This window comes from Vulpes lagopus, chromosome 7 (genome assembly GCF_018345385.1).
Source record: "Vulpes lagopus strain Blue_001 chromosome 7, ASM1834538v1, whole genome shotgun sequence".
NCBI lineage: Eukaryota > Metazoa > Chordata > Mammalia > Carnivora > Canidae > Vulpes > Vulpes lagopus.
Genome location: NC_054830.1, coordinates 14,540,949 through 14,667,673, shown reverse-complemented (window position 1 = coordinate 14,667,673; position 126,725 = coordinate 14,540,949). Strand labels below are relative to the sequence as shown.

Below are 126,725 nucleotides of genomic sequence, written 5' to 3'. Positions count from 1 at the left end.
CTCGGTGATGCAGTTTCAGAGTCCACACTCCCGTCAACGTGAAGAAACTTGTAGCGCACGAGTATAGACTCAAACAAGGACATCCACCATCATCTGAAGAGCCTATGGAAATATTGGGGTCCCTGGGTGGCTCAGCGGTTCAGCGCCTGCCTTCGGCCCAGGGCGTGATCCTGGAGACCCGGGATCGAGACCCGGGATCGAGTCCCCTGTCGGGCTCCCTGCATGGGGCCGGCTTCTCCCTCTGCCTGTGTCTCTACCTCTCTCTCTTTCTCTCTGTGTCTCTCATGAATAAATAAATAAAATATTTTTAAAAATAAAATCTTAAACAAAAAAAGGAAATATGCCTGCCTTTTTCATCTATGTATCTGGCTGAAGGCAGATTTTCTTAATCTATTTCAACAACAACAACAACAACAACAACAAAATGCATCTCAACAATTGAATACAGAAGCAACTGGGGAAATCCGGCTGATTTCTACTAAGGCAGACATTGAGATTTACAGAAATGCAAAACAATGGCACTCTCTTCCCCACATTTTAGGCTTCCAAAAAATATAGCTCTTTTTCACAAAAATGTGTTATCTATGTAACGTGTGGAGAATGTAGGATTCTTCATTCAGAATAAAATAAATATTTTTTAAACTTCTCAGTTCAACTTTCCGAAATGGTAACCATTTGCAGATAGAAATGTCCTAACCACCGGCTGACCGGGGTGTCCAATAACCTGTAAGAGTGGAGAGGGATGCTGAGACCCAGGTGCCTGAGAACTTTCTGCTCTGGGCAAGCGGAGTTCCTGGGAGGACAGGGCCCCCAGTCCTGCACCCAGGAGCACCCCGGGTGGACTGTCCGCTCACCCAGCCCAAGGCCCCAGCGGCAGGGGGGAGGAGGACCGTGGGACCACTGGCAGCCCAGAGGCCGAGGCTGAGCCGGGAAGCCTCCCGGACAGGCTGGGTTCGGAACTCAGATCCGACTTGAAAACCTGCGCTCAGAACAATTATGGGCAAATGTGTGTTTCTTGACGACTTTGATGGGGTGACGGGGTGACGGGGTGACCTGGCACAGCGCTGTGGTTCAGAGCCCGGCTTGGGTAACGAGCCTGAAACTCGCTGAGCCGCTGGGGGCGAGAACAAGGCAGCATCAGCATCGTGTGGCTCCTCACCTTCCCCCTGGCTCCTGGGACCCCGGGCCCAGCCCCCGAGCCCTGCAGCCTTTCCCCTGCCAGCTGCCTCCTGCTCCAGGGCCTGCAGACCTCCTGTCCCCCTGCTCTCCATGCCCTCCTCGGTTCCCCCACAAGGGAAGCCTCCACGCATGTCACATGTCCCCATCGGCCTTGTGATGTCTTCCAGGCAATCCGGGGGCAACCAGCTTCACCTGTTTCTCCCACCTGGAGGCAGCAGACGCCACTGCCAACCCTGCCAGCTATTAGAGGCCCTTTTTATTTATTTCTTATTTTTCAAATTTTTAAGGGTTTTACTTATTTATTTGAGAGAGAAACAGAGAACATGAGTAAGGTGGGGGTGCAGAGGGAGAAGCAGGCTCCCCACTGAGTGGAGAGCCCTACATAGGGCTCGATCCCAGGACCCTGGGATCATGACCTGAGCCGAAGGCAGAGGCTTAACCGACTGAGCCACCCAGCGCCCCTCGGAGTCCCTGTTTAAAACCATTGGTTCTAAAAAAAATTAAAAAATAAAAAATAGATAAATAAATAACCATTGGTTCTGGGATGCCTGGGTGGCTCAGTGGTTAAGCGTTGCCTTCGGCCCAGGGTGTGATCCTGGAGATCCGGGATGAGTCCCACATCGGGCTCGCCACAGGGAGCCTGCTTCTCCCTCTGCCTGTGTTTCTGCCTCTCTCTGTCTCTCATGAATAAATAAATAAAATATTTTTAAAAAAACTCGAAAACAACATTAAAGCAGCAAGACCGCCCACACTTACCCACTACCTGTCATGAGAGCTAATAGATTTTCTGTCTGGTCCCCTGATTGCACTTGCACCCATGTGTTTACCTCCCTGTGAGCAGCGGATGAGCCATGTCCTATGGTCTTTGCGCCCCAAGTGTGGTACTTTCCCCCCGTGGCTGCTTGCCTCCACTCCACACAGCTGCGGCGGCAGCCCGCCTCAGGCAGAGGGCCCGCTGGCCCGCTGTCTCCTCTCCCTGCTCAGTCCCCTCCCAGCCCAGCCCTGCTCCTGGCTAAGGAACCGGGGCGTCTGAGGATGGAGGGCCCCCCACCCTGTGGGCCGGGCCCCGCCTCGTCCCTCGGTCCCCCATTCCATCCTCACTGTCCCCACATCATTCCTACATTCCTGGTGGGGAGACAGGATCAAGGAGGCGAGGGCACCCCTGACTCTGGCTGCTCTGGAAGGGCCAATCGGAACCCGCATGCTCTGCGCACCCGCCACCCCCGCAGACCCCCACGAGCGGGGCTCCAGGTGGGCCCAGGCCTGCGGGCCCGATCGAGCAGCAGCCGCAGGTAAAGCGCCTGCCCTTGGCACACCTTTGGTTGCCTGGAACACCGCAGCGAGGTGAGAAACAGCATGCTCCTCTCTCAGGACGTCGGTGACAAGAACCTGCAGACCTGTCACAGCTCGGGCTCAGCACACAGGACCTGGGCTGATTGAGGACACCCCTCCGTGCAGCCCCTGAACTATGACGACATCCCAGGCTGGCCCTGCCAGGTCACGAACACACGCCCACAGGAAGGAGCCTGTGCTCCGCTGAGACCATGTGAAATCCAGCGAGTTTCTGACGCCGAGGCTGTGTTCCTCATTTGTGATTCCAGCCCAAAGCTGCGGGCTGGGGAGGCCCATCGCGGGGGCCCCACATGCTCCTGCCAGCTCAGGCCACTCGGGACCCCGGAGGGATGTCAGGGTACCACCGGCATTCCAGAGTCACTGCAGTTTGCCGCAGCACACTGAGCCTGCCTCTCTCCCCCTCATCTTCCTCCTGGTCCGCACCCGTTGGGAAGACCATCGGCTCATTAATGCAGCTGTCCCCCCAAAAGGGGTCGATCCTTTCCAGGCAGCTCACTGGGTAAATGAGCGGCACAAACAGTGACAGATTGTGTAAACCACATCTGCAGCATCTGACCTGAAGTCCTGGGTCTGGACTGAGTTCTCCGGGGCAGGGGGCTTCACGGCGGCGGCCACGCAGTGTTGGCCTATCCTGCCCGGTGCAGGTCCTGCTTGGGTGCCCGGACACTACAAACTCTGTGTCCAGAGGACCACGTGGATGGTACCTCTGGTGTGTGCCCCTGCCTCCCGTGACACCCGCTCTGCCCTGGCAGGCTTTCAGATCAGCTTCAATTTTCTGGCCAGATTATACTGTGTCTCCATTGACGCCTTGGGCCTGGCGGGAAAAGGTTCATACAGAAACTTGAGGAAGCCACCTGGCTTTCAAGATAGATCCTCACGGCTAACAAGCTTGGTTTGAACCAGTCCCCATAGAGGCCATCACGGAGACCAATACCACAGGCTGTCACCCTGTGTATACGGTCCTACTGAGACATGCGGACTTGGATGAAAAAGCCCAAAACAGGGCAGCCCAGGTGGCTCAGCGGTTTAGCACCGCCTTCAGCCCAGGTTGTGATCCTGGAGACCCGGGATCGAGTCCCACATCGGGCTCCCTGCATGCAGCCTGCTTCCCTCTCTGCCTGTGTCTCTGCCTCTCTTTCTCATGCTCTGTGTCTCTCATGAATAAATAAAATCTTAAAAAAAAAAAAGCCCAAAATACATATAATAGGACTTTTGGGAGGAGAAAATCAAGCATAAGGGAACAGTTGCATCAAAGTGATGATGCTGAGAACTTTCCAGAATAGATGAAAGACGTGACTTCTCTTATTTAGGAAACCAGTAAGATTCCAAACGGGATGGAGAGTAATAAATACCCACTGTAAAAATTACGACTCTCCCACCCCAGACCCTCAGACCCTCTCTCCAGAGGCAATGACTATGAAGCATCTTTCCAGTTTTCTCTACCACATTTACTTACTCACGGAGCTTTCTCAACATACTGATTCTGTACCTTGCTCTTTTCTTTTCCCCCTCTAAAACATACCCTGGAATTTATTTCTTAACCACCCTAGTAGTTCTCTTCAATGGTCACTACTGCCTCTGAGTGGGCGTGGAGATTGTTCCAAATCTTCTTGTATGCTACAAGACTTCCTTGCACCGATGTCTTTGCATTTGTGGGTGACGATATTTGGAACACACATCTTCCAAAGTCGAGCTGCTGTGTCACAAGGTATGTGCATCCTGAGTTTCAGTAAGTGTTGCCAAAGAGCCTTCCAGAGACTGCATCAGTGACTCATATAGAAAGATGGGAAGATGTCTTTAAAAACCAGCCAACCAGCCAACAAAACCCTGCTTACTAAACTTTTCATCATGGCCAGTCTGATAAGAATAAAAAAAGGGGGGGGCAATCTCATTGCTGTTTTGATTTTATTTCATTATCACCCCCATTACAAGGAAGACTGAGTATCATTTCCTAGACTACTCTCAGCTACCTAATACTGTCCACTCATCTTTTGGGATGTGGGTCATTTTCTTCCGACCCACAGGAACTCATTTTATACTTCAGAACAGCTTCTGCTTATTCATTCCGAGTCCTGCTACACATTTTTTAACTTCTATGTAGTCAATTTTTCTATCTTTCCCTTTGTTTCTAGGGGAAATATCTTCACTCCAAGATTACTTTTCACACTGCCACCATTTTCTTTTCTGCCTTACAGTTTCATCTCTGCCTTTTCTGGAATTTATTGGGTACAAAAGGCATGACGTTGGGACCCATATCATGCCTTTATTTTGCTCTAAGTGCCAACCAGTTGCCTCAACGTTGTGAATTGCACGATCTCTCTTCTGTGAACCTTTAACCACACCCCCCCCACCATGGCCTGGGTCCTTGGAATGTCCTGCCACCCTAAAGGTGCTGGGAAAACAAATGCAGTGCTGCTCAAGCGAATGCAGCATCAGCAGCACAGCACACCAGGCCACCGCAAGGCAAGCCATGATGTCACCTGGGCAAGCCCAGCAGCACCAACCCACTCCCACCAACACCCCAACACTGGTGGGACATCTTCTGGAGACGCGTTCTTTATTGGACAGATGTTGTGCAAGTATTTTCGGCCTTTGGCAGGCCTGCTGCTTCTCTCCTCACTGTGGTCTTAATACGCATTTCCCTATCACGGTGAAACTGAAGTTTTTTGAATGTTCATGAGCTGTTCGAGCTTCCTCTTTTTCTATGAATGATCGACTCGTGTGCTTTGCCCAATTTTCTTTTGAGGTGTAGTGTCTTTTCTTCATGATTTAAAGTCTGAGGAACGTTGAGAAAAGAACTTCTATGAGTCCCTCCCACCACATCCAGCTGCCTTACCTGGCTCTGCGCACACACGGACCTCCTGACCTCTGTGAGAGTTAGACGTCTGCATCCCCGGCTAAAGCCGACCCTCACTTGTGCACCAGACTGTGGCTCAGGGGCTCCAGCTTATGCTCAGTGCTCAAAACAGTCCCCTTCCTTGCACCTTCTGTATCTCTGCTGATAGTTCACTGCCGTTAGCCTACATAAATATGCTATTTCTCCTCTCACAACCCAAAATAAAACAAAACAAAATGCCCTCTCTTGTCCCTGTCTTCTCTGTCACCCATTGCCCCTTCACAGAAAAACTCATGGCAGGAGTCTTCACCAATAACTGTGTCCAATCCCTCTTCCTGCCATTCTCTCCTTTCTGTTTTGTTTTCAATTGTGGACGAATACACATGACATAAAATTGACCAGTTTTATTTTTTTTTAAGATTTTATTTATTCACGAGAGGCAGACACAGGCAGAGGGAGAAGTAGGCTCCATGCAGGGAGCCAGATGTGGGACTCGATCCCAGGACTCCAGGAGGATGCCCTAGGCCAAAGGCAGGCGCTAAACCGCTGAGCCACCCAGGGATCCCCAAGCAAAATGTTTTCAAGGTTCCTCTTTCTTGGGGTGCCTGGGTGGCCCAGTCAGTTAAGCATCTGCCTTCAGCGCAGGTCTCAGTCTCAGGCCTGGGATCGAGCCCTGCATCAAGCTCTGCTCAGTCTGCTTCTCCCTCTGTGCTCCCTTTCTAAGAAATAAAATCTTTAAAAAAAGAAAAAAGATTCATCTTTGTTTGTAGCCTGTGTGTTAGATCTTCATTCCTTTTTAAGGCTGAATAATCTGTTGTATGTATATGCTACATGTTGTTTATGCATCCTTATGCTGTTGGGACATTTGTTTCCACCTTCTGGTTATTGTAAATAATGTTGCTATGAACACTGGTATCCAAGTATCTGTTTGAGTCTCTGCTTTCAATTCTTTGGGGTATATACCTAGAGCAGGAATTGCTAGAATCATATAATTATTCAGCTTTTTGTGAAACTGCCAAACTATCTTCCCCAGTGGCTGTACCATTTTACACTCCAACCAGCAATGCACAAGGGTTCCAGTTTCTCCACTCTCACCAATACTTGTCATTTTCTGTGGTTTGTTTTGCATTGTTGTTTTTATAGTAACCATCCTAATAGGTTTGAGGTGCTATCTTGTTGTGGAGCTCATGGAGCCTTTTAATAAATAAATTATTTATTTATTTATTTGACACAGAGAGAGCACATGCAGGGGAAGCAGCAGAGGTAGGGATCCCTGGGTGGCGCAGCGGTTTGGCGCCTGCCTTTGGCCCGGGGCGCGATCCTGGAGACCCGGGATCGAATCCCACATCGGGCTCCCAGCGCATGGAGCCTGCTTCTCCCTCTGCCTGTGTCTCTGCCTCTCTCTCTCTCTCTGTGTGACTATCATAAATAAATAAAAATTAAAAAATTAAAAAAAAAAAAGGAAGCAGCAGAGGTAGAGAGAGAAGCGGGCTCCCTGCTGAGCAGAGAGCCCAAGTGGGGCGCAATCCTAGGATCCCAAGGTCATGACCTGAACTGAAGGCATCTGCTTCACTGACTGAGCTACCAGGTGCCCATCACTGTGGTTTACATTTGCATTTCCCTAATGACTAGTGATGCTGAGCATCTTTCACATACTTACTGGCCATTGTACATCTCCTTCAGAGAAATGTCTGTTCGTGTCCTTTACCTGTTTTTAAGTTGAATTTTTTTGTTGTTGAATTGTAGAAATTCTTTATATATTCTGGATATTAATCCTTTTTCAGATATATGATTCGCAAATATCTCCAATTCTTAGGTTATGGCACTCACTTTTTTTTTTTTTTATTAAGATTTTATTTACTTATTTATGAGAGAGACATAGAGGGAGAAGCAGGCTCCATGCAGGGAGCCTGACCTGGGACTCCAACCCGGGACCACAGGATCATGCCCTGAGCCAAATGCAGATGCTCAACCACTGAGCCACCCAGGCGTCCCATACTCTCTTGATGGTGTCCTTAGATTCACAAAAATTCTTAATTTTGATAAGATCCAATTTATTTCTCTTTTGCTGCCTGTGCTTTAGATTTCAAAAACTCATTGCCAAATTCAATGTTGTGAAGCTTTTACTGTTTTCTCCTAAGAGCTCATAGTTTCAGTTCTTATAATTTTAGGTCTCTGATTCATTTTGAGTGTTTTTTTTTTTAAGATTTTATTTATTTATTCATGAGAGACACAGAAGGAGAAAGGCAGAGACCCAGGCAGAGGGAGAAGCAGGTTCCCCTCACAGAGCCCGATGTGTGACTCGATCCCTGGACCCCGGCATCACGCCCTGAACTTCATGAAGGCAGACACTCAACCAGTGAGCCACCCAGGTATCCCAAGTTTGTTTTCTATATGGTGAAAGGTAAGGGTCCAACTTCATTCTTTTGGATACATATATCCAGTTTCTCCGGCACCAACTGTTGAAAAGAACTGCCCTTTCCTGCTGAATGGTCTCTCACCCTTCTCAAAGGGCTTAGGTTCTCTATGCCGTACCACTGGTTCATATCTCTAGGCCAGTACTATATACTGTTTTCACTATGTATCTTTGCAGTAAGTTTTGGACTCAGGATGTGTAAGTCCTCTGACACTGTTCTTTCTAAAGACTGTTATGGCTCTTCAGGCACCCCTTGAGGGTTCCCATGAATTTTAGGATGAGGGATCCCTGGGTGGCGCAGCGGTTTAGCGCCTGCCTTTGGCACAGGGCGCGATCCTGGAGACCCGGGATCGAATCCCACATTGGGCTCCCAGTGCGTGGAGCCTGCTCCTCCCTCTGCCTGTGTCTCTGCCTCTCTCTCTCTCTCTGTGACTATCATAAGTAAATAAAAATTTAAAAAAAAAAGAATTTTAGGATGGGCTTTCCTATTCTTGCAAAAAAACACCAAGCACAGAGGCAGGACTGGAAATACTAGACTTGAGAACTATTAAGATGCAGGTGTTTGGGGTAACTCTAGCATGGTGGATGAGGGGCTATTAAGGAGGCAGTAAGAGAGAAACTGGGGAGGTGAGCTAAGGCCAGATCCCAATCAGTAGGAACCATGGAACAGTTTTCAGAAGCTCATCTGTCAGCTGTGCCATGAGTAACAGAGGAGGGCAGTGCAGGTGCTACTTGGGCAGGGAGGAGGGGCCACCCTGGACACAGCCCTTGCCCCCCACCCCCCAACCATCCGCTCCACTGCCTACTGGTTGCCAAGTTCTCCTCTATTGCATAGAACGTCTGAAGAAGACACAGAGGCGGTCAGCCTTGGGAGAGCTGAGCGGGTATCAAGACACCCAGGGGAACCCCCCACCCTCCCCTCAGAGAACTGGAGGTGAGCATCACACTTGAAGCTCCACACAAGGGAACGGGCAGGCAGCACACAGACCATTTTGAACTAGGAATTACATTCACACTGTGTAAGATACAAAAAAAGTCACAGAGATCTGAGAAAACCCAAGGGCAGACAGGCCTCCAGGGAAAATGAGGGGGTGGGAGCAGCCTGGGCCGCTTTCCTTTCCTCAAGAGTAAGACAAAACTAGGTCCCCACAGTGAGGTTAAGCTCTCCTCCTCGAGTACCAAGAAAATGGACAGACCCTGCTGAATCTGAAGAGCGCCAGCCTGGGTGCCATCAGGACAGAACCGTGTGCTGGAGCTCGGGAGGTAGAGCAGCTGAGCCCCAGGCCTGGGGAGTGGGAAGGGGTGAGGGCAGCTATTAACTCCATTCCAAGAACTACAGCTCACTTGGGCTGCTCCCTCTCACTCCAAAAAATTAGGAAAGGAAAAAAAAAAAGTAAGGAAGCATTAAGATGCTGTACCTGCTATTTTAAAAAAAGAAGAAAAAAAAAAGGATTTATTAATCCAGTTTCCCTTCCCTTGCCAAACTGCAGAAGCAAGACACAGGTATCCTGTACATCAGTGTCAGGAGTTATCAGAAGGCTCCACTGAGAGCTGATCCCAATGTCCCATGACTGGCCTTTGTTCGGCCACAGGACTACAGGTAGTGTGGTTTCCAGTCTACGCACCCAGCACGCCAGGCCCAGGGTCTCCAGCGTCTGCCAAGGGCCACCGGGCAGGCCCAGGGTGTGAGGATCCAAAGCACCATGCAGGTGTCTCGAGAAGGCCTCAGGCAGGACTTGACCACACTTGTCCTTTCTCCACCCAGAAGCCATGGCTGGCCGCCCGCAAGGTCAGAGGCCCGTTTCCCTCAGGAGCATCTCCCTCTGGCCGATGGTCAGGAGGCTGCACCCAGACCACCTGGGAAGCGGTCCCCACGCACCTGGCCACACTGTCACCCGTTGGGTCGTTGGGCCCCTGTTGCTACTGCTGCTTGTGTGCAGGGGCCTTCTCGCTGGGTGGCAGCTTCCTGTGGATCAGGCTGAGGCCGCAGAGGATGAGGAACACGCCTCCCCACCACAGGACCTTCTGGTACTCTCCATACAACACAAAGCCCAGGAAGGCCTGTGGACAAAGACCACTGTGAGGCCACGCAGACACGTGCCCGCCGGACTCGACCTCAGCAAGTAGGCACCTCCTCACTCCCCCGGGGGCTGCCTGCCATCCTGGGGCAGGGGGAAAGGTCTGGAGCTGGAAACCCAGCTGTCACCTTCTGCAAGTCACTATTCATTTACGGCTCACCTGTGGGGGCGGGGGGAGGGCTTCCTCATAGCCCTGGCCCCAAGCAAAGGGCACAGGGAAGAGTAGCACAGGCCGGGCGCTCAGGCCCAGCCCACAGCTGGTGCCTGGTGTTGGCTGATCCAAAGCAGCCTGCCAAGTCCTCCCTCCCTCAATGGCAGGGCTGACATCAGGCTATCAGAGGAAAGGGCGTCCACCCTCCATGTCTCATGCTCAAGGTCACAGACCCCTAGGAGTCAGCTTGCACGGAGGCTGCAGAGACCACAGGATGAGAGCTGCACCCTGGAAGGGCAGCAAGCACGCAGGCTTTTGTACAGCCGGATGTCATTCCCAGCTAGCTTGAGATTAGAGGAGCAGCCTGCAGGGGTCAAGCTACAGCCCAATCTCTGCTTCAGTTCCTGCCTTTAGTCCTGTCTGGGAGGGCGGGAGCTCCCTAACTCCCCCAGAGTCGCCCTCCCCCCAGGACCCAGGTGTGGGACAGGGGGACCGCACCCTCAGGTTACTCACCGAGCTGAGGATGTTTGAAAAAGTCACCGTGACAGATGCAATGGCCGAAGACATGGAGAAACTGAGGCCGCGGCTAAAGAACGTCCACATGAGAGAATTGGTGGTCGCCATCACGATAATGCCTAAGATGCGGAAGCCCACGTTCACCTGCAGAAGAAAGTGTCACTGCAGCCCCCCTCCCAGCACACCTAGCGGCCGATCAGCAGCAGCCGGATCCCACCACAGCCTGGGTGGGCGGTCCTCAGAGCTTTCCTGCACAGGACTTCACTTAATTCTGTGCTCCGCACACTCTTTTTACAGCAGAAATAAACTGAGACTTAGGTGGCCATTGCCCTTGGGCAGAGGGAAAAGCTAATCCATAACCAGTACTGTGTTCTGGGGACCACTCACTGGTGTCAAAGATCAGTGCCAGAGGGCCAAGCAGTTGCTAGTACGTAGCATAAGTAGACCAAGGGAGGAGCCCTCACTTCCAGGGATGGGGTAAAGCATAACCGGCTGTGCTTCCCCCATTCTGTGCAGCCTACAGGACACTCAGGCCAGTCCCACTGGGCATTCTTTTTTTTTTTTTTTTTTTTTTTTTAAGATTTTATTTATTCATTAGAGAGAGAGAGAGGCAGAGACACAGGCAGAGGGAGAAGCAGGCTGCATGCAGGGAGCCTGATGTGGTACTTGATCTGGGGTCTCCAGGATCATGCCCTGGGCTGAACCGTTGAGCTCCCCCCCGGGCTGCCCACTGCTAGGCATTCTTGAACTTTAACTCTGTGCCAGGTGCTGTGCCAAGTGTCTTAAGTACATTCTCGTTTATTCCCTTAACTCCACTTTACAGAGAAAAGAACCTAAGACATTAGTAACTTGCCTAAAGCTGGTGGGAGCCATCAGGATTCAAACCCAGGCAGTGGCTCCACGCTTTCAACCAGGACACAGCACTACTTAGGGAAAACACCCTCTACTTGGCTAGTGATCCCAGACATCACTTAGAGTACTTGCAGCCTTTTTCTTTTTCTTTTTTTTTTTTTTAAGTGAAAGCCTGGAGAGAAGAGGATCTTAAGCCTCCTGCGCAAAGAATATGCAGACCCCTTACTTGGTTTTGAATTAGAAAACTGCCTGCAGACATAGCTGCCTTCTTTGGGGTCATCTAAATATCATACTTTTTAAAAAATATATATATTTTATTTTAGGGACACCCGGGTGGCTCAGTGGTTGAGTTGAGCGTCTGCTTTCCACTCAGGACGCAATCCCCAGGTCCTGGGATCGAGTTCCGCATCAGGCTCCCCACAGGAGCCTGTTTTCCCTTTGCCTATATCTCTGCCTCTCTTTCTATCTCTCTGTGGCTCTCATGAATAAATAAAATACTTTATTTTTTAAAGTAATCTCTACACCCAACGTGGGGCTCAAAGTCACAACCCTGAGACCAAGAGGTGCATGCTCTGACTGAGCTAACCAGGAGCCCCTCTTGTAACTGTTGAGTAGTGTCTTAAAGGGTGTCTGTAGAATTTTCACGAAGGCATTGCATGCACCGATGGCAGCCTGCTTATATAGTCAGGAAGGCCTGGTGCACAAAAGAAGACTAGGAAACCTCATGGTTCAGAGTCTCTCATCTTCCTTTGGACCACTTGAAGAGTTTACACCCAACAGGACACTAAGGTCAAGCAAGGTGGTACTCACTGGATCAGCCCTAAATAGGCGACCCCCAAAGACCCAGTCTGTCCCCGGTCCAGGTCAAACCGAACCCCGGGGCGCAGGTGCAGACGCGGGCCTAGGACTGGCGAGGAGAGGGGCAGCTCAGTCCTCAGCAAGGATGCAGGAGGGGGGGGGGAGATACCCACAGTGCTTCCCCGTCCTCTCTTCCGCCTCTGTGCCCCAAAGCACCAACGACCCGGCAGCAGGGTATGCAGCTCAAAGCCCTCGTTAATTAGGGGCCAGAGAGATGGGCACCAGGCTTCCCACCTGGAGTCACGTGGAGGGCAAGGTTCGGGCATGAGGGCTTACAGTGAGAGGCAGGGCGGGTGTAGGGGACGGACCAGCCCCACGCAGGACAGACGCGAGGGCGCACGGCAGGCCCGGTCGGAGGAGGCTCGGGTCTCCTACCGCCTACACTGGGCGACGACTCGCGGGCCTTAAAGGGAGGGACGCCCGCCCGCCTCTGCTGACCGCGGCGGCCGGGGCGACCAGACCTGCGGGCGTGAGGCTTCGCCCTGCGTCCCCGCCCCCGCCCCTCCGCGCCCCTCCGCCACCCCCCCCCCCGCTGGCCGCAGCGGCGCCCCGGGCTCGACCTCGCTGCCGAAGGCCAGCTTGGCGGAGGCGGCGGCCAGCGCCCCGAACGCGCCGGCGCACATGCAGTTGAACACGCCCCAGAAGCGGCGCCGCATCGCGCCGGCCTGGAGGTGCGGGGGGAACTCCGCGGCGGCGTCGGGGTAGGCGGCGGGGCACACCGCACCGCCCGGGGCCTGCGGCCTCTCGGCCATAGCGCCCGCCGCCGTCTCTCCAGGGCGCGGCGCCCCCGCCACCGACAGGGCAGAGCGCGCGCCGCGATTGGGCGGCGGCCTCACGTGACGCGGTGCCCACGTGAGCAGGGAGGCCAATCCGGGGGCGGAGAGGGCCCCCGAGGAGCGGGGCCGAGCTCCGGGGCCTCCGAGGGGCGAAGGGGCTTAGGTTTCCCGGGGAGACGTCTGGGGCTGGCGTGTGAGTCCCGGGCCGCGCCCCTGTGGTCGCCGCTGCAGAATTAAAACTGCCCGGGCCTCGGCAGTTGCAGTCCTTGCCACTGAGTGTGCCCCGCATCCTTTTCCTCTGGGAGTTTGTCTGCAATGCCGAACCCCAGACCCTGCCCAACACCCCTTGATCAGAATCTTGCATTCCAACAAGCCCGGCCGGGGATTCACCTGCATCCTCCAGTTTGGGGATCCGCGAAGGGGGAAGCCGCCCCAGCAGAGGGCGCCGGAGACCTCTGTGCTCAGCCGGGAGGCGGGTAGGGTTTAGTCCGCTCCCAAGGCCAGGACTCAGGCTCCTTCTCATTTCCTATGCACTTAAATGCTTAAAATCTATTTTTTTTATTTGCTTATTTATTTTTGCTTAAAGTATTTTTTGTAAAACGCAGTCAGTACACGTCTTTCAAAGTTTAGTGCTGGGAGTGTATGAAGGACTATTTCCACTCTCCAGGAAAATCATTATTAGAGTAGAGTACTTTCCGTCTCTGCAGTTTTATATGTAGCACACGTTAGAAAGTAGTTTACATAGTCTGTATGGGTCTTTTTCTTTTAGTATGATTTCACCCTGAACTGTCGAGCAGCATTTTCTTTCCATTTGGAAAGTTTTTGAAGTCCTTCCTTACGACCTCTCTCACAGGGTGTTTTCGTGGCTCAAATTAAAGCATGGATAGCCTGACAACGGCTCTTTATAGGCTGAATTATGTCCCCCCCCCCCCCGAAAAGACAGGTTTATCTTAATCCTCCACACCAGTGAATGTGACCTTACTCAGAAAGGGAGCCAACTGCAGATACGATTAGCGTGAACCCTACCCCGACTAGCGTCCTTCTAGGAGGCCGTGTGACCACGGAGGTATGTGTCTCTCTTTAGCCAAGGAGTGCCAAGGTCTGTCAGTGCTGCAAGCTAAGAGAAACACCTCGAACAGTTGCTCCCCAGGACCCTCAGAGAGAATGGCCTTGCCAACACCTTGATTCTGGACTTCTAGCCTCCAGAAACTGTGAGAGAATATGTCTCTAGCCTCCCCAGCTCATGGTCCTTTGTTCTGGCAGGTCCCAGACACTCCCACAGGTGGGTAAGACCCCAGTCTCTTTAGTACCAGCCTCAGGCAGAGACAGGCAGTGGGAGAAGCCGACTTGCTGTGAGGAGCTGGATGCAGGACTTGATCCCAGGACCAAGAGTCCCATACTCCACCATCAGGGCTGCCAGGTGCTCCCTAGAGTGTGATTTTTAGTTCCTTTTTTGTTTCTGGCTCTTAGGGATTTATTTATTACTCCTTGAGAACTCAATTCTGCATTACTTTTTTTTTTTTAATTTTATTGATTTATTCATGAGAGACACAGAGAGAAGAGGCAGAGAAACAGGCAGAGGGAGAAGCAGGCTCCCTGCAGGGAGCCCGATGCAAGACTCCATCCCAGGACTCCAGGATCACACCCTGAGCCAAAGGCAGATGCTCAACCGCTGAGCCACCCAGGTGCCCCACCCTGCATTACTTTTTAAAATGGTCTTTCCTCTATTTTTTTGAGGTATAATCTACAATCCATCAAATGAAACCATTTTGAATACATTTTAGTTTTTAGTAAATTCATAGAGCTAAATGTGTGTTAAGGGACACCACAAACCAAAACATTTCTACCACATTAAAAAGCTCCCATTACACCCATATGGTCACTCACTCCCACCCTCAGGCACAAGCAACCAATGATTTGCTTTCCATCTCTCCATAATTTTGCCCTTTCTGGACACTTCACATATGTGGAATCATACAGTATGTGGTCTTTGGGGTCTGGCTTCTTTCATTTTCTGTGTTGAGGGAGGTCCATCCACATCGTAGCATGTCAGTTTGCCTCTTTCGGATTGCCAAGTATAGTGTCCTGTCATGTGTAAGCAATGCTCAGTATCCTTAGGCATTAGGAGAACGTAAGTGATAAGCTATTATGGGGATGGCTGCGGTAAAACACCTGACAGTCACTGGAGCTGAGGAGGATCTGGAGAAACCGAACCCCCTGCTGGCGGGAACGGGGATGGTGAAGCCCAACAGCATATCTGGAAGTGAGGCAGGATCTTCAAGAGTTAAACACAAGCTTACTGGCAATTCTACTCCTAGGTTTCTACTCAAGACATAGGAAACACAGTCCCCAAGACTGGTGCACAAGTGTTTACAGCAGCATTATTCAAAATAACTCCAAATTGCCAATAGCTCAGATGGCCCTCAAATGTGGCCCGTCCACACAAAGGAACAGGATTCACAAAGAGAAGGAACAAAATGTCAACACAGAGAAGTTCCTTGAGGGCAGGAGGCTTTGTTTTCTTTGTTCACAGAAGACCGCGGGTAAGAGGTGCTCATGGAGTGGATGCTGAATAAACAAGTCTTTCATTTGGCTCTCTCAAGTGAACAATTTTTTTTTTAATTTTTATTTATTTATGATAGTCACAGAGAGAGAGAGAGAGAGAGAGAGGCAGAGACACAGGCAGAGGGAGAAGCAGGCTCCATGCACCGGGAGCCCGACGTGGGATTCAATCCCGGGTCTCCAGGATCGCGCCCTGGGCCAAAGGCAGGCGCCAAACCGCTGCGCCACCCAGGGATCCCTCAAGTGAACAATTAAATCACTTCATTGAACTTTATTTTCAAGGAATTTTATTAATTTTGAAAAATGCAAGAATACAAAAATAATCTATATTAACATGTGTGCCTTTCGCACGTGCTACGCCATTCAGTCATGTTATGAAATCACCTCATATTGTTAGAGCTTCTGACATAAGACGCAAAGGAGATTATAGTAGGTAGTATCTAAGGAAAAAACATAACCTGGCCAACATCCACTGCAACCTTAGCTACCGGCTTTTATTTTATTTATTTTTTATTTTTTTATTTTTTTTTAAACATTCTTTTTTTTTTTTTAATTTTTTTTTTTTTTAATTTATTTATGATAGTCACAGAGAGAGAGAGAGAGAGAGAGAGAGGCAGAGACACAGGCTGAGGAAGAAGCAGGCTCCATGCACCGGGAGCCTGATGTGGGATTCGATCCCGGGTCTCCAGGATCGCGCCCTGGGCCAAAGGCAGGCGCCAAACCGTTGCGCCACCCAGGGATCCCATCCGGCTTTTATTTTAAAAAGGCAAAAGGTTTTCCCAGTATTTACAATTGATTTAAAACTTTGAAGTGGGGTGGTAACTTCAAAATATTAGACTGCCGACTGTTACAGGGTGAGTTTGGTTCAGAACGTTCATCAGAAACTTGGGGGTCAGCCCCCAGTGTCACGTATGGAGTTAGTACTTATGCTCCTTAATTCAGCTATTAGATGCGCAGGGTAGGGCTTACTTTTGCAAGAGGAAAGAAAGTCTCCAAAAAGGTGATGACCAAGATCTTTTATGATTCATTCCTTTTTTTTTTCTTTTAAAAATACATTTTCAGCACGCAACTTTTCTGTCTCCTGAGAAATTAAAAAAAAAAAAAAATTAAGGCTCTAATGCTTACAGGAAGTTATTCTCTGTACTCATTGTTATATTTTAAATTAAGACCACAATTTTCAATTTGTAAACTACGTGTAACATTAAACAAGAATCTGCTATACAAAAGCATGACAAAGGATTGAATTACGCTCGGAATAATGATGACTGATTTTTTTTTTTTTTTTTTTTTTAATAATTCAGTAAGGAGTTCCCTGAAGAAAGCATTAAGTGATTCGATAATTAAACTTTAATGAAACAATCATTCTAAAACCAGACTGAGTTTACCTAGAACACTAGGTCCAGAGCTTACCTCAGCAAGCCGGACGTTCTCCTTCTTCAGCCGCACCACGTACTGAATCTTCTGGTGTAGGTTCTGGTGACCGACCAACTTCCCATTTTCCTCAGCAAGACACTCCACCTGCTTCCTTAACATTTCCATCTCCTGCAGGCAAATCAGTGCAGGGAGGGGAAAATGAGCTGCTCTTAATTTTCCTTTTACAATAACATCATTTCCTCCCGTCCAAGAGCATGGGGCGTGAGAGAGCCCAGGCTCCCGGCTTTGGGGGCCATACACCCCTGTACATGCCAGAGCAACTCTGAACCACCGGACACCCAATCCCAGACATGGCCTATGTACATGACAAAAGAACCAACACACAAATGCACCTGGAATATTCTCTCCTTTTCTTCATACACTTCTTCTAGCTTTGATCTCAGTTGCTCCTTTTCTTGGAACGCTTTGGATTCCAAAGTTCTGGTTCGTTCAACTTCCTCAGCCATCCTAAGGCAGTCCATCTCTTGGTTCTGAAGAGCACTCTGGACTTCTTCTAGGCTGTAACAACAAATATCGCTTTCTGGAATCCCAAAGGAACATAATTACCACAATATTCAAATGAGACATGTTTTACCCAAGCCCAGAATTTTGATTTGAAAGCGTCACTAGTAAAAAAAAAAAAAAAAAAAAAAGAAAAGAAAAAAAAGAAAGCGTCACTAGTATTCAGCCCTCCCCTACTGATGGCAGAGGGAGAGAGCAAGGGATGCAGATAAGCTTCTTTTGTTATTTTATCCAAGACTTTCATTTTGGAAAACTTGTCAAAACTTTTTTTAAATAATAAAAATTGAGAATTGGAACTTTGGAGCAAATGTAATTTAAGAAAGATATTTTACAGCATCTGGAATAGAAGGATTATTTAATGACACCATACTCAGAATTTCATATACCACTTAAGGCAAACTAATTTCAGGAGCAGTGTTTTCAGACTACATTCCATGGAACCTCAGAACAGTGTGGGGAGGAGGGCACTGATGTTCTAATTCATTTGGAGCTGTTCTGTTGTCTTGGGTACTTTGCTTTAGTTTGATGAAAAGGTTCTGGGACATGAGAAACCTTGCTGCTGCTTATTCAACAGCCATTCCCTTGCTGCTTCTCTGCTTATAAAAACTCATTTTGAAAAAAACAACAACAACAACTCATTTTGTGGGAAAAGGAAAAAAAGGAGAAGCACACTCAGTTCTTGAGAGGGTTGGTAAAACAAAAACAAAAACAAAAACAAAACTAGTCTATGCTAAGCACGATTTCTCCACCTTGCTGCCAGATCCTGGTTTCCTCAGCTTGCCAGAGGTGTGTTAATTCTGGCCACAAAGCACAGGCTGATTCTTGGGGGCTACTTGGAGTTCTTTTACCCTGACAAAAGAAAGCCCTTTTGAACTCACCTCACCACAAACTGATCCTCTTATTTATGACATTTGGGGCTATGGCAGCCATCTTATGGCCAAGAGGCCACAAGCAAGACTGCCTAAAGCAGAGTGGGAAGGATATGGGTCCCTGATGGCATCATTGAGTCATCAATGCGCTTCCAGACCTCTTGTAATATGAAATTAAACATCTCCTGCTTTTTAAAAGCATCTTCACATACACAAATAGATAATATGATGGTGAAAATCACTGCTGTAGGTTGGAACCAATAAAACTGGGTATGCCACTTTCTTGTGTGTGCTTCACTTGCCCACAGTGTGAGGTCTTATATCTTCTAGGGACAGTATCACTGGAGACTCTTGGTTACTAGACTATGAAATAAATTACATGCCAACTTAGCTTTTATTCTTTTTGTTAGAAAGTTTAAAATGGCTACTATTTCTAAAATTGCTGTAATTCAACAAAAATCAGATAGCTGCATTCTCATAGAGCCTGTAAGTAATCCACATTTTTATCCCAGCTCTACGATACCTATCTAGGAGCCAGTCCCTAAACTGCTTGTATTAGATCAAAGTATGGAACAAGTTCTGTTCCATATCTATACTCTGATGCTATAAAGCAAATGAGCAGGTAATAAATCTTTTACAAGATAGGTGATCTTTGTCAGCTGGTCATTAAAAAGAATTTTTGATGACAGATCACAATGTAATTTTGGACATACTAACTTGGATGGAGTTCAAATAACTGCATGACAGGACTCTAATAAAATTCCTTCTGTTACCATTTACTTACTTTGTGAGTAAGATTTCTCAGCACTTATAGGTATAAAAACAAAAAGCAGGAAAAAAAGTGCTACTGAATAATGTCTCATTCCAGAATTAAGTATAACAGAATAATGAGTAATTGAAGCAAAAGCATTAAGATAAAATGCACTGGGAGATGCATTTCCACTTAAGTTTTACTATGTATGATAATTTATAAAAACTTATAATAAATCAAGGACACTGTAATGAAAACTCAATCCAGAAAAAATATAGCATTAGAGCCAGCCATATGAATACAAATTACTTTTATGATACAAGAAACTTTTACAAATTATTTCCCATTCGTATACATATTTTTGTTGCCAAGTTCCATGATAGAGCAAATTAGCAAAAATTTCCCAGACATATATAAAATTAGGTTATAATTTTGTGTAAGTATGGAACAGAATTTGAAAGGCAAAAGGAACAATGTATAATTTTAGGTGTGGGAATTTGTTCCTGTATTGTTCAATGGGTAGAAAGTATCAAGTAAGTTGGATACTTTTAAGAGAACACCACCAGAGCTTTATCTCAGTGGCCAGTTCAAGGTGAGAGTTTTCAGAAGACAATTGCCAGAACAAAAGTGGGGATATGTCAGAAGTGGGATTCAAACCCACATCTCCATGCAGAGACCAGAAATCCCAGCCACAAGCAGGAGCCTGAGTCTGGTACTTTAGACCATTTGGCCATCCTGACACCAAGAACTTTCTTCCTAAATGGCATACGTTCAGTATGTGGGAACTTCTACTCTTTGCTTCAATGTAAAATTTCAATGAGAAATTTTAGACATAAAGTCAACTCCAAAAATGTGCCTGAGGGTCTATGGTGTTTCAGAATTCTTTTCAGAATTAACAAGTGAAAATGTTTGAGGACCCTCTGTTCCAGAAGAATATCTATTCAGAGTGCACCATCTTTCTAATGTTTGTTAATACCAACCAGTTTGCTTATTTTGAACCTGAGAGAAAACAGTATATCTTGCTCATCCAAGAATGAGGCAGTTTGTAAGTTTATACAAATTAATATGAAAACAAGATGAAAAAAAAAAAAAAAAACTAGATGAATGAATTAGAATCCTGTTTACAGAACACATGTAAAGAGACCCAAGTCAAGACCAGAGGCATTCAATGAGAGAAGGACTATTATTATATGGTTTCACTCATACAGGGAATATAAGAAATAGTGAAAGGAAAGGAGGAAAAATGAGTGGGAAAAATTAGAGAGGGTGACAAAACATGAGAGACTCCTAACTCTGGGAAACGAACAAGGGGAAGTGGAAGGGGAGGCGGGCGGGGGGATGGGGTGACTGGATGACAGGCACTGAGGACACTTGACGGGATGAGCACTGGGTGTTATACTGTGTGTTGGCAAATTCAATCGAACTTCAATAAAATATGTGTGTCTGTGTGTGTATATCAGAGGCAATCAAGAGTATTGATTTATGGGTCTCAGGTGGGCCTAAAGGTTTTAAATCAGAAGAGACCAGAGAAAGGAAATGAGTTAACTTACCTTGTGGATATAGTATTTCTTCCCTTAGAGGAGAAGAAAGAAAAGGCCTATAAGAACTTGAATTACAAAATAGTGCACTTACTTTGCTTTCATTTTCAACATTTCTTCAACTAATTTATTCTGTAATAAGATAAAAAGAAAAAGATGGCTTAAGTTTTTGCCACTGCTAAGAAAAAGATTAAGAGCCAGCAGTCCATTCTCCCTCATGGTAATGAGATCAATTAAACCAACATCCTCTTCCATAGTTCCAATGGTGCACTCATAAAGGGGGTGCCTGTCTTCAAGACTTCACATGCCAGGCCCTATGAGGGCTCCCATGGGCACCCTATACCTGCTTCTATTCTTTTTATATTTTTAATATTTTATTTATTTATTCATCACACACACACACACACACACACACACAGAAGCAGAGACACAGGCAGGGGGAGAAGCAGGCTCCATGCAGGGAGCCCGACATGGGACTCAATCCCGGGTCTCCAGGATCACACCCCGAGCTGAAGGCAGAGCTAACCCGCTTAGCCACCCGGGCTGCCCCTACCTGCTTCTATTCTAAATGGATAACTCGGGGATCCCTGGGTGGCTCAGTGGTTTAATGCCGCCTTCAGCCCAGGGCATGATCCTGGAGACCCAGGATCGAGTCCCACGTCGGGCTCCCTGCATGGAGCGTGCTTCTCCCTCTGCCTGTGTCTCTGCCTTTCTCTGTGTGTCTCATGAATAAATAAATAAATAATTAATTAAAAAAATAAAATAATAAATGGACAACTCTGCGTAAGGGTGCCAGCAGAAGGGTGACCACTGAAACATGAAGACAAATTCACCCATAATTACCAGCAAGATCTAAATACTGATGATAAATATCAAACTAATAGTAGGGATACAGAAGGGACAGAAATTTCCAAAGTCAAATGGTTTCTAAAACATATAACCACAAATGCATTTCTCAGACAGGAAACACAACTATTATATTTAAAAAAAAATGTACTTTAGCAAGTCTTTCTTTGATCATTTCTTCTTGTTCATTCTTCAGCTGTTGATGATCTGGATGATTCTGTTCACTACAGAGATGCGAAACGGAGAATGGGGAAACTCAGTTAGGCATATTCAAATATCAATTTCCTATGTGTCATAGGCAGCAATGCCAAGTTAGGCAATGAAAAGCTAACTCTGGTGATTAGGCCATCAAAATTATTTGCACAGTTCACAAATGTGACTGATATAAGGGGATGAAATCAGGCATCTCCCCTGAATTCAGAATGCCTCCCATACAAAAATGAGATGAACAGAGCTGGGAAATCCAGTCAAGGCTTGGTGGGAAATAAAGTAGAAATTTAGCCAAGAGTGGTACCATATGAAGATCAAATGTGAGCAAAAGGGGGCTGAGACACAGGCAGTTCAGAAGCCTGGTGATCAGCTGGGAGGGGGCATCTCTGGAATGGGGAGGGTTCCTTAGGCCAGCCTAACACATGGAGCCCCAATGCCCCCTCTGCTTGGATCCAGGGTCAGCTGGCAATTTTCTGATGGCACTCTGCTGTCCCATGTATGCTGACACCAGGAAAGGGATTCCCTGAGCAACGGATATAAATCTCTTCATGGAAAAGGAACATTCCTCTAAATAAAGGAAATCACATTCTGGATGATGCCTCAGTATCACAAATCTGATTAATGGGAGTCCATCTCTGTGAGCTTGACCAGGATAGGATCCTGAATTGAGTTTCTGTGGGTAGCCCCTACACCAGGGGGACAACCCCCAAGCAGAACCTGCCTGAATGCCACAGGCTCCTCTAGAAATATCTCTCACTGATGAGCAAAAGATCGTTTCTTGAAGGAAAATAGAAGCTCCAGTAGTTTCTTTCACTTAATGAATCTGGCAGCCTAGACAGAAATGGTAATGAGACCTCAGTGAGGAAAATGCTTGAAACCATTAGAGAAGTGTTTTCTATGTTCTTTTTTTTTTTTCCTATGTTCTAATCCAAAAGTGGGTAAGTTTTTTCTGATAAGAACCAGACAAAATAATCTAAGCTTTGGGAGCTATGGGGTGTCTGTCACAGTTAGTCCACTTGGCTTCTATAATGCCAATGTACTCTTTAAATAAGGGACGTGACTATGCTCCCATAAAACTTTCTTCACCAGACATGCTGTGGGCTGGATCTGACCCCTGAGCCACAGCTTTCTCCCACTCTGATCTTTTAGGAAGGAGGTTCTGTATGGCTCCTCATAAGGGACATGTGGCTATGAAAGAGTACTTTTCATTGTGATTTTACAAATGAGCTAGAAACGTTCTATTTTCCACGCTCAAACTAGCTCTTGATAAAAGACAAGTGTACCAAGTACAGTGCTTTTCTTTACATGAAGGTGGAACATGTGGAAAGTAGGTGGGCAGACTGTGGGCTACCATAACATTGGAATCAGCTGGAAGGCGCAGTGCCACTAGAATGAGCATTTCTAGTGCTGACTGGAACTTGAAGCATTTAATAGGCTGTGAGCACAGCCACCATTACCATCTTCAAGTATCTGTTGTACTAGTTAGGTTTTGGACAGTGCATCTCAGGGCTGCTTCTGGACAGGAAAGGGGGCTGCAGGAGGGGAGAGCATCTGCTCAAGACCTGCTGGCAACAATAGGAACAGCAGGTACCCCTATTCTGGGAAGTTGGGTTCAGTAAGGGCCCCTATCCTAAATGGAGACCCCCTGTGCTTCAGTTCAATTTGCCACCTAATTTTCCAGGCCACCCTCATCTCAAATCCCTCACTTAGAAAGTTCACAGAAGGGCAGGATCATAACTACCTTGTATATCTAATATCTGCCATTTGTTGAGAGTGACACCCCTCAGGCTAAGTGCTATAACCAGCATTTTATCCATGTTAGTTTTGGTCTTTAAAACACCTTGTGAGAGAGCCATCATTCTCCTCATTTTATGGCTAAGGAAACTGAAATACTAAAAGTTAAAAACTGTCCAAAATCACAGGACTTTCAACCCAAGGTAACGCTTCTCTTAAGGCTCCTTCCTGCGCAAGAGCATTTCCTGGACCGTGGGTCATGAAGCAAAACCAACTGGTAGGAAATTCTCCCTTTTTCTGCTGGACCTCTCTTGTTGTTGGACCTCTCAAACCTGGTCTTATTGAGGTCTTTGCTCTGCCACCCCATGCCTCTTTTCTTAAAATAGCAATAAGACAGTTTGGTGCAAATGTTTCACATGTCTGAAATTCATTTCAATAGCCTACAACAACACAGAGGTTAACAGAGTAGGCAGAGCATGAAAGCCTTATTCTGGCACTCTGGAAAGCAGCCCCCGCTCATCAGACTTGACTTAAAAGCAACTGACGGAGCATCCCCTGGACTAGCAATAAAAACTGTACATGCCGTGAAACCAATTTCAACCGCTTTCATCTAACTACACCCAGACAGGCCAAGATTTAGCCCACAGAGTTCTGGTGGCTCTTTCTTACCTGTTGTCATTTTTTCTTTCAATATCATCCAGCTGACTTTGCAGGAGCCAGTTTCTCTCTCTCAACTGCTCAGCTTCCTTACGTAGGTTTTCCATTTCACACAACTGCTCCTAATGAGACATTGAATCATATCTTTTCAGAAGGCGTGTTGTAGTAGGCATTATTTTGCTCCCCAATGCCACAAATGAGACACACATTCATATCTTAAGCTCCTGCTATGTACAGAACACTGCACTGGTTATCACTGGATAAAAAGTATGACAAGCGCTTGGGGGTCTAAAACTGTCACTTTTCAAACCCACAGTGTGTTAAAAAAAAGTCTCTTATTGATATCACATAATTCATTAAAGTCCCTTTATGAGAAAAGATTTTCAAAAGTCTCTACTTTGATAAATGTTCTATTTGATTCTATTTAATAAATTCTGATAAAAAAAAACTGATGTAGGGAATATACTGTCAATAACACTGTAATAACGTTGTCTGGTGACAGATGGTAGCTACCCTTGTGGTGAGCAGAGAGCATAACGGATGGACTGTCAAATCACCGTTGCATGCAGTGTACAATTTATGCGTCACAGCCCAACATTCAAAATCCTTACATGAACTCTAATGCAAAAATCATGAACATTTAAAACTATCTGGAAGAAGTAAATACTTGTCTGCAAGGAGTGTCCTTTCTCATTTACTCCTACTTGTCCATTGTTTGATTTCTTTTCTTTTTTTTTTTTATAATCTTTATTTTTTTTAAAGATTTATTTATTTTGGGATCCCTCGGTGGCTCAGCAGTTTGGCACCTGCCTTTGGCCCAGGGCGCGATCCTGGAGTCCCAGGATCGAGTCCCATGTTGGGCTCCCAGCATGGAGCCTGCTTCTCCCTCTGCTTGTGTCTTTGCCTCTCTCTCTCTGTCTCTATCATGAATAAATAAATCTTAAAAAAAAAAAAAAAAAAAGGGTTTATTTATTTATTTATTCATGAGAGACACAGAGAGAGCGCTAGAGACATAGAGGGAGAAGCAGGCTCCATGCAGGGAACTTGATGCAGGACTCGATCCCGGATCCCAAGATCATGCCCTCAGCTTAACCACTGAACCCACCTAGGAGTCTCCATTGTTTGATTTCTTTTTAACCTGACCCAATTTCTTCTTTCTGAGTACTAAAATCATGCCAACTCTGGGTAACAGCCACATTCTTGGGATGGCGGCATACTGAGAGCTGCCCTAAATTGAAAAAACAAGGAATGATCTCCATGAGGAACAAAGCTTAAGAGAGATGCTGTCTTCAGGTTCTTTCTGTAACTTAGTTACAGTCAGCTAATTTTGTTGCTAAACAGAAATTCACTACAGAGCAGTGATCTCACAGGCTAAATGCAATTTTCCAGGAAGCATCCTATCTGTTCCACCCACACCCCTCCACACCAACACACCACCCACCAAGGCACTCCTCCCCACACCTCCTGGCCCTCAATACTCCTCTAAACACACTCCCTGCATACAATCACTGTACTCCCCAAGTCACTGGGTAAAACAAAAAAACAGAAGAAGTTTAAAGGAACAGAAAACAAGAGAAGAGTATTTTTAACTACCACAGACAGAAGCAGATCTAATACCTAAAGAATACTTACAAATCTTTAAGGAAAAGTCCAACAATAGAAAGATGTGCAGAGGATATAGGTCAGAGAAACAGATAAAACAAAGATGCTCTACCTTATTCCTAATAAGAAAAATACAAACTTAAAACTGTAGTGAGAGAGCATACCTTAGTTCTGAAACTGGCAAGGGTCTAAGACAGGCAGCTCTGTGATCAGAGTAGCTGGTACAGCCCAGGTATAATACCATCATAAAAAACAAACAGGCGGGGAGCCAATGCTAACAGATTTGGCTATATGGGAAACTGGCTACAGTGGGGGCCTTCAGGGACAGGCATCTAGGTAGTTTGGAGTCAGCAGGGGGAGGAAGGCTTTCCTGTGTATCCTTTAGTTCCATCTGTTGAATTTTTGTATTGTCAGTAACCGTGAAAGATATTATTTTACTTATTCATTTTGGATACTTTTTTTAAAAAGATTAGGTTTATGGAAAAAAAATCATCCAGTTACCTTTATTCTGAGGATTTCAGCATTTTTGACTTCCCGGTCTTCATTTAGCTTTGTTACAAGGTGTTGCAGAGAAATCGTAGAGGCTCTTCCATCTTCTATCTCTTGTTCTTGTGTTTCCAGGAGTTTTGCCAAATGTGTTTGAAAATGAGGTGGTGTTTTAGGGCTCTAAAATAAAATTAAGTTTCATCCAAATATTCAAGTGACATTTTATAAAGATTTCGTTGTAAATGTATATGCCAACCACACAAAACACTCAGCTGTTTAGCTTGTTGTTCTAATTCCTGTCCAAGAAAAATAAATAAAACACCAGTACTTAAGGAAAACAAAACAAAACAAAACAAAACAAAACAAAAAAAAACGAAGCTACGGTCTTTGTAATTTCCAAACTTTTATCATCCACGAAACTTCAGTCTTCCTGCAATACACTCTTTCTGATAAGTACCTGGGGATACTCGGCAGCAGAATCCATCACGTATTCGAGCTGTCTCATTTTGAAGTTATATTCATTCTTTTTCTGTTCTACTTCCTCCTTCTTCTGGTTCAACTGGGAAAGTTGAACAGAGGTAAAATGTTAAGTTAGAAAATCATATGGGACCCATGGTCCTGTTAGAACAGACAAGCTGCCCAAGGTAGGAAGATACAGATTTCATTTTTTCAGACTTCATTAATAATTTGAAAAGCAGTAAGGTATTAAAACCAACCTAAACCATAGCAATCTTTATGGCTGTAAACCCTGCAGCTGCCATTGACGTCTGTGGACTGTGGTTGCTGCTATGACCCTCTTGTCTCCCGCTCTTTCCCAGACTTAATTTATGGTTTTTGAAGCCTTTTTTAAGCTTCACAGGTCATCAAAGGGTCATTTGAAAAAAATAAAACGTAAAAAAAAAAAACAAAAACAGCCAACAAGAGAATAAAAGTCAGCCATACCCTTGTCCCAGGGGTCAGACTTGAGGGCACATGTTGGGGGTGCTAAGGCTCGGCAGAGAGGCAGCCACGCAAAGCAGAACCCACATAAGCAACCAAGTCATTCAGAGCCCGCTGCGCTGCTGGGACCACCTAAGTGCCCCATGGCCCCCTCTTTCTGTATACGGAGAGAATGAGCTGAGGCCCTGGACCTCACCTCGTGCTTAAGCTCTTGGATCAGGGCCTCCTTCCTGGTCATCTCCTCCTGGGCAGACTGCAGCAGCTCTGAGTGCTTCTTTGATGCTTCGGTGAGCATATTCAGCTGCTCAGTGGCATGGGCCAGGTCCTCGCAGAGCATATCCCTCTGTCAGGAGACAACCCCCAAAAAGGAAGATTCCTCTTAACTGTGGACTCCACTAAGGATTTGTAAATCACCACTATGCGCCATCCTGAAAGGTTAAGAATGTTTTAAGGCAGAACTTTTACTTTTCATTTTTAAAAATTTATGTATTTTTTTGCTAATGTGCTAATTCATTCCAAAGCAGACCAAGCAGTTAATATTGAAGCGGACAGGTCAAAAAAGAAACATCACAGGAAATTCATACAGGTATCCCTATTGCGGTTTAACTCAATTCCACCCCTTTCCCCCTAACATTGAACCTCTCCCCTCACCCCCAGGATCTCAAAGTTGATTGCTCTTCCCTGAGGAGGACTCTAGACACAGGTTTCTAGCTTAGATGCTATCTGACCAACTGACTCTAGTCCTTTATATGTTGGAAGGTAAACAGCTGTAAAGATGAAAACAGCCAGCTTGGGGAGGAGCCAGGCAGTCACTAGACACTGCTACAGTGTCATAGGCCATCAGAGTTTCAGCAAAGTAGCTTGCTGGAGAGTGGCAGAAGAATTAGGAGTCCTATGGATTGCATAGTTCCTATGTACACAGCATGCGATCCCTACCAAGTTAGAGCAGAATCTGCTTACCATAACTTTCCAAATGTGTATGTATATATGTATATGCATGTATGTATGTGTATATATATGTAAACTTCTATAACTACACATAAGTTAATATGTACAGTATTTTATAGAGAATACTATGCATATGTAGCATGTACATGTCACGTACAATAATAATATATGTAAGAGTACTGTGGAAAAATGTGATACATGCACACATATAGACATGCTTGATGCACCACACTTTTCCACATATTCCTTCCTTTACCCTATCATTTTTCATTGGGTAGGCTTGATTTCATCTTATGAATGCACTACAATTTAACCCATCACTGAATATTTTGGCTGATTTGAATTTTTCATCATTATATGTGTTATATTCTCACATCTAGATTAGTTCCTTAGGCTAATTTCTAAAAGTACAAACTCAAAGCTTATGCAAAAAAAATGAAAGCCGTGCATTGCCAGACCACCTGCCTAAAGGCTGGACTTAAAACTTCACCAGAAGTGTGAGTAATCATCCTTCTCTGAATATCTTCCTTGGATCTTAATATTTACCAGCCATAAGATCAAGAAGTAGCTCCATTTTTAACTTGCATTTCTTTGACTTTAGCAAGGTTTTTGGGCCACTCTATTCTCCCTGGGGGAGCTACTCATGTACCTTCCTGTGTCCATTTACCACCGGGATGTGTCTGTCTTTCTTGAGTCTTCCGGGCTCTTGTACAGAACAAGGCAAGGACCCTTTTGTCCTCCGTTGTAAATACGTTAGCTAACAAAGCTGAGAGATGAGGAAAAAGGGGATGTGAACTGACTGTGGGGTGAATTCCACTTGAATCTAAGATACTTCAATATGCAGAGTCATACTTTTTTTTTCAAGAAGGGAAGAGAAAGAAAGATATAAGGAGACAAAGGGAGTAAAGAAGAGCTTTTAGGAAAATTATATTGAACATGCATCATTCAGCCACTCCCACTCACACAGTGAGACTTCCCTTTGCCCTCTGGCCACAGGCAGCACCCAGCTGAATTTTTAGTCCTATTTTATACTCTGTACAAGACCTCAGGGTGCGGCTTTTGTGTGCTAACTTTTCCTTTTAATTCATTTTTTCTAGATTTTACTTATTTATTTGACACAGAGAGAGCACACAAGCAGGGGGAGCAGCAGGGAGAAGGAGAAGCAGGCTTCCCACTGAGCAGGGAGCCTGACGCCTGGTCAATTCCAGGACCTGGAGACCATGACCTGAGCCAAAGGCACATGCTTAAGTGAGACAGCAGGTACCCCTAATTTTTTTTTTTTTAATCAGAGTATAGTTAGTTGACACTGTGTAGAACTTTTCAACAAGCCTCCAAAAAATATTGCCAGCTCCCGTGGACTGAGCACTTACAAGGTGCCAGGCAGTGTCTTAAGCACTTTCCATGTACTACCTCATTTCATCTTCTCTTAACGCACGAGGCAGTATTATTATCTCTGCAGTATTATTATCTCTGCTCCAGAGACGTGACAAATGGGGCACAGAGGGAAATATAACTTTCACAGGGTCACAGAGCCAGGACTCAGACTCCCAAGCAGTCCAACTCCACAGCCTGTGCTCTTAACAGCCTACTACTTGTCTTATCTTCCTTTGACCTGGATTTTACTTGTCTGTTTTAATCTCCTTCCATTGTATATATATTAACAGCTTCAAGTCCCTCCTGGGATACAGGAGAATATAAATACAAATTACTGGGTAATATGGGCCTTGGATATCTATCCCCACAGGTTCTCAAAAGCTCAAAACTAGTGTGTGTAAAAGTTACTCCACTAATTTTCCCCCAGACCTCTATTTGTCCATCTCAGGGGTACACAGAAACATCTGTGGTCATTATGGCTGGAGCCCTTGGTGCCTACTCTGACTGCTCCTGCATCCACAGTACACGTCCTACAGACAACAGCAACTGTCAGTGGTACTTCTGATGCACTGCTCAGTTCTAGCTCGTCCTATATCCCCACCAGCACTTTTGGACTGGCCCTCATCATCTTTGGCTTGACCTAAAGTCTCTATTACCCTGGCTTCCTGAAAGATACAGCCAATGCTTCTCGAGACCTTCCATGACACAGACTCCCTCACCTCCAGCCTTGATAGGGACTGCTCCACCACCCCCAAACACCCACAGCTGCCGAGCTTCCCTCCCCCATCAAAGTCTTGTACAAATCCTACCTACTCTGGGAAGCACTCTGGAATTCTCCAGCCTCAATCAATCTTTTCCTCCCCTTCCCGTGCTCTCAGGCCATTGATTACATCAAATACATCTAATTCTAAAGCTAGATGGCATATTTTGAGGTAAGTAACAGTGCTTCAATCATTCCTCCATTCACAAATGCCAAATCAGGCAAGGATGTATGGTAGATGGGCTCAATAGGTATTTGCTGAGTTTGTTTCATGGGTAGCATAGTTTAGCAAGAAAACTTTATTTCTAAAGCAACCACAGAGCAGTATACTTAGTGTGTTTACCATCTGTGTGAGAAAAGGAAAACAAAATGTATATGAGATTTGCCTAAAATATCTCTGAAAGGATACATGAGGGAATGTATACTGCTTTATATAATTTGAATTTTGAACCTTGTGACAGTACCCTTAAATATTAAAAAAGATAAATTTACAACAAAAAACCTGAAAACCTACATTAGCTAAGACACAAGAGGCAACCCTGAGGTTAAACTGTTAACCTGCTCTTTCTTTCCTCCCTGCTTCACTCTACCAAGTAAACACAGCTTCCACTCTGGTCCCTTTCAGGAAGAGGGTCAGTTATAGGAACTTACGAGGTGTCAGCACAATGAAAATCAATCAACTGGATAAAATAGAATAATTTTTTTCTTTTTTAAAGATTTTATTTCTTTATTCATGAGAGACAGAGAGAGAGAGACACAGGCAGAGAGAGAATCAGGCTCCATGCAGGGAGCCTGATGTGGGACTCGATCCCAGGACTCCAGGATCACACCCCGAGCCAAAAGCAGACACTCAACCGCTGAGGCACCCAGGCATCCCAAAATATAACAATTTTAATGTTACCTATTAATGGCCTAACCATTCTAGGGAAAATGGCTCTAACTATGACTTATTCTTTTATTTGTTTAAAGATTTATTTATTTATTTATTTATTCATTCATTCATAGAGACAGAGAAAGAGGCAGACAGGCAGAGGGAGAAGCATGCAGGGAGCCCGACACAGGACTCGATCCCGGGTCTGCAGGATCATACCCCTGGCTGCAGGCAGCACCAAACCGCTGTGCCACTGGGGCTGCCCTTGACTTATTCCTTTAAAAAGCCCTCTATTTCTTCATTAATAACCTCCCCACACACATACACATATAAACATCAACAAGGGGAAAAACAAGTGTCAGGATGTGTTAAAGTCTACCTCTATGTCCTCAGAGAGTATTCTCAGTCTAAGGGCTTCTTTCAGATCCCGAATCTCCACTTCCTGTTGTGTAATCAACACTTTGCTCTCGTCCTTGTCAGTCAAAGCAGAGTTGTATTTGCACTGCAGAAAAGAAAATTATGATACAAGAGTGGTCTCCTTTACTGTGTTTACTTTTTTTTTTTTTAATTTTACTTATTTATTTGAGGGAGAGACAGAGAGTACAATAGAGGGAGGAGCAGAGAGAGAGGCAAGCAGACTCCCCATTGAGCAGAGAGCTGGATGCAGCACTCGATCCCAGGGACTCTGGGTTCATGACCTGAATGAAGGCATACGATTAACGGACTAAGCCACCCAGGTGCCCCTACTATGTTTATTTTTAGGTCAAAAGAACAAGAAGTTTGAGCTCTGAGGTGATGATATTACCACAAATCTTTTAGTAAGTACTTGTTGGATGAAGGAATGAAAGAGTAAATGCCCAAATGGTGAAGAGATGTCAAAAAGTCCCATAGGTACCAGTGAAAACACATCAATCAAGGTTTCTGGTTTTGTTTTTGTTTTTTGGTAATCTCTACACCCAGCGTGGAGCTCGAACCATGACCATGAGATCAAGAGTCATACCCTCAACTGATGGAGCCCGCCAGGCACCCCATCTTATCGCACTTTTATCAGGAGATGTCTTTAGCAACAAATGTGGAGAACAGCAAGCTTCCTTTGTAGCAAAGGAATGGGGAATGTGGACAAAAGCCTTCACCCTGATGGGAGGTGAGGAGGAAGCACCAACATTCCACTTAGATACTTGTAAGGGAAAGTAGTTACTTGAGACCATGAAGTCCAATAATGCAAAAACTCACTATGTAACAAATGTCTCTGAACTTAACCAAAATCTGTCAAGGTTTCTTCTTGAAGCAGTTAAGGAACACTACATACCCTTTACTATCACAGACCACAACCAGTCCTTTTCTGATCAAAGGGTGAACACAGAACACTGTTCCTAGGCCCAGGTGGTCCAAGTAGTGCCACAGCCTATACCACCTCCCAGAGGCACACACTGCACATGAGCATATTCAAGGCTCTCTGGAAGTTCTGTAAATCCAGAAACCTGTGGTACTAATATTTGCATACCGTTATGACCACAGATATCTTTTTTTCTGGTGGAGCATTTGTTACACATTTGAGGAATCTGTGAAGTGCATCTTGTGCTCAAATGTGCTATCTTGTCAGTGACAACTTACACTTATGTCCTTCAGTTCTTGCTTCAGGGTGTCTATGGTTTCTGTTTTCTCACAGACTGATGTTCTTAGCTCCTGGATCTGGCTCATGAGGTCAGCTACAACTTCCTGACGAGGACAAAAACAATATCTTCATATTCAATGGCATTAAGCAAGAGATCATTTTTATTTAATTTTAAGATTTTATTGGAAAGAGAAAAAAAAAACACAAGCAGGGAGAGGAGTAGAGAAGAGAAGCAGATTCCCCACTGAGCAGGGAGGCCAATACAGGGCTCAATTCCAGGATCCTGAAATCATGACCTGAGCTGAACACATATGCTTAACTGACTTGAGCCCCCCAGGCGCCCTAGGAGGAGATCACTTTTAAACAACAAAGTTTGTCTTTCCTAATGACAGTAAGAGAAGTCAATTTTATTTAGCAAAAGATGTCACATTATTATCAATTTATATTTTAATGGCTTTATACTCTTTTATTGAAACAGGTTTTGGTTTTTCTGAATGAATTAGGGGTAGGCATATAAATAATTTTTTCTTTTTTTAAGATTTTATTTATTTATTCATGAGAGACACAGAGAGAGAGAGAGAGGCAGAGACACAGGCAGAGGGAAAAGCAGGCTCCATGCAGGGAGCCTGATGTGGGACTCCATGGAGCCTGATGTGGGACTCGATCTCGGGTCTCCAGATCATATCCTAGGCTGAAGGCAGTGTCAAACCAGCCACTGGGGCTGCCCCTAAGGAATTTATACTGAATTTTACACTTGGACATACATATTTTGTTTACTATTCTGGTGAAAGTCAACAGCAGGGATTTGACAGTTTGTATTACAGGACTCAGAGCCAACAAGAAAAGGTCCTACTAACAGTATTCTAGTTAAACTGACAGGATGTGTTTTAGAAGCGATGCCAACAGAAATGACAACAGTTTGCCCCTGTAGTTACATGGAGTATTAACTTAAATAGAAGACCTCCTTAGAAAAAAAAAGACCTCCTTCTCTGGCAACTCGGAAGATGAACAAGGCTTAAGCATCTCTAGAAATGTCAGTTACCAGTCACCGTGGGAGCAGGAACTAGAACGTTAAAGGATCACTTCTAAAGAAAATGCCAAGGGATGCAGCTTTGGCCTCTACCAACCTTGTCAGCATCTCTAGACTTCTCCAGAGAATGGATTACTTTTTCTGCAGCATATAAACTCTCTTCCAGTTTTTGTACTTTGGCCATCTATGGGGAAAAAGAAGTATTTTGAGAAAAAAAATTAAATCACACACACATATAGAAGAAAAAGGGGGGAGGTGAAATCTGCTTTTCACATTACACAATGCTCTCTAGCTTAAAACTTGAAAAGGAGAAGCTGGGTTAACAGGCAATGATGATGCTGTGGGTTTCCAACAAGGGACCACCAAGAAAGTATGACTAGCCATCTAGGAGTTAGGAAAGCAAGAGTTAATAATACAACCAACCAACAAGTCCTTCTTTTTGCTACCAATTTCTGACACCTGACTGCTGAAACCGTGTTTCTAATACACCTATTCCAACATCAGGAACAGAAGTTACAGATCTCAAACTCTAAAATTAGAGCAGAGGTCACTCACCTGCTGCTCACACTTGGCCATCTCTTTCTGTTTCTCCTGACGCACAACCTCTAGAACTTCTAAGATTTCTCTGGAAGAAAAGAATGATTTTTTTTTATTCACAACTTCTTCCAATAGAAACAGGAATTAAGTGTGTTTGTACAGAAAAGATTCAATGAACTGCAACAGAACTCTGTGCAGCACACACATGGTGTTAGGTATTACATTCCAGGAGGAGTCCAATATCTACCTGTTTCTTCAACAATTATTTAAGGAGATCCCATCTTTGGGCTACGACTTTCTTTTTCTTCAGAGCACTTAGGAGTTTGTTTATTATCAATTTATATTTGTTTATTACCTATCTCTGTGTGCTAGAATGTGAAACTCATGGGGATGGGGAAATTTTGTTCACTGTCTTACTTCTAAATAAATGTTCTGGCATTTACCAGAATAGTGCTTGGCTTGTTGGGTATCACCTAGTATATGAACAAATGACTAATTGTTAACTGCTTCCAAACTAGGATGTATGCCCACTAGATGTATTCACCCCTGTATCCCCAGGCCCAGAAGACAATCTGAGTCATACTAAGAACTCTACAAGCATCTGTTGAATAAATAAATACAATTTCTTCTCACTAGAGTAATGAGCATCCTGTTGGCTGAGGCCAAGTGACTGACAGAGATCACTAAGGGAAAGAACTTGGAGAGAGCAGGAAGAAAGACAATGGCATTCATGTGAAGAGACCAAGAGAGAAACGGAACAGCTAGAAAAAGAACAGTAGAGACAGAAATAAAAATCAGTTCCCCACCTTCCAGTTATAAAATTACTGTGATTTATTTAGAGAATGCCCTGGGTTCTGATCACTACCAACTGCAATTTGTTTCAAAAGTACCACAGCTGCTTATCAAATGCTTTTGAAAAATTAAGTTTCTCTACCCTCTTACACAAAAGAATCTGGTATTTATTTTAAAATGCTTAAAAAAAAATAACTTTACAGGGTATCAGCAATAAAAAAGTAACTCAAGTTAATATGGTAGTAAATGATATTCTAGTCAACTAACGGAAAAGATAAATAGCACTCACTTAGAACTGTTCTCTTTATCTTCTTCAAATTGTAATAATAATTTGTTATTGCGTTCTTTTTCTGCCTCAAAAAGCTCCACCAAATTCTAAAAGACAACGTCACATCAGATTTTAAGTAATGGTTACTAGCAACGTGTAATCAACAAACACATCAAGTACCTTCTATGTCAGCAGGCATGATGGGCCAGTACAGGAAGTTAGGGAGAGGTCAAAACAGACTTTGCCCTGTGCTCCAGGGAACAATCACACATCCAGGACAAATTCATCAATAAGCAATACCCTTCTTAACTTACATTCAGATCAGATTTCAGAGTTTCATTTTCTTTTTTGCAGTTTTGTAGGTTTTTTGAAAGTTGGTCAATTTCAAACTTCATTACTTCTTGTAAGTTGTCATAGGAATCCTGTAGGCAGGCTTTGCTCTCAAGAAGCTTTTCCTTTTCTAATCTTTATCAGGAAAACATTTTTACAATGGTAAATATAAACAGTAAATGTAGTTCTGCTAGTCAGATTACCGGCAGTTCCACTTCTCCCATCTACATACAGACCATTCCCAACTTACAGAAGCCTTGACTGACATAAAGCTCCTCATGAACTTGTGTGGAATGCCCACAATGCACAAACATATAAGACACACTGGACCACAGAGCAGTGTGATAGGGATGGAAAAGACAAGTTGGGCATGTAAGCTATAGCCGCCTACCTCCTCATTCTTCCTCCTGTGGTCTCAACTGCACGTGCGCAACTGATGGGCAGTTAGGGTCATGGATTCATTTTAGGGGGTGCCAGACCTAAACCTCTCTCATGTAAGTTAGGGACTGGCCTTAACTTAGTTTTGGTGGTAGCTCACCTCTATCCATTCATCATTACATATTCTCTGAACTCTAGGAAAGTTTTAAGATGGCAAATGGGGCTTTAATTTGATCAAGAGAGTCAACTCCCTCAGACAAGACTATCTCATAATTCATATAATTATTATTTCCTGCTTTTTAGGTTCTCATCCCCTCATTCCTCTCCACACATTTTATGACACACCCAAACATCCAGAGCTTGGCCAAGAACTTATAAACAATGAACCTGACTCTGGCACCATCCAAAACAGATGTCCCAGCTTATACACAGGTCATTAGATGGGGATTGATCTGCTTTACTACTAACTGAAGCAGGGCAGAAGCAGCAAATTTCAAAGCAGTATAAATCAGCTGCTAAAGACAGACATACAGACAAGAGACGGGAACAAGGGGGGATGTATTTATGATATAAACCGTATATATAAAGCAGCCAAATGATTCAAGAAACACACAGCGGTGTTGTGCTATTTCATGCAGGGGCCTCTTCACTGCCTGGAAGGCCATGGAGTACAAGCAGCCCAGAGAGTGATGCCCTCAGTGTTAAACCTGAGTCACTGAGAAAAATTAAGTTGTATCTAATTTAAGAAGCAAGGAAATGGGATCCCTGGGTGGCGCAGCGGTTTGGCGCCTGCCTTTGGCCCAGGGTGCGATCCTGGAGACCCGGGATCGAATCCCATATCAGTGTCCCGGTGCATGGAGCCTCCTTCTCCCTCTGCCTATGTCTGCCTCTCTCTCTCTCTCTCTCTCTCTCTCTCTTTGTGACTATCATAAATTAAAAAAAAAAAAAAAAAAAAAAAAAGGCAAGGAAATAAGGACACCTGGGTGGCTCAGCGGTTGAGCTTCTGCCTTCACGCCCAGAGTGTGATCGTGGAGTCCCGGGATTGAGCTCCACATCGGGCTCCCTGCATGGAGCCTGCGTCTCTCTCTGCCTATGTCTCTGCATCTGTGTCTCTCATGAATAAATACATTAATTAATCTTTAAAAAAAAAAAAAAACAAGGAAATATACTCGCTATTTTTAAGACAGAATTTAAGCATATAGTCAAATATTGTGGGGATTCTTAACATTTTAGATCTAATTGAACTGACATGAACATCAGGAAGCTAAAACCCAATGAGATTAGTTGAAGTGACCTTTTCAAAAAAATCACACAAAATTAATTTACAACAGAGCCAAGATTATAATCAGTGACTAAGATGTTGAAAACAGATGCCAGGTGTAAGAAAAAACAACAGTGCACCAGGGATGACAAATGGCAACTGGCTGGAGCCTTGGTGCTGGGGACTGTGTGTAGGGGCAGTGGAGGGCATGTGGACTCTGCACACACCCCTGTCTCATGGGAAAAGAGTCATTCACATGGCAGAGATGGGATTTTCAGAGGACGCTAAAAGACAGATTTTTATAAGAAAGCTTTCAATTTTGAGAATGCTATGCTAAGCGTTTTCAAATCATACTGGGCAGGCCCAGTAAAAACCTGTCTGTATGGATTTGGTCTGCAGACCTCAGGCTTTCTTCCTCTATTTTAATTCCTTACATATGGGGAAAACACATACAAATTGCAGATTTAAACCTTTGCAACATCTCTGACACTCACCGTATCACATGCCAGATGTCTATTATTAAGTTATTGCCATGGACCCACAAGTTGGCATTGACACCACAAAATGGTTTTACAACAGGTTGAAATTAGCAAGAAGAATAGTAAAAACAACTTCTTTCTATCATTCCTTTGTTTCAAGAGTACTAGCACTGACTCCCACCGGCTTCAGGTGAGTTACCATGGACAATAGTGACAACTGCTGATTTGGTCAGTCTCATACTGTGTGTCCCTTCTAGTAAGAGCACACCTTTTCCTCTGGAAAGGTACTATGTTGGGCCCATGCCATCTCAAACTCTTGATGAGTAATTGGCCCAAACTCTCAATGAGTAATTGGCCCAAAGGTAAGCAGATGACTCCCAAAAGGCTGATTTGGATTTTCCCTGGGACTGATACACGGCTTCTGGGAGAGAGGTCATTGTAGGGATCGTTATGCTAAGAGGCAGAACATGGAACTGTCTGAGGCAATCTGTTCCCTGTCACATAAAGGAAGGCTCTCAAAAGTAGGATAGAGTAATGGCAACATACTGAGGGAAAAAGAGCAGGGGCTTAGAGAGACAGAGAGAGAGAGACAGAGAGAGAGACACAGAAAGATAGACAGACAGATACAGGCAGAGACACAGAGACAGAGAGAACATGCACTGATGATACCTTCTGAAACTCAATCTAGTTTGTTCCTGAAACCAAAATCACCTCTAGGTCTCCCCAGTATTGTGAGCCAATAATTTACCTTTTTGTTTAACTAGTTTGGGTTGGGTTTATAGCACTTGCACAGCGAGCAGGCCCAGGCTGCAGGCCAACCAGCAACGGGACGTCATAACAGAACAACTCTACCTGACGCTGTCCAGTTGAAGCTGTGTGTGCGCATGTCGATCAGAAAGGCTACTCAGTTCTTTCTCCTGACTCTCTCTGAACGAACTATACTCCAGTTTCATGGAAGACAGCTCCTTGTCTGCAGAATGAAGAACTACACGCAGGTCATGCACCTCACTTTTCAAAACTAAAAAAGAAAGAAAATAAACTCTCAACAGGTTTCTTTATATAAATTTTTTTTTTTTAACAAAGTAGGTAAATAAGTTTGAGGGATATCTTCACACAAACAGCAAAAAAATAAAGATATCAATTTTAAGATGATAAACCAAAAAAAAAAAAAAAAAAAAGTTAAACAACCAAGCGGTTGGTACCTAGGGGCACTCAGATTATTTTCTTCCTCCCCTTTGCTTAAGATTTTTTTTTTTTTTTTTTTTTTTTTTTTTTATTTTTTTTTTTTTTCTTTGCTTAAGATTTTTGATGTATTTCTACAAAAAAAGGAGACTTAACATCTGTCTCTGATCTGCAGGCCATTTGACTCTTCTACATTTCTCCTGTAGCATGTGCATGAAAATTTAATATAAGGGACAGAAATCAAGAAACGAAGCACATTTTAAGCGATCTAATCTTACTTATTGAAAACTCCTTGGTAATGTACCAGAACTTTCCAAAATGGGTTAAATGCTTCTGGTCTTCTAAGGAAACTCCAACTAAATTAGGTAACTCTTTGGTCAAAGAAAACACAATGGCTGTCCTTTAGCTTTATTATAAACTGCTGCAAACACTTAGATGAAAGGAGAAATAAACTGAAAAAAACTGGGAATTAAGTGATACTCCCAACTATGGATATATACAAATACCTAATTTATGCTTTATTTTGTCACTATCAAAACATTATTCATCATATGATTTAAAGACAATTTGTTTTCAAAGCCATATTAAAACTTTCAGCAAACAGTTCAATCACTTGTTTGTGAGCAGTCCTGGAGCAAATTACCCAATTATGACATATTACTGTTACTTATCCCTGTCGTGCAGACTCAAGTTTGGTCATCTAATTTAAAATTTTGAAAAACCCAAAATATAGGGCAAGATTTATTCACAAGATTCAAAAGACACTGAGTTAACAGTATTCAGATGACAAAGCTCCCAGTTGTTCAAACTCACAGTCATTCTTAGTTTGAGTGTCCTGAAGCTGCTTTTCAAGGACATTCAGTTGTGAGAGATGCTCTTGCTGCTGTCTGGTCCAGTCAGTTCTTTCTGATGAGAAAAGCTTTGAGAAAAAGATAAGTTTAGAGCTGCTGTCTGGTCCAGTCAGTTCTTTCTGATGAGAAAAGCTTTGAGAAAAAGATAAGTTTATTGGAAAAGGAATATTGGTGTACTAAGATATACTATAAATTAGTACCTTGTTTCTGTTTTAAACATCTAGTTTAAGGTCTCAGAGAAGAAAATTGGTTGTTCCCATGAGCTACAGTGAGGATGATCAACAAAGGGAAGGATCACTGTAAGCACCTGGACTGTCCATCCATCCTACTTTGTTCCGAACTAACAGCACAAGAGACCTCTTGGCACTATCGACAAAGTGTGCTAGAATTCAGACTAGGGGCGTGTGTGTCATGATCAGAGCAGTATGTGAAGTAACACAATAAATACAACTCAAATAAGCCTTGACAGAGGCTTTGCAAAGGTATTTTCTTCTCATAATCCTTTCACTTTGTGGCTTTGTTTCACGTTATTTTCTGGGGCCACACTCCTGGTCTTACCTCCTGCGTTTGTATAGAGTGATGTTCCAGTTTGTCAATGTGCTGTTGAAGCCTGAGGTTTTTATGCTCTTCTTCATCCAACTTCACTTGAAGGGCATTCATCTGTTCCTACAGCAACACAAAAACTTCTGTTGCCAAAAATTCTTTTTAATGGAACTCTCAACATTCCACTGTCTCTTCAGCATTAGAAAAACAAAAAATAAAATTCAAAACCTTATATGCACAAAGACATCAGAGGCCAGTTGGGAGCCAGAAAACAATTTCAAAAGATGACACTAATGACTTCTGGTGTCTCAGAATTACACCTGTGGTCCTTTTAATTAAATAGTTTGAAATAGGGGATCCCTGGGTGGCGCAGCAGTTTGGTGCCTGCCTTTGGCCCAGGGCGCGATCCTGGAGACCTGGGATCGAATCCCACGTCGGGCTCCAGGTGCATGGAGCCTGCTTCTCCCTCTATGTCTCTGCCTATGTCTCTGCCTCTCTCTCTCTCTCTGTGACTATCATAAATAAATAATAAATAAATAAATAAATAAATAAATAGTTTGAAATACAAGGGAAAAGGTGGTTAAAATTAAGTGGATTCAATCACAGAACCATCTTGAGACTTCTAGGAAGTTTTCCCAGGGCCGCATGTGAGTGACTTTACCAGAATGGCCTCTATGCCTTGGAAAGGGCAAAAGTCTGAAATTTGAGGGTGGTGTGGCTCACTCTAAATTTTACTAGACAGCAGAAAGACATTTAAAAAAAATAAATCACCAGAATTCTGAGATAAGCACATTTCACAGGTTCTTTCAAATATACCAAAAACTGCCTGAAATTTGATCTATAATAAGATTCTTTCAATCATTTTAATTTTCTTTAGCAGATATAGTACTGTGTCACATAAACCAGACCTGGAACTTGAAGCTGGTGGCAAGGAGACCAGTTTCTTCACATATGAGAGAACCAAAGCCCCAGGAGACTATAGAGGGGGACTTGCTAAATACTGAAGAGCAAATGAAAAAGAGCAAAAGCAGGCAGATTTCAAAGTCAGGAGTTTTCACACATCCATATTTAAAGAAATACAATTTTAATAGTATACAGGTTTGAACACTATACATTACAGAGTTAAAACGGTAAAGGAAGTTTGTTTTTAATGTCTAATTACTCGTGTTTTCTGAAACTAAACATTACCTGCACCATTCTAAGCTCTTCAGAAATGGCCTCAAAAGCTTGTTCATTCATGTCAGGTGGAATTGGCTCATTCAAGATATTATCATCTAACTCACTTGAATTCTGAGTGCACACAGGGCCAAAGCTCCCCACTTCAGGGCTTAATTTTGGTACTGTTCGAGACCAAAGTTGATAAGCCTTGGTTGGTGTAGTCATAATCTACAGCAAAATGTGATTATGAAACAGTATTAGTATGCATGAACAAAATAGCAAAAGTATTTAGTTACTGTGTGAACAGAGAGGATAAAATTGAAATTCTAATCATCAAAAGAAAGAGTATCCTTGAGAGGCAGGTGGGAAATGCCTAAATAGAAACAAATCTATCAATTCAATGTGGTGTCAAGCAAAATTCTAGTTATATTTTTAAAACTGTAACTTGTTAAGCCGATTCCAAACTGCATACAAAGAATATAAGTGTAAGGAAAAACAATTAAAAAGAGAACAAATTAGGAAGACTTCCCTGACCCACATAAAAATACATTATAAGGGTATAGTCCTTAAATTGGTTAGCATATGAATAGTCAAATAGAACACAGGAAGAAAATACATAGAAAAACAATGATTTATATGTGTAAAGTTCAAATTAGTGAGAAAAACAAGGACTATTAAAGTTAAATCCCTGTCTCATTCATTTGGGGAATATAAAAAATAGTGAAAGGGAATAAAGGGGAAAGGAGAAAAAATAAGTGGGAAATACCAGAAAGGGAGACAGAACATGAAAGACTCCTAACTCTGGGAAATGAACTAAGGGTGGCAGAAGGGGAGGTGGGAGTGACTGGGTGGCGGGCACTGAGGTGGGCACTTGACGGGATGAGCACTGGGTGTTATTCTGTATGTTGACAAATTGAACACCAATAAAAAATAAATTTATTGGGATCCCTGGGTGGCGCAGTGGTTTGGCGCCTGCCTTTGGCCCGGGGTGCGATCCTGGAGACCCGGGATCGAATCCCACATCGGGCTCCTAGTGCATGGAGCCTGCTTCTCTCTCTGCCTGTGTCTCTGCCTCTCTCTCTCTCTGTGTGTGACTATCATAAATAAATAAAAATTAAAAAAAAAAAAAACTAAAATCTTAAAAAAAAATAAATTTATTAAAAAAATAAATTCCTTAGAAACTTAAAAAAAGTTAAATCCCTATGTAATACCATTCAAAAATAAAATAGCAGATGGATTTAACATCTCAAAGTAAAGAGAAAATTACAAAAGTAGTGAAAAAAGTAGAATATGTTGATGACCTTGAGGTTGGTTGGGTCTTTAAAAGTACATAAAAGAGGCTCTCTGCTCCTCCCCATTTGACAGACAGCCACATCTGGTGTAGTGCCAGCCACATCCCAGAGACACGGTGGTGAAGGTCAGACTAAACAGATTAGGTGTACTGGGAGCCTGGTCACCAGGGCTGCTTTTAACCCTGGGAAAGTAGACAATGTCACCATTAATGACCCTTTCACTGACCTCAACAACATGGTCTACAGTATGATTCCACCCACAGCAAATTCCACAGCACAACCAAAGCTGAGAACAGGTAATTGTCATCAATGGAAAGCCCATCTCCATCTTCCAGGAGCAAGATCCTATCAACATTAAATGAGATGAGGGATCCCTGGGTGGCGCAGTGGTTTGGCGCCTGCCTTTGGCCCAGGGCGCGATCCTGGAGACCCGGGATCGAATCCCACATTGGGCTCCCGGTGCATGGAGCCTGCTTCTCCCTCTGCCTGTGTCTCTGCCTCTCTCTCTCTCTCTCTGTGACTATCATAAAAAAATAAAAAAATAAAAAATTAAATGAGATGATGCTGGTGCTAAGTATGTTGTGGAGTCCACTGGGGTCTTCATTTACCATAGAGAAGCCTAAGGCTCACTTGAAGGGTGGGGCAGAGGGGGGCTGGTCATCATCTAATGCCCCCATTTTGTGGCAGGCATGAACCATGAGAAATATGGCAGTTCCTTCAAGATTATCAGCAATGCCTCCTGTACCACCAATTGTTTGGCCCCTGTGGCCAAGGTCATCTATGACAACTTTGGCATGGTGGAGGGATTCATGACCATAGTCTATGCAATCATGGCCACCAAGACTACCATGGACAACCCTTCTAGCAAGCTGTGGCATGAATGACAGCTGAGGGGCTTCCTAGAACATCATCCTAGCTTCTACTGGTGCTGCCAAGGCTGTAGGAAAGTCATCCAAGCTGAATGGGAAGCTCACAAGCATGGTCTTCTGTGTCCCCACCCTCAATGTGTCAGTCATGGATCTGACCCATTACCTGGAGAAAGCTGCCAAATACAATGACATCAAGAAGGTGGTGGTGACATAGGCATAGGAAGGCCCCCTCAAAGGCATCCTAGGCCCAAACCAAACCAGGTTTGCCCAGCAACTCTAACAATGACATCCACTCTTCCATCTTTGGTGCTGGGGCTTGCATTGTCCTCAATAACCACTTTGTCAAGCTCGTTTCCTGCTATGACAATGAATTTAGTGACAGCAACTGGGTGATGGACCTTACAGTCCATGCTGCCTCCAAGAAGAGCCCTCCAGACCACCAGCCCCAGGAAGAGCAAGAGAAAGAGAGGCCCTTAGCTACTGGGGAGTCCTTGCCCCAACTCATCCAACACAATGAGAATCTCCCGAACTCTACCCAGTTTCCACCCCAGACTCCCTGAAGAAGGAGAGGGTCTTGGGGAGTCCTACCTTGTCATGTACCATCAATTAAAGTATACTATACCCAGAAAAAGATAAGGAAACCATCAACAAAATAAAAAAGGCAACCTACTGAATGGGAGAAGATACCTGTAATGATATATCTAATAAGAGTTTAATATCTAAAACATATAGAGGGATCCCTGGGTGGCGCAGCGGTTTGGCGCCTGCCTTTGGCCCAGGGCGCAATCCTGGAGGCCCGGGATCGAATCCCACATCGGGCTCCCGATGCACGGAGCCTGCTTCTCCCTCCGCCTGTGTCTCTGCCTCTCTCTCTCTCTCTCTCTGTGACTATCATAAATAAATAAAAAAAAAAAATTAAAAAAAAAAATTAAAAAAAAATAAAACATATAGAGAATTCATATAACTCAATGCTAAAAAACCCAAATAATCCAATTAAAAAGGCACAGAGGTGAGCAGCCTGGGTGGCTCAGCAGTTTAGTGCCACCTTCAGCCCAGGGTGTGGTCCTGGAGACCCAGGATCGAGTCCCATGTTAGGCTTCCTGCATGGAGCCTGTTTCTCCCTCTGCCTCTCTATCTTTGTCTTTCACGAATAAATAAATAAAATCTTAAAAAAAAAAAAATGGGATTCCTGGGTGGCACAGCAGTTTGGCGCCTGCCTTTGGCCCAGGGCGCGATCCTGGAGACCCGGGATCGAATCCCAGGTTGGGCTCCCGGTGCATGGAGCCTGCTTCTCCCTCTGCCTGTGTCTCTGCCTCTCTCTCTCTGTGTGACTATCATAAATAAATTTTAAAAAAAGGCACAGAGGGCCTGAACATTTTTCTAAAGACATCCAGATGCCCAATAGACACATGAGAAAATTGCTGAATATCCCTCATCATTGTAGAAATGCAAATCAAAACCACAATGAGAGCAGCCCCGGTAGCGCAGCGGTTTAGCGCCACCTGCAGCCCAGGGTGTGATCCTGGAGACCCAGGATCGAGTCCCACATCAGGCTTCCGGCATGGAGCCTGCTTCTCCCTCTGCCTGTGTCTCTGCCTCTCTCTTCGCTCTCTCTGAATGAATAAATAAATAAGTCTTTAAAAAGAAAGAAAAAGAAAAAAAAAAAACCACAATGAGATATCACCCCACCTCATCTATCAGAATAGCCAGTATCAAAAAGACAAGAGACAGTAAATGTTGGCAAGGATGTAGAGAAAAGGAAACGCTTCTACACTACTGGTAAGAATGTAAATGGTACAGTTAGTGTGGAAAACAATATGGAGGTTCCTCAAAAAAATTAAAATAGAACTATAATATGGTCCAGCAAAATTCTTCTACTGGGTATTAACCCAAAGAAAATGGAAATACTAATTTAAAGAGATACATGCACTCCTACATTTTGTGCAATATTATTTACAATATCTAAGATATATAAGCAACTCAATTGTCCATCAATAGATAAATGCATAAAGATGTGATATATATATATATATGCACATACACATCCCCACACGTATATACACTGGTATATTTATTACTCAGCCGTAAAAAAGAATGAGACCTTGCCATTGGTGATATGATGGATGGACCCAGACGGTAGCTCGCTACGTGAAATAAATCAGACAGAAAAAGACAAACACTACATGATTTCACTTATATGTAGATCTAAAAAACAAAACAAATCAGAAACAGACTCATAAATACAGAGAACTGGTGGTTGCCAGAAGGGAAGAGGTTGGGGGGATGGGTGAGATGGGTAAAGGGGTACAAACTCCAAGTTATAAAATAAATAAGCCACAGAGATGTGACGTACAGCATAGGGATTAGAGTCAGTAATACTGTAATAACCTGTATGGTGACAGATGATGACTACAGTTAATTGGGTAAGCACTGCATAATGTACAGGATAATATAAAAAACTACCTAATCACTATATTGTATACCTGAAACTAAAATAATATTGTATACTAACCGTACTTCAATTAAAAATTTTAAAAAAAAGGAATCCCTGGGTGGTGCAGCGGTTTGGCGCCTGCCTTTGGCCCAGGGCGCGATCCTGGAGACCCGGGATCGAATCCCACATCAGGCTCCCGGTGCATGGAGCCTGCTTCTCCCTCCGCCTGTGTCTCTGCCTCTCTCTCTCTCTCTGTGACTATCATAAATAAATAAAAAATTAAAAAAAAAATTTTTTTTAAAAAGGAAAAAATTAAAAGGTGAAAAATAAAACCCCAAAAGACTTGCTGATAGTGACTGTTTCCAAAAAGGGGCTTGGCTAGTCGGCAGGAAGGACAGAAGATGGAGAGACACTTGTCAATGTATACTCTTTATACCTTTAAAAACTCCCATCATGTGAATTGTCTACTCAAACAAATGAATAAAATGTCTTTTAAAAACGGTCTCCTAGGGCAGCCCGGGTGGCTCAGCGGTTGGGCGCCACCTGCAGCCCAGGGCATGATCCTGGAGACCCAGGATCGAGTCCCACATCGGGCTCCCTTCACAGAATCTGGTACAAAAGCTCAATCACCAGCATCAGCAACACCACCTTCTTAATCTTTTGCTTTCCCTTGGTTCTCCTCATTCTCAGATATTCACACTTTTTTTTTTTTTTTTTTTTAAATGAGGGCAATGGTTGTTTAGGAAAAAAGCCCTCTTGTTATTACTAGTTTTATCTTAGATCCTTTAGTGGTCTTTGTCCTTAGGATTTCTATTCTTCCACCACTAACTGGGAGCACATGGTACATTACAGCAACAGCTGTCAAGATCCACCAGGTGCCACCGCTCTATTATCTCACTTAGTGCTCTAAAAAACTTACAATCACATCCTCCTCATCCCCACTTTGGAGACCATAAATATGAAGCTCAGAAATGAGGAAACCCTGCCTAAGGATAGTGACAGGTTAAATCGGAACCCAGGTCTGATTCCAAATGCTTTCTTTCCACAACATCCCACCACTGGACTACTGGACCACTGGAGGCAGACATTAGAACAGCTGGATCAGTTACTCTGGGGTTGACTGTCTTTGCAAAGGAGTCTAGCATATCTGGGGATCATCTGTGCAGTCTCTCTCCATTATTAACAAAATGAGATCAAATTCATTAGGATTAAAGAATTGCTTCAGACCACCTACCTTAAGTGTTTCAGCATGAATTTTATTTAGGTGAGAAACTTCTTGCCGCTTGCAGGCTTTTGTTGCTTCCAAAAGGTTTTCAAGATTAAGGTTTGCTTTTTGCAGAGATTGAAGCTCTGATTCCAATTCTAGCTGCTTTTTCCTAAGGAATATTTAAAAATTGAGTATTTCAGATAATAAGTAATGTCCTTGTAAAGTACACTTTATATTCTTATATAACTTGATACTTATCTCTCTAAATCTGAGATATTCTCAGATTATTACCCTCAATTTCTACTTGGGTAAAATATGGCTATGTTGACTAATAAATGGTAGAGCTCCAGGCAGCCCGGGTGGCTCAGCGGTTTAGTGCTGCTTTCAGCCCAGGGCCTGATCCTGGGGACCCGGGATCAAGTCCCATGTCAGACTCCCTGCATGGAGCCTGCTTCTCCCTCTGCCTGTGTCTCTGCCTCTCTGTCTCTCATGAATAAACAAATAAAATATTTAAAAAAAAAAAAAAAAAAAGGTAGAGCTTCAACTCAAAAGCCCAAATAGTTCATGTGATACCACATGTGATATACTAGTCTCAAAATAAACACTTTTAGGGCACCTAAGTGGCTCAGTCAGTTTAGTGTCTGACTGCTGGTTTCACCTCAGGTCATGATCTCAGAGTCATGAGGTTGAGCCCTGCATCTGATTCCACGCTCAGCAGGAAGTCTGCTTGGGATTCTCTTTCCCGCTCCTTCTGCCCCTAACTCCCATGTACCATTTACTCTCATGTGCGCTCTCTGCCTCTCTCTAAAATAAATAAAATAAACACTTTTTTATATTTTAGGATAGCATTAACCTTAGTTATACTCTGAATTAAGCTTATATTTTTTTTCTACAAAAGGAGCATAAATAATATTAACAAACCTGTAATTCCTAAAAGTACTAATTTTTTTTTTAAGATTTTGTTTATTTATTCATGAGAGACACAGAGACAGAGGGAGGCAGAGACACAGGCAGAGGGAGAAGCAGGCTCCATGCAGGGAGCCCAATGCAGGACTCCCTAGGACTCCGGGATCGATCCTAGGACTCCGGGATCACGCCCTGAGCCAAAGGCAGACCCTGAAACCACTGAGCAACCCAGGCATCCCACCTGATTTAACTCCTTTTTTAAAAAGATTTATTTATTTATTTATTCATGAAAGATACGGAGAGAGAGAGAGGCAGAGACATGGGCAGAGGGAGAAGCAGACTCCATGCAGGGAGCCTGACGTGGGACTCGATCCCAGGTCCCCAGGATCACGCCTTGGGCCGAAGGTGGTGCTAAACCACTGAGCCACCCGGGCTGTCCTGATTTAATTCTTAACAACACTGATTTAAATTTGGTAACTAGGGCAGCCCGGTTATCAGTGAAAATATCTGTATCATCTAGGTTCATTAAATATATTAAGGAGCTTTCTCTTCATGTCAAAACAAGTTAGTTGCTATATGAGAATTAGTATTTAATGGAAAATGCTCAATTAAATTGATGTTAAATGCTAAAATGAATCAACACTAAAGTTACTCAAACAGGAAAGCATGAATGTGCATTTACTCTTTACCTTGTTAGTTCTTTGAATTCTTCATATTCTTGCTTTGAATTATTCAGTTCTGTCTGAATTTGCAAGAGTTGTGCTTTCAACTTCTCAGTGTTCACTAACGAACATGGCTCCTTTGGAGTTTTAGGAGAAAATCCTTGTTGACCTGGTAAGAAGGAAACAACTCGGTCTTTGAAAGAAATAACAGAACACATTTTCTAAGTTCTCTGCCAGGTATCAATTTTCAAGCAAAGAAGGAAAAATGAGACATGGGTTGGAGAGTGGACCCTAAAAATCAAGAACCTGAGGCTCAACAGGACACAAAGAAAAACCCAACACCGTGTGTCAGAAAGTGCCAGAAGTTGTTTCTGAGAAGTGGGGAAGCCCCAGGATGTAGGGGCATATTGAAGGCAACACCTTTTCCATCAGGAGAAAGAGCAAACCATGGAGTACAACACACATCAGGCTGGTGCAACATCAACAGGTGAATACTGCCGAAATTCATGCTGACAGCTAATGCTAACAGTCAATAATTACTCTGGAAAGGAAGCAAACAGCAAAGGCAGCAGGTTGAAAGAGATCGGTATCCTCTAACTGGTGGGGAATATGTTCAGGGATTGCTTGAAAACTGGATATACAGGACAGAGTTCTACTGTGGGAAAACATCACATAAAAGTTTAGAAAATGATCTTCATTTAGAAGATGGTAGGATCAAGAAGTGACCTCTAGTATCTTTCAAAGGTAGTATGTCAAGGAATTATTTGAGGTCAAAATGGCCAACAAAATACAGAGCCCTGTAGTGAAAAATGGCTGAAATAATACACAAACCTCATCTTAACTTTGCATCTAAAATCAATCTCTCCACAACCCATGTTTTATTCTTTTAATCAATCATAACAGAATGGAAGAAGACTTGCAAAATGAAAATTTAAAATAGACACAAACAGTCTTCGTTACGAGTGCAGAATGAGATTAGAATGTTCTCAATTTCAATCTGAAATGACAAAGGCTGAGACAGAAATCTGATAAAAGTCCATGAAAATACTGGGCAGCCTGGGTGGCACAGTGGTTTAGCGCTACCTTAGCCCAGGGCATGATCCTGGGAACCTGGGATCGAGTCCCACCTCAGGCTCCCTGCATGGGGCCTGCTTCTCCCTCTGCCTGTGTCTCTGCCTCTCTCTCTCTCCCTGTGTCTCTCATGAATGAATGAATAAAATCTTAAAAAAAAAAAAAAAGTCCATGAAAATATTCACTCTGAGAGTGGGGCGAACATAGACTCTGTTGCCAAATCCCAGAGCATTAACACCAGGAGCTGCCCAGCCTATAAGTGAGATTCGGCACCAACTAAATCACTTTTCACAGAGTAAAAGCAGATGGAAATAACACAGAACTAACAGTGTATGGTGGCCAGTGTGTAACTGGCACCCACAACTCCATGATGCAAGTACCAAGCTGGGATCAGGAGTCTGACCTTCAGATGCCTCTTACATTGAACAAACCTTACTTAGCTAGCAGGTAAACATCTCCATCTTCATCCATGTTGATTAGGCTAGCACTTTTCATTACAAATACTTAAAATAGGAAAATTTCATTTAATAAAAATGAAAAATATCTAAGTCAATCTTTTTTTTTTTAAATCTTTTTTTTTTTAATAATTTTATTTTATTTATGATAGTCACAGAGAGAGAGAGGCAGAGACACAGGCAGAGGGAGGAGAAGCAGCCTCCATGCACCGGGAGCCCGACGTGGGACTCGATCCCAGGTCTCCAGGATCGCGCCCTGGGCCAACGGAAGGCGCCAAACCGCTGCGCCACCCAGGGATCCCAATCTTTTTTTTTTTTAATAAAGTCATTTTCACATTAAATCTGTTACATTGCTCAAAAGTTCAAATAAGCTCCAAGGAGAGGCTGATATCAGTGACAACTCACATGAGACACACACCAGACTCGAATTACCAAAAAGAATGAGATGGTAAAACATCCAGACACGCACATTTCTTTCACATACGAAGTTTGATTTAGCACCGTGAATGCACATAGAATCCAAAAAGTCCAATGCAAACTAAATAGATTTTTTCGGAAAAAAACATTAAAAAAACAATTGCCAGATAGCCCTCTAAGAAGGCTTATTTAAGGAAGACAAACACCTTTGGGAAGAAAGGTTTAAAAAGTAATAGGAGAAAATCATGGGGAATTACTGCTATATACTGCAGAAACATACTGGAAGGCAAACATGGTTCAAAGAAAAAACCCTACTGAAAAAAACGTCAAAAGTGGATTGTAAAACTAGTACCCGGCTCCAAGGTCAACAGCTTGAACAATCAAAAAATGAAAAAGACCTGGCCTGATCCCAGGATTTGTCAGGGGCTTGCTCCAGGAAAGAGCTGTGTGTCCATGTCTCCTGAGAGCAAAGAGTCATAGTACTTGAGGGGCAGAATGTCTTGATCAGAGGACCAAATACTCTTGACCTTGAGCCTGAGAGATTCAGTGTTGAACATGTGGACCCACAACTGGCATGCCCAGCCAGCATTCACGGGTTTGCCCCACTGAGGGTAGGAGTGACTCACTTACAGCAGCACCTTGACGGAAAATTGGGCCTTCTTCTTCACAAGTCATAAGGAAACTGAAGGTCTGAACCTGTTCTATGTCTCAAAGCTGAAAGCAATGAAGGATGACTGCCTACAGCCAGTTATTAGGTGTCTCTTCACCTAGGAATTACCCTAACAGCAGGTTTCCATGACAGAAGGGAGGAGGCTCCCAGGGTACCATGGCTGAGCAGACCACAATCGTTTCAACAGTGGCACTGGAAATGAGAAAATCCTCTGGAACAGGGAGTTGGAATTTCTGATTCAGAGGATGCTCACACGCAGGGAATGCAAGCACAGTCAAATACCATGATGAGAAAACCTGTGGGCAGCTGGTGCCACCTGCAAGGTGGCTGGTAGAGGGCAAGAATGGAATAGTATCTTTGAGTTGTTGACAATTTTAGATGTCAGAATATAATGTCCAGGGCCCACTCCTGAAGGAGCTTTTAAAACAAAACCCAAAACAACTACCTTGGGAGAACATACATGTTCAAAAAGGCCAAAAAAACAAAAACAAAAAACAAAAAAGGCCAAACATTTTATCAGGGTAAAGGGATAACTTCACTCAGGAAACCCAGGAACACAAGAAAACAACAATTTCCTTGAATATATTTGACTATTAAGGCAAGATACCTTTCTATATGAACTATTATCATGCTCCTACTACTCCGAAGAAATCCAATAAATAAATTTACAGTGAAGGACTCGAGGAGTTTGCAACGGTAGAAGTGCCCCAGAGCACCAGCAACTCCACAGGCTCGCCTGTAGTTTGTTCTTGTATGTGATACATTAGTGTTTCCAAGCTCCTTCACAGAATAGTTCCACAAGGTAGAGCCCAGTGGTGACTGAGGCCAAAGAGGCACAAGAAGCGGTCAAAGCCAAGGCTTCTGTGTGAGGCATCTCTTTTTCTATGCAGATTAGAGAACGCTGGAGGGTGGCTTCAGGCCACAAGTTCTCCTGTGGCGCCTGGTCATCTGTGTGTTGTCTGCTGTGCCTGTCACGTGGGGAAGAGCTCAGGAGGGCTCTCTCCATAGCAGTACTTGGTTATGGGGTCCCTATAGGTATTCTCATGCTGCACGCTCTGGGATGAGGTCCTGCATTTGGCCAGACACAATTCAAAGTGATCTTCAACAGCCATGAAGAGGTTCTGGAATGCCACAGTTGTGCGGCAGAGGAAGCGCTCCAGGAGAAGTCGCTTGCTGGGCTGCAGGCAGCAGGACACACAGTAGTCATAGGCACCACAGCAGCCATGGGGCAAGCAGCCATCACAGCGGTACTGCTTCGTGCCAGGGACATTGACATTACAGCAGCCGTTCACCAGCAAATCCTTCCTTTCACAAATGTATCCTAGCTCATCTGTGATGAGGTGCTTCCCTTGAATGGAGTTCCGGCACTGGTTGCCAGGCCGACTGCTGTTCCCCAAGTGAAATTGCACCTTCCACAGAATGGGCTGGTCGTGGTCTTGAACCTGGAGGAGATTCCAATTTCTTACTGCTCTTTTCTCCTGCTTGAAGGTGCTGCGGACGAAGTAGACAAGCGAGAGCCCAAAGACCAGGGCGAGCATCCACCTCTTCTGGAGGAGCCGGCGCCACACCATTGCCACCAGGTTCACCATCCCGGTGTTGATGCGGGGTAGGCCCGGAGCCTGGCCAGCATGGCCCCTATGCGGCCGGCAGCCCCATTCCCCATGGCGGGAGCCCTGAGTCAATCTTTCATCAACAGAACAGGACAGAACCAGAAGAGGTATTTCGTTGATACGTCTACTAGCCCAATTCACTACTATGAAATTTATGAGAAAAAGTTTTTTAAAAATGCCTTTTGTTAACATAAAAGCGTAAGTATGTATATAAGAAATTAGCACCACACCAGGTCTAGAGGCTAAAACAAAACCTTACCTACAAGGCAATATAAATGCCCTTTCAAACAGACCCCCTGCCCCTAGAAGGCATGCAGACAACAATCATTTCTTACCCTTACCTCTTTTCTCTGTGCCAGATAGTTCGGAGAAAGCTTTCTCTAGTACAGCAATGGTCTGGGCATCCATTTCTTGGGCTCTTTTCACAGGCTCTAATAATCTCAATCTTCTATTCTCCTCTCTAAGGGAATGGTTTTCCATAGCATACTTGGCAACTCTGGGGTGGTGCTCAATCTGTGACACAGAAGAATTAAGACTTACAGACATTTCCATAATAACCAGTCTTTCTGCAAAGCCATTGGGAAACATTAGGAATGCTGCATGCACTGTTGCAGTGGTCGGCTGCAAGGGCTGTGGAAAACAACCTGGCATGTTTGACCACACTCAGTATGTACATAGCTTATGATGCCATTATCCCATATTTGGGTCTGTGCCTCAGAACTTTCACCTGGGCATGGGTTCGAAAAAGAGAAGTGTAAGCGTGTACACTCTTCATGCAACAGGGGCTGTTGACATTAACACACTGTAACAAATGACGAAATGCTCTACTGACCAGGTTGGAACACCCTCCAAGATATATTAAGTGAAAAGAAGAACAGCAGAAAAGTATGTATGGTAAATTGTCTTTTGTGTTAAAAACGAATAAAAGTAAAAATATCCATATTAGATTGAAAATGCATTAAAAAGTCTCAGAAGGCTACAAAAGCCAGAAACAGGTTTTCTTTGTGTGTGTGTGTGTGTGTGTGTGTTTTTAATGATGTACCTGTATTAACTACTCATCTTCCCCAGGGAAAAGGAAAACCAGCATCAAGGAATTCAAAGGGCCCCTATGTACAGAGATTGCTGATTCAGACAACCACAATTGCCCACTGGGACGACAGACAAGGGACACTTGCCTGGGGGATGGAGTGCTAATACAGTATCTCACAGCTCCTCCCATCGCCCGTCATTTGGGGCAAAGAAGTTGTGCAATCATACGGTCAGCTGAATTCATTCAAAATGCTTTCTGCTGTATTAACTCACATGAATTTGGTGACAAGCTTATATATGCCTCGGATCTCCCTTTTTTTATTTAAGATTTATTTATTCATGAGAGACACAGAGAGAGACAGAGAGAAGCAGGCTCCACACAGGGAGCCTGATGGTGGGACTCGATCCCGGGTCTCCAGGATCACACCCTGGGCCAAAGGCAGGTGCTAAACTGCTGAGCCACCCAGGTGTCCCGGATCTCCCTCCTCCTTAGAAATATTGCTAATGTCATATACTCACTTGTTCCCGAAGAGTTTGGATCTCATCCCTTAATTCAGACAACAAGCGATCCTGCTCTGCAGGCAGAAAACTTCCCCGGGATTCCTTGTGGAGCTTCTCCAGGCGCATTATTTGATCCTCTCGGAATTTCACAATCATTTTATTAGATTGAATAAATTTTTCTTTTTTGAGGGTGAGGTCTTCTAATTGAGTAACTTTTTCTACCAGAGACTTAAGAAATTCATAATTTGGTTAAATGTGAAAAGTAATTCTGCCTCCCTAAATTTCCACATACCAAGCAATAAACATTAACTTGAAACTTCATCTCAAAGGCAAAATTAGATTTTCTATAGCTTTTCTTTGTTCTCTTTATTTACTTGTGCCACTTCACTCAGAAAGACACCATGGAGCAAAAGCCTAAAATATCTGGAATCCTCTTTATACCAACTTTGTTTCCTACCTTCTTTTCCTGTTCGGATTTCTTAAAGAATAACATTGCCTCTTGGAAATACTTCATGTAATTAGTCTCATCCTTATCTGTAATTGATTTGGTAGGAAAGAAAACAGAAAAAAAATGTTTATCTCTCAAATTTTAGGACTAAGAATTGAGCTATAAAACAGCCTCTGACTGCTCTCAATCAAAAAGAATCAGACTACCATCACTAGATCACATATTTCAAATCAATCCAATCTACATTATCGATTCTTTTAAGAAAAGTAAGTTCTTTTACCCTGTTTGGTAAACATACATATGTTGCATATGAAAGAATCTCGGAAGTGGATCTAAATGAAATCAGTATCTGTTTTTAGCAGTTGTGAGAATTGAATCACTCAAAATTATTTCTACTCCCCCTTCCTATCATATCGCACAGAAATGGGGATATGATGTACATATGGTATCCATATCTGATTACAAACTATGGCATCCCTCATTTTATTGTGCTTTGCGAATACTGCTTTCTTTACCAGTTGAAAGTTCGTAGTAACCCTGAGTTGAGCAAGTCTATGGGTATCATTTTCCTAATAGCACTTGTTTACTTTGTGACTCTGTGTTATATTCTGGAAATTCTTGCAACATTTCAAAATTTTTCAGTATTATTATTATATTATGGTAAACTATGGTCAGTGATCTTTGATGTTTCCATCGTTGATTATTTTGGGCACCAAAACCACGTCCATATAAGATGGCAAACATAATAAATGTATTTTCTGACTACTCTACTGCCTGGCTCTTCCCATCTCTCTCCCTCTCCTAGACCGCCCTATTCCCTGAGACACAGCAATATGGAAATTAGGCCCTTTGATAATGCTACAATAACCTTCTAAGTGTTCAAGTGAAAGAAACCATCGGACATCTCTCACTTTCAACCAAAAGCTAGAAATGATTAAGCTTGGTTAAGAAGACATGCCAAAAACCGTGACAGGCTGAAAGCTAGGCCTCTTGCACCAAAGAGCTAGCCAGGTTGTGAACGTGAAGGAAAAGTTCTTGAAGGAAATGAAAAGTGCTATTCCAGTGAGCACATGAGATAAGAAAGCAAAACAGACTTATTGGTGATATGGAGAAACTTTTAAGGATCTGGATAGAAGATCAAACCAGCCATAACATTCCTTTAAGCCAAAGCCTAGGCCAGAGCAGACCCCTGACGCTATTCAATTCTCTGAAGGCTCGGAGAGGTGAGGAAGCTGCAGAAGCAAAGTCTGAAGCCAGCAGAAGATGATTCATGAGGTTTAAGGGAACAAGTCAAATTAATTAATTAGTTAATTACTTTTTTTAAAATTTAAAAAAGGAAAGAAGTCATCTCCCTAACACCAAAGTACAAGGTTAAGCATCAAGTGCTGATGAAGAAGCTACAGCAAGGGATCCAGAAGATAATTCATGAAGGTGGCCACACTACACAACAGGTTTTCAATGTGGATGAAATCATGTTATACTATAGGGGGAGATGCCATTCCAAGACTTTCATAGCTAGAGAGAAGTCAATGCCTGGCTTCAAAGCTTCATAAGATAGGCTGACTTTCTTGTTGGGGGATAATGCAGCTGATGACTACAAATTGAACCCAGTACTCATTTACCATTCTGAAAATCCTAGGGCTCTTAATAATTAGGCTAAATTAAAAAAAAATTTAATTCTACTGAATTAAAAAAAAGAATTATGCTAAATCGACTCTGCCTATGGCCAAGAAATGGAACAACAAAGTCTGGATGATAGCACATCCGTTGAACATGGTTCACTGAATATCTTAAGGCCACTGTTGAGATGTATGGCTCAGAAAAAGATTCCTTTCAAAATATTACTGCTCATTGAAAATGTAACTGAGGGCAGCCCGGGTGGCTCAGCGGTTTAGAGCCTCCTTTAGCCCAGGGTGTGATCCTGGAGACCCAGGATCGAGTCCCACATTGGGCTCCCTATATGGAGCCTGCTTCTCCCTCTGCCTGTGTCTCTGCCTCTTTCTCTCTCCGTGTCTCTCATGAATGAATAGATAAAATTAAAAAAAGAAAGAAAGGAAGAAAATGTAACCGATCACCCAAGAGCTCTGATGGAAATGTATGAGATAAATGTTTTCACTCCTGCTAACATAACATCTATTCGGCAGCCCATGGATCAAGGAGTTATTTTGACTTTCAATGCTTACTATTTAAGAAATATATTTCATGGGGCGCCTGGGTGGCTCAGTGATTGAGCATCTGCCTTTGGCTCAGGGTGTAATCCCAGGGTCCTGGGATGGAGTTCCACATAGGGCTCCCCACAGGGAGCTTTGCTTCTCCCTCTATGTCTCTGCTTCTGTGTCTCTCAGGAATAAATAAATAAAAAGAAATAGATTTCATAAGGCTATAGCTGCATAGATGGTTATTCTCCTGATGGATCTGGGCAAAGTCAACTTAAAATCTGGAAACAATTTACCATTTCAGATGCCATTAAGAACAATAGTGATTTATGGAAAGAGGCTAAAATGTCAACATGAACAGGAGTTTGGAAGAAGTGGATTCCAACCCTCATGGAGGATGTTATGGGTTCAAGACTTTGGCAGAGGAAGTAACTGCAGGTGTGGTGAAAACAGCACGAGAACTACAACCACAAGTGGAGCCTGAGGATGGAACTGGATTGCTGCCATCTCATGATATAAAAAAAGAAAAGGATGAGGAGTTTTGTTTTTCATATTTTATTTGACAGACATAGAGAGAGAGAGAGAGAGAACATAAATAGGCAGAGCAGTAGGTAAAAGGAAGAGGAGCAGGCTTCCTGTCAGGCAGAGAGCCAAACTCAGGGCTGAATCCCAGGATCCCGGGACCATGACCTGAGCAAAGGCAGATGCTTAACTGACTGAGCTACCCAGGCACCCCAATGATGAGGGGTTGCTTCTATTTTTTTTAATAATTTATTTTTTAAAAAGATTTTTACTTATTTATTTATTCATAGAGACACACACAGAGAATGAGGCAGAGACACAAGCAGAGAAGAAGCAGGCTCCATGCAGGGAGCCCGACGTGGGACTCGATCCCGGGTCTCCAGGATCATGCCCTGGACTGAAGGTGGCACTAAACTGCTGAGCCACCTAGGCTGCCTGAGGAGTTGCTTCTAATGGATGAGCAAAGAACTCGGTTTCTTTTTTTTTTTTTGCAACTGAAACTGTTTATTGAAACCTCAGTTCTACAAAAGCGTGAAAAACCCAGATAAATTTATTTATGATAGGCACACAGTGAGAGAGAGAGGCAGAGACACAGGCAGAAGGAGAAGCAGGCTCCATGCACCGGGAGCCCGAAGTGGGACTCGATCCCGGGTCTCCAGGATCGCGCCCTGGGCCAAAGGCAGGCGCTAAACCACTGCGCCACCCAGGGATCCCCAAGAACTCGGTTTCTTAAGCTAGAATCTACTCCTGGTGAAGATGCTGTGAAGATTATTGAAATGACAACAAAAGATTTAGGGTATCACATAAAGTAACTTGATAAAGCAGCGACAGGATTTGAGAGGACTGACCCTAATTTCAAAAGACGTTCTACTATGGGTAAAGTGCTATCAAACAGCATCACATGCTACAGAGAGTTGTTCATCAAAGGAAAAACCAATTGATGTAGCAAACTTCACTGTTGTCTTATTTTAAGACACTGCTACAGCCAACCCAGTTCTCAGCAACCACCACTCTGATCAGTCAGCAGCCATCAACATGAAGCAAGACCCTCCACCAGTAGAAAGACTACAATTCACTGAAAGTTCAGATGATGGTTACCATTTTTTAGCAATTAAATATTTTTTAATTAAGTATGCATGTTGTTTTTAGACATAATGCTACTGCACACTTAATGTATTACACTATAGTGTAAACATAACTTTTATATGCACTGGGAAACCAAAAATTTGACTGGCATTATTGCAATATTAGCTTTATCATACTCATCTGGAACTGAACCTACAGAATCCCTGATATATGCCTGTACCATATTCCTACATAGATAAAACAAAAACACTTGTTCAGAAATGTGGGTATTGTGCCTGTCATCAGAGGATTCTTTTTTTTTTTATAAGCTTTTATTTATTTATTCATGAGAGACAGAGAGAGAGAAAGGCAGAGACACAGGCAGAGGGAGGAGCAGGCTCCATACAGGGAGCCCGACGTGGGACTTGATCCTGGGTCTCCAGGATCACACCCTGGGCTGAAGGTGGCACTAAACCCCTGAGCCACCCGGGCTGCCCTCATCAGAGAGTTCTTATACTAATATCCACACATGGTCATCTTCAGGATAAAGGACACCGTTCATCTTACCTTTTGTCAGAAAGCTTTCTGGTAGTAACCGCCCTGAAGTAAGCTGAGCCAGCTGTTCTTTGAGCCTCTTTACTTCAGCTTGGAGCTGGCTCACATTTCCTTGGGTGTCTTCATTTACTACTGCCTGTTCAAGAATTTTTTAAAAAGCATTAAAAGAATACTTTCAAGTCATACAATCTTGTGTTTATATTTGTTTATAGGATCTGGAGTGACAAACATTAAACAAAACCATCTCACAAACAGTCCATAAGGCCCCTAGAATCACAGTGTGCTGGAGTAGGGAGGAAGCCTCTTTTACCTGTCTCTCATACCTATAACAAGGGACTCTCCCCTCCTCCCCCCACCACACCTCTTGTATGCTCCCACTTAGGTCTGGGAACACTGGGTCACTGCAGGATCTGGGTACATTCACCTAACACTGCCTTCTTCTTGGGAGAGCAAACAGCTCTTCCCGGCTGGAAGGAGTATCCTCTCCCTTCCGTCTTGGCTCACTATATGGGTATGAAGAACTACACAGCTGGCCTGAGCTCCATCAGCTTAGCAGAAAACACCTTCTCCAAAAGAATCCACCCCTATATTTCCTAACAGTCCTCTTGGACACGAGAGTTGGTTGGATAGCTCCATTTCTGTTTTATTACCACACTAGATGTTATTTTAAAGAAATGTCTCTTGGGACGCCTGGGTGGCTCAGTGCTTGAGCGTCTGCCTTCACGCCCAGAGCGTGATCCTGGAGTCCCAGGATCAAGTCCTACACTGGGCTCCCTGCATGGAGCCTGCTTCTCCCTCTACCTAGGTCTCTGCCTCTCTCTCCGTGTCTCTCATGAATAAATAAAATCTTTAAAAAATAAAGATAAAAATTTTAAAAATTACATGTCTCTTGAAGAAATTATCTTAAAGAAATGACTTCTTTAAGACAATTTCTAAGAGGTTCAAAAAGGCCCATAAAACGTACATGGTGATAAAAGCCAATATTTGACTACCAATCAGATAAAAAAAAAATTCAGTTGTGAAATACCCAAATCCTAGAGAGGGAAAAAAACTCTGACACAGCTCCAAGGTCCCTGGGTTCTTGTCTGAAGCCAGGTCTGCCCATCAGGAAAGATATAAATAGCACATTTTTAAACAAGTCCCCGATATCCTAGTCATGTTCCACTGATAGGCTGCAGAAAGGCTTACCATTGCTAATAATTAGCAGAAGGCTCCTCCTGGTTTTACTTTTTGATGTGTTCAGAACCCATTTCTAGTTGCTTCTGATGTTTATGGCCAGTCTCATTACAAGGTACTCCTGTACATTCTGACATCATTGCCATGTCAGTGACATCATAATACTAATTATCCCTGTAGTTCTCCACTCTCCAAAAATTTCTAGTAAGTCCCAAGAGACAGGGTCAAGAAGTTCTAGTGATTTTTCCTTCTCATATTACTAATACCCGACCCACAGGGTCATAATCCAATAAAATGAGTGAACAACTAGACCTATAATCTTCTGACTTAACCAGAACAGGCAACATGGATCTCTTCCCTCTTAATGCTAAGATGATTGGGGAGTCTACTTGGGTTGAAATGACCAACTACTCCTTTGAAAGAAAGAGGAAATTAATCTGCCAATTCATGGTGCTATGATTCTTTTGTATGAACCAAAGGGGCCTCCAATCTATTCAAAAGAAGTGGGGGACCCTCTGGTGTTTTGACTGTCTGCTCCAGGGGCTGGCAAAGAGCTTCTTGCTCATGGGTCAAATATGGTCTGCCATCTGTTTTTATAAGTAGAGCTGTACTGGAACACAGCCATGTCCTTATGTTTGCGTATTGTTGACAGCTGCTTTCTCATCACCAAGGCAGAGCTCAGTAGCCGGGACAGACACTATACAGTCCAAGAAGCCTCAAATATTTACCTTTGTAGAAGAACTTTTCTGACCACTAGTGTACACAAATATCAAGGAAGCTTCTTATATATAAGAAAAATAGGGATCCTCGGAGGTATCAACAACTTAAAAGACAAAGCTTGTCAATATCAAACTGTATAGTGAAGCCCACCACACACACACACACATATAGACACAGACACACAACTCTGATAGTATGGTTTAACAGGTAAATAAATTTAGTCTCCAACCCAATTTAGAAAGGAAAAACTCTGCCTTCAAGAAAAAATAAGCCAAACAATACCAACAATAAGACCTTATCTAAATATCAAACTACTTGAGCAATACAGAAAGCTAGAAAAGATGAAATAGAAATCTTGCTTAGAGTTAGGCTTTCACAGAGAAATAAATATAAGCTAGTGTTAATAATTAGGGCAATCATTAAAGTGAGACACTGCAAACAAGTATTTTTCTAATTTACTTAATTGTATTCAGTATTTTACCTTATTTTTAATCAGCTTGGCTCTTTGAGCAAAATTAAGCGTTGACAGGGTTTCCCCAAAACACCTGGATCCAGGATGAATGTTAGCGATTATGGCTGTTTTGGCATTACCTCCAAGGGAATCCTGTTTAATGATATGAATAATACACATTTTCAGGGGAGAAACCACAAGATCTTTGTTAAGCAAAGAAAATGGATATTCTTACCACTAAGACTGAGAGATTACATGACTACCAACCATAGTGAGCATAACCAAAAAGAGGGCCCAGGAAGCCAATGATCTACTTTACCCGAAGTAAGAAGGTAAGTTTGGAGTCTCTGTAGCAAACGTGCCTCTGTTTCCCATTACCCACATCGACAAGCGCAGTAATCACTTGGCCCAGGCAGCTCAAAGACCGGTTTATGTTACCTGCCTCCTAAGGGGAAAAAGAACAAAAATTGAGGTATACTGCTTTCATTTTAGTATTTTAAATTAAAATAAGCCTAGCAGTGAATTTTGAATAGAAAGTCAAGTAAGGACAATATTATTAAGGATAACTGACTTTTCAGCAGAAAAATATCCTCAACTATCCCCTAACTTTTCCTATTTGACATACACTGCATTTTTTTTTTTTAAGATTTTACTTTTTTTGAGAGAAAGAGACAGAGATATCATGAGAGCGCCCAAGCAGGGAGGAAAGGAAGAAGCAGGCTCCCCACTGTGCAGAGAGCCCAACATGGGGCTGGATCCTAGGATCATGACCTGAGCTGAAGGCAGACACTTAACCAATTGAGCCACATAGGCACCTCCACACACTGCAATTTTAGTATTCGAAGACCAACGCAAAAATTATGTGATGGAAAAAAAGCCATCTCATGATTCTAATAGTTTTAAATCGACCTATAGGTAGGGATAAAATCTAGAAAAGAATAAAGAAAAAGGTTGGAGTAGTGCATAGTAGTAATAGGCATATATTTTAACCCTTTTATATTAAAATATTTGCAACATTAAAACAGTGTGATAACTAATATCCCACTCCATGTCCCACAAAGTCACTGATGAACTTCTTACAAGAGATCATTCAGTGTAATTTTGTAAATTATAATAAAACTCTTTTAAAAAGTGGTTTAGTGGGGGGTGCCTGGGTGGCTCAGTTGGTTAAATGTCTGCCTTTGGTTCAGGTCATAATTGGAAGGTCCTGGATTCGAGACCTGCATCAGGCTCTCTGCTCAATGGGGAGCCTGCCTCGCACTCTCCCTCTGCCTGCTACTCTGCCAACTTGTGTGCGCGCTCTCTCTCTGTCAAATTTAAAAAAAAAGAAAAAAAAAGTGGTTTGGGGAGGGAAAAATATTGGGATTAAATAAGTTACACTGGGTTTTTACTGTAGTTATCATACTTCAATAACTGAGTCTACAGTGGTGGGAGTACAGAAAAAAAAAAAAAGAGAAAAAGTGCATATTATCAAGCAAGATGCTCTAAATTCAAGTGCCACTGTCTATTTTAGCAGTCAGTAAATCAGAAAGGTGTTAGCAGCACTGTCTGTAGAGCTGGACTACTTCTGCTTGACTTCCAGATTTACTCCTAGGTGTGTGCCCCTGGATAATTTCACTCCTGTTCCTCTAAGATAGAAAAGATAACAGTACCTACTTCCCAGAGATGTTGGGAAGGTTAAATGAGCTAATACACACGAAACACTTGAAACTGGCCAAGCACATGTCCTATTACAAACACTGGTTATTTCTCTTTGTTTCATGTCTCAATAGAAACATGAGCCTAAGACTGCCTGAAACTGCCTAAAACATCAGGAGGCTTAAATCCTCACTTTCCATGCAAAAAGTAGACTGTCCTCCCTTGTTTCCGACACTCTACTCCTAGCCCTCATATACCTTCAACTATAGTATCCACACATTTTACTGACAACACAGATCACAATACATATATATATGTATATATATGTATATATATGCTAGTATATATATACACACTAGAAATACATACTCCAAGAACCTCAGGTTCCACTGCCAATCCCTTAGCCTAGGACTACGTCCTTGCCCTCCTCCTAAAATATTAACAGCACAGCTGCCCTTTTTCTCTAGGCTCTCCTCTCATGAATCTGGCAGTGGTGGGCCAGATGAATAAGCTTCTATAAAAAAGGCTTTTATGTGAAATCACTCAAAACTTTTCAGTGTTTCCAAGTGTTTAGAGAGTTGAGTGCAAACCTGGCCTGACACTCCTGGTCCTCAGTGACCCGGGCCGGCTTGCACCTCAAACCCAATCCCATTAATCCATGCTGAAATGCCAAATGTCATACTCACTCAGCATCCATAACGACCCTTAAGATGTCCCCCTGTCAGGTATGTAGTCCCTATTCCTCTCTACCAATCCAAATCTTGCCCCCTTTGAGAACTCAACTCAAGAACTACTTTTTTCCATGCTTCCCCCAAGGAGTCCAGTCCCTTCTTCCTCTGACTCTGGCAGATATTTGTACTATCATCTCTTCTGGCATGAATTCAAATACTTTGGCTACCGATAGACTTGTTCTATCCCATTGTATGTTTAATGTCCTTATCCCGCAACAAAAATTCCTACACCTTTAGAATGGGAGCATTTTCTCATTCCTTTGTAACCACCACACACTTACCTTGGTACTAACTTCTAGTAACTAACTTACACACGAGTTGAAGATCATAATTCCATTCTTACCTTTAACCTCATCCCTTCTGCATGGGTGTCTTTTTGCCTTTCAGATCCTGCTAAATCCACCAGATTGAGTAAGGAGGTCCGTATATTCACAGTTTCATTGCTTTTCTCCATTGACTCTACTGTAATTGTAAAGACCGCATGAGACCTAGAAGACTCTCTATTCATTGATGTTGATGCTACACGTCTATTTCTCCATCCTCCAGACAGCACCTAGGCAAAAGGAAAATTGCCACAACTTCCAAGTGACACAACAGCCATTTTAAGCTGATAGATTGCATAGACAAAAAAAAAATTAGTAAAAATGTAAAAGCCTATATTCAAGGATATACATTCTTCTCATGCACATGCTTATAAAACTAGCCACTGGAATCCCTGGGTGGCGCAGCGGTTTGGCGCCTGCCTTTGGCCCAGGGCGCGATCCTGGAGACCCGGGATCGAATCCCACGTCAGGCTCCCGGTGCATGGAGCCTGCTTCTCCCTCTGCCTCTCTCTCTCTCTCTCTCTCTCTCTCTCTCTGTGACTATCATAAATAAATAAAAAAAAAAAATTAAAAAAAAAAAAACTAGCCACTGTATTAATTCATAAATCATTTTTCAATAAATCTTAAAGACCAAACATTGCATGAGGCCATATTCTGGTACCATGGCAATTAAGAATCAACATGATAGGGATCCCTGGGTGGCGCAGCGGTTTGGCGCCTGCCTTTGGCCCAGGGCACGATCCTGGAGACCCGGGATCGAATCCCACATCAGGCTCCCGGTGCATGGAACCTGCTTCTCCCTCCACCTGTGTCTCTGCCTCTCTCTCTCTCTCTGTGACTATCATAAATAAATAAAAAATTTAAAAAAAAATTAAAAAAAAAAAAAAAAGAATCAACATGATAAATAAATTTTAGGGATCCCTGGGTAGCTCAGTGGTTTGGCGCCTGCCTTCAGCCCAGGGTGTGATCTTGGAGTCCTGGGATCGAGTCCCACATCGGGCTCCCTGGATGGAGCCTGCTTCTCCCTCTACATGTCTCTGCCTCTCTCTCTGTCATGAATAAATAAATAAAATCTTTAAAAAAAAAATGCCAACATATTTGAAAACTGAGAGGAAACTAAAATTTTCTAGGAATAAAATTAGAAACTTCCTGAAACTTCTGACCCAAGAAGAGGTAAAATGCCTGTACAACTCTAATACAGAATTTTCAGCTGGTAGTTAGAAATCTTTTCAAAAAACACAAGGCCCAGATGATTTTAGGAAATGAATGATTTTTAAGAACAAGTCATTCCAATCATACAGACTTTCAGAAAAGACAAAGGGGATAATAAACAAAGAAGTAGGAAAAAGAGAATCACAGGTTGATCTCAATCTTTAATACTGACAAAAAATCCTAAATAAAATATTGACAAATATAATCTAATATTTTATCACGTTAACATGATAAATGAGGGAAACCACACAATCACCTCAACTGAGGTAGAAAAAATTACCTGAAAAAATTTAACACACTCTTGATTTTTATTAAGACATAAAGGTAGTGGAATATAAAAGTATTCCATAAATATTAACTGCATTTCTATACACATCAAACAAAATACAGTTTAAAAAAGAGATTACTGGGAAAAAAAAAAAAAGAGAGAGATTACTGGGACGCCTGAGTGGCGCAGCAGTTGAGTGGCTGAGTGGCCTGAGTGGCTCAGCCTCTCTCTCTGTGTCTCTCATGAATAAATAAATATTTTTTTAAAACAAAGATAATAAATAAATAAATAAATAAATAAATAAATAAATATAAAAAAATAAAAGAGATTACCTTCTACAAGAGCAAAAATATAAGGTATATTGGGAATAAAGCTAACAAAAAAAAAAAAAAAGGTAAGACTTTTATGGTGAAAATTATTGGATTACAAGACATTAAAGACCTAAATAAATGAAGAGACATACCACGTTCACGTATAGACTCAATACTGTAAAGATGCCAATCTCTCCAAACTGGTCTATAACTGCAATGCAATTCCAATCAAAATCTCAACATTATTTAAGTATGTGTATGTACACATACACACACAACACACACTGGGTCACATGTAAAACCTGTATCTTACATGAGAGTCACAGTTTAAGAAGTTCGAATCAGGAGATGTATTTAAGCTAGAAGACTAAATAAACACACTATGATATATACACATATGTATTTACACACACACACACACAAATGTTCATACAATGAATTATACAGCAATGAAGTGAAACGCAACATGGGTAAATTTCATAAACATTGTTGAGTTTTAAAAGGTTATAGAAGGGGGCGCAGCAGTTTAGCACCTGCCTTTGGCCCAGGGTGCGATCCTGGAGACCCGGGATCGAATCCCACGTCGGGCTCCCGGTGCATGGAGCCTGCTTCTCCCTCTGCCTGTGTCTCTGCCTCTCTCTCTCTCTCTGTGACTATCATAATTAATTAATTAATTAATTAATTAATTAATTAAAAGATTATAGAAGGGGATCCCTGGCTGGCTCAGCGGTTTGGCGCCTGCCTTTGGCCCAGGGCGTGATCCTGGAGTCCCGGGATCGAGGCCCACATCAGGGTCCCGGCATGGAGCCTGCTTCTCCCTCTGCCTGTGTCTCTGCCTCTCTCTGTCTCTCTATCATGAATGAATAAATAAAAATCTTAAAAAAGAAAAAAAAAAAAAGAAAAGGTTATAGAAGGCTAAACACACATAATTCATTAAAACTCAAAAAAAGGCAAAACCAACATTTTCAGAAAAACAAATGTATGTGATTTAAAAGTGGAAGGAAATGATCAGGACATTCAGGATAGTGTTTACATTTAGGAAGGAGCCAGGCACATGAGGTAGGGAAGGACACACAGATAGACAGGATAGTACTGGTGACATCTGGGTCTTGAGTTCTCTTAAGATAGTCCAAGTTCATTTTAACATTAAGCTTAGTAATTTAAATGCATGTGGCAGTATTTGGTATGTACCAAATATTACATGATAAAAAACTGTTTAAAATCAACTGGCTAGGGCACCTGGGTGGCTCAGTGTTTGAGCATTTGCCTTTGAGCATTTGGCTCAGGTCAAGATCCTGGGATCTTGGGATCGAGTCTCAAATTGGGGAGCCTGCGGGGAGCCTGCTTCTCCCTCTGCCTATGTCTCCGCTTCTTTCATGAATAAATAAATAAAATCTTTAAAAAAAAAAAAACTGGCCAGATAAAATGGGTGTATTTCGTAAATTCCTGTCAAGAGGTTTGTTTGCTCTGAGCTGAGTGCTCAAAAGAGGTTGGCTTTCGACACCTAACAAGTAAACAAAGGTAGAAAATAAAGGAAAGAGAACAGCCAGCTGGTTTAAAAAGCAGCAATCCCAGAAGCTCCTCAAAGGGGCAGCTCCCAGGAAGAACCACCGAAGAAATACCACACTAACAAACTGTGCTCTGTCCCTACCCTCCAGCCGTGAGTTACAGGGTGCCTGACTAGAATGAATGGCACCAAAATAATGCAAAATCAAGAGGCTCAAAGTTCTATTTTAACTAAGGAAAAATCTATAAAACAGTCATATTCTTTTTTCTTCTCGTGAACATTCTATGTCATGCCTTTGTAAAATTATATTTAATGTTCAATTCTTGCTTGTTTTGAGATCAAGGTGTTTTTCACAGCATACAATGTTGGTTATAGATCAAATTGCTCAGGGTAGGGTACCTGATAGGCTTCAGCAGCTGAGGTCACTGCCTGCTCCACTGCACCAACAACAAAGACTCCCTTTTTGATGTGCTCCCTTAAGTACAGACCAGCTGATGCAGAGTCCAGTAGGTCATAGATCTGCTCATTGTAGATTTCAATAAAGGAGCATTTACAAAGGAAACTCTTTCCAGCTCCAGCCTGCAAAGTAAAAGCTTGTTTAGACACACTCTTTTCATGAGTTCATCCCTATCTTTTATGAGCATCACCCTTTCATGTGCCTAGTAAGGTGTATATTTCCTACAACGTTATCCCTTACAGAATACAAGATACCTTGGGCAGCCCTGGTGGTGCAGCGGTTTAGCGCCACCTGCAGCCCAGGGTGTGATCCTAGAGACCCGGGATCGAGTCCCACGTCAGGCTTCCTGCATGGAGCCTGCTTCTCCCTCTGCCTCTCACTCTCTCTCTCTGAAAAACAAAAAAAAAAACAAAACAAGGTACCTAAAAGCCAGTTAAAAATCTAGGTAACTAAAAAAAAAAAAAAAAAAAAAAAAAGAATTTCTAGGTAACTGGATGTAACATTGTTACATCCTAAGGCAAGCACCAAACTGATCCCAGGAGGCCTAGGTCTCCAGAGGCGACTTAGAAGCAAGACAGGGAGGTGGGCAGTCGAGATGGGCAATTCCACCTTCTTAAACTGAGGTATCACTGACATACAACATCATATTAGTTTCAGGTGTACAACATACTGATTCAATACATATGTTGAGAAAGAATTGCCATAAGCCTAGTTAACACCTATCACCATACAGCTACAAATTTTTTCCTTGTGATAAGAACAATTCCATTTTTATCTGTCATCTGTCAATATTCCATTTTTATACTATACTTCCTTGGAAAGTTTTACTTGAAACAAGGGCTATATTCTTTAAAAGGCTAAATATTGATCTCAAAATGCTCTCTCTAGGATTTTTAACCACAGGAATGCAGGGTGCTAAACTTCTTTCACTGGTACCCACATCACCAGGATGACAGAGTCATACCATGTATGAAACAAGCAAATTGAGGACCCTGGGTGACTTAGAGGTTTAGTGCCTGCCTTCGGGCATGCAAAGGCATGATCCTGGAGTCCCAGGATCGAGTCCCACATCAGGCTCTCTTCATGGAGCCTGCTTCTCCCTCTGGCTGTGTCTCTGCTTCTCTGTGTGTCTCTCATGAATAAATAAATAAAATCTTTAAAAATAAAATTTAAAAAAAGAGAATCCAGCACACTATTTAAACAAACAAAAAAGAAATAAGCAAATTATGGTCAGGTGGTAGAAAGTGCTACTGAGGAGGCAAAGGATGGGCCTATCACTATGGGGCACCCTGAGGATCTAGGGACACCTGCAGTCAACTGTGAACCTATGTGAAGGCAGGTGACAGAGCTTAATGAATCTGTTATCCTCAGTTAAGATTTTCTTTACACTTTCTCTCTTAAAAAATCTGAAAGCCTAAGAAGTACTACATTCTTCTTTTATTCTGAGTTCACAGAGGATGCAAGGTTTAGAAACTAAAAACTTTTAGTAAAAATTAAAAACCTGGGATGCCTGGGTGGCTCAGCAGTTTAGCACCTGCCTTTGGCCCAGGGCGTGATCCTGGAGTTCCCGGATTGAGTCCCACATCAGGCTTCCTGCATAGAGCCTGCTTCTCCCTCTGTCTATGTCTCTGCCTCTCTCCTTCTCTCCCTCTCTCTGTGGGTCTCTCATGAATAAATAAAATCCTTAAAAAAAAAATAATTCCATGGGGCACCTGGATAGCTCAATCTGTTGAGCATCTGATACCTAAAAAAACAAAACAAAACAAAAAAACAACAACCTCAGAATCCTTCATTTTTTCTTAGGAACTGAGAAGGTTTTTCCTATGCCACACTCGCCTATCCACATTGTAGGGTATCATCTATAACCCTCTATGTTATGAGCTAATTATTAGCAGCTAACTGCTCAAACCTAGAATTTCACAGAACCACTTTATTTTTTTGACAAGTTTTACCTTCTCTTTTTCACGATCAATTAAGGAAAACAAATATTCAAAACTTCGTGGGATTACTCCTCTCAGGTTATGAGAAAAATGATCAGATTCAGATGGTCCTAAAGAAAAGGAAAAAAAATACATATGTAGCTATTCATCTTTATTCCATAACAGTCCTTCAAAATGGCAATACTGAAAGGAAATTTACACAGAAGATGACACATTGTATAAACAATTCCTTCTTCCTACCCCCAAACAAGTTAAATTTTAGTCTGAGAAATGGAACAGAACTTGCCTATCAATGGGACTGAAGGAAGGACCCATAATAGCCACTAAAGCTGTTTTGATGTGCTACAACCTGGAATATTTTAAATGGCACTTGAAGGGGCATCTGGGTGGCACAGTCAGATGAGTCTCCGACTCTTGGTTTCAGCTCAGGTCATAATCTCGGGGTTCTGGGATCGAGCCCTGCACTGGGCTCCATGCTCAGCAAAAAGGCTGTTTACGCGATTCTTTCTCTCTGCCCCTCCCCCACATCCCTGCACTGACTCTTTCTCTAAAATAAATCTTTAAAAAAAATGGCCCTTGTAAACGGTACCTAAAATATACATATATAAAGGAGGGGAAAACCGCAAGTAAATAAACAAAGAGGACAAATAATAGAAGAGTATGCAGATAATTTTATAACATCTTCCATTAAATAATATACAAAGATATTCAGCATATTCTTTACAGTTATCTTCATCATCTCCTGTCTCCTCTATGCCTCAGCTCCTCATCCTACTTCTCTTCTAGCTCTTCCTAGTCTATTCCATTCATCCGCTTGAGTAATCCTTTTAATTATATACATCACATCATGTAGTTAAAAAAAAAAAAAAACACATTCCAATGACTTCACATCCCACTCACAAAATCCCAAATATCTCCTATATCCTACATGACCTGGCCTCAAGGTATAACTGCAATTTCCCTCCCTACTAGCCCCTTATTCTGGAAACTCCTTTAGTCCCATGGGTTTTTTTGTTGTTGTTCTTTGAACACTCTTGAACATGTTCCCAACTCAGAGCCTACTTCCTGGAAGATCAGAGTCTCACGGTTCCTTCTCATTTCACTCAGTAACACTCTTTCTGACTACAACTCACAATTCAGAAATCATTTAAAAAAAAAAAAAAAAAGACAACCGAAATTCAACCACAAGAAAATAAAAAACTTGAGCAAAAGAAAAAACCTTAACTGAAAGACAAATGAAAAACCTAGGAAAAAATCTGTTCTCTATAAACAGAAAGGGCTAACAGGTTAACCTATTTTATAAAAAATCCCCACGAGTGAGTAGGAAAAAGACAAGCTAATTTTTTAAATGGGAGAAAAAAAGCTTGAATGGGCTTTTTACAGAGAGGCTGTTCAAATGTCCAATAAATATATGAAAGGTGCTCAGCTGTCTACAGACATTAGGGAACTGCAAACAAAAACAAAGTAAGATAATACTACACGTACTCCAGAATGGCTAAAATTTTAACATCTGATAATAACACCTATAAAGGATGGGAGTTCAGAGAGCTTCCATATCTATCATGACACTATCTACTAAAGCTGATACACATGGATCTATGATTCCACTCCTGGATATGTATCCAACAGAAATGAACTTTACAAAACACATACAAGAAAAAGCGGTCATGGTCTCATTATTCATTCATGCGGTCTAAAACTGGAGATAGTCCAAATGTCTATCAGCACTAGAGTGGAAAACGTGGCATATCCATACAATAACACATTACACAGAAATGACATGCAACAACACCGGTGATAATGCTGAGAGGAAGAACTCAGATATAAAAGAGTATATACAGTAAAATTTCATTTGTAGAAGTTTAAAAACAAGCAAACTAATGATGACAGAGAAGTGAGAGTAATATATACTTCAGGGGAAGGAGGTAAGGTAGTTACTGACTGGGAATCTTGATCTGGGTGGTAATGATACAGATTTATAAATATATAAAAAGTCATTAAATCCAATTCAAAAACTATGGAGCATCTACTCTGTGCTGAGCACTGACTGGGAACATAGGTGCAAACATGGACTTTGCTATCATAGAATTTACAATCTAACAGAAGCCTGGGAAATACCCCTACTTTTATGAGGTCAGAATTGTATACAGAAAGTATGCCTTCCCCCAAAATGTACTAGGTGCCTAGGTGCTATCATTGCAGAAAGAGTAAATTAAGAGTAAATTAAGGAAATAAGGGGATTCCTGGGTGGCTCAGCGATTCAGCGCCTGCCTTTGGCCCAGGCGTTATCCTGGAGTCCCGGCATCGAGTCCCGTGTCGGGCACCAGGCATGGAGCCTGCTTCTCCCTCTGCCTATCATGAATAAATAAAATCTTAAAAAAAAAAATTAAGGAAATAATAATCTTTCATTCACTTACCCATCATTGTAAATGTTTTCCCTGAGCCTGTTTGTCCACTGTAAAAATAAACATTTTATACATTATTTTTACACATGAAACTTAAAAGGCTACCCTCCTATTTTAATATGGTCTACCAGTGTACAAATTTTTCCCACAAAAATCTTATTTTTCTTTTTAAAAATTATATTAGGTAGGGGAGCCTGCCTGTCAGTAGAGCATACAACTCTTGATCTCAGGGTGATGAGTTCAAGCCCCATGTTGAGCATAGAACTTACTTAAAAAAAAAAAAAAAAATGGAGCACTTGGGTGGCTCAGTTGATTAAGCATCTGACAGTGGTTCAGGTCATGGTCTCGCGTTCTGGGATCACGCTGGGTCATGGGTTCCCCACTTAGTGGGGAGTCTGCTTCTCCCTCTCCACTTGTGCTCACTCTGTCTCTCCCAAATAAACTAAATATTTTAAAAATTATATTACATAAGTGAATGAATGATTCATTTTCGTTCTCTCCTACACTGTTAATTATCTGATAATGCAGGGCACCTGAGTGGCTTAGTGGGCTAAGCATCTACCTTAGGCTCAGGTCATGATCCCAGAGTCCTGGTATCAAGCCCCACATCAATCTCCCTGCCACTCCCTCTCCCTCTCCCACTCCCCCTACTTGTGCACTCGCACTGTCAAATAAATAAAATCTTTTTTTTTTTTTTTAATTTACGATAGTCACACACAGAGAGAGAGAGAGAGAGGCAGAGACACAGGCAGAGGGAGAAGCAGGCTCCATGCACTGGGAGCCCAACGTGGGATTCGATCCCGGGTCTCCAGGATCACACCCTGGGCCAAAGGCAGGTTGCCAAACCGCTGCGCCACTCAGGGATCCCTAAATAAATAAAATCTTTAAAAATAATTGTCTGGTAATGCTTCAGGAGTTTTTTTAAGGTTTTATTTATTTATTCATGAGAGACACACACACACACACACACACACAGAGAGAGAGAGAGAGAGAGAGAGAGAGAGAAGCAGAGACACAGGCAGAGGGAGAAGCAGGCTCCATGCAGGGAGCCCGACATGGGACTCGATCCCAGGTCTCCAGGATCAGGCCGTGGGCTGAAGGTGGCGCTAAACTGCTGAGCCACCCGGGCTGCCCCAATGCTTCAGGATTATACAAACAGACACCAGAGTTTTCATTTTTATTTACAAAACCGAAATGATGCTCCTCATTACTCCTCTGCAATCTGTTTTGTCCTTTAATTTTATCTCAGATATTTTTCAAAGCCAGTAAATAGAAGTCTACCTCATTATTTTTAATAGATACATTGTATTTCATGCATGTATAATTCATTTAACCAGAAGCAACTGAATTTTGTTTCTAGTTTATTCTAAATAATTTACCCATTTCTTTTCTAAATTCTGCCATTAAAGATACTACAATGATACTAAAATGCCTTCGTTTAAAAATAAAGCAAGAACAGCCCAGATGGCTCAGCGGTTTAGCGCCACCTTCAGCCCAGGGTGTGATCCTGGAGACCCGGGATCGAGTCCCACATCAGTCTCCCTGCATGGAGCCTGCTTTTCACTCTGCCTGTGTCTCTGCTTCTCTCTGTGTCTCTCATGAATAAATGAATAAAATCTTGAAAAATTAAAATTAAAATTAAAATAAAGCAATTCAGGGCAGCCCGGGTTGCTCAGCGGTTTAGAGCCACCTTCAGCCCAGGACATGATCCTAGAGACCTGAGATGAGTCCCAAGTCGGGCCCCCTGCATGGAGCCTGCTTCTTCCTCTGCCTGTATCTCTGTGTCTCTCTGTTTCTCTCATGAATAAATAAGTAAAATCTTTAAAAATAAAAATAAAAAATAAAGCAATTTAAAAATTCCTCATGCTATAGGCCTGATTTTATACTGTGGCTGTTTCAAATTCATTTTTGAACTTTACCACTCAAAATATTCTGTGAAAAAAATATTTTATTCTCTTGAGAAGACAGATGAGAAAATGGGCATCTGCCTCACCGTTAAAGAGAAAATATTTAGTTTCCCTGAACCGAAAAGTGAAGGCAAATTTTCAAGGATGTATGTACAATATGAGCCTAAAGTTTACACTTTTTAATGTTTTTTATTTTCTTGTGCCTTGAGCCAATTATCAACAAAACAAGAGCACACAAAAAGGATCAGCCGCTTAAATGTCTTATGTAATTCACTACATCCTGTTAAAAAGCTCTACTTCTAAATAAAATTTGAAAGGCTACTGCTAAGAAAGAAAAAATTACACTAATTATATTCCTATTTGTGAAATATATCTGAAATACTACTAAAATATACATTGTATAATCAATCGGCAAGGTCACAATGTTTTTTGGACCTCCATGTTACATTCCAACATTAAATCAATAGCAATATTTCAAGACCGCCAACATTTAGAAATTCAGGATAAAAAAAAAAAAAGAAAAGAAAAATTCAGGATCATGACTCACTTTAAGTATACATTTGGAGAACAATTTGGCAGTTTCTCATAAGGCTAATCACAGACTTACCATATGGTCCAGCAATTGCATTCCTACACACTTACTCAAACGATTTGAAAATTTATGTTCACACAAAAACCAATATTCAAACATTTGTAACAACTTATTCATAATCGGGCAGCCTGGGTGGCTCAGAGGTTTAGCATCACCTTTAGCCCAGGGCCTAATCCTGGAGACCCAGGATCGAGTCCCATGTCAGGCTCCCTGCATGGAGCCTGCTTCTCTCTCTACCTGTGTCTCTGCTCCTCTCTCTCTTTCTGTATGTCTCTCATGTATAAATAAAATCTTTAAAAAAATTTTATTCATAATCACTAAAAACCAGAAGCAACTAAGATATCCTTTCACAGGGAAATGGATAGACAGATTATGATACATCTATACAGCTTTGCACAGTGGCAGTATCATAGCCAATGAGGTTTATCCGAGGTGTGATTATTGGTAATTGAAAACTTTTCCCGGGGATCCCTGGGTGGTGCAGTGGTTTGGCGCCTGTCTTTGGCCCAGGGCGTGATCCTGGGGACCCGGGATCGAATCCCAAGTCGGGCTCCCGGTGCAATGAGCCTGCTTCTCCCTCTGCCTGTGTCTCTGCGTCTCTCTCTCTCTCTCTCTCTCTCTCTCTCTGTGACTATCATAAATAAATAAAGAAAAAAAAATATTTTAAAAAAAAGAAAACTTTTCCCAATATCCCACTGTGACATGATACATACATACAATAAAATACTATTGACAGAAATAAAAAAAGGAAAAAAGCTATTGATGCATGCAACAACACAGGCACATCCTAAATGCATTTTCACTAAGAGAAAAAAGCCAGATCCAAAAGGGTATATATTGTAGGATTTCATTATAATGACACTGGAAAAGGTACAACTAAAGGAATGGAAAATATATTAGTGTACCCTAGATATCAGGGGTTAGGCGAAAGGAGAGTGGCTGGTTATAAGCAGAACAAACTGGAAACTTAAGGTGAAGGAACTGTCCTCTTCAGTGCTGGGGTGGTAAATATATGACCCTCTGCATCTGTCAAAATACTATGTTAACAAAGGGTGAACTTCCAGGAATGCAAACTAAAAAATAAGCAAAACATATCAAACACAGGATGCCTGGATGGCTCAGCAGCTGAGCACCTGCCTTTGTCCCAGGGCGTGATCCTGGAGTCCCAGGATTGAGTCCAACATCAGGCTCCCCGCATGGAGCCTGCTTCTCTCAATATCTCTGTGTCTCTCATGAAAAAAACAAATAAAATCTTTAATAAAAAACAAAAAACCCCACATCAAACAGGATGTTGGCGGTCCCAGGATGGAACCCACTTAACTACATTACAAGTGTGTGACATAACTGCACTGAAGTGGTGGGTAGCAAAGGAGCTGACCTAAGTAACTCTAGAAATGGAGGTTTTGACTGGAATTTGTAAGGCAAAACACACACACAATCTGTACATTAACACTGTACTTGTTTGTTTGTTTTTAAAGATTTTATTTATTCATGAGGGACACAGAGAGAGAGAGAGAGGCAGAGACACAGAGGGAGAAGCAGGCTCCATGCTGGGAGCCCCATGTGGGACTTGATTCCTGGACTCCAGGATCATGCTCCGAGCCGAAGGCAGACGCCCAACCGCTGCTGAGCCACCCAGGCATCCCAACACTGCACTTGTTTATAAATTTGTTTCTCAGGAAATATAGATAACAATTATGAAAGTGCCTTATGTGTATATTGAGGTTGAACAAATAAGCAAAGGGATGATAGAAACTGGGAGCCAGGGTTCTCACTGCCAGCAAGCAAGTTACAGATAAAAAACAAAGGTTAGAACAAACCCATGTGGATTCTAAACCCTGATTAGAGTCAGAGACATAAGCATGAACTCATGCTTAGCTTAATGTGTATACAAATGGATGCATACAGAAACATTACAGATATGTCTGTATATATGACTTAGTATATACACATATAACACCTAGTTGTCTGCTGAGAAGACCTAGAAGTAAGGACACTCCAGGAGCAATCAATAAACACACCCAGTGCCCACATCTTAGTTTCTAAATACTATTCTCCAATAAAAGGAACCAGGGCTCCTTTGGCAAAATGGCTGAGTCTAGGCTTAGGACAGGGAAAATACAGATGAGCCAGAAGCAGTCTGTAGCATCATAAAGTAAGGAAGTGCTCAAGCAAAAGCAGGTGACATGTCAAAGGGACACAGAAACCAACCTCAAATCGCTCCTAATGGCCAGGCAATATGAACAATAAGATAAAAATAACTTATTGGACTATAACTCTAAGTAGAATTAAATAAATGGGGGAGAAGAGACAAATGTTCTTCACAGAAGAATTCTAAATAATTCTCTCCAGGAGGTGGAGTTTAAAATCCCCTCCATCGGGGATCCCTGGGTGGCGCAGCGGTTTAGCACCTGCCTTTGGCCCAGGGCACGATCCGGGAGACCCGGGATCGAATCCCACGTCGGGCTCCTGGTGCATGGAGCCTGCTTCTCCTCTGCCTATGTCTCTGACTCTCTCTCTCTCTCTCTCTATCATAAATAAAATAAAATAAAATAAAATAAAATAAAATAAAATAAAATCCCCTCCTGATCTTGATTATCCAGGTGGGGCCAATTTAATCACACCTATCTAAAATTAGGGAACATGGGCAACCGGGTGGCTCAGTGGTTTAGCGCCGCCTTCTGCCCAAGGTGTGATCCTGGAGACCTGGAATCGAGTCCCATGTCAGGTTCCAGCATGGAGCCTGCTTCTCCCTCTGCCTGTGTCTCTGCCTCCTCTCTCTCTCTCTCTGTGCCTCTCATGAATAAATAAATAAAATCTTAATTAATTAATTAATTAAAATTAAAATTAAATAAGGGAACATGTCCCAGCCATTGTCAGAGGGAGAAGTGATTAAGGAAGAAGAGTCAGAGGGTTGCATGTTGTTGGCTTCAAAGATAGAGAGAGCTGTAGCCAAGCAATTTGAGTTGCCTCTAAAAGCTGAAGAAGGCAAGGAAATGGAATTCTCCCCCAGAGCCTCCAGAAAGGGACACAGCCCTGCCAACACTTTTATTATAACTCAGGATACTCATGTCAGACTTCAGACGTACAGAACTGAAAGATAATAAATTTGTATTGTTTCAAACCACTAAGTTTGTGGTAATTGGTTACAACAGCCATAGGAAATGAACAGAAGCACTTACTATTGTATCTTTGTATAAGGACATAGCCAGGAACTTACTATGCAAAGATGGTACCATTATAACCGCTCATGCAAGATTCCACAATTCCCTTGGCCACAGTTGAGAACACGGACTCCTACAAATGTAAACACCAATCATATTAACATTTCATAGAAATGAAAACATTTTTCTTAAACTACATTCTAAAACAGAATAAAAATAGTGCTTAAATTTCTCAATGCTTGTGATGTGAAAATTACAATCACAATAGAAAAAAGGCTAAAATATCTAAAATGTAAAACATTAGACAATTATGTCCACTAAGCTCATATACAATTATAGATTTAAAGCTTATATCTAGGGACACCTGGGTGGCTCAGCGGTTAAACGTCTTCCTTCGGCTCAGGGCGTCATCCTGGAGTCCCAGGATCAAGTCCCGTATCAGGCTCCCTGCATGGAGCCTGCTTCTCCCTCTGCCTATGTCTCTGCCTCTCTCTCTGTGTCTCCCATGAATAAATAAATAAAATCTTAAAAAAAAAAAAAAAAAGCTTATATCTACAATTTACACAGAATTTTGTTCAGCACGTTGCATGCTAATATTATACTCGTCTTTGCATCAAATTCATAGCCGGAAGAGGGAGGGAGAGGGAGAGGGAGAATCAGGCTCCCTGCTGAGCTGAGAGCCCAACGTAGCACTCTTGATCCCAAGACCCTGGAATCATGACCTGAGCCAAAGGCAGATGCTTAACCAACTGAGCCACCCAGACGACCTGACTACTAGAAAATTTTAAATTATATGTGACTAACTTTATATTTCCATTGACCACCCATGTCCTAAACGAAAAAAGATCTAAAGATTTAGATATCTCACCCAAAAATACCCATGGGTGTAAGGGAATAATCAAGATCTATGATGTCCAATACAGTAGCCAATAGCGATCATGTGGCTATTTAAATTCAAAGAAATTAAAATTAAATAAAATGTAAAAGTCAGGTCCTTAGATGCAGTAGCCACATTTCAAGTGCTCAATAGCCACATGCAGTTAATGTATCTGAAAAACTAAATTTTAGATTTTATTTAAGCTTCATAAATTCAAACTTAAGTAGCTACATGTGACTAGAGGCTACTGTAATGGACAGCACAGATATAGAACATTTCCCTTTTTTTAACTGATTCATTTAAAAAAATTTTTTTTTAATTTCTTATTTATTCAGAGGCAGAGAGAGAGAGATTGAGAGAGAGAGGCAGGCAGAGAGGCAGAGACACAGGCAGAGGGAGAAGCAGGCTCCATGCAGGGAGCCCAATGTGGGACTTGATCCCGGGTCTCCAGGATCACACCCCAGGCTGCAGGCGGCGCTAAACTGCTGCGCCACCGGGGCTGCCCTGAACATTTCCCTCATTAAAGAAAGTTCTAACAGATAGTGCTAACTAAATCTTAACTAAATTGCCCTTAATTAGAAATAGCTACTGACATCATAGTAATCTTAAACCTGTTACTCTCTTCTATGGTTTGAATATTTATGTCCTTCCCAAAATTTGTATGTTGAAACACTAATCCCCAATGTGATAGTATTTGGAGATGGGGCTTTTGGAAGATAAGGTCAAAAGGTAGAGCCCTCATGATGGGAGTAGTGCCTTTCTGACATTCTAAGAGACGAGAGAGAATTTGTTTTCTCTCTCCCTCTACAGTGAGAAGGTAACTGTGGCAAGCCAGGAAGCAGGTCCTTACCAAACACTGGGTATCCTAGCCTGGATCTTAGAATTCCCAACCTCCAGAACACTAAGAAATAAATGTTTGCTGTTTAAGCCACTTAGTTTTTGAAATTTTTGTTACAGCAGCCACAACTAAGATACTCTCCCCTCAACTAGGAAGTTCAACTATACTTACCAATCATCCAAGTGGCTCTGAAAAATACACCTCCACTAATCTCTATCACTGAATGGTGAGTGAAAGTAAAGCGAGTTTGTCCCAAAGCTGATGCATGACTCATGAAGACACTGAGCCTTCCAGGACCCCTGCCCTTTATCAGTGCATACCAGGGGATAGGGGACATGAAGCTGGAGAAGCCCTTGCTTTGGGCCTCACTGCCCCTATCCTGGATGCGGTGCCAAATGAAAAGGAGCAAAGGAAGTGTTGAAAAAAAAAAAAAAAAAAGAGCAGGTTTGTCATTCTGGCACAAAGTTTGATGAAGGAAGAAAAATAATAAAATTAAGTTTAAAATATTTTAAAATATATTAAATCTAAATATTTATATAAAATGTTTGAACGTCCTTATCTGAAATCAAACCAAAGAAACCAGAAATGAAATCCTCACAAATAACAGAATCTTATCCAAATGGAGTTTCCAAAATTATCATACCTGAGTGGTTTGCATGTCTGCAACATGATCAAACGTGAAGGTCTTGGGCTCAGGGTTAGAGTGTAGCCGGAGAGTGGTAGAGGAAAGCACAGATAAGCATAAGTTCTGCTCTCCATCAGCTGATCCAGAACCTTCTGTAAGTGGACGAATTCGCACAAAAACTTTGATGGCATCACCTTCATTACTAAAGACAAAAAATGTTCCAGCCTAAGTTTAGTGGGGAAAACTAAAAAAGGATCTGAGTTTCATATTGCCTCTAATGTTTCCATACTGAGTTTCCCCAACAAAGCCCCAAATCTACCCACTTACATTTACTTCTTCTAAAAGAGTCTCACATGACTCACACCCTTTACGGATTTGTTTCATAATACTCATCTTCATAAGCTTTTATTTGAAATCAGCTCAAAGGGAGTTGATTCCATGGAGCTTCAGGCACTGCTTGTCTGATTTCCTTCTTAGTAGCAGTAATAAATCACCCCCAAGGAAGAACGGTTACCAATTCCATCTTTCAGCCTCAAAGGTGAGAGGATGGGTGAAGTTTTGGGGAGGAAGTGTGAGATTTCCAGATTTCCAGGTAGCTGAGGACCAAGCTTAATTCTGAAACAAGTACCCCTTACTATGCTAAATGGTTGTTTCAGGAATATTATATCCCTAATTCTTTTGGTCTCATCAACGATATTTTTCCTTACCTTGTTTGGTTAGACTGACAATTTGTCACGTTGCGTAACTCAGCTAGAAAAAAAGACAAGAAGTAAAAAAAAAAAAAAAAAAAAAAAGACAAGAAGTTACTATAGGCATTTAAAATTGTCTGTAAAAATCTCATTCTTATCTAGCCTGATCTTCTGTTGCTGACAACTCCTGTCTCCTCAGGTCCCTGACCTCTTGACAGCAGGGTACTCCAGGGCCCAGGCTTGATCTTCCTTCTATTCTATCTGCATCCACTCGGTTGGTGATGACACCCAAGCTCATGGTTTTAAATGCTAAGCATATGTTGGTGAGTCTCAAATTTAAACCTCCCTGGACCACTTTAAGCACTAGACCCTCATATCTAACTGCCTACCTGACATTTCCAATTGGATGCTCCATGGTCAATGTCTCAATGTCCAAAACTGAACTCCTGATCACCCTACTCCCACCCCAAACATGCTTCTCCCAACTCAATTAATGACAATTCCATCTTTCTTTTTCTTTCTCTCTCCTTTTTTCTTTAAGATTTATTTACTTGAGAAAGAGAGAGAGAAAGAGTGAGCTACCAGCAGGGAGGGACAGGGGAGAGGGAGAGAAAGTCTTAAACAGACTCCTTGCTGACCAAGGAGCCTGACACAGGGCTCGATCTCAGGACCCTAAGATCATGACCAAGAGCTGAAACCAAGAGCTGGACACTTAACTGACGTGCCACCAAGGCATCCAGAAAACTCCATCCTTCTAGTTGCTCAGGCCAAAAATTTTGGGAGTCAGCTCTGACCCCTTTCTTTCTCATACTTCATATCCAACCTGTTAGCCAATCTTTGCCTCTACCTTCAACACATCCAGAATCCTACAACTTCTGGTCAAATCCACTGCTAGGAATCAAGCCAGCAACACCCCTTATTTGAGTTATGACAACAGTCTCCCTGCTTCTCTTACTCTCTCCCTCATCCCCAGAGTCCCACCTGTTATCAACCCAGAAGGGAGAATGATTTTGTTAAAAAAGAATTCAGACATCAGCTTCCAGCATGACCACATGAGGAACTCCATTGACCCACTGCCCAGGAAAACTGGTGAAATAAAAAAACAAAACAAAACAACAAACACTTAAGCTCTCTAGAACCAGCCATAAAGGTAAACAGCCAAATGAAAAAACATCTAGTCAAGAAGATCTATGAAAATTCCACAACAAAGGTGAGAGTCTATGGTACTTGAACCAAGATCACTCGCTCCTTTCAGCTCAGCAAGTTGGTGACTACTCCAAACAGCACAGCCAAGAACACAGACATTCTCCCCCCCTCCCCTCAGCTCCCATTTGGAGGGTTTTCTTTCCAGGAACAGGTTATCAGTTTCTCATTCCACCTCCAGCCAGCTGCCTGTTGCTGAAGCTAAATCCCAAAAAATATGGTTGAGAGGTGGGGATTCCCTTCTCCCACCCAGCCTCCACTTGTAGAATGAGACTGTACCTTGGACATAGTGTACTGAAAACACTGGTACTCTGATCTACCCTTGGTCAGGCTCATGAGGCAATAAGTGGTTCTCCACTAGGAGAGGTAAGTCAAGGGAATGCCAGGCTGCACATACACACACACATTCACTCCCCAACAAACACTCAGCAACCAGAGCAGAGGTGTCACTCTGAAAGAAGACTCCATCCCCAGCTCCAGAGCCGAGGATCAGAGATCTTGCCTCAGGGAAAACAGACCACAAAGCAGATAGCTTAGCTCAGGAGCTGACCTCATTTCCAACAGAGCATGGAGAAAAGTTCAAGCCTAATAACACACTCAAGAACAATGAAGGTTGTATGAGAGGCAATCAGGAGGTACAAAAAACACCACTGGTCTATTAATTTGCAGGAGAGAACTGGGCATCGGACAGCTGAGAGCAGCTTTACTGGGGTCAACACAAGTATCAAACCCAGACCTCAGAAACTTCTGTCAAAGGGGCAAGAGTCAGGGGCTCTTGGGTGGCTCAGTCAATTAAACATCTAATTCTGGGTTTCGGCTCAGGTCACGATCTCAGGGTCATGAGACCGAGCCCCACGTAGGGCCCCAGCAGAGCATGGAGCCTGCTTAAGATTTTCTCTCTCCCTCTCTTTGCCCCTCTCCACACAAAAAAGGGGTGTGAAGAGTCTAATTAGATTAATTTGTAGGGCAATTTTTAGGCACTGTTCAAAACAGCGCAATCAGCTAGTATTCCTGAAGTTTAAGAACTAAGTGTAGTCAGGGAGAGATCCCCACCAAAAACACTGTCATCAGGGTGACTGTGAGCATACCCAAAGTTGAGGAGCAACATCAGAGGCTTAACGCCATGAGAGGGAAAGAGAGGTCACTAAAATGATCCAGTCAGTCATTAAACAAACAAGCAGGGGCAGCCCAGGTGGCTCAGTGGTTTAGCGCGGCCTTCAGCCCAGGGCGTAATCCTGGAGACCAGGGATCGAGTCCCATGTTGGGCTCCCTACATGGAGCCTGCTTCTCCCTCTGCCTGTGTCTCTGCTCCCCCCGCCCCGTGGTTCATGAATAAATAAAATCTTAAAATAAACAAATAAACAAGCAAATAACAACCCTGAGAGGGTAGAGAGATCAGTATCCAAAGCTGCTATAATTTATTATCTAGAGGAGCCCAGGTGGCTCAGCGGTTTAGCACCGCCTTCAGCCCAGAGCATGAGTGATCCTGGAGACCTGGGATGGAGTCTCACGTCGGGCTCCCTGCATGGAGCCTGCTTTTCCCTCTGCCTGTGTCTCTGCCTCTCATGAATAAATAAACAACAACAACAAAACAAAAACAAAAACAAAAAACCATTAAGATGTTAAGTATTGAGGGGATCCCTGGGTGGCGCAGTGGTTTGGCGCCTGCCTTTGGCCCAGGGCGTGATCCTGGAGAGCCGGGATCGAATCCCACGTCAGGCTCCCGGTGCATGGAGCCTGCTTCTCCCTCTGCCTGTGTCTCTGCCTCTCTCTCTTTCTCTCTCTGTGACTATCATAAATAAATAAAATGTTTAAAAAAAAAAAAAAAAAGATGTTAAGTATTGAACAAAAAAAAAAATGCCAGGCATTCAAAGAAACAAGAAAATATGAGCCATGAAGCAGGAAAAAAAAAGCTGGCAACAAAAACTGCCTATCATAGCATCCAGATGTTGGGAGATCTCAAAGTAAACCATGTTTACAGAACTGAAGGAAATCCTAACTAAAGCATTAATGGAAGGTATAATAACAATGTCCCACCAAACAGAGAACAGAGATAGACATTAATTTGAAAAATTGAACCTCTACAATTCAAAAAGTACAATAACTGAAACAAAAATTCACTAGAAGGACTCAACAGTATATATGAACTGGCAGAAAAAAATAAGCCAGCTTCAAGACAGATCAATAGAGACTATATAAGCCAAAGGACAGAAAAAAAAAATAAAGGAAAGTGAAGCAAGCCTCAGAAAAAGGTGGGACATCATTAAACACACCAATATACATGTAATGAGTAGGACCAGGAGAAAAGATAAACAGCAGAAAAAAATTCAGAGATATGATAACCAAAAGCTTTCCAAATTCACTGAAAAATAATGTACATATCCAGGAAGTTCAATGAATTCCACACAGGATAAACACAGAGATCCACAAAGTGACACATCATGGTAAACATGGTGAAGATGGAAGAGAAGGGAAAAAAAAAATCTTTGTTTACCTTCACAGCTGACTTCTCAGCATAAACAAAGGAAGCCAGAAGGAATCTGAGAGAGAATTTGCTGCTGGCAGACCCACCTTTCAAGAATGTGGTAAAGGGAGTCCTGTCTCAAAGTAGGGGACATTCAGATGGTGATCTGAATCCACATGAAAAATCAAAGAGCACCAGGGAAAGGTAATTATGCAATTATTAAAGACATAGAAATGCCTATTTTTTCCTCCTCTTTTCTCTTGACTTTTACTTTTATTTTTTTAGGATTTTATTTATTTGAGAGAGATAGATAACATCAGCATGCGGGAGTAAGCACAATGAGGAGAGAGAGGGAGTAGCGGACTCCCCACTGAGCAGAGAGTCCAATGTAGGGCTCAATCCCAGGACCCCAGGATCATGACCTGAGCTGAAGACAGACGCTTAACTGAGCCACCCAGGCGCCCCCTTTTAATGGAATTTTAAAGCTTTGAAATGATCTCAGAGTTGTGAATTTTAGCCCCACATCAGTTGTAGATACTACTTAAAGAAAAAAAAAAGCTTTAAAAAACCAAATAAAACAAAATGTACATAATGTATTGTTGGGTCTACAACATACAGGAATGAAATATACATACGAGGTAGGTAGGAGCAAAGCTGTACTGGCCTGAGGAAATGACTAATGTTGGTAAAGTAATAATTACAGCAATGTATTCTTAGGTTTATAACATTAATAAATACAGTATGTTTAACAATAATACCTAAAGGGGGTGAGAGGGAATAGAGCTACAAAAGAGTAATGTTTATTTATTTATTTCTTTTTAAGATTTTATTTATTCATGAGAGACACAGAGAGAGAGAAAGAGAGAAAGGCAGAGACACAGGCAGAGGTAGAAGCAGGCTCCATGCAGGGAGCTGGACGTGGGACTCGGTCCCAGGGGTCCAGGATCACGCCCTAGGCTTAAGGCAGCGCTAAACCACTGAGCCACCGGAGCTGCCCAAGAGTAATGTTTATTATCACTGGAATTAAACTAGTATAAATCTCATGCTGATTCTGATAATATGTGCATGTTAAAACCCTAGAGCAACTGCTTAAAAAAACAAAAATCTGAAAAAGAAAAAGCAGTAAAGCAGTGAAGAACAGAACATAAAAGTTGTGAGACACATGGAAAACAAAAAGTAAAATGGCACATGTAAATCCAACTATATCAATAACATGTGAATGGATTAAATAACCTAATTAAAAGGCAGAGACTGTCAGACTACTTAGGAAAACGTTCTCCAACTATACACTACCTACAGGAAACTCACTCTAGATTCAAAGATAAAAATACACTGAAAGTAAACGATGAAAAAGACATCTCACCCAAATAGCAACCACAAGAAGGCTGCAGTAGCTATTGGACAAAACAGATTTTTAAAAACCACACAAAAAAAGTCGATAAAGAGATAAATAAGAGGGACATTTTATAATGATACAAAGGTCAATCCTTCAGGATGATAATACAGATACAAACATATATTCACCTAATATCACCAAAATAAACAAAGGGAAAACGGACAGAAAAGTATAGAGAAACAGACAATTCAACAATAACAGCTGGAGACTTCACTAACCCACTTTGAATAAGAAGAGAGAGTAGTTGTTACTTAGGCCTGATGGAAGAAAGAGAGGTGGGGAGAGGGAGAGCTGAAGGTATGAGATTTCTTTTGAGGTGATGAAAATGCTCTAATGGACTATGCTGAATAGTTGCACATATCTGTGAATATACTAAAAACCACTTTACACTTTATACAGATGGTATGGTATCTGACATACATCTCATTCAAACTGTTAAAACATGTCAGACATCAGTACTAAATGCAATGAGAAATCTGGTTCTAGAGAAAAAAGACTAAAATAAATCATTGAGACACTGGATAAAAGTAAAATATAGACTGTGTATTAGATAACAGTACTATGTCAATGTAAAATTTTTTTATTTCAATTGCAATGTGATTAGCCAACAGAATACACCTATCCATAGAAATTACTCACTGAAATATTTCATGGTAAAGGCACATGATGTCCCCATTTTACTCTCAAATGACTCATAAAAAATATGTGTATACACACACAATCAGGAGGGTGAGGGAGAAAGGAAAGAGAAGGATAAGGCAAATGTGGCAAACTGGAAAGTGGTTAATATGAGTGAAGAGTATTACACAAGAATTCTTTGTACTACTCTCACAATTTTTCTGCAAATTTAAATTATAGCAAAATTAAAAGCTATTAAAATAAATAAGGATATGTGTGTATCATAGCAAGTCATTCCTCTGTTCAAAACTCTGCGGTGCTTGTCCATCTCAGAGTAAAAAGCAAAGTTCTTACAACAGCTTATAGGAACCTACATGATCTAGTGACCCTACCTCCCCCCATTACCACTTCCACAACTCATTTCCTATTACACTCCTTGTTCCACTACAACCAAACTAGATTTCTTGTAATTTCTAGAACGTGTTACACTTCAGTACCTTTACATGTGCTGTACCTTCTGCCTGGAACCTTTCTTCTTTCTTTCCTTTTCTTTCTTTCTTTCTTTCCTTCTTTCTTTCTTTTTTAAGATTTTATTTATTTATTCATGAGAGATATATATATAGAGAGAGAGAGACAGAGACATAGGCAGAGGGAGAAGCAGGTTCCTCGCAGGGAGCCTGATGTGGGACTCGATCCCTGATTCCAGAATCATGACTTGAGTGGAAGGTAGGTGCCCAACCACTGAGCCACCCAGGGTCCCTGGAACATTTCTTTGGGCATTTACTCAAGTATTGTCTTCTCAATAAGGCATTCCAAAACCTCACATGGTGGGAAACACCAGCTGATCTCACCACCTACTCACCTATCACTCTAACTCCCTTTCCTGGCCCTATTATGGACTTACTGCCATAATAATATATATTAGCTTACTCTTTCTCCTCCAAATGAACTGTTTACATTGCCTAGAGCAGTGCCTGACACACAGTGAACACACAGTAAATATCTTTGAATAAATTATTACTAGGACATCAGCAAAAAACAAAACAAAACAAAACACCCCACAAACACTTAATTTCAATTCTTTCTATTGTTTATTTCTATTCTTCATTTCACAGCACAGAAGCTCAAAATAAATATTCACCACAGAACAAGTGTTCTGGAAACTACCCTTTCCAGCTATTCCCTCAAGCAAATGAAAGTCTGTGAAGTGGGAAATAGACCAGATTGCCCAATTCCCCACCTGCTCTTCAGTTTCTACAAGAGTTGGCAGCAAAGCAACAGTCCTTCTGTATCTTCTGCAAAAATAAAAACAAATGAGAATGCCAGAATACAAAAGGAAGGCTTTCCTGTTAGGAAAGCTGAAGTCTGATCCTTACGAAGAGCTGGAGAAAGAGAAAAAAGATTAAAATAGATGATGTGAGCTAGGGTCACATACCCAGACAGCAGAAAAGGTAAGCAAAAAATACAAAGGCTTGAGTCAGGCAGATATTCAGAAGGTTTTGGGAGTTTTAGGAGGAGGCAGTTCAAATAGGAACCTGCATCTCAATTTATCAAGAGGGCACTATTGGGCATCTGGGAGGCTCAGTCTGTTAAGTGTCTGTCTTTGGCTCAGGTCATGATCTCAGAGTCCTTGGATAGAGCCCAGAGTCAGGCGCCCTGCTCAGTGGGGAGTCTGCTTCTCCCTTTCCCTCTGCCCCAGCTCTTTCTCTGTCCCTCTCAAATAAATAAATAATCTTTCAAAAATAAAAAATAGGGATCCCTGGGTGGCGCAGCGGTTTAGCGCCTGTCTTTGGCCCAGGGCGCGATCCTGGAGACCCGGGATCGAATCCCACGTCGGGCTCCCAGTGCATGGAGCCTGCTTCTCCCTCTGCCTGTGTCTCTGCCTCTCTCTCTCTCTCTCTCTCTCTGTGTGACTATCATAAATAAATAAAAATTAAAAAAAAAATAAAAATAAAAATAAAAAAAAATAAAAAGTAAAAAAAATAAAGGCAATGTACCATGCTAAAAACAGCCAACCAATCTTTAATAATTCTATACAAATGATGTTAAGTAATCTCTTTATCACTGCTATGGTATGTTTGTATCTCCCTATAATTAGTATGGTGAAATCCTAACTTTCAGGGTGTGGTATTAGGGGGGGGCCTGGAAAGTGATTAGGTCATGAAGGCAGGACCCTCATGATTGACATTATAATATATATATATATAATATAATTATATGGTCCTTATAAAAAACACCCCAGGTTCTTCCACCACGTGAGATTATAGCAAAAAGAGAGCCTCAGTGAGGAAGTGGGCCCTCACCAAACATGGATATGTAGACACCATCATCTTAGACTTCTCAGACTCCAGAACTGTGAGAAATAAATGAACATTGTTTAAGAGCTACCAGTTTGTTATTTTTGTTAGAGCAGCCCAAACAGACTAAGACAACTATCATCTACAACAACAATGAATCCTCAAGGTGACAGCAGAAAACACATTTTTACATAAGCTTTTTTTTTTTAAAACCACTTAAAATTGAAAGGTTCAAACCACCACATGTTAGCATTAGTAATAAAATCAGAAGTTGAGGTGCTAAGCAGGAGCATAGCAAATTTTTTAAAAATTACACTAAATTATAGTTTTAACCTTTCTTTATGCTAATAGACATATTTTAAACTTACTTCTATTTTTTATGCTTTCTCAGATACAGATTTTTTTTTTTCTGTCCTGGAATAAGACTGAATTTATTACAGTAAGGCCTTCCTTACTAGGGACAGCCCAGAACTAGAGGATGAGTTTACTTCAGGCCAACCCTCCTGCCTGTAAGCACCCAGGAAAGCAGAAAAAGTATAGAAAACTTATCTACCTGACAGCACTGGTGACCTGCCAAGGCAGTCAGCAAATACAGAGCCAAAACCCAAGAGAGAACACAAGTCCAGAGGTGTGAGCACAACATCTGAGGCTGCTTCTTCCTTCAAAGAGATTACGATTCTGCGAGCTGCAGCTAAGAGGCTGAGATTTTGGGCAGAGTTTTGAATAGACTCAGATGAGAGGAACAAAATTTGGGGTTCAGGGCCCTAATAAATGCCCATGCTTTCGAAGGGAAGAGGTAAAGGCCACACCCTAGGGGTAAGGATGAACCAAAAATAGATCCAGACTTCTACTTAAGGCCATGATGGAGTAACAGGGACTACATTTACTGGCCTGTCTTAAGTTACTAGGAAACTGGGAAAATACATACAACAAGTTTCAGACACTGACAACAGACAGCACAGTAAAGTGAGTGGGAAATAAAGGCAGTGAGTGGCTTCAACTGCCCAACTCAACTCCCTGGAGTTTCAAGCCTGAAAGGCAGGGAAGGGGAATCCAATATAGCACCTGGTGGTCAAGTTGAGTTAAGAAGATACTGGATGGGGGATGCCTGGGTGGCGCAGCGGTTCGGCGCCTGCCTTTGGCCCAGGGCGCGATCCTGGAGACCCGGGATCGAATCCCACGTCGGGCTCCCGGTGCATGGAGCCTGCTTCTCCCTCTGCCTGTGTCTCTCCTCTCTCTCTCTCTCTCCCTGTGACATAAATAAATTAAAAAAAAAATAAAAACATTAAAAAAAAAAAGAAGAAGAAGAAAATAGGGATTTGTGCTAATCCTGAGCTTATCTAAAGAGATTCTACAGCAGGCCCTCCTCCACAAGAGGAAGACGCGCTTGGGACAGAATCCCTTCTCCCCTTCAGGACTGCCCAGGGATGTGGAAATACGCCGAAGGTGGTGAGGCCCTCCGGCAAGGGCACACAGACGGCCCCAGGCGGGACGCGGGAGCAGGGCAGCGGCGAAACGGCAGAACGGAGGACGGAAGGACGAAACCAGCGGTGGCTGGGCGCCAGGCTCCTGGAGGAGGGCTCTCCGGGTCACTGCCCAGCCCAGGCGCCTACAACTGTGCCTGGCTCGTGCTGTGGGGCCAATACACGGAGAGAAGGAAAGACAGGTGTCTGTAGGAGGGACAGAGAGACGTCCCAGACGCTCGGCGCCGCTCAGTCCACTGCTGTCCCGCAGGCTCAGCCGGGAAACCCGGGGCGGGGAGCCCCATCCTTTACTATATTTGGGACTCAGGAAGCCTGAGCCCCTTACTTACTTTTGCAGCCCGGCGCCATGGCGCCCTCACAGCTTGATCCCAAGACCAAAGCGGGGGATACTCCCACCTTCAGCCGCGGGCTCACAGCTTGATCCCAAGACCGAAGCTGGGGATACTCCCACCTTCAGCCGCGCAACGCGCGGGGACTCTGCACGCTCAAGATGGCCGCAAATTTGAATTTGGCGCTCGGGCCGGACGTTGACGCCAGCAAGGAGGCCGCCATGTTGCCCGGCCTCTGGCGGGGGCGGGGACGACGTGACGTCACAAGCAGGCGCCGTCGCCAATGTACCATCTCCAGGCGGCGCCGGGAACCTGTGTTTGCCCCGAAGCAGCCATGAGCAAGAGGAACCAGGTTTCGTACGTGCGGCCAGCCGAGCCGGCGTTCCTGGCCCGCTTCAAGGAACGTGTCGGCTACAGGGAAGGGCCCACTGTGGAAACCAAGGTGAGCCCAGGCCAGTCGCGTGACCTCAGAAACCCGGGCCGCCCTGCCATTTCCAGGTTCTGTGTTGACTTGGAGGCCAGGCGCTGACAGGTCCCTCCTCCCACTTGCTCCCAGCCTCGATTCTGGGTGGGTCTCAGCCCCCAGGCTAGTCTTCTTCAATTACAGCCTCGTACGCCCGGGAGTCTGTCGTTTTTCGTAGTGCTGTTGTATTCTTGAAAGTGACTTGATGCTGGTAAAGCGCTTCGTCCTTGGTAGATGGTTAAGAAAGATTCCTTTCCTCTCTTGTCTTATTCGCTGATCCCAAAACCTGTAGTTCGCAAGACGAGTAGTAGCTTAGTCCCGTTTTCCAGATAAAAGAAACCGAAGCCACTCGATCAAATGACCTGATGTCCTAGGCCTGAAAGTCTGAAGCATCTTTGGAAGAATGCCCTGGATCTGTTTTTATGCTTTGTTGTTTACTGCCTGCTTCCCCCTGCCCCCCCGCCCCATCTCCACCCCTCAAAGCATGTTTAAGAATATCCTGGATCTAAATAGGAGCTTCAGGAAAGAGAAACACCTGAATAGTTTAGGGATGGGGATCCGTGGTAATCAACTTTTGAGTGCTCCCAGGCTAATTGGTTCACACCAGAACCTGCCCTGCTGCTTTCAATAGGAAGAGACTATTATGCTTAGGGGTTGTGTGGCGACATAGAGGATTCATTTAGCACTGTGTCTAGTGCTTTCACGAATACCCACTCCTCAAGTCACTTAGAGCTTTGTAAAGGAAACAAGATCGACTTATTTGAAATTACTCAACCCAGTGAGTATGTGCTAAGACCAGGCATTGTGCTAGGCTCTGAAAGGACAGAGAAATGAATCTCCAAAATACCATATTCTTTTAAAACTTTCCTGCCTGTCTCATCTCTGCCTTCACAGGTTACTACCTCTGTGAACCTCTTCAAAACTCCTCCAAAGCATTGCTTTTCCTGTTTATCTCTTCACGTTGTTCATATCTGTTATAGTCATCATTTTGCATTGCAACTACTTGCTCTCCTGTATATCATCATCACTAAATCAAACTCTCCAAGTTAGTATCTTAATCTTTCTGTGTTTTCCCAGCAGCTGGCGCAGTGTCTGGCACCAGGTAGTAGATGACCATTTGTATTGACTATTGTCAGGGAAGACTTCACAGAGGAAAGGATAGTTAGATTGAATCTTGAGCATGGGTAGGACAGCAAGTAGAGATGGAAGGAAGGGTAGATAAAGGTATAAAGATGGTGAGTCGGTGGGGCACCTGGCTGGCTCAGTCAGTGTAGGATGTGACTCTTGATCTCAGGGTTGTAGGTTTGAGCCCTATACCAGGTGTAGAGACTGTTTAAAAATAAAATTTTTTTAAAAAGTGAGTCATGGACTGTGTGTAGAGATGATTGAGGAACTGGTTGAAGGGAGGCCACATGGCCTATTCAGTAGGCAACAAGGAGCGGTTTTTGGTTAGAGATAACATGATCAGAGAGTGACTGATTTCCCAGGACCCAAACCAGTAATGATGACAAAGAGGATAAGATTTGAGGAAAGAGACATAGATTTAGCAATGGGGAGAATATGAGACCTAATTTTATGGTTTGCTTGAGGTTCTTGTAATGATCATGTGTAAATAATTAACACCCTGAAGATTCTAGCTTGGAATGCTATTATAAAACTTGGGGAGAGGGCAGCCTGGGTGGCTCAGCGGTTTAGCACCGCCTTCGGCCCAGGGCGTGATCCTGGAGACCCGGGATCCAGTCCCAAGTCAGGCTCCCTGCATGGAGCCTGCTTCTCCCTCTGCCTGTGCCTCTGCCTCTCTCTCTGTGTGTCTCTCATGAATGAATAAATAAAATCTTAAAAAAAAAAAAAAAAGGAATGCCAAGTCTCCAAGTCTAAAAAATAATAAATAAATAAATAAAACAAACAAACAAACTTGGGGAGAGGGGCACTTTCCAATTCATATCAATGATTTAGACTTCCCTAGTTAAGAGACTTTTCCATAAAGGGATACCCCATGTCTGTGGTTGAAAAACCAACCGTACTCTTAGGTTGGCATTATAACCATTGTTCTAGTGATCTGTTAGCAAAAAGATAAGTTTCATGGGAAATAATTACATAATTGAGTTAAATTATCTTATTCACCATCTTGAGAGTTAATTCAAGAGTGGCTTTGAGCAGCCACTGTTTCTTTTAAGATTTTATTTTTAAGTAGTGTCTACACCCATTGTGGGCTTGAACTCAAAATCCCAAGATCAAGTCACATGCTCTATCAACTAAGCCAGCCAGGCACCCCAGGAATGATTTTATTTCATTTTCCCATTTCCATGGTGAAAAATACTTATTTACTAGTTTGTGATGACTTATTGGAATCTTTCAAAAAAAAAATAGGCAAAACCAATGAGTAATCTGTGCACTAACATGGATATTATTAAAGAGAATGCACTTGTGTCAAATGATTGTGCAGACTTGGGATATAGACAAAATGAATGAATGTGCCTGTGAGTGACTTCCCCACCGGGGCTTTAGGTAGTTCATCATTTTTCATCTTATTAGTCATTCATGAGTAAACCAACAAATACTCCTTGTATCATCCCTACTGTTTGTCAGGCTCTGTGTCTCTCAAAGGAGCTCACCTAGTGGTGAGCAGATAGAAAAATATTGATAACTCTGTTTGGCACATGCTCCCTATGAGCTATGCACAGTGTGAGAAAGAAGATGAGGCGACATTAGGAATGTACTTCTAAAAAATCTAAGTCTAGAAGGCAGCTCAAGATGGTGTGGACCAGGGGCCATGGGGTTTCTAGGCACTTGGAACTTGTTCAGAGATGGGAGGCAGAGGAGCTAATATAATATGTTCATGGATCTGCAGTCTTCCAACCTGGCTGGTGTCGAGAGGCCATGGGTGTGGTACAGAATAATGCTGTGTTCATAGGCCAGATCATGAGGGCTTTGTTGCCCTGTTTGGGGAGACAGGACTCTTGAGAGGTGGAGTAACAAGTTACTTGAATAACGTGTGGTGGGTATGCATTCCTTTCAACCCAGCATTTCCACTTCTAGGAATTTATCTTACATATAAGTTCACAAAAGTGAACAAAAACAAATGCATAGTAGAAAAAACTAAACAAAGCATAGTGGGAAAAAACTAGAAACAACTAAAATTTGTATTTACAGGGTACCGGTCAAATAAGCCATGAGATGACCACATACACAATTAAATACTAGGCAGTGATTTTTAAAATAGATAATTCCATATTAATAAATACGGAAGGTGTTATACAAAGTTTTTTTTTTTTTTTTTTTGAGTAAAAAAGTTGGGGGAGAAGGGCTTGTGTGGTATCTGACTTTTTTTTTGAGAGAGAGATCAGAAGCAGAGGGGAGGGGCAGAGGGAGAGGGAAAAGCAGACTCCCCACTGAACAGGGAGCCTAAGGTAGAGGCTTAACTGACTGAGTCACCCAGGTATCCCAGTAGCTGACATTTTTTGAAAATCTGAATCAACTGGCCAAAGGTTACCACTTGTTACATGTATATAGTGAATACATGGTTTCTGTTGGTATTCTCTGTACTTCTTTATGTTTGGGAAATTTTATAAAGAAAAGAAATCAAGTGATGTAATATGTATAATATCCTGTTTATATACCAAATGTTTTCTATACTCCATATTTTTATACTATTAGAAAATAGCTGATAAGATGCCCACCAAACTGAAACTATTAGAAGGGAAGAAAGGTCATCAAAGGTGGAATAAAGACTGCCTTTTACTTGCTGCTTTCTGTACTTTGGTGTTATTTTTATTTTTTTTTTTGTCAGACTTTGAGAAGAGATGGAAGTGAAAACAGTTGATGAAGAGCAGAGAGAACTGGTGTGATTTAGCATGCCCTGAGGAGGCTGGGAATGCTGGCAGTCCAGGAAGCAGAGCCCCCCTACCCCCTACTTTGGGACCTGCAGGCTGGGGTCCTGCTGAGATGGAAATTAATCCCTTCGGGCAGGCACTGCCCAGTATAACTGGAAAGTAGACTTCTTCCCTAATGTGGCAAGGTTAGGCCCTTAAGAGTTACTTGAAAATTCATTACCAAATATATTTAGTGAATAAAGTTATCCTTGTCACTTATTAATCACAGTGTCTCACAGAGAACAGTTATATTTGGTTCAAGGTTAGCAGCTTCCATATTGTATTTGTGTTTTCCCCTAGAGAACCCAGCTTCAGCTCCCAGATGAAGATGGTGATCATAGTGACAAAGAAGATGAACAGCCCCAAGTGGTGGTTTTAAAAAAGGGAGACCTGTCAGTTGAAGAAGTCATGAAAATTAAAGCAGAAATAAAAGCTGCCAAAGCAGGTATGTCTGGAAGTAATCTGGTTTTTCTAACCATGTAAGAAGCCTGGAATATGAAATTGTCTTATGTAATAATATGGAATGTTTGAAAGAGATAGTCCTAGGTTCAAACATTGGCTTTAACACACACCAGATGTGTAATCTTGAACAAGTTATTTCACCTCCAAGCCTTGGCAACCTCATCAGTAAAATGGGGACTATGTTACCTACCTTACTGAGTTGTTAGGAGTGCAAATCTAAATAAAAACATCCTGTTTAAAAAAAAAAAAAGGGTGGTTAGGTTTGCAGATTAATCAACAGAGGTGTATTTAATCAGTGCCTGAACCGTGGTATGCTAATGGTATAGTTTTCATTATTCCTGATATTTATTACATTGCTTTAAGTAAAAATGCTGGAGTTCCAAACAGTCACTTTTCATAATACTTAAAAATACAGCCTGATTGTAATTAATTGGGGACTGGCAATATGATGGAATACTTCAGGACGTGAGTTTTTATTAAAGGACTGCATGTTTTATGGGTATATAAGCTAGAAGCAGTGGAGAAGACCAGACTGAATTAACTCAGGACATCCTTAAAAACCACCTGAGATTTTCTTGCCATTTGACTCTCCAATAAAGACAAAATAATGAGAGAAGAAAGTTATTTAACTTTGTCTTTGCTGCAGATGAAGAACCAGCTGCAGTTGATGGAAGAATCATGTATCGGAAACCAGTCAAGCGTTCATCAGATGAAAAATACTCAGGTTTAACAGCAAGCTCAAAAAAGAGGAAGGCAAAGGAAGATGAAATAAATAATCAGGACTCAGTTAAAAAGAACTCACAAAAGCAAATAAAAAACAGTTCCCTCCTTTCTTTTGACAATGAAGATGAAACTGCATAAGTGTAAATATTTTGGACTTAGTCTTCAAGAGCTTATGGGGTGTTTTTTAAAGTGACTTTTTTTTTCTATTTAAAGATAATAAAGGTTCATTATAGAAAGTTCAGAGAATTCAGAAAAAATTTAGTATGATAAAAATTTTGTCTATCAATACTTCTTTGACATGATTCTAACTCTGTAGATAATAGCTACTATTAACATTTTGGAACTCCCACACATGGGGTATGTATGTATGTAAATTATATTTTTTAAACAAAATTAAGATTATATTGTATATGTTTTCTCTCCTGCCTCTCACATGACATTATAGTGTGAGCATTTTTCTAGATCAGTAATTCAGAAACTTAACGTAATTGCTACAGAGGATTTTGTCATTAAACAGAGCACCTATTGAATCTTCTTCATTAGCAGAAGCTCACTTTGAATGAGGATGATAATGTGCCTAGTTAAGAATAGTTCCCCAGCTCCTGCTAAAGGTAGCCATATAACAGCTCTGGCAACTTTAGAGATAAAAGTGGAACTTGTACAAGTGAGGATCTAATACAAATGATCTTGATAGAAATAAGGATCTAATGTATAACATGGTGACTGTAGTTGATAACAAAAAGATATAAATAGAAGTCTGCTTAACAAAGCTACCAGGTGTTTGATATAAGAAAGCAGATCTGAAAAAAAAAAAAGAAAGCAGGTCTGGCAAGCATGAAACTTTGTCCTTGCTACATCCTGCTACATCCCAGAGCACGTACATGAAACTTAGAGGAGTACTGGTGCCATTTTTTGCCCTAAGGAAGGCAGACCCTTTTTCTGGGTGGTACAGTGGAAAGATTCAAGGCACTTGGATCCTGATAGCATGCCTCAAGAAGCTGCTGCACCAGCTACGGATTCTGGACTTGATACATGAGAAGAGTAAACCAAAAGTTGTTGGTCAGTGGTACCACTTGCTGACACTTGAGAATTCAATGTCTCTTGCCCTCCTTTTCCCTTAAGAGGCCCTCTTTAGTGTTGTGCTCCTAGAATTTATTAGCCTTAAAAATAAAAGTCAGTTATTTTACCAGCAACATGGGTTTGAGAATAGTAGACAGTTGCAATTCAGGATATACAAGCTACTACAAAACCATAGGCAAGTCAGGAGAACAAGGAGGGGATTGCTCTTTTACTGAGGAAAGAAGGAATTTGGAGGAGTTGTGATAAAATGTCCATTGGAGTATACTGGGAGCTTGAAATGGAATGCTTTTTCATTGGCTGAGTTGTGACAGTCTCATTGGCTAGGCTGTTGCCAAGCAAGGAGAAAACCTTCCTTCTTCCTGCTGGGGGTTAGTAAAGTAGGCTTCTTGTTAGGAATGCAAGGTATGGCTCTGTTGTTTCTGCAAAGGGCTGTACGGTGTGATATATGTGAGCTCCCCTCTCTGGCTTCCCAACTCCATTTTTAAGTGACATTTTCTTTATTCCGTTTCACAAATTTCCAAGCAAGTACAGCCACGTGCTAATGAACATGCTTATGGTTTCCTCTATTTCCACCTCTCTATAATTCTATAACTTCTCCTCACTGACCCCCTGCCCAACACACAAAAGTCCTGCAACATGAGTTTTTATTCAGTTAGTATCACCAGGACTTCCTTTTTCAGGGAAAGAGAGGTCTAGAGCTTGAAGTGAAATAAGGTCCAACAGCGGGAGGTATCAAATCAAAAAAAGCTCTTCAGGGTACCCAGCAGTATACTTCACAAGATCTGCTCAAATCCCAATAATTTCCTTTTTTCTCTAATTCAATCTGAATTTTCTCAAGAATAAACTGGTCTTAAATTGTATTCTTTTTAAATCTGGACATAGTTTAAATAAGTTTCTGTAGATTAAGCGTGAAATCATGGCCCAATTTCAAGAATGTTTTTAAAAAATAAAACCAGTGCTCACTTTGGCAGCACATATACTAAAACTGGAATGATACAGAGAAGATTAGCATGGCCCCTGTGCAAGGATGACATGCAAATTCGTGAAGCGTTCCATATTTAAATATATATATATAAAATAAAATAAAACCAGGGGACACCTGGGTGGCTCAGTGGTTGAACATCTACTTTGGGCTCAAGTCATGATCCTGAGGTCCTGGGAATGAGTCCCACATTGGGCTCCCTGTAGGAAGCCTGCTTCTCCCTCTGCCTATGTCTCTGCCTCTCTCTGTGTGTGTCTCTCATGAATAAATAAAATCTTTAAAAAATAATAAGTAAAAATGGGGGACGTCTGGGTGGCTCAGTGGTTGAGCGTCTGCCTTTGGCTCAGGTCATGATCCCAGAGTCCTGGGATTGAGTCCTACATTGGGCTCCCCAGAGAGAGCCTGCTTTTCCCTCTGCCTATGTCTCTGCCTCTCTTTGTGTATCTCTCATGAATAAATAAATAAATCTTTAAAAAATAAAAAAATAAAAAATGTTTTTTTTGAAAATACATTAAGAACCAAAATCTAATGCTTAACTTTGCTTGTTTTCAGTAGCCAGATTTATATAATTTCTGGAACATCTATAACTCAAAACCAATTAATGGCAGTTATTTATTATATACAACTCATTTTATTCTCAAGATAACATTATACTTTTTTTTTTCCTCATTATACTTTTGAGGAGGATAGGGAAAACAGGCTCAGAGAGGATCTGGTCTTACACCCATTAAGTGGCAGAGAAGGCATCAAACTCAAGACTACCTAGTTCTGAGTCTGTTTTCTTAACTTTCAGGATGCTTTGTGTCTTGCTCAACATACAGAACATTCATCCCTGCTGAAGACTTGAGTCTTAAAGTTCTAAGAATTTGGGGAGGGGGAGGAGATTGGCATTTTCATACAAATCTTCCCACAATGTCATATCTCAAATTTTATTCTCCAGCATGAAGTCTCTGGTGTCGAACAAGCGCTGAGCTGTGCCTGAAGGATTTCCCACATTCAACACATTCATAAGGTTTTTCTCCGGTGTGAATTCTGTAATGTTCACTAAGGTGTGCTTGTTTGCGGAAAGTTTTTTCACACTCACTACACTTGTAAAGTTTCTCTCCAGTGTGAGTTCTCTCATGCTCAACAAGGGAGGAGTTCTGAGTGAAGGCTTTACCACATTTAGTACATGTGTAAGGCTTCTCTCCTGAATGAATTCTCTGATGCTGCATGAGGCATGTACTCTGATTAAAGGCTTTCCCACATTCGTTACACTTATAAGGTTTATCTCCAGAATGACTTCTCTGGTGACGAGTAAGGCAAATGCTTTGACTAAAGGCTTTGCCACATTCGATGCATTTATACGGTTTCTCTCCAGTATGAATTCGCAGGTGTTTGATAAGGGATGGACTCTGACAAAAGGCTTTGCCACATTCCATGCATTTATAGGGTTTCTCTCCAGTATGAATTCTCAGATGCTGAACAAGGATTGCTTTTGTTTGAAAGGCTTTCTCGCATTCGATACATTTATACGGTTTCTCTCCTGTGTGAATTCTCAAATGTTGAGTAAGATTTGACTGTTTACGGAAACAAGTTCCACACTCACTACATATGTACGGCTTCTCTCCCGTGTGAATCCTCTGATGCTGGGTAAGAGATGATCTCTGAGTAAAGAATTTCCCACATTCACTACACTTTGAAGGTTTCTTCCGCATGTTATGACTCTGAGGGTTCATGTGCAGTGGAATCTGGCTGGAACTCATGCTGTTTGTAATACAAGGAATGTCTGTCCAGTAGTTTCAGGTTTAGAGGAAACTCTCTCCCAAAATCATGATATTTCCAAAGTGCTTTCTCAGAGATGATTATGGTTACAGTAACACTGTCCTGGGAAAGCTTTGGGTATATGAGTACATGAACTATCCTCTTGGGCATTCCTGCAGGATATGCCTTCTGCGCCTTCTTCAGCATGTGTCTTCACCTCCAAATGCAAACCCCAGACAACCAGGTTCTCTGACACTCTACAGCTTCCACAAGTCATTTAACACTGTTGCATCAGGCTTGGTGTTCTTGCCTGAAAAAAAAAAAAAAATCATGAAGGAAAATGTCCTGTATGAAGAACAAAGGACCTGCATTGTGGAATCTTGATTTTATCTTCTTCTCAATAATAGAGATGGATCACAATGACCTAGAGAAAAGATTAGATATTAGGGAGAAGAGATTAAGTAGTGACAGGTCTTGGGAAATCTATAAAATTCCCTATTGTGATTGTGGAATACTTAAATACTAAAAAATGAATCCAGGTAATTTAGGATTATCCAGAGTGATAAACAGTAGGATGTGAAAGGGATGAGCATACTAATCTTGGGTAAATTCATGTTAGGGAAAATTACTACCTACCTACAGTCTCTACTCAAAAAATAGGTGAAAAGTAACTATATTTTCTTAGGTTGCCTGTAAGCAATATCTTGTTCATGCCATTTGAGAAAGTAAAAGCTTACATAATTGTCTAGGGACACTCAATTTCTCTTTAAGATTTCAAAGGTGTGCCTGGATGGCTCAGTTCAGTAAGTATCCAACTCTTGGTTTTGGCTCAGGTCATGATCTCAGGGTCCTGGGATCGAGCCCCATGTTGGGCTCTCTGTGCTCAGTGGGGAGTCTTCTTCAGATTCTCTCTCATCCTCTCCTCTGCTGCTCCCCCCTTCTCTTTCTAAAAATAAATAATTCTTTAAAAGATTTTATTTATTCATGAGAGACACGGAGGGAGAGCCAGAGACAAAGGCAGAGGGAGAAGCAGGCTCCCTACAGGGAGCATGATGTGAGACTCAATCCCAGGATCTCAGGATCATAATTTGAGCCAAAGGCAGATGCTCAACCAGTGAGCCACCCAGGTACCCCCTTAAATATTATTAAAAAAAAAAAAAAAGGCTTTCCAAGTTGCAACTTCTACTAGGTCGATCACACTAATCCTTCCTATTCACTCACTTTAATGGGTGTCTTTTTGGACCTCTCTCTCCAAAATATTCAGCATCTGTAGCTCTCTCCCTAGGACCATCTGGAAGATCTTTAGGTTTGAAAATAGAGCCCTGCTTACTAAAAATATTGTTTTGTTTGAAGAAAAATAGGATGGGGTGGTCCTTGGGGAAGAGATTCCTATTGGACAGTAACTTGACTATAGCATGATGGTCCAGAATCTGGCCCTCACCTTTGACACTGATGAAATGCTTCAGAATCTGATGTATACTAATCATATTCACAAGGTGATGTAGAAAACAGTCACTTTGCTGATCTACAGTGAAAAATATATATGCTCAATGTCCAGCTGGTTGACACATTCTCTCCACTATAGAAAAACTGTATAAGAACCAAATCATAAAAAAAAAAAAGTCATTGAGGACACTCCTTAGAATTGGAGAAAGAGAAATACTTAGATGATCTCAATGGCATCAGACTTTGAAACCCTGATGCTCTGAATAAGGGCACACAGAATCTGAGAGCAGATACTTAGGTGCCACACATCAGAAACATCTTCCCTGAATAGTGCCAGAGACACTGACACATTCTTATTCTCTAAGGCCCCTGTTCACTTTAGTTTTTTTAATATAAATTATACATGAATATATCCTCACTTTAAATATTTAGATAATACAGAAAGATGAAGGATAAATTAGTCATTTTTTTTCTCACCATCCCACCCTACTCAAACCCATTTCCTTCCTTATTTTTATTTTTTTATTTTTTATTTTTTATTCATGAGAGACACAGAGACAGGCAGAGGGAAAAGCAGGCTTCATGCAAGGAGCCCGATGCAGGATTCAATCCGGGTCTCCAGGATTACGCCCCAGGTCAAAGGCGCTAAACTGCTGAGCCACCCAGACTGCCCCAATCCATTTCCTTCCTAATTAACATTAACTCTAGAGTATATTCTTTCAGTCTTTTTTTTTTTTTAAGATTTTTATCTATTCATGAGAAACACACAGAAAGAGAGGCAAAGACACAGGCAGAGGGAGAAGCAGGCTCCCGCAAGGAACCCGATGTGAGACTCAATCCCAGATCCCAGGATCACACCCTGAGCCAAAGGCAGATGCTCAACCATTGAGCTACCCAATCATCCCTTTTCAGTCTTTTTTCTACATATTTTATTCTCTCTACATAGATAAAATTGTTCTATAGGTTCTATTGTGCTATTGCTTTTTTCTTTTTACACTAAAGAATGTGTCTTCAAAATCATTTCTTGTTAGTACATATGGGTCTACCCTAAGAGTTAGTTGGTATACACTGGTGTCTCTGCACTAACTGTTTACAGTCAGAGACTGATCTGATTGGGTAGTACTGTACCGCATTGGTTGCTAAATATATTGAATATTTTTCCTGAACATAGCTATCTTTATTTTTTGTGTACTTCCAGTACAGATACACTGTATATAAAATTTAATGCCAGGTGGTTTAAACAGCTAAACATAAAACCAAAACTCTAACCACACTTTCATTTCCTTTATTTTTATTGTCTCAGAAAGTGTTGTTGTTTTACTACACAAAGAATGCATACGCATTCTAAAAAAACAGTCCACAAAGGAAATTACTTGAAATCCTATCACCTAGTGAAAATACACTTGGTTTTTTGACAGCCTTTTCTTTTAGCCATCTCTCAATGCATGTACACAAACACATACACATATATTATGCCTACATATTAAACTAAACTGAGTTTGTCAGCCATAAACAGTCACAGTCTATTCATAGAGTTCCTATAGCCTAAGAATCCAGTTCATACAATACTGTTCTTAGTGAATTTAACAAATTCCCAAGCTCCATGTTGCCTTCTGATGCCCCATAATAATGGAAGTTGCTATTATTTAGGTTCTTGTTCCAGAGTCAGGAGCCCATTCATATTCTTTGAGGACACACTTAAACCACTTTTGTGATGAGTCTTCCAGTAATTTACTACCAGTTTTCCCATATCTGACTGCTACACCATTAAGACATGATAGTTCAGTGAGTAGCTACCAGGTAACTGTAGCTATTCTTGCTACAGTTTAAGTACATGTGATATAAAATTAGTATATTATCTGATCTGTCCAAAACAATTACTCTATTGCCTGCTTCCACAACGGGCCATAATCAGTCTGATTTTAATAAGATGGGGCCATTTCTGAGTGGTTCTGTGTTTTCAGTCTGCAGTGTTTAGGTGTAGTGGTCACTGGTGGGTCGTCTCACAATAGCTCTGCCACCACTTGTGAATGAACACCCCCATCCTGGGCTCTCTAGTTAGATTTCACTTACCCAGAGATAAGCCGTTAGGAACACAAACAACACTGGTTTGTCTTCTGGGGCCTTCTCTTGAGGGAGGGCAGGCATCTGAGGCATGGAGGGAGAGGAAAAAGCACCCATAAATTGTAAGCCTACTTCCTTCCTATTCTGAACTCAGAGGAACTCAGGAATAGCCAATCCCTAGCCAAATAACTATTTTAAGTCTGAATGAAGAATCAGAACAGTATCACCAATGCGGCACCTGGGTGGTACAGGTGGGCAAGTGGTTGACTCTTGGTTTTGGCTCAGGTCATGATTTCAGAGTGGTGAAATCAAGCCCCACATCGAGTTCCAAGCTCCGCATGGAGTCTCCTTAAGACTTTCAATCCCTCTCCCTCTGCCCTTCCTCCTACATGCAAATGCACATGCTCACTCTCTAAAAAGTCTTTTTTAAAAAGTATCACCAATGACCAAAATCAGTAAGTGGGTAGTCCTCCAAGAGACCTGACACTGCACAAAGAAAGAGAGCAGGTCCTCCTAAGAACTATCCTCAAGTAAAAATACCTCCACAAGAGAGAAAGTTGGATCCAAAGGCCCCTCCCCAAACCTACTGGAAAAGCCATTGACTTCAAAAGTCAAAAACTGGGGCCATGGTAGAGGGCATTAGAATAAACGCTGGCCTGAGTCAAGAAGTCTGCACTCTAGTCAGGGCTTTGCTACTGACCTAAAGTTAGTCACTCAGTCTTATCTGTGAATTGAAAGTGGAAAACTAGTACCAACATTCTGTAATCCTTTGATTCCAAAAACACATGGGGAAAGAGCAAAAACCTCAAGTCCAGTCCATCTTTGATTGAGGCTGGTTATTCATTTATTTGAAAAATACTAACTGCACAGGTACTCTGTCAGAGAATAGGCCGAGTCAACAGCAAGGAAACTCCCCTACAGTTATCTTACCAGAATCAGAGGTAGAGGAATTTCAGGAAAATAAGACTGCATTTAGTCAGACAGCATGTAGAAGAAAGGACAGGGGGAGTCTTTTGGAAGATGTTAAGGACCCCTCCTGGGAAGAAAGCTTTTAAGAACTCCTTCTGAATGGGGAGGAAAGAACAGTGTATTAAGTCAGGGATCTGGGAACCCCTGGGTGGTGCAGCGGTTTGGCGCCTGCCTTTGGCCCAGGGCGCGACCCTGGAGACCCGGGATCGAATCCCACGTCGGGCTCCCTGTGCATGGAGCCTGTGTCTCTGCCTCTCTCTCTGTATGTGACTATCATAAATTAAAAAAAAAAAAAAAAAAAAAAAGTCAGGGATCTGGTGACCAGTCTAATCCATCCCAATCCACTAGCACCCCCTATCTGACACTGAACAAACTACTACTTTTTAAACGTACTAACGAATATTCAACTCAAATGTGAACCACTACACTCCTCATAGGTGGGTAATTTTTTTTTTATTTGCAAGGCCTTTTCTCCTTTTCGTTCTCAAAGAATTTCACATACCTCTACTGCAGCACTTTCTACTGTTTTGATGCTCTGATTATATTTGTCTTCCTCTGCTAAACCTGAAGTATGGCGTGGACTGAAGTATGGCCAGGACTCGGTTTGAATCCCTGCTCTACCATATATGAGCAAATGATAGTGGGAAGTTACTTAACCCTTTCGAGGTCATTTCTCAAACGTCATATAGACTAAATAATGACTTTATAGGGTTGTGATGATGCATGAATGAGTTAATACATGGGAAGCCTTTAGAAAAAAGCCTTCAATAGTACCTGCTGTTAAAGTCTTGGGTCTATATGTCCTCACAGGTACCTATTTTGTTGCTATGAGAGGAGATTAAAAGCTTAAAGGAAGTTGATAACTCTCGCATATACTCATTCTACCCGCTCGACTTTGTCAAGTGGCAAAGCAAGAAACAGCACTGGCTTCTGGAAATCAGAGAACTGAAGGAATCAGAAGTTCGCTTCGTCCCCGAAGTACATACAAAGGGTACCCAGGTCTCCCGATGCCCAGAACAGGGCTCTCGAACAGGCTTCGCCTTTCTCTCTTCAGGACCCCGCGGCACCCGACCCCTCCTCCAAGGGTCTCCGCGCGAGGAAGAGGTGCGCGGCGGGCCGGCCCCGGCTCCGAGGGAGGGCGACGACAAAACCGTCGCAGCTGCGCACCGCCGACTCGACGCGCACGGCGCTGCCTGCGACACCTGGCGGCACCTTGCAGCCAGCGCCCGCCGCGCCGGGCCCGCGTGACGTCAGCAGTCCGCGCCGCGGTCAGACCCCTGCGGTCTCCTCTCTAGGAAGGCGGGAGCGGCTCCCTCTCGGGGCTTCCTCCCCGGCCCAGAGCTGGGGTGGGGTGGGGTTCAGCCCGACACCGGAGCCCCAGCTGCAGAAACAGCCGTAAACCCACCTCACCGCGCTCCTTCCCAGAGTAAGGAAACCGAACCGAAGAGACTGCTGGCCTGGACCACAAGGCGCTTTTACTGTTCATTCTGCAACTTGTCTTATCTTCCTAAAAACTCTTCCGTGTCCCTGACTTTTGGAGGGCTTCTCAAAGCTGACTTCAACTTTTCTTACATTCTCACCTGCCAGAAAACTGGCCTCCTCACAGGCACCCCAAGCACCCTCTGCTTTAGGATCTTTGTTCCAACAGTTGGCCCTAAGAATATTAGCACTCTGTTTTCAGGTCAAGTCCCTGATTTTCAGCGTGCAAACTTGGGCAAGTTATTTACTTCTCTGTAGCTGTTTCCTGACTTATAGAACAGAAATAATGGCACCGCATTTCAGGTTACCATGAGGATTAAATGAGGTTAATATATGTAATTACTAGCACTAAAAAAATTCAGTAGGGGTTCCCTGGGTGGCTCAGTCGTTTGGCGCCTGCCTTCAGCCCAGGGCGTGATCCTGGAGTCCAGGGATCGAGTCCCACGTCTGGCTCCTGCATGGAGACTGCTTCTACTTCTGCTTGTGTCTCTGCCTCTCTATCCCTCTCTCTGTGTATCTCATGAATAAATAAAATCTTAAAAAAAAATGTTTGTCCTATCATGCTCCACAGATTCCATGCTCCACAGATTCCAGCTCGTCCTCTTTGTTCTGCATTGGCTTCACGGGACCTTGCCAGCCTTCAAGGCCCTCATCACCACTGCTGCAAAATTTCGTATCTTACTGAGACTTCCTCAGGAAATACTTGCACATACAGGCTCCTCATGACTGTATTCCTGAGATGAAGGCATGGGTGGCAGGGCACCTGATACACTTACAGGCATTCTTACTGATGTGCAAGCTCTGGGAAATACAGTTGTCTACTGTACAATCCATAGGGGGCACTCAATAAACAATGGAAAAAAATGAATGAGATGCAATAGAGAAGTTATCTGCTTAAATTTCCAGACTGGCTGTTTTACCTTTAGGAGGCTGAAATTAGGAGTGAAGATGCGGGATCCCTGGGTGGTGCAGCGGTTTGGCGCCTGCCTTTGGCCCAGGGCGCGATCCTAGAGACCCGGGATCGAATCCCACGTCAGGCTCCCGGTGCATGGAGCCTGCTTCTCCCTCTGCCTGTGTCTCTGCGCCTCTCTCTCTCTCTCTCTCTCTGTGTGACTATCATAAATAAATAAAAATTAAAAAAAAAAAAAAAAGGAGTGAAGATGCCCCAGACTAAGGCCATCACTAACCCTGTTCAGCTAAAAAAGGATCCTTTGTAGAACTGTCAGCTGACATGCCAGGGAACAATAATGTTGAGTTCCTCTTACTTTTTACCAAGTGTCACATTCTCAGCACTTCTTTGGAATCAAGTAGCAAGTTCTCCGCCACCTCCACCCCCAGCCCTCTGCACAAGCCCTACCTAACATCCCACAGGTCAGAAAGCCTAGGCCTAATCACTTTTTCCCCGTTTAAGCTTCAAAGAATCTAAGTCAGCAGGCTCTGCTGTGTAGGAACTAACTCCGGAGTGGAGTACCATAGAGCAATTTACCAGAAACATGAATCTGTGGCTTAATACAATTTGGGCTAAGCTTCCTTCAATGAGGTGGAAAATGGAGTGGGGGGTGGGCAGGGGAAGAGTGGCTACCAAAAACTTTCCACAAAAGTGAACTTAGCTTTGCAGTGGTCATTAGCTCGAGGGCAGTGAAAATTAAAGCCACCTGGGGTAAAAGCTAGACTTCTGTATTATGTAGGCAGAAAGGTGAAATCAAAATGTAAAACCAATGTACTTCTCACACTTATACACAGGAAGGTTTGTAGGCAAAAAAAAAAGCTTTTTGATCTAAAATAAGCTCCCAGGGGAGCTGGCTGGCTCAGTTGATAGAGCATGTGACTAGTCATCTCTGGGTTGTGAGTTTGAGCCCCATGTTGGTGTAGAGATTACTTTAAAATATTAAAATGAGCTCCTCCCATCCCCACAAGCAGGCCAAAATTGAAGTCCTATGTGGTCAGCTCTATAATAATTATAACTAAAGAGGCATCATGGAACAGAGGTATGACTAATAAAGAGAAATCTGAAGGAAAAGTGAAAAAGGACATGGGAGTTTAAATTCCACTTGACACTTACTAGCTATGTGACCTTGGGCAAGACCATCCACCTTTCTGTTTTCTCTACTGTTACTCTGAGGATATGATGTGGCCTCATCCCATGTTCTTCTGAAATCACAGAATACATTTCAGCACACTGAGAATAAGCAACACATCGCAGTTCTTTATCATCTGGAGCCAGGTAAAGCCATGAACTCAGGAAATGCTTCCAGATTAGAATTGCTAAACTCAAAAGCTCTCCTGCCAGACCAGCAACACTATTCAACTCCTACTTCCTATTTCAGGGATATTCCAGCTGACATAGTTGTACTTCTACAGCTGCAAGCATTTGCCTCTTCCTGTAGACCCTGACATCAACATATCTGTAAGTACTTTGCTAAACTGTGATGGGACATTTAAATGGCTAATTTGTAACAAAACAACCGTATAACAAGGGTTGTTTTTTTTTTTTTCTTGCTACAAAATATTACTTTTTCTTAAGGGACCCCCTGATTAATATAAGGACACAATCTGTATCTTTGGGAAAGATTCAGAATTCTTGCACCTGGCAAACACTTCAGTGGCATACTCATACTCTGAACACCACCTTTCTGCTGGCAACTGTGGACCTAAGTCACACTCTGCAGGTAGGCATGGAGAAATCTCTGACTCAACATTTTAATTGAGCTCAACAAATATTTACTAATCACAAGGAAGTGCCAGAGACTGTGGATACAAAGATGAATAAATAAATATCACATGGCTCCTGCTCTAACATCTGATAGTTCAGTGGGGAGAGGTTTGTACACAAGCCATTACAATGCAACATGATAAATAAAATGCAGAAATACAAAATATCTGAGGTCAGAGACAGCTTCAAAGGAGATGTTGCATGAGCACATTCACAAGTGACACAAAATCAGGCAGCCTGGGTGGCTCAGCACTTTATTGCCGCCTTCAGCCCAGGGTGTGGTCCTGGACATCCGGCTCCCTGCGTGGAGCCTGCTTCTCCCTTTACCTGTGTCTGTGCCTGTCTCTCGTGAATAAATAAATAAAATCTTAAAAAAAAAAAAAAGCGACACAAAAGCTTTCCAGGCAAGCAGAATTAAGGAAGGAAATTGAGGCAATAGGAATAGTATATGCAAAAGGTGCCAAAGATGAGTCCAGCAATGATGTGGAATCACAGGAATTTGTACTGTGAAACAGCATGCAATGCAGGGAAGGCAGCTGAGTGTGATAGCATAGGCATGGCCCAGTGGAGGAGCTTCAGATATCTCTTAAGGGGCTAGGATATTTTGCGGTAACAGTGGAGCAGCCAGCTGTGTCTTACAAATACCATCCAGAAAAATTTGTGAAAGACAGCCTTGGGCAAGCAACTGTAAGACTGATTGTGAAAATAAGAAAATGGTCTAGAAAATAGACTTGGGAATGAACTAAAATGATAGCAATGGAGATGGCTCCTAGATTTAGGAGATGGAAGCAGGATACAGTAGTTGCTTGGATGTGATGACTGAGCAAAAGACTGACCAAGAGCAATTCCATGTTTGGGACTGGAGTGACTGGGCATGTGACTGGCCAGCAACTGGACCAACAACTGGGAGGAAACTAGGAGCAAATACTTGCAAGTGTGAGAACATGTGATGAGACAGGCAAGAGGACAAGTTCCTTTCCTTCCTGTTTTCTCAGGAAGTTAAAATGGTATCAGACTCTCAGCCTGAGGATTAAATTTTTTTTTTTTTTGATTTTTGGAAACTAACAAGAACCTGAAGATACCTTTCATCCTTAGATTTCTGATTTCTTCCTTAAGAAAACTCTCCCCCACCCCCCAAAAAGAGAACTCTCCCAATTCTAATCTCAAGACTTTATAGACAGTAGTGTATAAATATCTTCATATCAGGAAGTTGCTAAAGTTTCTGGTGGGCAAAATTTGATTAAAATATATTAATTCAACAAATATTTATTGAACATTTACTATGTGCCAGCAATAAATTCTGTAGTGTTATTTTCATTTAGGAAGTACAAATACATCAATATTTTCTTTGAGTAATATTTTTCATGACCATAAAGTTTTAACAGGGTTATTTTTGTCCATAAGGAATTAATTTACTCAATTATGAGTTGCCCCGTGGCAGGTTTTGAGAATATAATCTTCATAGCTGGAGAGGAAGAGAGTGATATTTCTGCCACACTCCCATTAATGGTGATTAATATCTCAAACCACTGCTTACAGGATAGCTGCTCTGGAAAAAAAAAAAAAAAACTAATGCTGAGTTTTAAGCAACCGACCATTCCAGAATCAACTGACTTTGTTTTTAACAGTCATTATTTTAAAGACTATATAAGCTTCAGGGCATTGAAATTATTACAAATAGTCAAAAGCAATCCTCACATAATCTACAGTAAAAAACATGAAAAAGATTAAGGAGATAAATAGGGGGGAAATGCCCTTTCTCTTAAAAAGAATAAAATATCATAGTGGCAAACTGTACTATTCAGGGATTTTAAAAAGAGGTAGTCCTATCTAATACACTTTCCAAATTTATCCCATGAGTGTTTCCCTAGATACTCCTAACCTGCAGGGAAGGGTAAATATCCAAGAATAAGGTAGTCCAATAAAAATAGAAACATCTGAAATGTAATAAATCTGCTTATAGTCACCAATGGCATAATTACATGAAATCCAGCTCTCCCTGCTAAAACGACCAATACTCTTTTAAGGACTGGTCCAGCAGCCCCAAGTCCAGCCAACCTAAAAGGCCACCTTCTTTTTTCACTAATGGTTTCTCCTCCCTAAACGTCAATTAACATTTTTTGGACATAGTTAACCCTGGTGGGTATCTTTCTCCTGGACCCTGCAAACCAGTGGTCCACCCAAACTTGTAAGAGACAGGTGTACACCTTAGTCCAGGGCTGGGATATGAAAGTGAACTGAAAGGTCAAACACAGGCTTCCTGTGCTGGCCTCAGCACCAGCAGCCTAGAGCACATCATTTCCATCCTGGATGTCAGTGTTCCCCTGGGCAAAGGTTGGACCTTCCTCTTTGTGGCTCTCTAAGCAGATCTGACTCCACAAACTAGTATAATTCAAGAGAAGTTCTTCTTGACCTTCTCCTTCCTTTTTAGCCACAAATTGCCCTCCAGCTTGAAAGGATCAGGAAAGATCTCCCTTACCCTGATAAAAGCCTTCTTCACAAACATATCTGTAAATATATCATTCCAGTTCTTGCCACATATCCCCTTATCTGTTGTATGAATGAATAAGGATTCTTTATTTTCCCTTATTTCCATCTCCCCTTCATGAGAACACTTCTACAGATGACATGTTCAGAGCAGCCTCAGATGTCTAAAGGCTGCTTAGCTCTACCTCAGAACCGCTGCAACTTTCACACTGAATGTTAGGAAATACCCCAGCCGACTGCCACAGAACACAGGTCACAAGTTGGGAAGGTGGGGCAGGAGTATAGTAAAGGCAACACTAGTGTTAACAAATGGTACCTTAAGATATGAGAGTCACAAGAGAAAGGAGTGGCAGGTGGCAAGGATTTATCCATAAGGCAGGAATTTCCTTTCCACCTTGTATTCCCAGATGCCCAGCTGGAGTAGGCTCTGCATTTTCCAAGCTCCTACCTCCACAACTGGAAATATTTTTCTGAGTGTAATGGTCGATGTTCCTTCATCCTTCCCTCCAAGAACTCTCCTTGCCCCACTGCTCCCAGCCAGATTCCTGGTCACTCTTTCTAGAGAAGCTGTCATAACCTGAACACCAGGGTTATTCACCATTGTGAAGTTTCTGATGTCTGAAAAGGACTGAACTATGTCTGAAGAATTTTCCACATTCAATGCATTCATAAGGTTTCTCACCAGTGTGAATTCTGTAATGTTCACTAAGGTGTGCATACTTGCGAAAAGTTTTCTCACATTCACTACATTTATAGAGCTTCTCACCAGTGTGGGTTCTATGATGTTCAGTAAGAGATGAGCTATGAGCAAAGGCTTTCCCACATTCTTTACATTTATAGGGCTTCTCTCCAGTATGAATTCTCATATGCTGAGTGAGGCAAGTATTCTGATTAAAGCCCTTCCCACATTCATTGCATTTATAGGGTTTTTCTCCAGTGTGACTTCTCTGATGCCGAATGAGGCAAATGCTCTGAATGAAGGCTTTACCACATTCACTGCATTTGTAGGGTCTCTCCCCTGTATGAATTCTCTGATGCTTAGTGAGTGGGGTGCTCTGAGTAAAAGCTTTGCCACATTCCTTACATTTATAGGGTTTTTCTCCAGTGTGAATTCGTTGGTGTTTAATAAGGGATGGGCTCTGACAAAAGGCTTTGCCACATTCCTTACATTTATAGGGTTTCTCTCCAGTATGAATTCTCTGATGCTGAGAAAGGTTTGCCTTTGTTTGGAAAGTTTTCCCACACTGATCACATTTATGAGGCTTTTCCCCAGTGTGAATTCTCTGATGTTGTGTAAGATTTGAGTGTTTGCGAAAAGAAGAGCCACATTCATTGCATAAATAAGGTTTCTCACCAGTGTGAATCCTCTGATGATGAATGAGGTGTGTGTTCTGATTGAATGCCTTCCCACATCTATTACACTTATAAGGTTTCTCTCCAGTGTGAATTCTCTGATGTTCAGTGAGATGTGAATGATTGCGGAAGGAATTCCCACATTCATTACATTTATAAGGTTTCTCTCCAGTATGGATCCTCTGATGCTGAGTAAGAAATGATCGACATCGAAAGGTTTTCCCACATTGCTCACATCCATATGGTTTTACTCCAGTGTGAATTCTTTGATGCTGAACAAGGAAGGAACTACGACTAAAGGCTTTCCCACATTCCTCACATGCATAGGGTCTCTCTCCAGTATGAGTCCTCTGGTGTTGGATAAGAGATGAGCTCTGAGTAAAAGTTTTTCCACATTCATTACATTCCCAAGACCTTTTCTGTGTAGAAAGAGTTGGACATTTACTTTGGTCTGAAATCTCATTAGTTATGCTACTTGTCTCCCACTGATGTAGGCTCTCTTCTGTAGAAACCCTGAGATGTGTAACAAAGCTAGAGGTCAAAAGCAAGCTTCTCTCAAAATTATATTCTTGGCTAATTGTTTCAGGAGATGCTTCCTTGTGGATAAAAGTTATTTCCCCAAAACCTCCTTCTTGAAAAAGGCATGGTCCAGGAACCTCTCCAGAAGAGTTTCCCTTCATGTTCCCACATGCATATTTTTCTTCAAATATAGAATCCTGGTATGCATCCTCTTGTAATCTCTTTGCTCCTATCCTTGGTGAATCAATTTCAAAGGCATCCTGCTCTGGAACAGACTTGTTCATCAAATCTGAAAGAAAACATCAGAGTGAGTATCTCTTGTGCAGGACAGAGTGGAAGCCTGTGAGGTTATAGGGGCCTAATTCTGACATGTCTCAGTAATGGCATATAAATAAGGGCCAATAAAATCACGTGGAGCAAAGTCATTCAATTACAAGTCATGGAAAAGACCTATAGGAGGGTAAGGGGATCACCATTCATAAGGAATCCCATTTAATGGGCACCTACAGAAACTTAGGAAACCAGGGACCAGACATGGTAGAAATAAAAGGACAATGACAAACAATAGCAAGCTGAGATTAGGTCAAGAGAGGAAACATAGATGGTTTCTACTCAGAATGGACAGTGGGGGAATGTAAAAGCAAATGCTAGAAATGAGACAAAATGAGTACTGGGAAAAAGTTAGCCCCGAGAGATGCTCACCACCATCTGTCCCCAACATCCCTAAAAGAAAGGGTAATTTTATTTCTTGAGCTTTAATCAGTTTCTCTTGTAAACTTCCAAAGTCCTGCTGTTTCTCCCACTGGTTTTTCCTTGCTACTCACCTGGACAAACCTCTCTTCCAAGCTCTCTCTCTTCAGCTCCTTGCATATTCAACATCCACAAATCTTCTCTTTGTTTTGATTGAAAAACACTTCAGAGTTGGAAAACTGGGAGCCCTGCTCATAGGGGGAAAAAAAGGTGGGGAAGGGGATATCATTGTCCCAGGAAACAGGAAAATGACAAAGAACTGTTGCCCAGGGATACTGTCTAATAATTCACACAAAATCTATTTAGATAGCAATGTGACTGCATCAGTAAAAATAATCATGGTTGGCTTCCAACCTTGTAGCTTCACAAATTCCATTTGTCAGCTGTGTAAAAAGTGACAGCCAGACCGATACATTAGCAAACCCTCAAGCGCTTGGTGGATAAATCAGAATGTTATTTATAATAATAAAGATATCTATGAAGTAGACAGAAGTATTCATGCCTTTATATAACAATCTATATGAAGGCCAATTAATAGAATCAAAAGTAGCATAGGAAGGGATACGAAGGGATGCCAGGGTGGCTCAGTTGGTTAAGCATCTTGGTTTCAGTTCAGGTCATGATCTCGGGGTCCTGGGATTGAGCCCCACATTGGGCTCCATGCTCAGTGCAGAACCTGCTTGTCCCTGTCCCTCTGCTCCTCCCCTGCTCACGCAGGTGCACTCTCTCTCAAATACATGAAATCTTAAAAAAAAAAAAAAAAAGTTGCATAGGCAAATAACCTTATAGAAAGGCTAATACATTAAATCTGATACACCCATCTCCACTATATGCCAAGGAGCTAGAGAGGAGTTAGGGAGCTCTATTTGTACAACTTAGAGATACACTGCTTGCCCTTTCTTCTAGATGTCAGATCAACTGAACAGTTTTTCTTCAGGCACAGCTCAATATTAAGATTATAGGCTGCAGTTTAAAAGAGAAAAAAAGGGGGGCACCTGCATGGCTCGGTTGGTTAAGCATCCAATTGTTGATATCAGCTCAGGTTTGATCTCAGGTCATGAGTTCAAGCCCCCCCCTCCCCATTTTGGGGTCCATACTGGGTGTTGAGCTTACTTTTAAAAAAGCAACAATAAAAAACAAATTGCGAAATAATTTTTTACTTACAAGAAAGTTACAAAAAATAGTACAAAGAGTTTCTGGTGCTTAATATGTTAAATTGCAACTGTTCATCCAAAAATGTCTCCTCATATAAGCCTAAAGTGGGAGGTACAATCAGCACATTATTTCAAGGAAAAAAGAAGACAGATGATTTTACCTATAATCAAGAGCTAAGAAGGCATGTTAAGAATGGTCTGAGTCTGCTGAAATACATAATAATGCTGGTACTATGGACTTCTCATCAACGTCTGCACTTCTGTGCTGAATTTTAAAGGTATAAGAGGATCCTATCTCCGGTGGGGGGGGTGCACCTGGGAGGCTCAGTCAGTTACGCATCTGACTCTTGATTTCAGCTCAGGTCATGATCTCAGGGTTGTGAGATCGAGCCCTACAGCAAGTCCAGTGTGGAGCCTGCTTAGAATTCTTTGTCCCTCTGCTCCTCCCCTATCTAAAAAAAAAAAAAAAAAAAAAAAGAGGATCCTATCTGGGGTTTCCCGATCCTCTTCTATAAGAGGGGCACAGAAAGAAGGTACCACACAATCCTAAAGAGAACCATGAAGTAGAGTAGGGTTACAGTGTAATTGGAGTTAGACAATAGATAAAGTCAAACATGCCCCCACTTCACTAGAACTTAGATTACAGCTGGACAGAGACATTAAAGTGTAGTTACAATTACAGGAATTACAAAAGTGGAAATATGGGATGTAGTAATGTAGAGCAGAGGGGACCTAATGTAGTTTGAGAAAGAAAGCCTCCCTGAAAAAGAGATAAATAGGAATGAAACAGCTGAAGAAAGAAAAGAATATACCAGAGATATGAAACAGAATATACAAAAGGAATCAAGCTCAGTGAAGGAGATCTAGTAAGACAAAGTATTAAGCACCAAAAGTAAGACATGAAGCCTGAGGCAAGCAAAAGCCAGATCAAATACAACCCTGAGGACCACTTTAAGGAATTTACCTTAAAGTGAGTAGAAAGCCACAAAAGAAATATGAAAATGTTTTTTGGGGAAAAAGCGACATGAGTATATCTATCTGCTGTTTAAAAAAAAAAAAAAGAAAAAACAAAAACAAAAAACACGGGGTCCCTGGGTGGCTCAGCAGTTGGCCACCTGCCTTCGGCCAGGGCATGATCCTGGAGTCCTGGGATCGAGTCCCACATCGGGCTGCCTGCATGGAGCCTGCTTCTCCCTCTGCCTGTGTCTCTGCCTCTTTCTCTATCTCTCATGAATAAATTTTTTTTGTTTTTTAAAGGAACACATTCCTCTGCTCAATAGCAAAGAAGGAAACTGTGTTTGAATGGTGGAAGGTGTAGAGGTAAGGTGAAGACTGGAAGACCCTTTGGGAGGTTGTTCAGCAACCTTCTAGGGAGACTGGATCAACTAAGAGACTGGATGAATATGGTGTGAGGGAGAGGGAGAAGTCAAGATTATTTTCTGGTTTGGAGCTTGAGTGATGACAGCGACCTTTAGAGAATGGGAACACTGCTTTGGGGATAAAGAAAATACATTCAGTTTTTAAATATCCAAATAGAGGGATGCCTGGGTGGCTCAGTGGTTGAGTGTCTGCCTTCAGCCCAGGACATGATCCTGGAGCCCCAAGATGGAGTCCCACATCCAGCTCCCTGCATGGAGCTGGCATCTCTCTCCGCCTGTGTCTCTGCCTCTTTCTCTCTGTGTCTCTCTCATGAATAAATAAATAAAAATCTAAATAAATAAATAAATAAATATCCAAATAGAAAGTAGGTATACATATCTGGAATAGAGGAGAGAAGTGTCATAATAAGAGTAATTAACATCCTGGGACTAACAGATAAAAACACCAAAGGAGTATAGCTAGGAAAACCTCAACAATGACTTTACATTTTTAAAAGGAAGTCTAGGGGTACCTGGGTGACTTAGTTGAGCATCTGGCTCTTGGTTTGAGCTGTCATGATCTCATAGGTCATGAGATCAAGCCCTATACTGGGCTCTGTGCTTAGCAGGGAGCCTGCTTGAAGATTCTCTTCCTTGGCTCCTCCCATAACTCCCCCCGCCCATCAAATAAATAAATAAATAAATAAATAAATAAATAAATATTCTTAAAAATGATGTTTAACACTGGCTTTTGATTTTTTCATTTATTTTTTTAAGATTTTATTTTATTTATTTTAAGATTTCATTTATCCACTCATCACACACACACACACACACACACACACACACACACAGAGGCAGAGACACAGGCAGAGGGAGAAGCAGGCTCCATGCAGGTAGCCCAACGTGGGACTTGATCCCAGGACTCCAGGATCACGCCCTGGGCCGACGGCAGGCACTAAACCACTGAGCCACCCAGGAATCCCCTGGCTTTTGATTTTAGAGATTCCTAATGCCCTGAAAGAAATAAATAAAAGATTTTTGTTCGCTTGTTTAAAGATTTTATTTAAAAAAAAAAGACTTTATTTATTAAAAAAAAGATTTTATTTATTTATTAATGAGAAACAGAAAGAGAGAGAGGCAGAGACACAGTCAGAAGAAGAAGCAGGCTCCATGCAGGAAGCCCAATTCCGGATTCAATCCTGGGACTCCAGGATCACACCCTGGGCTGAAGGGAGCACTAAACCGCTGAGCCACCTAGGCTGCTCTAAAAGATTTTAATATACGATAAAATTGGCATCTCTAGTCATAAAAAATTACTTATAAATTATGTTGAAACTGTTGCTTAATTACCTGGAAAAAACACTTAGTGAGATTCCTACCTATACCATATACCAAAATAAATCTAAGCTGGTTAAAGGGTTAAATATTAAAAAATGAAACCACAAAATATTAAGAAATAATTGACTTTAGGTTTAGGGTAGACTTTTCTAAGCATTATGCAAAAAACAAAAAACAAAAAACAAAAAACAAAACAAACAAATAAAAAAACAACCAACACAAACCAAAAAGGACAAAGCTGGATAAATCTGGTCATAGAAAAGCAACAATCTCTATTCTATATCCAAAATACAAATAAAATAAAATGATAATCAATCTAAAAAAAGTATTTCTGATTTACACATCAAAGAGTAAGTAGATGGACCTAATGAATAAAAGACATTAATAATTAAGGAAAAAAGTTGAACTCATAAAAAATGAGAAGTATACAACATATAGAGCAAGAATTACAAAAGGCCAATAACCATATCAAAACAAAGTTCCATCTTGGTAGTAATAAAAAAATGGAAACGAAACAATAAAGAATCTATTTTTATATTAAATTGGAAATTTTCTTTAAAGGGCCACAAATCAAGACTGGCAAAGGTATGGGGGAAAAGAGCTTCTCATACACCAGCAGTGGGAATATAAGATGGTACCATCCTTCTAGAAATAATTTAGCAATATATATCAATCAGGTCTTAAAGTTGTAGGATGAATTGCAGTTGGAATACTGGGATCATCCTTTTTTTGAGTATAGGAAATCAGAAAATTACACTAAGTATATACAACACCTACAATGTGTCTCAAAAGACTCTCAAAGTTATTAGTATGTCTATAAAATACCTGTATTCTTTGACCTTTAATTCTACTATTAGAACTTTCTCAGGGATCCCTGGGTGGCTCAGCGGTTTAGTGCCTACCTTCAGCCCAGGGCGTGATCCTGGTGTCCTGGGATCGAGTCCCACATCGGGCTCCCTACAGGGAGCCTGCTTCTCTCTCTGCCTGTGTCTCTGCCTCTCTCTGTGTCTCTCTCATGGAGAAATAATATCTTAAAAAAAAAAAAAAAAAAACTTTCTCATAAATAAGTAACTTCCCAGGGCACCTGGGTGGCTCAGATGGTTAAGCATCCAACTTTTGATCTCAGCTCAGGTCTTGAATTCAGGGTTATGAGTTCAAGGCCCAAGTTGGGCTCCGTGCTGGGTATGGAGCCTATTTTTTTAAAAAAGTTGGGGGGGGGGGGTGCAGCCAGGGTAGCTCAGCGGTTTAGCGCCGCCTTCAGTCCAGGGCCTGATCCTGGAGATCCGGGATGGAGTCCCATGTCGGGCTCCTGCATGGAGCCTGCTTCTCCTTCTGCCTATGTCTCTGCCTCTCTCTCTCTCTCTCTCTCTCTCTCAGCCTGCTTCTCCCTCTGCCTATGTCTCTGCCTCTCTCTCTGTCTCTCTCTGTCTCTCTCTGTGTGTCTCTCATGAATAAATAAAATCATAAAAAAAAAAAAGAAAAAAAGAAGGGACACCTGGGTGGCTCAGTGGCTGAGTGTCTGCCTTCAGCTCAGGGTGTGATCCCAGGGTTCCAAAATTGAGTCCCACATCAGGCTCCCTGCATGGAGCCGGATTCTCCCTCTGCCTATGTCTCTGCCTCTCTCTCCCTGTGTCTCTAATGAATAAATAAATAAAATATTTTAAAATAAAAGAATATATAGGGCAGCCCCAGTGGCTCAGTGGTTTAGTGCTGCCTTCAGCCCAGGATGTGATCCTAGAGACCCGGGATCAAGTACCACATCGGACTCCCTTCATGGAGCCTGCTTCTTCCTCTGCCTGGGTCTCTGCCTCTCTCTGTCTCTTATGAATAAATAAATAAAATCTTAAAAAATAAATAAATAAATAAATAAATAAATAAATAAATAAATAAATAAAATAAAAATAATAAAAAAATAAATAAATAAAAAATAAAATAAAATAAAATAAAATAAAATAAAATAAAATAAAAAAGAAGAAGAAAAATAACTTCCCAAAGAAAAAAGCTGAATTCTTTTGTTACCTGTAAAAAAATTAAAAATACCCTGCAGGGGATCCCTGGGTGGTGCAGCGGTTTGGCGCCTGCCTTTGGCCCAAGGCGCGATCCTGGAGACCCGGGATCGAATCCCACGTCGGGCTCCTGGTGCATGGAGCCTGCTTCTCCCTCTGCCTGTGTCTCTGCCCCTCTCTCTCTCTGTGTGACTATCATAAATAAATAAAGCTCTCTTATAAAAAAAAAAAAAAATACCCTGCAATGTTGTTGGAAAATACAATCTTTCTATGAATGGACACTGCAGCTTAGCAAATTATAGTACTTCCACTTGGTGGAAATTATATAGACATTAAGATAATTAAAAATGAAAACATGAGGGGCACTTATGGCTCAGTCAGTTAAGTGTCTGTCTTCAGCCCAGGTCATGACCTCAGGGTCCTGGAATTGAGCCCTACATAGGGCTCCCTATCCAGTGAGGAGTCTGCTTCTCCCTCTCATTCTGCTCCTCCCCCTGCTCGTGCCCTCTCTTTCTATAATAAAAATCCTTAAAACAAAAATATGTGATCACGTGGAAAAATACTTATGCTCTATATAAATGAAAAAATGCAGGATATTAAAATTTCAAGTACATCAGAACACTGTATATGTATGCTAAAATATGCTTTCTTTTTAAAAGGCTCTAATCCCTAAGAATATGTATCAAATTGTTAACCATAAGCATCTCTAAAGGACAGGATTATGGTAAACTTTTGTGTTAAGACCTATCTTTGGGCAGCCCGGGTAGTTTAGTGCCACCTTCGGCCTGGGGTGTGGTCCTAGAGACCTGGGATCGAGTTCCCTGTCGGGCTTCCTGCATGGAGCCTGTTTTTCCACCTGTGTGTCTCTCATGAATAAATAAATAAAATCTTAAAAAAAAAAAAAAAGACCTTTGTGTAACAAAAGGTCTTTTGTGTATCTTTGTGTAACATTTCAAAGTTTTCCTTCAGGAATAAACAGCTTCTATAATCCGAGAAAAAAAAAAGTGAAAAAATACAATCAGGGATGGGCACAGAAATTTATGTACAAAGATCACATACTATAATTACTATAATTACTGTTACTATAATTGTAAAACAAGCAAATGAACACTGATGGCATATTAATATGATAGATTTTGTAACTGTTAAAAATCATTTTTTCAAAGAATATCCATTAGAAAAAAGAATATTCATTAGAAAATACAGTATGTTAAAACAGGATAATACAAAATCAAAAATAAAAAACATAAGAGACAACAACTGTTGACGATGATGTGAAGAAAAAGGAACACTTGGGCACTGTTGGTAGGAATGCAAACTGGTATAGTCACTTACAAAATAGTGTGGAGTTTCCTCAAAAAATTGAAAATAGAACTACCCTACCATCTGATAATCACATTACTGTGTATTTACCCCCAAAATACAAATACACTAATTCAAAGGGATACATGCACACCTATATTTATTGCAGCATTACAATAACCAAATTATGGTTGTCCATCAGTAAGTAGATGAATGGATAAAGTAGATGTGGTGTAAATACACAATTAAATATTATTCAGCCATAAAAAGAATGAAATCTTGCCATTTGAAAAAACATGGATGGAGCTAGTGAGTATAATGTTAAGTGAAATAAGTCAAAGAAAGACAAATACCATATTATTTCACTCATATGTGGAATTTAAGAAACAAAACAAGCAAAGAAAAAAGAGAGAGAAATCAAGAAACAGACTCTTAACTACAAACTGATGGTTACTGGGGGGTTGGGAAATGGGTGAAATAGGTGATGGAGATTAAAGACTACACTTGTGGTAATCACTGGGTAATGTAGAGAATTGTTGAATCATTACACTGTGCACCTGAAACTAATATAACGCTATGTTAACTATACCAGAATTAAAATTGAAAGCTTTTTTAAAAGCTACAAATGAAAGTTACATAAATTTGATTTTGGAAAAATTATTTAATGCCTGCTTGATTATTTTTTTTATTTTTATTTTTTTATTTATTCACAAGAGACACAGAGAGAGAGAGGCAGAGACAAGGCAGAGGGAAAAGCAGGCTCCATGCAGGGAGCCTGAGGTGGGACTCAATGCCGGGACTCCAGGATCACGCCCTGGGCGAAAGGGAGGCTCTAAACCACTGAGCCACCCAATGGATCTTCCTGCTGGTTTTGATATAAATTCTGGTTAAGATTCACCCTGCTGGTCTAGGTATCATGTAGTCAAGGAGCTTGTCTGTCTTGTTCACTACAAAATGCCCAATGCTGGGCACCTGGGTGGCTCAGCGGTTGAGTGTCTGCCTTCAGCTCCGGGCGTGATTCTGAGCCCCAAGTGATTCTGAGCCCCAAGATCGAGTCCCACATTGGGCTCCCTGCAGGGAGCCTGCTTCTCCCTCTGCCTCTCTCTGTGTATCTCTCATGAATAAATAAAATCTTAAAAAAAAAATGCCCAATGCTATCACAATGTTTGGTTCTCAATGATTACAGAGGAAGATTATTTCTCAATGATTACTACTCTGGAATGGGGTGAGACTGGGGCAAAGGAGACGAATCTTACAACTTCATAAAATTTTGTGTATGAAAAAAAAATTTTTGTGTATGAGCACTGGAGAACCTTCTAGTGAATTAATCTGCAGAGAAATGCAGCACATAATTCTCAGGGATCCTGTCTTAGCTCACAAATGAAACGGATAGTCTCAACCTAAGATTCCCAAAGGCACACCTTTTAACTCTGCTTCAGTAATAGCTCACGTACATATTAACAGGTCTCAAGAACCTGGACTTCACTGACTAATTCGAACAATTTGTCGTGACAGGTAGATGTAACGGCTGTTAAATATAAGAGCTCTGTTCTGGAAGAACAGACCTTAAAAAGATTATTTTGGTGAGTTGCAAAACTAACCCTCAGCCTCGCAGCTTAAGGTAATAGAATGAGGGCAGCCCCAGTAGTGCAGCGGTTTAGTGCCGCCTGCAGCCCAGGGTGTGACCCTGGAGACCTGGGATCGAGTCCCACGTCAGGCTCCCTGCATGGAGCCTGATTCTCCCTCTGCCTGTGTCTCTGCCTCTCTCTTTCTGTGTCTCTATGAATAAAGAAAATAAAAAATCTTAAAATAAAAAAAAAAAGTAACAATGAATGTCCTTATTTGAGTCTTTCACACCCTTAATACAAGAGGTAGTTTTAGGAGAGAATTTGCTTCTTTAAACATCCTTTTTATGAAAGAATTACACTTTTTCCTTCTCAGGATTTAAAGTTCCTTACCCTTAAAAAAAAAAATCATGTTGGGATGCCTGGGTGGCTCAGTGGTTGAGCATCTGCCTTGGGCTCAGGTCATGATCCCGGGGTCCTGGGATGGAGTCCCACATCGGGCTCCCTGCAGGAAGCCTGCTTCTCTCTATGGCTATGTCTCTGCCTCTCTCTCTGTGTCTCTCATGAATAAATAAGTAAAATCTTTTAAAAACGTCATGTTTTCAAAGAATATCCATGAGAAAATATGTTAAAACTGGAGAATACAAAATGGTAAAATAAAAATATGCATACATGTACCAGTACTAAGTAAACATTCAATAAATAAGAACTATTATTAATACAGAGACATATACAAAACACAAAGAACAGAAGAAATCCACCAAAATGTCAACACACTGATCCTTAGGTCATTTAATGGGTTACTTTCATTTGTCCTTTATACTCTTCTATATATTTCACTTTCCCTACAATAAACATGTATTAAAGTTAGAGAAATAATTATGTAAAAAAATGACTGAACTGTAGTTCATGCTCACAGGTTTCAACGATCAAAAAGAACAGAAACAAAAGGAGTTACAACCAACAAAATGCCAGATCCAGTGAATAAGGTATTGGCCTCTCATTCAGAGTAAGATTAAAGTGGATTGAAATGGAAATCAGGAAATTGTTCTGTCACAGCCCATGTGATGGGCCTACATGACAGGCTACTTACCTGAAAAAGCTGACAAATTAGATAATATCCATGGGGGCGAAAAGATAGTATCTATGAGTCCTTTCAGCTTTAACATTCTGTGAATCCTTAACCAAACGAGTTAATTCATGTAAAGCATTTATAAAGACATCTGCCACATGGCAAGTATTCCACAGGGGTCAGGCATTATTATGTTTGATACTAAAATCTATGGAGAAGAAAAGACATCTTGCTGACAACCCTCTCCTCCAACTGTGGATCATCTGAGCTGTCAGCAATTTATGTCAAACTGCAAATTTTCCTGTAATGGATTAGAAAATAAATAATTAAGGCTTCAGGGGCAATATGGTCTCTCTCTGTCACAACTATTCAACTTTGCCTTTGTAGTTTGAAAACAACTACACATATAATATGTGGAAAAAAAAAAAAAAAGAGGGACTTCTGGATGGCTCAGTGGTTGAGCGTCTGCTTCAGCTCAGGGCGTGATCCCAGTTGGGGGATCGAGTCCCACATTGGGCTCCCTACGAGAAGCCTGATTCTCCCTCTGCCTGAGTCTCTGCCTCTCTGTGTGTCTCTCATGAATAAATAAATAAAATCTTTAAAAATAAATAAAAAAAAATAAAAAAAAATAAATGAGCTTGGCTGTGTTTCAGTAAGACTTTCTTTTCTTTTCTTTCTTTCTTTCTCTCTCTCTTTCTTTCAACAAAAACAGGTGATAGACATTTTGCCTGGGGGCCATAGTTTACTGACCCCCTAGTCTATAAATTTCCTGGAGAGGAAGGTACAGGTTTTTCCGCCAATGCCTAGTATAGAATAATCTGATTGTCAGTGATTTTAAGAAGATAAAAGAATCTGTCAGAATCCACGTTTGAGGGCGAGATGGGTATTATGGTGAAGGGTAAAAGGAAAAAAAGGAAAACTTTTATTTTTTAATTTTTTAAAAAAGATTTTATTTATTCATGAGAGACACAGAGAGAGAGAGAGAGAGAGGCAGAGACACAGGCAGAGGGAGAAGCAGGCTTTATGCAGGGAGCCCGATATGAGACTTGATCGGGGGATTTCAGGATTACACCCTGGGCCACCCAGGCGTCCCAGGAGAGCTTTTAATAGCTTAATCCCGTTCAAAGTAACAAGGAGCTCGCTCTCTCCCCCCTTACTTTGTAAGCTTTCTCCTCCCTGCCACCTCTTTACCTCTCAATAATTAGCTAAAGGATTATGGACAAGCCAGGTGGGATTTTTCGAGAATTTGAAACAATTCCTTCAATAAGACCACACTCAAAATGTACTCCTCCCTGAAGCCTTTCTTGGGTTTGTCAGTTGGCCACAAGTAACATACTCATCTAGTCTGTAGCAGCATTCTGGATCTCTCTCTTCTGAAGCCTTGGGTCACTAACTAGCAATATGTCCTTCCATCGTCTCCTATTCTCTCCGTACCTCATTAAAAAACCTACACATAAGAGATGCCTGGGTGGCTCAGTGGTTGAGCGTCTGCCTTCAGCCCAGGGCATGACCCTGAGGTCCCAGGATCAAGTCCTGCATCGGGCTCCCTGCAGGGAGCCTGCTTCTCCCTCTGTGTCTCTGCCTCTCTTTGTGTCTCTTATGAATAAATAAATGAAACCTTAAAAAAAAAAAAAAACTACAGATAATGAGTTGTTCTGAAGGTTCAATCAGCACAGCTGCTTCGAACAGTCCTATTTAGCACTAAGTATGTTTTAGATCATCACAAAAACCTGTTCACATATATATCTCCCAGCACTAACTAGACTGTAAGCATGTTCCAGGTCCAAGGTCTCTCACTCTGTAGCCCCGCCCCTGGGTTCTGTGTCCAACTTGGCAAGTAACGCACAGTAAAATTTTGTTTCAAGACAGGAACGTGTCCGTGCGTGCTATCACATACACGCTGTCAACTGAGCCTTGCAAAGCAAGGAAGGCAAGGACTACTAGACACAGTAAACAGTCCAACTTTAGAGATGGGAAAACAGCCTCTGTATCCTCAGGAATTGCAACTCAGAGACTCGAGACTCGCCACCTTCACACTACTGCCGGTTCCTATTACGACGGTCCCTAAAAAAAAAAGTCTCTGAGCTGCAGGATTAATGGGGAGGGGGTGGGAGGACGGCGGAGAGATGGTATTCAGACCGAGAACTCTGAGCCCCGGGGCTTCGTTTCCGAACGCGAGCCCTAGCTCTAGATCATCCATCATCATCAGTCATCGCTCATTCGCTCGTGCGAATTCGCACGGTCCTCTCAGCCGCCTGCTCCGCGCCGGACGCTGTGCCGAGGCCGCTGGGAGTTCGGGGCTGCACGAGGCCGAGGGCAGGCTGCCTCCAAAAGCCTCCGGCCCGCGGCCCCAGGCGAAGGCGCCCGGAGCCACTCCTCTCCCCTCCCCGAGGCCCCGCCCGCTCACCGTGAGGTCCAGGGGCTCCCCGCGGGGTGGCGACTACGGTCCCCCAGGTGCGCGCAGGCCCAGGACACAGGCTCACCGCCCCGCCCCGCCCCCAGGCCGGAAGAGCAGTGGCGCGGCCGGTAGTGCGTCACCAGCGGCTCCGCGCGCCTCGTCTCGCGAGGCCTTCCGCTGCCTGATTCTCGCTGGTGTCCCCGAGGAAGGCGATCCGGGTCTGGTTTCCCTCTAAACCCAGCCAAGTGCATGACGTCCCATTAGAGACCACCTTTTCCCGGAGCACGGTGACCGCTTCATCCCCCAGGAAAGCTGTAGATGGGGGCGTTAGTGTTGGAGAGCGTGCTGGATAGGACTCGGAAGAGGCTGCCTCCCCGAGGCACCTAGTGTAGTCCACCTGCTAAAAATAGCC

At 42.3% G+C, this 126,725-nt stretch overlaps 5 protein-coding genes, 1 non-coding gene and 1 pseudogene across 12 annotated transcripts; 3 read left to right on the top strand and 4 right to left on the bottom strand.

The window, feature by feature from the left end:
- Positions 1–9,208: 9,208 nt before the first annotated feature.
- On the bottom strand, positions 9,209–13,019 carry TMEM42 (transmembrane protein 42). Its single transcript, XM_041760383.1, has 3 exons — positions 12,800–13,019; positions 10,527–10,673; positions 9,209–9,845 (listed from the first exon to the last, which is right to left on the bottom strand). Exons 1-3 carry the CDS (start codon positions 12,989–12,991, stop codon positions 9,705–9,707), a joined length of 480 nt encoding a protein of 159 aa, XP_041616317.1. The 5' UTR covers positions 12,992–13,019; the 3' UTR covers positions 9,209–9,704.
- Positions 13,020–16,235: 3,216 nt separating this feature from the next.
- Positions 16,236–91,219, bottom strand: KIF15 (kinesin family member 15). Of its 5 annotated transcripts, none has more exons than XM_041760571.1 (35): positions 91,013–91,219; positions 81,240–81,282; positions 80,551–80,734; positions 78,249–78,325; positions 72,542–72,579; positions 70,137–70,234; positions 68,127–68,306; positions 64,450–64,659; positions 62,057–62,182; positions 61,768–61,890; positions 59,403–59,526; positions 55,102–55,178; positions 54,663–54,872; positions 53,456–53,627; positions 48,919–49,060; positions 47,351–47,492; positions 41,552–41,749; positions 40,379–40,486; positions 39,783–39,888; positions 38,640–38,805; positions 35,654–35,804; positions 35,361–35,446; positions 34,298–34,367; positions 33,840–33,926; positions 32,712–32,816; positions 31,477–31,599; positions 27,341–27,487; positions 26,663–26,764; positions 26,221–26,385; positions 24,130–24,239; positions 21,668–21,740; positions 20,765–20,802; positions 17,344–17,509; positions 16,988–17,119; positions 16,236–16,658 (listed from the first exon to the last, which is right to left on the bottom strand). In XM_041760571.1, the coding sequence occupies exons 1-35, from the start codon at positions 91,029–91,031 to the stop codon at positions 16,602–16,604; spliced, it is 4,155 nt and encodes a 1,384-aa protein (XP_041616505.1). In that variant the 5' UTR covers positions 91,032–91,219; the 3' UTR covers positions 16,236–16,601. The 5 variants fall into 5 exon arrangements, with proteins under 5 accessions (XP_041616505.1, XP_041616506.1, XP_041616507.1 ...); XM_041760572.1 differs by having other exon boundaries at positions 80,551–80,684; positions 91,013–91,030; XM_041760573.1 differs by lacking the exon at positions 72,542–72,579 and having other exon boundaries at positions 80,551–80,684; positions 91,013–91,029.
- LOC121494509 (SREBP regulating gene protein-like) lies at positions 52,476–53,093 on the bottom strand. The gene has a single exon (XM_041761061.1). It carries the CDS (start codon positions 53,091–53,093, stop codon positions 52,476–52,478), a length of 618 nt encoding a protein of 205 aa, XP_041616995.1.
- Positions 75,416–75,500, top strand: LOC121496412 (annotated as a pseudogene).
- Positions 91,220–91,288: 69 nt separating the features above from the next.
- KIAA1143 (KIAA1143 ortholog) lies at positions 91,289–97,351 on the top strand. Its single transcript, XM_041762982.1, has 3 exons — positions 91,289–91,454; positions 95,648–95,792; positions 96,456–97,351. Exons 1-3 carry the CDS (start codon positions 91,296–91,298, stop codon positions 96,668–96,670), a joined length of 519 nt encoding a protein of 172 aa, XP_041618916.1. The 5' UTR covers positions 91,289–91,295; the 3' UTR covers positions 96,671–97,351.
- A 1,216-nt stretch (positions 97,352–98,567) lies between these two features.
- Positions 98,568–98,674, top strand: LOC121496426. Its single transcript, XR_005989232.1, has one exon. It is a non-coding gene; the product is annotated as a U6 spliceosomal RNA (small nuclear RNA).
- Positions 98,675–99,063: 389 nt separating this feature from the next.
- Positions 99,064–126,412, bottom strand: LOC121495478 (zinc finger protein 501). 3 transcript variants are annotated; one of them, XM_041762981.1, is made up of 4 exons: positions 126,323–126,412; positions 114,192–114,305; positions 112,125–113,656; positions 99,064–100,240 (listed from the first exon to the last, which is right to left on the bottom strand). In XM_041762981.1, the coding sequence occupies exons 2-4, from the start codon at positions 114,244–114,246 to the stop codon at positions 99,524–99,526; spliced, it is 2,304 nt and encodes a 767-aa protein (XP_041618915.1). In that variant the 5' UTR covers positions 114,247–114,305; positions 126,323–126,412; the 3' UTR covers positions 99,064–99,523. The 3 variants fall into 3 exon arrangements, with proteins under 3 accessions (XP_041618915.1, XP_041618913.1, XP_041618914.1); XM_041762979.1 differs by lacking the exons at positions 112,125–113,656; positions 114,192–114,305 and having other exon boundaries at positions 99,064–100,647; positions 126,323–126,405; XM_041762980.1 differs by lacking the exons at positions 112,125–113,656; positions 114,192–114,305; positions 126,323–126,412 and adding an exon at positions 103,857–104,590 and having other exon boundaries at positions 99,064–100,647.
- Positions 126,413–126,725: the final 313 nt, after the last annotated feature.

Excerpts from the sequence above, each read along its gene's own strand:
- TMEM42 (XM_041760383.1), bottom strand. The coding sequence starts at position 12,991 with ATGGCCGAGAGGCCGCAGGCCCCGGGCGGTGCGGTGTGCCCCGCCGCC. Across the intron at positions 10,674-12,799 it reads AGCTGGCCTTCGGCAGCGAG|GTGAACGTGGGCTTCCGCAT; the intron begins GTCGAGCCCGGG and ends TTTCTTCTGCAG. Across the intron at positions 9,846-10,526 it reads TTTCAAACATCCTCAGCTCG|GCCTTCCTGGGCTTTGTGTT; the intron begins GTGAGTAACCTG and ends CTTTGTCCACAG.
- LOC121494509 (XM_041761061.1), bottom strand. The coding sequence starts at position 53,093 with ATGGTGAACCTGGTGGCAATGGTGTGGCGCCGGCTCCTCCAGAAGAGG.
- KIF15 (XM_041760571.1), bottom strand. Across the intron at positions 34,368-35,360 it reads GATAAAGAGAACAGTTCTAA|AGAAATCTTAGAAGTTCTAG; the intron begins GTGAGTGCTATT and ends CTTTTCTTCCAG. Across the intron at positions 17,120-17,343 it reads AAAAGGAGAGAATATTCCAG|GAGATGGAAATGTTAAGGAA; the intron begins GTGCATTTGTGT and ends ATTTGCCTGCAG.
- KIAA1143 (XM_041762982.1), top strand. The coding sequence starts at position 91,296 with ATGTACCATCTCCAGGCGGCGCCGGGAACCTGTGTTTGCCCCGAAGCA. Across the intron at positions 91,455-95,647 it reads GGCCCACTGTGGAAACCAAG|AGAACCCAGCTTCAGCTCCC; the intron begins GTGAGCCCAGGC and ends GTTTTCCCCTAG. Across the intron at positions 95,793-96,455 it reads AATAAAAGCTGCCAAAGCAG|ATGAAGAACCAGCTGCAGTT; the intron begins GTATGTCTGGAA and ends TCTTTGCTGCAG.
- LOC121495478 (XM_041762981.1), bottom strand. The coding sequence starts at position 114,246 with ATGTTGAATATGCAAGGAGCTGAAGAGAGAGAGCTTGGAAGAGAGGTT. Across the intron at positions 113,657-114,191 it reads TGGAAGAGAGGTTTGTCCAG|ATTTGATGAACAAGTCTGTT; the intron begins GTGAGTAGCAAG and ends GTTTTCTTTCAG. Across the intron at positions 100,241-112,124 it reads AATTCTTCAGACATAGTTCA|AGATCATCTCTTACCCAGCA; the intron begins GTCCTTTTCAGA and ends TTCTTTACTCAG.